Source organism: Diabrotica undecimpunctata, chromosome 10 (assembly GCF_040954645.1).
Source record: "Diabrotica undecimpunctata isolate CICGRU chromosome 10, icDiaUnde3, whole genome shotgun sequence".
Classification (NCBI taxonomy): domain Eukaryota; kingdom Metazoa; phylum Arthropoda; class Insecta; order Coleoptera; family Chrysomelidae; genus Diabrotica; species Diabrotica undecimpunctata.
In genome coordinates, this window is record NC_092812.1 from 38,770,926 (window position 1) to 38,915,104 (window position 144,179).

Below are 144,179 nucleotides of genomic sequence, written 5' to 3' on the forward strand. Positions count from 1 at the left end.
CTCATGACTCACCCTGTATTATTCGGGAAAGGCAGAAAATGAGGAAATTAGAAAGTCTTATAGAAACAACCGATCAACAAATTATTATTAACTATAGTTCGTCAATTTTTTTTATTACAAATGTAAGGTAATGTTAAAACTAATTCACGTACAAGTATAAAGTAACAATAAAGTATCTAAATACAAATATCTATCTACATACATACAAAATATAGAAATAATTTGTAAATGTACTTCAGTTCATCAACCGTCTGATCTGAAATCATATGTATATCTGTGAATAACAGTCAATGTAAAAAACAATTTCAATTGTAATTGGACTTTTTACAGAGAAGGAAATAAATACAGACCGCTTGGGTTAAATTGCAATGTAAATTGTTAATAGAAACTTATTAAAATATACTCTCAATTTTGTAAACCTTTTAAATACATAATTTTAGTGATAACTCTCTCGAAATACTAAATCAAGTGTAAAAAAAGACTACTTAAAGAAACGAATGCATTTTTAAATCTATTTCTTCTTAAAAAAATATCATTTTTCGCTTTTGGCTGATAACTTTTTATCTTATTTTAATCTTTTAATGTTTTAATCAAACATAATTCATGTATATTGCTAAATATTCAACGTTACCAATAAGGATATAAATTGACCTCGAGACAAAGCATAAAAATAACGACAGGACTATGTTTTAGTTATGTAAATTTGCTTATAATTTATAATTAACTCTTGACAATTTTTCGGATTCTTTCGTCACGACTTGTGAATATATATCTATATATACATGGTGGCATTATAAGAACTTATTATTAGTATCTTCATTCTCATAAATAGTTTGAAAAATTGCAAACACAGGTCAAATTTGTTTTATGGGGAGCCTTTAAGTAAATATTTTTAACTCTTCAGCTCCCTAGCAAGGGTAAACCATCCCCTTACAATTTTAAATTGGAAGAAAAGTCAAGTGGCACATTATTTTAAAAAATGTTTAACTTTCTTTCCTGTGGTAGTCAAATTTAACATTTTTGCGCACACGTATATACATACACATACACAGATATTTATAATAATATATATTTATATATATATATATATATATATATATATATATATATATATATATATATATATATATATATATAAATATCGCTCATCGACTTAAATACTGCCATAACCCAGAAAAACGTAATTTTACAGGAGAAGCGAAACAAAGTTTACTATTTTCTTTTAATTGTTAATTTTACGCTTTCACAACTTACCAAGCAAACATTGATATTATGTACCTGTTCTTATTTTGGCCACAAAAATTATCAGAGTACAAAGTAACTTCTAAATTATCATTATCTACCTCTTTTGACAACTTTGTGAGATAATTAAAAATACAAGTTGCTATTTCGTTAGCACCTCGCATGCCCTCGCCTTGGTGCCAAAAGTAACAAGTTGTTTGAATTAATGATATTAGTTACAGTGAAATTGTAACAATTAAGTTTTGACTTATAGTAAAAAAGAGAAACATTACTAATGGGACATGGCATAAACTTTTGTAGTCAAAACAGCAGACATAGTGAAGCGGATTTCCTTCGCTTTTTTTCTTATCTAACTCTTTCTCAATCCTGCTCAACACTTTTTCGTATTAATGGTTTTCATAATCTTCTTGAATCTCTTGGTCATTTGGGTCATTTTTGAGAGCCTCACACAGACCACATTGGTCTTTTTTTGGGATGAAGAAGGAAATGTTAAATTCATTCCAAAATATACGAGAAAAAGTAACCAAGGAGGCAGCTTCTTCCCCTTCTTTTTTTTTTATTCATAGAATAGTCACGGTAAATGTCAGTTAAACTTTTGCCACCATCTATAAATTCTTTGCCCTGGTATAGTGACTCTCGATTCTTGGTATCTTCTTTATAAAATCACGTACAGAATCTTTACCTTTCGGGCTAAGTTTTATGTTTGCCATGTCTACCCATTCATTCTGGCAAAACAAACATATCTTTTGTTTTTTTAACAACTGTTCGTATCGGACGATCATTGATGCCCAGAGTATTCATGTATAAGAGCTTACAAACTCTAATCCTTACTCCTGCTACTTGAAAGTGAAAGGAATTGTTAGCACGCCTTGGTTTTTCCTTGTTCGTGAACCGGACTTTTGGGACAATCTGGTCCATGGAACTGGAAATATAGTTTCTTTGTGCTTAGACCCCATATCGCAGTCATTTTGGAAAATATTCTGTCTATCGTTATGGCTAATGCAAGATAGACAATTAAATTTGAAGTTTTCTAGACATGGAGACTGCATTTTTCTTGCTTGTACAACTTTTTTGCTAGTCAGAGAAAGAATATGCTTTCCCTTCGTTTCTCAACTTCTTCACAATTTCCCTCTTAAGTGCGGTTTTTTGCCTTTTTTTGTACATTTCACAGGAGAGTCAATTATTAGTTTGACTGAAGGGTCGGTGGTTGATCTTCTTTGACCAATCTCACTATCAGGAATATAATTAGGGTCGGCCACTGAGTCGTCACTATCGGAATCAGACTTTTCAATACGATCGGCTTCATTTTAGGAAGTTGTTGGTACATCCTTTGAAATTACTACACTTTGAGAGGGGTAAGGCTCAACATTTTCCAAACTATCATCTGCTATACAGGGTGTATTTAAGGTATCAGTCTCATTATGATTAGCCAGGTACTCATCGTTCTCTTGGACTATGCTTTCCCCAGATTGGGGAAGAAAAAATGTGAAAGGCTTAAGATAACATTGAATAACAGCTGTAGTTTCGTTACAGTCATTGTGTTCAGACTTATGAATATGATTTGCTTCAATTTGGGAAGTTGTTGGCACACACTTTGAAAGAATAACACTTTCTGAAGGGAAAGGCGCTACATTCTTCAAATTGGCATAGGTTACAGCATGCTGTGTTACAGCCACGTCTTCTAGACTTCTTCTAGACGTCTTCTGTTGAGGCAGTTATTATCAAATTGATTACCAAAATTGATCATAAATAATGTCACAAAACAACTGTTAACACCATTCTGGCAACCTTGCTACATAGAATCCAGTCACATCAGTCTACAACAGTGCCATATCATAAAATATGACACTGTTTAAAAAAAACTTTCATTTTTTTAAACATTTATCATTTTTTGCAATAATTCGGACCGCAACAGTGCCGTAACAAACTTAAGGCAATATTAATGTCCTTTTTGTGTATTTTTATTGATACTAACACCATATCAATAATGCATCATTACATAAGGCAATATTTATGAACGAAAACAGCTTACCATTGATGAACAGCAGGATTATGACACTATTTCACTCTCTGTGCATGCTCACTTTTGTCGGTGGTCACGAACAAACTAGCTTGTGGCAGTTTAGCAGACTAGGTTTCAACAGAAAATCCTCGAGGCCATAACAACACAATGCGCTCCAGGTTGCTATTTGTGACACTACAGTTACAACGTTAATGCTGTTCGAAGATACCGATTTTTAAAATCATTTGCGACAAAAACCTCATTTTCAATTTTTTTTGTGTTATGGCACTATTTAAGTCGATGAGCGATATATATATATATATATATATATATATATATATATATAGATCTAGCGGTTAATGTGGGCCCCGTACTAAAACGGTATTATACTAACTCCAGGAGAATATACACCGTGTATATTATTATCTGGGTAGCGCTTTATGTAGACTCCGACCATCACGTAGGATTAAATGAACTCCGTAATAGGGTAAAACACTTTTGGGATCCGTATGTATTCTTCCCCGTACACAACTAAACTCCTCCGATGTTGCCAATAATTTGATTAGTCGTAGATTTTTAAATTTTACAGCAGGTACGTTTTGGAACTTGAAATTTATTTAAATACCAATCAATTTAGCCATGCCGAAATTTCACAAATACTTGGTTAATGTAGTTAAATATTTTATGGTGGTAATTTATATTACTTGCTTTAATTATTTTTAAACTTAAGTTAGTGTCTGTTATAAGCTTGGAAAAGGCAATTTTTATGTATTAGTATTTTTTTAACGCATTGACACTGAAAAATTTATTATATAAATGTACGTTCCGATGTTTCGATTGCTACGTTTTATGATGTACAATATTTGTTTCATAAAGTAGTAAAATTTAAATTATAATAATTTGTAAATCAATCTTAAAATTATAATTTTTTACTGTCTAATTTCAATATTTCAATTTTTAAATGTAGGGAATTTAATATCTTACTATAATACTTTAGTATGTAACTTGTAACAGATACTAAAATAATAAGGAGGCATAACACCTAATTTCGCTTTTAACTATAAATGTATCGTATAACGTAACGTAGCAATCAGTAGTGAGTCATTACTCAGATAAAATATTTCGGTGACTTTATGGTAATTTGATTATAGCCAACATATCTATTACAATTATTACATATAATATGTTCGGTTGTTTTAAAAAATACTTTGTCGCTTGTAAATTTTGTATCTTTCGTTATCAGGCATACGAGTATTTTATTTTTAATTTAGAAGTAAATGTATATATAATATTCTTTTTTCTGTCACTTATTTTAAATATGGTTCACTTATATTCTTCTTGCTTATTTATTTTTATTCGTAATACTTATAACGTACGTAATAACGTACCCGTTGTTGCAAAAAGCAACAACGGGTACGGAAGATATCAGGTATCAGGGGTGGTATTTGTCAATCTAAATGCCGCCTACGACACATTAAATTAGAGGACATTTCTCCAAAAACTGTATAACAAACTGTAAACATCGTTTTATCCGCGTATATCTACAGAACAGAAGATTTTTCGTATCATTCAATGGCAATATGGAGAACGCAGACAAACGGTCTCGCTTGGGGTAGCGTAATGGCACCTACACTGTATTACATTTACACAAATGATCAACAGATACCAGTAGATACTAGGATTTTCATGTAGACCATACATTGCACAACCAAAAACTTTTGTTGCTGGAGTGAAAAAAAATCTAGTAGATGCCTTAAATATAATAAAAATGAACTACGATTTAATTTTAAGCCAAACCCCGAAAATCTTAGGAACGCTCCTTCAATTTTCCCAACACAGGCGCTTTCACAAAACTGAACATCCAATAGTGTGATGAAATCCTTGAACTCTGAATTTCCTATAAATACCTTGTAGATAGTTTATATCGCACGTTGTCAATCACAGAATCTTGTTTAAAACTAAAAGGCAAACTAAGGACCAGAAATAGTATGCTCCGCAAGCTTGTCAGCTAAAAATGGGGGGCACATCCTTTCACCCTTAAAACGTAAATGCTTGCACTTTTCTTCTTGCTTAACTGTCTTTTTCCTTTTATTCCGATATACTCTGTACGAGTACTAGAAACCAATTCGTTAAGGATTTTTGCTTAGTTGAGGAGATATGTTGTGGAATGCAATTTTTAGATTCCCCATCTCTCTAATAACAAACAGTTTTATCAACGTCTGTTTTTCCTTGCAATTCTTAGAAGGCACAGATTAAAGCAAAATACTGAATTTGGTTTCAAAAATTAGTTTACGTTTTTTAACCAAGTTTGACATCTTGGCGTCTATGCATGTGTCTGATCTACCTTAAGCGATTTATTTTCCTAAACAATATATTTATAAGAGCTTTCTTTATTTAGTATGTGTTCTTATTCTATACGGATTTGTAACAATATGATAATGAGGTTAAAAAAGTTTTCTTATTATTTTTCTTTCAAATATTCGGAGTTCTTCCTTATTTGTTTTAGTCATTGTCCATGATTCGCATTCATGTATTAAAATAGGTCTTAAGTGAATTATGCTCTGTATTGAATTGCTTTCTTCTGTTGATTCGCTTGTATTTGGTTTTTATTTTGTTGATTTTAAGTAAAACATTTTTCGTGCTCTCTTCACTTTGTTGAAGATGTCGTTTGCGGAGAGAGTTTCTTATAAGATCAATATCATTAGCAGATGCTAGGACTGCTTTGTACCTTGAGCCATTAATGAATTGCATTTTAAATAGACGTTATTTCTATTTTAGTAAGCTGTTCATTAAATTTTTGAATATTTGAATCGAGAATCTGTATTTTATTCAACTGTTTTATAACACAGAGTTTCTTGGCGCCTATCTTCATCTCTGTTTTTTTTGTTTAGCGTATCATTATTTTCTTCCTATGCCGTCCCCATTAACGGAGGTTGGCGACCACATTTCTAAAAGTATCTCTGTCTTTTGCAACGTGGAATAATTCGTCTGCAGTCATGTTTGTCCAGTCACGAATATTTCGCAGCCATGACGTCCTCTTTCTACCTATTCCCTTTTTGCCATCAACTCTACCCTGCATGATGGCCTGCAGAAGACTTTATATTCCTTAGTATGTGTTCCAGGTATATCTAAAATTCAAAGGCTTGAAGCTTCCTAACTATTTGCGCTTTTACTGTCCATATTTCTACTCCGTACAATAGTTAAGACCAGACGTAACATTCAACAAACCTCAGTCTCAGCGCAGTATTAAGATTTTTGTCACAGAACAATTGCTTGAATTTTAAGAACGCTGCCCTTGCCATTTAGTCTTAGTCTGAATCTAATTCTTTGTTGATGTAAGCTCCCAGATATTTATTATTAAATTAGGGTATATATTCAGGTCGCTAACTGATGTAAATATAACCCACATAACACTTTTAAATCCAGAAGTCTAATACAAATCCCTAAAATCAGGATATATAAAACAGTGATTAAACCAGTGCTATTGACTGAAAATTTGACGAGAACGATGACAAAACAATGTAAGTAAAACTTAGGTATTAATTAGATCAGGATTACTAGAAAAGCCATCAGATCTATTTTCCAACTTACAAAGGTCCGAATACTAACCAATACCGAACCGGAACTAATGCCAAGGTCTAACAGATATATAAAGATAGCAACGTCATACAAGAGACTAAATCTCAACGCCAAAGTTACGCTGGCTACATCCAAAGGCTTTCTAATAACTGCATTGCCAAGTTAAACTGGGAGAATGCCCCGAGAGAAAAAATGCCCTTAGGACGTCCACGAATCAACAGGGGAGGTAACATATGGTCAGATTTAGGAATAATGGGACTACCTACCGCCCCATCATATTTATCAACACATGCCTGTACAACCAACTGCTATCCAACCTACAATCAATACTTATCTGTTGGGAACTATCAAATCCATTACATGTAGTCAAACGAAGTAGGCTTAAAAAAAGTTATCTTGGGAAAGGCACTACAGAAATATTGATATATATTTTTAAAACGTTATTTACGTGGCTAAGTTTTCAATAGGAATGAGGAGACAAAAAGCAGAAAATCCAATAGAACCTTGTTGCGTTCTGACTATACTATGACGATAACCTTTACAATATAAACAATACTTGGGGCAACTGTTTGTCTCAATTTTGTCATTCAGAATAATTATGTATGTATTTTTTAATTTGCTAATTTCCATAGATTCTAATTTCCATAGAATCTAAATATATCTTAAGGCCTTCATTTTAAATATACTTTTTTAGTAATGAAAATACGTAGATAGAACCTGGAATATACATTTAACCTTTAATCTCTGGGATAAATCCATCTCCTAAACAATGGCGCCGATATATTTAGTTAAAATTCTGTGCACTTATTTTAACCGTTTATGTCCTTATCATTCATATATGAGTTGTGACCGATATTACAAACTCATTTACTTTTCACAAAGAGACTCCATATTAACTATACTTATTACTATACAAATCTGATTCATTCGAAATATCGTCTAAAAGTAACAGTGTGTAAAATAATTTTTAATGAAAAGTTAATTAGCCATTTCTTATGGGGTTCAAAAGAAAAGCCTTTACGAAAATTTGAGTACAAATAAGACCACCGTAATCAGTTGTACCCTGGGTAATGAATAATTAATTAATCGACTAATCAGAATCACCCGGTCAATATGATTTTTGTCAAATCGGTCCTTTTTAGGATCAATTATTCTAATAATGTCTATAAATATTAAGGGTATATCTAGAGATAAAGACACTTTACTTTACTTAACCTTATCAGACATATGCGCTTAGCACAAATGTGACGTATTTCTAGTGCAGAAAATACATAGAGGGCAAAAAATAGTGTATTTGGTATTAAGCTGATCGCTGAAAATCACATAATAAATGTAAAAGTGCTATCTCTGCCGACAAAGAAGCAAAGAAAAACTTAAAATGAGAGAGGACAAAACCAGTCAGCTGAAGGAACCGTTTAACGATGTTGAGCTTGGATCCACTATCTACGTATATAATGAAGAATAGTACGGCACTGACTGAAGATCTGAGCACAAAGCTTATTATAAAATTTGGACCAAAAATACAACAGTTACTGATATCCAAAGTCTTCAGACAAACAAAGCAAAGACAAAGTTGTTGCCTTGCTTAAATCTGGCAAAAACTCCAACGACCACAAAAGCTATCGGTCAATATATTTATTTTGTCAGCTTTACAAAATACTGCTCAAGAGGTAAAACAGAAGAAAAACTCAAATTAAAAGACAAAAGTTGCTATAGACAGGAAAGATCATGTACGTCACCAATACTAAATCTTGCCCAACACAGCAAAGATGGGTACAAAAGATATTAGGTATGAGGAGTGGTATTTATCAATCTAAGCAGCAATTTGCAGTTTTCATTCAACATCTAAGTTACGTTATGCCCTACTCTACGTCCTCTCTCTTGTATGTTAAAGAAATTTATTTAGTCATCTGGGAAAAATTTCTCAAACGATATTAATATTAAAAGGGACTTTAAAGAGCCAAAGCACGCTAAACCGTAAGGCGACTAAACCACACAAAATGGTTATTTGAGAAAAATTATAGCTCGTTCCAGAAAGAATTGTAAATATAACATTAATGTAGATTAAGAAGAAACGCTGAAGAAAAAAACAGTAGCGGTTAGCCTAAATAAAGAAAGACAAAAAGATGTAATTTAATGTTTTGAAAAAATCTGATCCGAAGACTATATGAAAAACATTTCATAGTATAGACATCGAGCGCGGCGATGCCTTTGCCGTCTGGCGGCCTATATCGGAAACTTTTACTACCATTTGACTATTTGTGTACGATTTTGTATATGGTTAAGTGGCACACCACAAAAAGTGATTTTATTTTCTCTTTTGTTCAACAATTAAAATGTATTACTATACTTCTAGATATTCCAATACAATAAAGGATAATAAACATAAAGCACAGTCTACAAAATTTTATTATTTTCTATGTGCTAGTTATTTTAAACACATAAGCTATACTACAAATAAAAACTATGACCACTAGGAAAAAATACGGTAGACTATAAATTCATTTGTGCTTTAGCACTATAGTAAGAACAAGATAAAAATCTAAATTCCTACATAATTATATTAACGAGAAGTTAAAAAAACTTTTGTTCGTTATCAGTAATAGAAAGCGCATTTCAGAATATATTATGAAAAATGTTGTTGATATTACAATATCAGATGATAGGAATACAAAAATAAAAAACAACTTACCTTTTCAAAACAACAATCAATCACTTCATTTTATCACGAAAAATTTAAAAATTGCAATGTAATTGAACCCATTTTGTGAGCTATAGTTACATTGATACTTATTTGGCAATTAGCTGTAAAGTCATTAGTCGTTTTCGCCGTATCATATTTTCCTGATATTTTTTGTAGGCAAGCGGTTTAGTTTGTGTAATATGATATCCCCAATTCGTCTCATAATATTTAGTTTTCAAAACAGATGTTACGCTAATTCGTTTAAATTTTTTAAAGCACTTTGCAGTACATTTGAAAATAAGTCGACAGTTTTCCTTGAAGTCTTCACTTGGAGATTACTCCTTGTTAAATTAATTAGTTTCTTAGGTAAGCCTAGTTCTGCAATGGTATTTCATAGTTTTATTCTTATGATTATATCATGTGTTTGTTTAAAATCTATAAATAACTAGTTTAATGTTTTTTTTGTATTCCCAACAATTCTCATTAACTGCCTAATAGTAAATAATTGATCAACGATTTATTCGTTTTTCTAATTCTACACTAATAGCCTCCTATTTGATAGTTCACCTATTCACTCAATCGTTCCAGGTGTATTAGAAAAAATACTGTATATCCTAATAATTAACAGATATATAGCTTATATATTTATATATCTTATATCGCAATAGTTTGTGCAGTACATTTTATTATCCCTTTTGTGTTTGGTATGCTTTTCAGGCCAAAAGGTAAATCTACCTAGGCCAAATCCTGAGACTTGACAAAGAGAACCAAAGTGCGGAAATTACTAGAAGAGCAAGACTAGCATGGGCAGGATTTGGAAAACTTAGTTGGATGCTTAAAAACCGCAAAATACCCCAATACTTGAAGAGCAAAGTGCTCAACCAATACATCCTTCCTATCATGACATATGGAATGCAAACCTAGACCCTAACCAAGGCAAACATGAATAAACTAGCCACAACAGAAAGAACAATGGAAAGAGCAATGTTAGGTATACGACTGTCAGATAAAAAGAGGAGCGACTGGGTAAGATCAAAAACAAAAGTCGAGAACATAGCAACAAAAATTGCCAAACTTAAATGGAGCTTCGCGGGCCAGACTGCTAGATAAAAAGAACAACGTTGGAATACTACAATACAGCATTGGAGACCTTACGAAAGTAAACGACCAAGAGGAAGACCACAGATGAGATGGGTTGATGATATTAAAAGAATAGCCGGAACAAATTGGAAATATGTTGCTCAAGATAGAGACCGATGGAAGGAGTCGGGAGAGCAACTAAACTAAATTGACAGAGCAGCTGTTTCACTGCCTGTACTGAACTTTCTTCTTCATTTTGCAAATATATATATGAAAACTAATAAAACTCTGGCTTACCGTTGATTAAAATATTGGATACCCTATACTATTGAATCAACGGAAATACTAAGATCACACGGGGAGAATATTATGGGTTATTTCTGGTTTCGTAATAATTTACACTAAAATTACTAACAAGAGAGTGCTCTCACTTCCACATGTTCAAATTGATATATAGTACCAACATATGCTAGTTATATACCATCAGTACTAATAAAATGGAAACTATCAAATTAATGTCAATTTTATTGAATAATCAAAACAATCGAAAATATATACCAAAACAACACAATAAAAGTAAAAGAAGAAGAAGAACTAACCTACCCTATTGAAGCTGGCAATGAGATAAGACAGGGAGATTTCCTGAGTCCGCTATTGTTCAACCAAATTATGGATGAAATAATAAAAAAGTAAGGAATAAAAGAGGATACCAAATGGGAGAAAAACAAATTAAAATAATCTGCTATGCAGACGACGCAATACTATTCTTTCAAAGTGAAGATGATTTACAACGTATGCTACACCAATTTCATATAACCGCCAGAAAATTTAACATGTTAATTTCTCCAAAGGAGACAACATGCATGGTTATAACAGCAAGTTTACTAAGATCTTAATTGGAGCTGGAAGGTCAGCTAATAGAACAAGTGATGGAGTTTAAATATCTAGGTATCACATTATCTAGCTACGGAAAGCTCGAAACTGATGTGGAAGATCAATAGAGCAAACAGAGAGGCGGGCTGCCTAAATGAAAAATATGAAGAAATAAAAATATCGGGAAAGAAACCAAAGGCAGAATTTACAAAACAGTTATCAGACCAATAATGACATACGCAGCAGAAACAAGACCTGACACAGGTCATAGAACACATAGAAGCAGCAGAGATAAAATACTTAGAAAAATTGATGGTAAGACACCATGGGACAGAGCTAGAAGTACAGATATACGACGTAGATGCAAGGTGGAGAAGATCAAGAACTGGTTAACAAATAGAAGAGTAGAATGAAACGATCATATAAGTCGAATGACAACAAATAGAGTATTAGAGACGGCAAGAGAAGGTTACCCAATAGGAAGACGATCAGTAGGAAGACCACGAAAACCATGGAACGGCAACTTACTGGAGGCACATTGAGTGCCTCCTTACATGTCTATATAAAAAGAAGAAGAAGAAGAAGAAGAAAAAGATACACAGGATAAACATTAAAATAGCTGCAAGAAAGAGAAAATGAATCAGTCATATTATTGTAGAATAGCAGAGGACAGAGTGTTTAGAGAAAATAATGAATCAGTCATATTAATGTAGAATAGCAGAGGAGAGATTATTTGTCATAGCCTTGAACAAGTGCCCAATTGAAAAAAGAACACAGGTCGTTCAAAAAAGACGGAACTCTAGAAAGGAAATAGAATAGATTTAAAAAAATAATAAAAGCATAAACATGTCTTTTCCTACTCTTTTAATATTGAAAATACGCAAATAGAACCTTGAATTAAAATGTAACCTTTGATATCTGTGATAAACCCATCACTTGAACAATGGCGCCGATGTATAGAGTTGAAATTTTTTACACTTATTTTAACTGTTTATTTTTTTATTATCTATATACCTATGAGTTGCGAACCATATCACAAACTTATTTATTTTCCACAAAGAGGCTCTTTAATACCTTAAATTATTACTATACAAATCTAATTCGAAATATCGTCAAAAAGTAATACACGGCATGTAAAATTTAAATTTTGAATAAAAAGTAAAACATTAGGCATTACTTATGGGGTTGAAAGAACGAGCGTTTACGAAAATTTAAGTACTAAGAAGACCACCACAATCGGGCATATCCAGGGTAATGATTAATTAATTAATCGGCTAATTCTTCAGTCACTCCTTTAATATGATTTTTGTCAAATTGGTCCTTTAATTTAAATTGCTAGTTGAAGCTAAATATTGCCAGCTTCAATAGGGTCGGTTAGTTCTTCTTCTACTTTTACTTTTATTGTATTGTTTTGGTATATATTTTCGATTGTTTTGATTATTCAAAGAAATTGACATTAATTTGATAGTTTCCATTTTATTATTACTGATGGTATATAACTAGCATCTGTTGGTACTATATATCAATTTGGACATGTGGAAGTGAGAGCACTCTCTTGTTAGTAATTTCAGTGTAAATTATGACGAAACCAGAAATAACCCATAATATTCTCCCCGTGTGATCTTAGTATTTCCGTTGATTCAATAGTATAGGGTATCCAATATTTTAATCAACGGCATGCCAGAGTTTTATTAGTTTTCATATATATATTTGCAAAATAAAGAAGAAAGTTCAGTACAGGCAGTTAAACAGCTGATCTGTCAATTTAGAAGTAAGAGCAAGTACCAACTTGCTAAAAAGCATCTTCTTCTTCTTCTTAGCCTTGTGTCGTTCACGTTTGGACATAGGCCTCTCTTAACTCCTTCCATCGGTCTCTATCCTGAGCAACATATTTCCAATTTGTTCCAGCTATTCTTTTAATATCATCAACCCATCTCATCTGTGGTCTTCCTCTTGGTCGTTTACTTTCGTAAGATCTCCAATGTTGTATTGTAGTATTCCAACGTTGGTCTTTTTGTCTAGCAGTCTGACTCCGCGAAGCTCCATTTAAGTTTGGCAATTTAAATCCAGAAGTGTAATTCGAATCTCTAAAATCAGGATATTTTATATAAAATAGTGATCAAACCAGTGCTAATGTGTAGATACGTGACGAGAACGTATTAATTAGACCAGGATTGCTGGAAAAGCCAGCAGAGGTATTTTCCGACTTACAAGGTCAAACACATATATAAAGATAGCAACGTCGTACAAGAAACTAAATCTCAATGCTAAAGTTGCGCTGGCTTTATCCAAAGACTCTATAATTACTGCATTGCCAAGTTAAATTGGGAGGATGCCCCAAGAGAAAAAATGCCCTTAGGACTTCCACAAATGAAGGGGGAGGTAACATACGGTTAGATTTAGGAATAACGGGACTATCTATCGACCCATCATATTTATCAACACCTGCTATCCTTCCTACAATCAATACTTATCTGTTGTGGACTATCAAATCAATTGCATGTAATTAAACGAACTAGGCTTAAATAATTATCCTAGGAAAGGCACTTCAGAAATATTGACATAACTTTTATAAACGGAATTTACGTGGCTTTATTTTCAATAGGAATGAGGAGAAAAAAAAACAAGAAAAGGCAATAGAATCTTGTTGCGTTCGGACTATACGATGACGATTATCTTTATATAAGGTATAGGGAGAAAGAGAGAATAATGTTTATGTTCAATTTAGAACTCGCTGATTTTCACCCTTTTGAATTGGGTATGTATTACCATAGAAAATAAAAGCAAGAAAACTATAATTATGAAACGAAAAGAGTACGAAATGAAAAGATTATATAAATCCCTTATATTTACACAGACTGCTTTACAAAAGGTGAACGAATGAGCATAAAAACACAGCTGTTTTAAAAACTTAATATTATTAGACGAATTTAGGATCAATTTCACTCAAAATATGATATGCTAAAATATGATACGACAGGAAAAAAGGCAATGACTTTTACAGCTGATAGCTTATGAATATTGTCTCGTACTGTTATATAGCAGTTTGTTGTCACATTTTAACCTGTTTATTTTCTTATTATCCATATATGTGTTATAAACCGATATTACAAGCTCATTTTACAAAGAGACTATATACTAAGTACAGTTATTACTAAACAAATCTGACTCGAAATATCGTCTAAAAGTATGTAAAATTTAAATTTTTATTGAAAAGTAAAAGATTAGTCATTTTGTGAAGTTCATCGTGGAAGCCTTCACGAAATTTGAAGTAACAATAAGACCACCGCAATCGAGCGTACTCTGGGTAATAAATAATTGTTAAATCGGTTAATTCTTCAATCACCCGTTCAATATGATTTTTATCAATTCGGTCCTTTTTAGGACCAACTATTCTAATTATGTCTATAAATATTAAGGACATATCTACAGATAAAGACACTCTACTTTACTTAAGCTTATGAGACATATGTGCTTAACACAAATGTGACGTATTTCTACTGCAGGAAGCAAATAGAGGGCTAAACCTAGGGTATTTGGTATTAAGCTGATCGCTGAAAATAACGAAATAAACATAATAAATGCCGGCAAAGAAAAACATAAAATGAGAGAGGACAAACAAGTCAGCTGAGGAAACCTTTCAACGATGTTGAATTTGGATCCACTATCCACGTATATTATGAACAATATTACGGCTCCTGACAGAGGATCTAAGCACAAAACTAATTATAAAATTTGGACAAAAAAATACAACAATGGCTAATATACAAAGTGTGTAGACAAGCAAAGCAAAGACAAAGTTGTGGCCTTGCTTAAACCTGACAAAAACCCCAACGACCACAAAAGCTATCGGCCAATATATCTATTTATTTTTTCAGCTATACAAAATACTTCTGCATATGATCCTTAATATAAACCGATATTAGAAGAAAAACTTCAATTGAAAGATAAAAGTGGCTATATATGACAGGATAGATCATGTTCGTTACACATACTAAATCTTGCCCAACACAGCAAAGACGCATATGAAAAATATCAGACATGAGGAGTGGTATTTGTCAATCTAAATTCTGCTTACGACACCTTAAATTAAAGCACATTTCTCCAAAATCTATGTGATATCCCCTTAGGTAATAAACTCACTTGTATTATCCGCATATGCCTACACAACAGAAGATTTTCCGTATCACTCAATGATAAGAATAGAAGATGAAGATGGAGAACGTAGTAGAACGGTCTCCTTTGGGGTACCGTAATGGCACCTACACTGTATAATATTTACACAACCCATACCAGTAAATACTAGGACTTTTATTTTGTAGACGATACATCTATTGTTGCACAACCAAAAAATTTTGTTGCTGAAGTGGAGAAAAATCTAAATATCATATCTTAAACACAATAAAAATTGATTATAAATTAATTTTAAGCCAAACCCTGGAAAAAGTCAGGCGGGCTCCTTCAATGTCCCTAACAGAGACGCTTTCACAAATTTCAACATATACCTGAACTAATAGTGTCATGAAATCCTTAAACACACTTTGTAATTCACAGAACTTTGTTTAAAACTAAATGGAAAACTAGAACCAGAGAAATAATATTCTTCGCGAACTTGTCAGCTAAAAATGGGAAGCACATTCTTCCACTCTTAAAACGTAGACGCTTGAACTCTATGCTTCTGTTGCCGAATATACCTTGCTTGTATGGGTGATATCAATACATACTTAACACGTAGATTTAGCTATAAATTAGTCAGCCAAATTCAGCGGATATTAAGACTCACATCCATACATAAGCTCTGCAATATCGTAGTTATCAATCCACATAATATCCGAAGATAAGTAGCTAGAGAACAAAAGAAACAAAGTCTAGATTCGTAACATCCACTCCACGAATAACAACCCATTTTATGACTAGAATCGAGGAATAACTAGCTAGACCAACACATCTGCAAGACATACAAAAAAAAATAAGCTGCTTCTCGCCATCTGAACTCTCGAAAGGAACTTCCTTATGGTAGTTATCTTCCTTAAATCTGCAATGAGAACTCTTGCCTTCAAACACCGGTTAACCTGTGTGAATCTGGGGTGATACAAGATTCATTACACTTTCTTAGTTGACTTTGCCATTCCAATCGCTCTTTTCTGAAGGGACAAGGTTTATTTATTTGAACTAAACATGTAAAGTACAGTCAGTAAGCTATTACTTATATTGATCATTGCAAATTTGACACTAACTACACTTATATTGACTACATATTACCCCTAAATAGGAGATAAAACATTCAGTATGTAATATGGGTGTAAGTATGTAATATGGGTGAAGTGGTATAATTGTTGTTAGATAAATTAAGCATTCTTCTTTTTTTTGTGCACTACTATCTGTACTACACAGATAAAACAAGAAATAAAATAATAAAAAATCTGTATAAAAGATATCATAAAACAATGGATAAAATAAAAGAAGTTCTTATTATCGAATTCTTAAATAAAACGTATGAAGTCATACTCACGTTAACAAAATACATTAGGAAATTTCCGCATGTGAAAAAAATCCAATTTGGTAACAAAATCCTTTTGTATCTATAAAGCTATTTTTAGAAAAGCACGTACCTACCAAAAACAGGTAGTTAATAGTATTCATATCTGTTACACAATGTAATGCGTTTGAATGATAACAAAAATAAGGAGTCCATATAAACCGTTCAGACTATACGCGAGAAGTACAGCTTAATGGCAGAGTTGCCAAACTATCAGAGCTTACTTAAACCGATATACCTATGGTTCCAATATACAATGAAAAAGATCTGAACGACCCCTATAAGATATACACGTGAACTAAGCAATATACATTCATGATACAGGGGTACTTAAGGGCTCCACAAAATTTTTAAAAATTATGAAACTATACATGTTGACGAATCGACAGAGCCAATATTATGGAATGGTCAAGTGAGCTCCGTATATCGGTGTCGACTTGACCACGGAGCTCTCTTGAACCTGAATTTTAACATGGGCGGAGTCCACTTTATGCCGTAGATATATATATATATATATATATATATATATATATATATATATATATATATATATATATATATATATACAAGAAATACTGGATATTATTGACTGTCGATATAAACAAACAACACAGTTTATTAGGGCTGCAGTCAGTAGGATTGGCCGAGATGTTATAGAAACACTCTTTTGACTTTTGGTCGAGCTTTCGAAATTATTTTATTCCTTCTTCAAGACACTGTAATTAGAAGAAAGTGTAAATATTTACAACATATCTCAAATTGTCATTACAACTTACTAGTCGTTGAGATTATTTTTCTAAATACACATTTATAAAATATAACATTTAAAATAATGGACAATATACATTTTAAAATTTAGTTGGAAAGTTAAAATTTTAAAATTTTGTTAGTGACATCTTTTCGTGGTGTGTTTTGACTGATCCATAGAGAACAGAAAAAAAAAACAAAAATAGTGTGATTAAAAATAATTATGAGTTCTTGCTATTATATTGATGGAAGTAGTATCTTAAACCTGTCTCGATAGTATGCAACATGTTTTGTATGCAGGTGTATTACGTTGTATATATGTAAAAGTAAATCTTTATTTTATTTTTGATGTTTTGTCAGTAAGTAACAATAAATGTTGCTCAATTTATGTCTGTTTTTCCTTGCAATTTTTAGAAGGCACTTCTAAAGCAAATAGAAATACTGAATATAAAACTGGTACTGAAAATAAAGCAAAATACTGAATTTGGTTTTAAAAATTTGTTTATGTTTTTTAACCAAGTTTGACATCTTGGCGTCTATGCATGTGTCCGATCTACCTTAAGCGATTTATTTTCCTAAACAATATATTTATAAGAGCTTTCTTTATTTAGTATGTGTTCTTATTCTATACGGATTTGTAGTAATATGATAATGAGTAGACTTCGGCAAATATGCAAATAAAAATGTAGAAAATATGCGCATAAATATGCACGTGTTTACCCGAAAATATGCAAATATTTTACAAAATATGCATACAAATAAATAAAAAAATCGTAAAATAGTAACAATTTTATTTAAAAAAAAAAGTGTACATAACTAAATATTTCCTACTATTCATTAAGATTTACATTTATTTTAAGTAACTACATCATTTTTAAGTATGAATAAACTTATTTAGAATTATGGTAACAATAAATGACCAAGTGGTGTTCAAAATTTTCTAACAAAAACTTGTGGCTTCTGTCTGAGTACATATATTTATATATGGAAAAACTTCGTTCAACATCAACTGATGTAACGGGAGCATTTTTCAAACTAACCAAAACATTTGGTTCTAAATTAATTGTTTCCGAAATATTTCCAGCTAGAACACTGACTACTTCAGAAAGAATATGGTAACCTTTATTTTTTTCCATAGTAGCTTCAAATTTTTTTAAAATATCTTTTCCAATATTACCTCTAACGTTCCGACAACATGACGCAAATTCTTTTATTAATGCTGTACTTTCGAACAATGACAGTTTTGGTGATTCTAACTGAGTAATTGTTTTTTGAACAAAACTAAAATTTGATTTTATAAATGAAAGTTCTTGTTGAAGCAAGTTACTCTGAAAAGTTTGTTTAGAATCCAAAAGAGATTGGGAACTTTAGCGTTAAAATAGGTTGTGGTGGAAGAGGAATGTTAGGTAGCATTTCTTTATAAAGTTGAATTCTTATAGGAGATTTAAGAAATACTTTTTTGACACTGGATATCATGGTATTTACAAGAGGAAACTTTTTTCGTATTTCCTCTGCAACTCTGTTTAATCCATGCGCTACACAAGTAACATGTATTAAATCTGGGAAAAATATTTTTAAATTTTGTCCTGCTTTCACCATATAAGGAGCAGCATCCGATAAAATAAGCAGTAATTTATTAGAAGGAATAGTTGTCGGAAGAAAAAAAGTTGCTAATGTTTCTTGTATAAAACGCGAAATTGTTAAAGCATTTGTTTTCTCAAGTTGCTGGCATGAAATAAGATGAGATTTTGGTAAGGTATCTTCTTTAAGAACACCAATCAATAAATGAGCAATATACTTTCCTGAGGAATCAGTGGTTTCGTCTACAGATATGTAAAAATAATTATCTGCAATTTCTTCCTTAATATTAATTAACACCGACGAGTATAGCCCGTTCACATTATTTCTTCTTAGAGACCGATCACTTGGAACATTAAGTTTGCAATATTTTTTTAGAAACGAACTAAAATTTACATTTGCTAATTTTGAAAGCGGTATGTTTGCAGACACTAATGCGCGACACAAGTCTTCATTAAAAGTTTCTTTCTCATCTAATTTTTTTGAAGTAGATTGGAAACATTTAGCCATTGAAGTTTGATGTTTTCCTCCTATTTTTCCTTTTTTTGCAATGTGTGAAGCAGTTCTCACATGTTGGTCTATCTGAAATTTCTTCTCACATGCTATCTATAAATAAAAATAAAAACCTTTATTTTAACCCAACCTTTAAAATATAAAAATATACAAGGTGTTTTTGGTTAATCAAATAACTGGTTTGGAAAAAAAACACTCGCTAAGTGTTTTAAATGCAGTATTAATCCACAAATTAGTTTTTGTTACTAACCATTAGTACATCATATAACTTATTTTAAAATTCAACAAAAGTTTTTTTTTGTTAATTCAATTACAATAAAAATAATTGTGTTTTAGAATAGCTGACTTCATAAAAAAAAGTCAAGGTGAAAAATTTTTCTAAATACACACCATTGTATTGTACCATGGACAATTTTTCCTCACTAAAGGAAGCTATTTTTCATTTAAAAACAACCTACGAGTACTAAATTTCAAGTAAATACGTTTATTGGTTTTAAAATTATTGTTGTTATTAACTAAAAGAATTTAATTTTTTTTAATTTTAACACCCTGTATCTCGAAAAGTAAATAAGTTTGACCCCTCATTAACTATGTCGTTTTGGTCAATTTTTCGAGAAGTATCTACAGTCAAACGTTGTAAGTGTCATTTGGAAACACCCTGTATGTATGAAATATTAGATAGTTCATAGAAAATATTAGGTACTTACAATTTTGCCACATACTGAACAGTAGATTTTTCCCATATCCATAGACAGCTCTTTATAAGGTTTAATCCAAGTTGAAGCACTGGTTGTTTTAGGCATTATAAAATCACAATCTTCCTTTTTGTTACTCACAACGAGTGTTTACGCTTTGAATATCAAAACAAAAATGATTTACAAATCTGAGCATCAAATTAGAAATGTTTAGGTACCTAATTCAATAAACTGGGAGATTTTGGAAAATCCCTAAATTAGGAACAAAACTATTAGCCGTTTACCTGCTGTTAAGATACAATAAATTGTAGATAGATTTGGGGATTAGATCATAAAATGCAAATGAGCGAACCCTTAGCGATTATCCAATAACTGAATGCCTCAGTGACCGAGACTTTCTAAGAATGTTGAGGGCTACTTAAATTGATCTTCTTTGAAATTGTAAATGTTTTGTACCTGTAGAGATTACGTACTTAGATCATTTCTTGATTAAAATGACCACAAAATTTTATACAAGAATTGAAATAAATTGGTATGTTTAAAAATTTTCAAATACAGTATAAAAATCTGAACTTTTATGCACTTTATGCAAACTTTTATACAAATATGCCAAAATATGAAATATTTGCATAAAATATGCACAATATGCAAAATATGCAATATGCATATTTGCCGAAGTCTAGTTATAACAATGGAATCAGGAATTTGGATTGTGGGTGGGGAAATGTAAATATCTCGACGGAAACTAAGTACATGTTTGTATTCCGGATTGGTGGTTCCTATTCGCAAAAATGACATTGATGAAGTTAGTTTTAGCTCTAAAGATAAAAGTTCTTTCTCTATTATCTTATGCGGGATAGTGGGAGATACATTGAATATTAAGTGTCTTTCACTTGGAGTTAGGTATTAGTCTACGCACTTGAATTTTTACATTGTTTAGTGATGAAACCTCCATTGTTTGAAAAAAATTCATCATCTACAATTTATTCGCTTGAGAAATAAATACAGACACGATTGTTGGTAAGTCATGATTAAAAAAAATATGTTTTGGACTAACTAGAGTGCCTACCGCTAACAAGTATTTTCTAATTTGACATTATTAAGAGAATTGAAAACTATTGCTTGTAGTTTGGATGTATAGATTAGTTCTTGTTGTTTACTGGCAGCAGCTGAGTAAGATAAAGGTGGTGGTGAAATACATTGAGATAATTCATCGTTATTCTCAGTAACATCAATTTAATAATAAACGAATCATACGAAACTCAGCAATTGTAAAATGTAAAACTAAAAATATTGCTTAAAATAAAAAGTAGACAAAAAATTTGCTACTCTAAACGTTTGTATTGAGAATCATATATAAAATCATCCGCCTAACTAGCCTGATCTGACACTCTGTCAGCTGTATATTTTTCCCAAAGTAAAATCTGCAGTAGTAGGAATAACATTTCATACTGTTAACGCTGTTGTAAAAGAAATAGTTACATGCGTAATTAAACAGATTTAAAAACATACTAAATGCATGGCGAATTGTATAAATAGAAAATTTGTGCTTATTAAAGAAGATAATACAGTAAAAGTAAATAAGTATAATCAATTAAATGAAATCTATTACAGATTAATCTCTCTATTTTATACCTACACATCGTATAATGATAACAGCTTATAAGCATTAACAACGCTTGCAATATTTTTATAGTGCTAATCTAAAAGTATATAAAAAGAGTAAAAAAATTGTTTATTCCAGTTATTAAAAATGTAATCAAAATAAAGTAACATGCAAAAAACAGATTTTACGTATTTTATACATTTTATTTATTTGTATATTTCTTTAAATACTAAAAGGATAATAGTTTGACTACAGCAATAAATACAAATCTTAAGCTTTGTATCATACTTCGGATCTAAAATTCCTTGTTCTTGTTGTATAAAAATCATCTTACCTAACAAATTAAAAACAAAATCTAAAACTTTAAGAGTAAAAATAAGGTAGAAATTAAAATAAAGTTAGAAACTATGGCAAGGGCACTGCTTGTGCATCCGACGCTGTCCAACGAGATGCTGTATTTAATGTTATTGGGAAATCGGCACGTTGCATCTGAAAAAAAAAACATACTTATACGTGATTATCAAACACTCTGTATATTAAAGCATTTTTAAATATATTTTTTTAATTATAAGAGTTTGTATAAGGTTTTATATGTGTAAACACAATTGTCAAATAGACGTCAAATCAAAAGGCGCATATTTGAATCTCTTACAAAAAAATATCAATTTTAAAGGTTTTTTCTTCACTTTTACGGTATCACTTGTAGTGGTAAAGACACATTAAACTAGTGGTCTGTAAGAAAGTGTATATTTCGTGTGTAGGAAGAGAAATCAGTAAAAAATCGACATGGAAGAAATTCCGCTGAAGCCTCCAGATAGAGGGAAATTTTATATAGAATTAGGAGAAGATAGGATGATGGAATGTGAAGAATTAAAAAAGAATACAAGTATTAGGGTAAATGATAAGGTAACAAACGAAAAAAGCCAAACAACTAGCACTAACGAGGTAGGTAACCAATTTGATTTTAATAACGATGCAACTTTGACCCAATTTAATAAAATAGATAGATCAGGTAATCCAAATTTAAATAAAGTTATAAATTTAAGATTAAATAATAGATATAAATTAGGAGATAATGCACCATATATAGTGCATATAGAAAATAAAAACGGTAATATCGGCAAATTACACAGGATAGGCACGGCCCGATTAATTTTACGTTCAGTACCTGAAATTGAAAATAATATCACACAAATTACGGTAGTTGGTAGGAATAAAATTAAGGTAGAACTCAATAATTTTGCTAGTGCTAATAAATTAATTGAATCTGAAAATTTAAAAAGCAAACAGTACGAGGCATATATTCCAACGTTTTTTACACAAAGGAAAGGAGTTATAAAATCTGTAGATAAAGAGATAGAAGAGGATGATTTGTTATCATTAATTCAACCTAGGTTTGGAATGAGGTTTGAAGTCTTACATGTAAAAAGAATAATGCGGAAAGTGGTACAAGAAAATGGATCTACCATTTATGTAAAAACAGGAACTGTAATAGTAACGTTTAAAGGTCAGTCTATACCTACAACCGTAGTAATAGAAAAAATGATATACGAGGTTGAAAATTACACACCCAGAATGTTACAATGTTTAAAGTGCTTGAGATTTGGGCATATACGTGCTCAATGTAGGGGAAAAGATAGGTGTGAAAGATGCGGTGAAGAACATAATAAATCAAATTGTACCAATCCGAACAATTTATTTTGTGTATTGTGCAAAGGAAAACATAGCCCTACTGACAAGGGAGCAAATTGTACGGAAAGAGAAAAACAGGAGTATATTAAAAAGATTATGAATACTGAAAATATAACATATTACGAAGCTAATAATAAATATAGAAAATATTATTCAACAGTAAGTAAAGAACAAGAAAGTACTTCCAATAAATATACAATCTATAAAAGAAAACGATCAAGTAGTATTGATTCAGTAATGTAGACAAAGAAATAATGGAAGCGCACAGAAAAATCTTGCAATCACCAAAAGTACAAAGTCAGCCTTGTTATAATTTTAACAACCCTATTTATTATAATAAAACACAGATACAAAACGATAATCAAAGTAATATAGGAAAAATTATAGTAAACTTTATTTCAACAACTTTAAATCAGATTAATCACAATTTAGATGAAAAAACGTTGCTATTACTGAAAAACAATATTTCACAATTATTATTAAATCGTGATGGCTAACATATCATTTCTTCAATGGAATACGCGGTCAATTAAAACAAATAAGGGTTATTTAGAAAAATTTTTGTATGACAATAAAATAGATATAGGACTTATATCAGAAACATGGTTAAAAAAAGTAACTTTATTAACTTTACGGGTTATAATATCTTTAGGAACGATAGGGATGATGGATATGGTGGTGTGGCCATACTATTGAAAAAAAAATTTTTATAATAGTCCTACTTTTCATCCAATCAATGACGTAATGTGTAATAGCATATCGATTAAAATTAAAACCGGTAAAATGATTAACATTTATTCTATTTATGTAAAACCAAATCTCAAAATTACAGTAAATGAATGGAAAAAGTTTTTTAATAGTATGGAGAAGCCTTTTATAATTGGTGGTGATTTTAATAGCCACAATTATGTTTGGGGTTGTAGTACTGTAGACACTATAGGAAAAAATCTGTTAGAAGCTATTGAGGACTGTAATCTCGTACTTTTAAATAATGGCAAAGAAACTTTGCTGCGTAGACCTAGCAGTATTAATAAATCGGCAATAGACCTTACAATCTGCTCAGCAAATATTAGTCATTGTTTCGATTGGGATGTTGTGGACAATACTTTGGGATCCAATCATTTTGCTATTGTTATAAAGTCAAATATTGATGTTAATAAAGCTGAATGTGTAAATACAAAATTCCAATGGAATATAAATAAAGCTGACTGGTCTCTTTTCTCTTCTATCACTGATAATTTCATGGAACTCGATAATAATTTAAGTTACCAACAATTTTTAAATAAATTAAACGAATATTGTAAAATATGTATACAGGAGAAAAGAATAGGGACTAGTCCACGATTTAGGAAAACTTGGTGGAATGACAATTGTAAAAAGGTTATTCAAGAACAACAACTTGCTTTGCGCAAGTTTAAGTTACAGTCCGATATACAAAATTATATAAATTATAATAAATGTGTAGCAGAAACCAAGAAAGTTATATTAAGGAGTAAGCGTAATGCATGGAAAAATTTTTGTGAAACTTTAAACAAAAATACACCAATAAAAAATATGTGGAATCAAGTCAAACGTTTAAAAAACATCTTTAAACCACAAATAAATCCAGTGACCGAAGGAGAATGGGTTGAGGAGTTTTTGAGAAAATTATGTCCAGATAATATATTTTCAAAAATTAATGTAATGGAAAGGAAAAACTCTAATCATCCACTTTCAGTGCCATTTAGTTTATACGAATTAGAAATAAGTCTTAAGAACAAGAAAAACACTTCTCCGGGAATAGATAATATACATTATATTATGTTGGCAAATTTACATCAAAAAGGAAAAGAAACATTATTAAAAATTTTTAATCAAATATGGCAATCAGAAGATATTCCAGATAGTTGGAGAGAGTACCGGGTGATTCCCATTCTTAAACCAAATCGAAATTCTGATTCGGCAGAATCTTATAGAGGTATTTCATTAAGCTCCTGCATAATAAAAATACTGGAAAGAATGATAAAACTTAGACTCAGAAGATGGTTAGAAAAAAATAATAAAATATCACAAACACAATTTGGATTTCGAAAAAATCATTCTACTGTGGAAGCAGTGAGCCACTTGGTAACAGACATAAATTTAGCGTTTACGTCAAATTCTTCAGTAACAGCTCTTTTATTAGATGTTGAATCAGCATACGACAACGTTAAGTTAAGTGTACTATATAACAAAATGACACAATTAGGTCTTCCCGAATGTTTCTGTCAAAAAATAATAAAACTATATGACTGTAGAAAAATTTATATATCGGTAAATGGTAACACAATTGGTCCAAGGTTAGCGATGGATGGTTTACCTCAAGGAGGAATATTAAGCCCGTTGTTATATTTAATTTATACTGCTGATCTAGTAAAAAATTTAAACTCCACAAGAATTTTACAATTTGCCGATGATATAGTCATTTATAAAGAATATATTAAAATAGAAAATGCAGTCAAATCCATTGAAGAAGGAGTCAAACATATTAAAACATGGAGTAAATTACATGGACTAAATATATCTGATTCCAAAACTAAATTATGTATTTTTACAAGAAAACGAAAAGAGATACCCAACTACATCTTAATAAACAATATCTCTTATCCAGTGCAAAGTTATGTTAAATATTTGGGTATAACTCTTGATAGACAGTTTCTCTGGAAAGAACATATAGACAACATAGTTAAAAAAACAGAAAAGGGAATAAATCTTCTTCGATTCGTGTCGCACTTACGGTGGGGAGCAGATCCAAATATTTCTTTGTTATTATTTAAAAATAATATAAGAGCTATTATCGACTATGGATCAATATTATACAGTGACGCATCACAGTGTCATTTAAACAAAATAGACAAAATCGTTAATAAATGCCTTAGATTGTGTATAGGAGCCCTAAGAAGTACACCCATTAGTAACCTACAAGTCGAATGCTGTGAAATGCCAATGGATATAAGACGAAAAAAACTTGGCATCAGACTTTTAGTTAGATTGTACGAGAAAAAGTCAAGTTTAATATCCAAAATACACCAGCTGTTCTTAGCAGACTTAACAGAAAAATATTGGATAAAAAAGAAAACTCTAAATATAGTAGATTTCTATTCAAAAATGACAATATATGATAAACAACTATATAAATATGACTTAAACCCAAATTACAATATTGACTTTAACACTCTGGAACAAGTTCAGGTATACTTCTTAAGGGATTACAGCAATTTACCTTTATCTTTAAGAAAATTAATGTTTATATCTGACAGTTCACAATTGTTCAAAGGTTATTGTAATATGCTATATACAGATGCAAAAGTATTGAAGGTGTGGGATGTGCATACTGGGATAACAATAATAAAAACAGTAAAATGTTTAAACTCAATTCCATCATGAGTATTTACACAGCTGAATTAATAGCTATAATGGAAGCACTAAAATATTTATCTAATATAAATCATTCAAAGTTTATAATTTATAGTAACAGCAAAAGTTCTTTAAGTAAAATTGGTGCCATAAATCCTAAATCAAAAGTAAATTACATTGAATTATATATAATAAATAAAATTAAAGAACTTCAGCAACAAGGCAAAACTGTTAAGTTGGCATGGATTAAAAGCCACTGTGGAATAACTGGAAATGAAATAGTAGATGAATTGGCAAAAAACGCGATTACACAAGGAGTATTAACTCATTATCTTTGTACGTCTAGAGATATAGAATCAGACATATACAAAGGGCTTAAGAAAGAATGGAAAGAAAGGTATATTAATGAGAATATAAATACAGGAAACCATTACAAAGCAATCAGAAACTATATTACGGATAAATCTTGGTTTTCTAAAATGGAGTCGACAAAGGATATGACAAGAACTATATGCAGAATGAGATTTAACCACTGTCTTACACCATCATATATGTTTAAAATGAACCTAGCTGACAGTCCACAATGTACTTGTGGTCAGATAGGTAACCTACAACATAAAATTTTGGACTGTTCTCTTATATCTAATAAGATTAATAATTTTTTAAATTCGCTGTATTCTTTTACCGATGTCCACCATCCCATTAATTTAAATTATTTATTAACATTAGAAAACAATGAGTTTTTATATAGATTATTGTATAAACATGTTTTAGATATTAAACTCAAATTGTAATTGTAAATATAGAGTAAGTATTTCTTTGTAAATTGTTAGAAACAAAAATAAAAAAAAAATAATAAAAAAAAAGAAAATTAAAAAAAAAAATAAAAAAGTAAAATAAAAAAAATATAAGAAATAAATAATAATTAAAAAAAATATAAAAAAAAATAAATAAAAATAAAAAAAAAATAAAAAAAAATAAAAAAAGAGAAAAAATGAGGAACTTGGACAGTCCACAGTAAAGTAGCTATTGAATTAAGTAGATAGCTGCAGAAGAGTTTGCTGTGGAACTCTGAGGACCTCATCACCTATTTTATATATAAATAACTAAAAAGCACCTGATAGAAAAAAAAAACTAGAAACAAATTACAAAAAAAAACGACTATGTATTAGAGATCAATACTACTTAGTAATAGATTTAGGATAAGATTGTATAAGAAACAATGACTAATGAAAAATGAGTAAAAATTGTAAGATTGGCGAATGGATTTAGTGTCCGCAGTCATATAAACCCAAGCAAACAACAAATTATATGTGTAAAGTTAATAATTTTCGAAATATTTACACTTTAATTGAGAAAAATGGTATGACTTAAAGGGCGGTGGATTAGGTTTCCAAGGTAATAAAAATGTATACAATGTTAAAGTTTTTATAGTGTAGTATCAATTTTAAATAATCCAATATTTTTAAGATACAGCCATAGAATATACAGTCTGATCACTTTTTTCTAATACAAAACTTTCTTATTTTTTTAATAAAACACCCAGTATATTAGTATTGTTTTTTGTAAAAAATATTACAACTCTACTTCTGATTTCGGATTGTACATACTTAGCATGTTTAGTTTTATAGATATTCAAAAAAGAACTATAAATTTTATATTTTCGCGGATTTTTATGAATTTTTTTTGCAAAAATAAGAATAATCAAATATTAAAATAAAAACGTATGGTGGTAAAAATTTGCTGAATTTCATAACTTATGATGTTACAAGACAATATTTACCATACTAATTATTACAATCAATATCCATAAATTAATTATTAAATTAAATAAACAAATAGATTTAAAATCTACCCTAGCAATTTTTATCAGCTTTACTATACTAAATTTTTTATCGGTAGTTAAATTGTCTTTACGTTTTTTGTAAAAAATTTTTATATTTCAAATATGAATTTTTCAACTGAAAAATTTGTGGACATGACATGTGCATTAAGCGAAAGACGGACACTGTTTACTATTTTCAAAACTGTATAATGAGAGATATCCGCACAGTCGACATCCTGCAAAAGAAGTCTTCGAAACACTTTGAGACCGCGTCGTTACTTCGGACAATGTGTAATATTTTAAACCAATAATACCAACAAGGGTTTTAGTCAATGACAATGAATTTATTAGTTATGGGGTACATCCATCGAGCAAAAAGACAGAAGAGGGAATGTAAAGGTACTGGGGACAAAAATATTGTTAGACGGGAAGTGCTATTTTGAGAGGCCACATTAAACAAGGAAAGAGAGTCACTTTTCTTGTTTAAGAAATCAAATTTAGTTGGGTTATGTTATTGTTTGTCCCAACTGCTACATGAAAGCTTATTTATATTGAAGTTTTTTAACAATTGAGTCACATTTAAGATTATCGTTATTATTTAATTAAAACTTTCTCGTCTAAGACTCATTCTGAAAAAATATTTTATAGCTACTGTAAATTTGGCGCCTTTGCATTCCCTGATATGTCCTCCATATTAAGAGGACACTTTTATGAATTTTGGTCTCCTTTTCACAACGATTAGATTCCTTCTTTTGTCTTTTTGCTCGATGGGTACATCTAATAAAGAATCCACAAATAAGTACGCGCCAATTGAGTAATAATACAGAGTTAAGTTCAACGACAGTTCGAAGAATTATAAAGAAAAACAAAAAAAGTAAAATATTTTATTTTCTGACGAATGGACATTTCATAGTAATGGGTTTGTTAATAAACATAATTGCCATTACTACTCCTATAAAAATCTTCACCTGTTTCGAGTTACGTCCCAGAATAGGTGGTCGTTTGAATGTTTTGTGAGGCATTGTTGGATTATACGATATTCACTTCGACGACCAACCGCAATGAGTATCATAGGTTTTAACAGACGAGTTACCTAGTTTGTTAGAGGATGTTTCCTTAAGAATTTATTCCCCAATTTATCTACATTAAAAAAGTTAGATGTCCGGTCGAGGTATTTGTCAGTCCGGTGTCACGCAATATTACCAGTGTTTGCGTTATGGTCGTGCGGCTACTCAATTTACAGAATGTACTGAATATCTTACACGGAAGAAAACTAAAGAAACGATGGCTAACTTAAACATTTCGTTTAAGGAAGCTCAGAAAATAACTTATAATCAAGGTTATTCCGACCTAGTTCAAAAGAATATATTTGCACCGTTAATCAACTCTGACATGGAATTTTCCACACTAAAATTTGATTTTACTCGTCTGTTCAATTCTGGTAAAGTACATAAAAATAACAATATTCTCAAACGTCATACAGCTCCGGTATTTAGCCCTCCCAAAAAATTTAAAAAAATAGCGATGCTACTATTAATTTCCCTCCTATTCGTAGAGAGTTCCAGACTAGTTTCTGTGCTGGTTCTGTATTCCAGTTTGGATAACCTAAACCCGTAAATTAATTTAGTAAATTTATCACTCAACTTAGTGTTACCCTTATAAATTTTATTAAACAAAGCTTTCAAGATTTTGTTAATGCTCTCCAAATATGGTGGCTTCTAATCTTAAAGTCAACGACATTGAATTTGAGAACCAAGGTATTAATAATAATATATTTACTTAAAATTCATCGCTATCAAAGGTATTAAAATTATTCAGTAGAAGATTCGATCGCTAACGCTAACAAATATTCTTTACATCAGTTACTTCTTGAAAGATATTTTGATAAAGTAGTTTTATCGGAAACTTGGTCCAAAACCTCAGATGATGTTTGTTTTAGTAATTTTAATGGAGTAAGTAAAAGTAAAGCTAACGGGTATGGCGGAGTAGTTATAGAGTAAGATCCCAGAGCGATCAGACATAACTTATTTTCACACAGATGAAACCTTAGAGTCTCAGTAGCGGCTCGCGTCCTTTGAATACCTGCGTATTTATGAAACTTGCTGAGTGACACCTGGGCAGTTACCAGGTAAAAAAGGTAACTAAAAATAAGAGCTATTTAACTTAAATTTACATAACTGATTTTTATACATATTCTGTAGAATATTATTTTGAAAATACTGTAATAAGTGTCAGACACTTGTCATGGACCAGAACTTTTGTCAGACGCTTTAAAGCTCCACTAAAATTAAATGAACTTTACTTACTTTTACATGTCTGATGTTTAAATATGTTATTAAAGGAACTATAATAAAGTTATATTTAATCAGTCAGACAAATTAAAATGACCAAACATCCCTCAAACACAAAAATTAGTTAACCAGAAGTATGAGCGCGAGAGTGCTGTGCTTGCATTTCAGAGTGAGTGAGAGGTCTATAACTCGGTTCTCCTTCTTTAACTCACAATCTGTTTCACTCTATGTTATTTTTGATCAATATTTCTCTCCTTCGATCAAAGGCTACAAAAGAGGCCTTCGTCATGAGTCTACTCAATTAGATTTCAACATTTCTGGTTCCGATCAAGTTAGACCGTCAGATTTTTCGCAAGAACTCAAAAATATCAATTTCAAACAGGCCCTCGTTGATTTTTTTATTCAACACTGGGCATCTGATGGAATGGTGCCATTTATTGAGAATAAACGGATATTAATTAATTCTAAACAATGTCATTCTTACATCGTTGATAATAATACAGTTTTGTCGAATGTTGATGACAATTTATCGCGTCCTGAACATGAAGAAGCTGACACTAAAATTGTTTTTCATATTTGTAATGTAGACGTTGAAGCAAATTTTGTTATTAGATGTTCTGATACTGACATTGCGATAATTATGTTGGACATATGCATAATTTAAAAAATGATGTTTCGAATGTATGGTTAAAACGGCACCAGAAATAACCAGGGATACATTAATTTGACAAAGGTTTACGAGTACTTGGGACCATCTTTATGTAGAAGTTTGCCAGGGTTTCACGCTCTAACTGGATGTGACTTTAATATTGCCTTTTTTAAAAAGGATAAACAAAGACCATTCAATATATTAATGAAGAAACATGAATATCAGCGAGCTTTCATGCAGTTTGGAGAATCAGAGTTGTTTACCGATGAGCGCACCCAAAAAGATATTTTGAAAATAATCCAAAAATTTATCTGCGACATTTATAATTTTACTAATACGTGCAACATTAATGCTGCCCGGCTTCAATTTTTTTTAAATAATTACAGCGTATCTAATATTAACGAAGAATTCGATGGCAAAAATTTTAAAAATTTTAACGTTAGTGAATTCCTTCAAACTTCAGATATTATACTTTGATTTCAGGTTTAGAATTTATTATGTTTGTGATTTTATGCTTTTTAATTCTTTGAACTATTTTTTGCAGAAGAACCAGTCAGCAACAACATAACTGATAATGATGAAGATGATGACTCGGATGAGCAGCATCATGATTGGTTGAATGATGAAAATTGTAATAATTGCGACAATGAATATGATGATTAAAATATGAAAAATGTTTGTTTCAATTAATCCCAGTTGAAGATTTTTTACAAAAATTATTTTTTTTAATTATCCTAACTAGTATCCTTTTACAATAAAGTAAATATAATTACTATTTAAATGGGAATAAGCCACAATTAAAGGTTAAAGTACGTTTATTGATGTTATTAAAATGCCACAAGAAAATAGCTTCAAAACAATAAAAAGTAAATATAATTTCTTATGAAACCAAATTGCTCCGATTTAATTAATTATCCCAAATATATTCAATACATTAATTTATTTTAATATTTATCATAATGCTAGAGTTCAATAGAGATGCAAAAATATTTAATCGGATCGAAAACAGTAAGTATTCTTAATGTATTTGAATTTTTTACTCTGAGGCTCATGCGCACAGCACTCTCGCGCTCATACTTCTGGTTAACTAATTTTTGTGTTTGAGGGATGTTTGGTCATTTTAATTTGTCTGACTGATTAAATATAACTTTATTATAGTTCCATTAATAACATATTTAAAAATCAGACATGTAAAAGTAAGTAAAGTTCATTTAATTTTAGTGGAGCTTTAAAGCGTCTGACAAAAGTTCTGGTCCATGACAAGTGTCTGACACTTATTACAGTATTTTCAAAATAATATTCTACAGAATATGTATAAAAATCAGTTATGTAAATTTAAGTTAAATAGCTCTTATTTTTAGTTACCTTTCTCACCTGGTAACTGCCCAGGTGTCACTCAGCAAGTTTCATAAATACGCAGGTATTCAAAGGACGCGAGCCGCTACTGAGACTCTAAGGTTTCATCTGTGTGAAAATAAGTTATGTCTGATCGCTCTGGGATCTTGGACTATTATACTTATATCAAATAACATCAATTACGAACCTATTTCATTTGTTAATAATTTCAGTCAAAGTTGGAAGTTTGTGGCGTAAACGCTAGTATTGACAAGAAAAAGTATACGATTTTGAGTTTATACCCACCAGTGAAAGTATCAATTCGAGATTATGTCAACCTTTTTTCAAAAAATTAACAATGACTGTATTATTTCTGGGGATTTTAATACACATCACGGATTATAAGGATCAAATGCATGTTCTTCAGAGGTCAATATATTAGGCTAAGCCTTGGATTTTTTCTTCGTTTAATTATCGTAAACGATGGATCGGCTAGTAGGACTACTCCTCCAGGTTATGCCAAATCTGTTGTAAATCTCACAATTTTACCTATAAGGTTCATATGGATCCGTTCACTTTCCTATTCGAATATCTATCAGTATTATTAAAATAGAAAATACAAAGTTTATATCTACAATTAAGTGGTCAATGTCTAATGATAACTGGGAGTAATTCAGGCTTACCATTTTATTTTATTAGATTATATTGCAAATGCTGCGAACAAATCTTGCACACCAATTAAACAGACAACTAAACCTGTAAAAGTTCCTCCTTGGTGGGATGAGGCGTGCCTAGCTGCTTTAATTTTAAATAAAAATTCTTTTAAAAAGTTCTTATCTAAGTCATTTAATTCTTTTGAATTTTAACCCTTCAGTAGTCGCTAGGAATTTTTGAAAATTAGTAGTCGCGCGCGGTCGAAACGACCGTTTGGTCTTTTACTTCTTAGTTTGTGTTAATAAATTTGGAACGAGTTTAAGTAAAACACGATTTTATTAAGGTTTAATAAGTAAAGTAACATATTACAAAATAATATAAAAAGTAAACTAATGTTAAAAACACTGGACAAAACATAAGAAAAACTATTTTCTACTCCGATAAAAAAAAGGAAACTTTTAGTTAATCCGAATAAGTTCAGTTTGGCACTCTTCGCATACTGCACGTGTATGTTCTCTGCATAAAAACTTTTTACATTTATAGCAGGAAACAGTCGTTCTCCGGTTCTTTTTACGGTCGCAAAAGTAGTACCATGTACTCCTTCATTTGTTGGAGTGCCGTATGTGTTAGGAATATTACATATGGCCTTAATACGTAACTTCAGATCTCTATTTAAATTGTGTACTGTTGCTCGGACCCGTAGATGTTCATCCATAAGAGAAAATGTTAAATGCTTCAAAAATTTTCTTCGAACCATTTTATTATCAGCAGTGGATATTTCCATGGACTCTTCACTAATGAATTAAAGCAACCGTGAACTTTGTATATATTACTTATATTCTAAGTAATTTTCGAATATTGGCAACATTGTAGTCTGGAGAGAATTTGAACGTTCGACGTTGCCCTGTTGGTGAATTTAGCGGTAATACTTTTATAGATATAATGATCGACTTTTAAGAAATCAGACAACTTTTAAGAATCCAAGTTCTCAAAAACGGTTTCAAGAATTGTATTATTTTTTTCCAAATTTCATTGATTTTATACCTTACCTGGAAACATGAAAAATTGCAGATATATTAATAATGGTATTAAGGTTATATTCACTAATTTTAAACTCATGCATTATGGCAACAGCGAAAGCGCAAAGCCGTAAATTCTAATGAACACCTGTTTGTCTGGCTATGTGACACCCTAAAATATTTCCTTTTGCAGAGGCGGAGGCTTATTATAAGGTATAAGTAATATAAGTTATAAGTAATATTATATTTTTCTAGGATGGCATTTTTTAAGATGCACCAACTTCTGTGTTATCAATAAATAATGACAATTATGGTAATGACAGCTCCGAATTAAAAAATAAAGATTTGCACGTACAATCCCAAAGAATAGTTTTAAATATGTATGAGTGTTTGAAAAAAGAAAATATTGGGATGGCTGATAATGCAATTGTTTCGAGAATTCATGTATTAAAAAAATCGGGTATAAGACGATATAAACAATTATTAAATTAGGCCCAGTTACAGATCATTCCTTAAAACGAAAGCGACCAAATAAAAAATTGGGTAGGATTGACACTGCTGCAAAAGACGTTATTCAGCGAACAGTTTACAATTGATAATGCAACTGTTTCGAGAATTCATGTATTAAAAAAATCGGGTATAAGACGATATATACAATTATTAAATTATTCACAGTTACAGATCATTCCTTAAAACGAAAGCGACCAAATAAAAAATTGGGTAGGATTGACACTGCTGCAAAAGACGTTATTCAGCGAACAGTTTACAATTTTTACAAAGAAAGTAGAGTGCCTACTTTAGAACTGATTCGTGAAAAATTAAGAGATTTCCCTGAATATAATTATATATTCCGCCGAATTCAGTGATTGTTATGGATAATGCGTCGGATCATTCCCGCATATTAAATAAAATACCTAATAATAACACGAGAAAGGACGAAATTTTAAAATTTATGCAACTTAAAAATATCACTGTTCCTAAAAAGATTCCAGTAAAGAAAGAATTAATTAGAATGATCAAAAGTCGGAATTTTAAAAACGAATACGTTATTGACACCATTTGCAGCAGGCATGGCCATACTCTTTTGCGATTACCCTCATACTATTGCATTTTTAATCCAATTGAAATGGTTTGGGGTACCGTAAAAAAACGATTGCGAAAATATAATCAGTCACCAACATTAAGCGCAATGGCCATTGAGATTTATTCGAGATATAATTAGTGCCATTAATAGCGATGTGTGGAAAAATTGCGAAGCTCATGTTGTAAAAATAGAAAACGAATATCCTGTTTTACCGGCAATAGCACCAATAGTTATCCAACCTGGGAACGATTCGACTTCAGAAGACTCTGACGATTCTTTTCAGTCCTTCTAATTAATTTCTTTACAGCTATCGCGATGCATCTTGAACACTAGTATTCATTATTATACAGTGTGTCGCATTTAAGATGAAGACACCTCTATATATCAGCTACTAAAATACATACAGATTTGACATTTTGCACAGTCATACATGTTGATAGTGCACATTTTTTTAAGATAGTCATCTGAAATTTAAATTTTAAACGCGGCTTACTGCGAATCCACAAACAGGGTAAATTTTCGATATTTTGCTTCGCGTTAGAGAAATCGGAAAAACTTATTTGGAAAAGTTGTTCCACTTATTGTAACCGCACATACCAAATTTCATGACAAAATTCGCAATTTTAGTTTTTCAGTATTATTTGTAATCTCGATCCTAAATCTACAATTGGCTGTCTAAAGATGCATCTCGGGACAGCCAACTGTCCGTTTCAGAATCCTGACTACAATTGAAGAGCTTATTTCCAAAGTGTCTTAAATCCATATAATGAAATCCATGAAATTACAGATTTTCATACAAATTTAACATACAAATTATACAATTTTACAATTTTCATATGCACTTTTAAATGTTAAATAAGAAGTTGTTTTGGTACATATAACTTTATTCTAGACTGGAAGAAATCTATAGAAAGTTTAAAAAAAGAAAATTAAAAAAATCGAAATTTTGGATTTAAGACACTTTGGAAATAAGCTCTTCAATTAATGAAAAAAGTAAAAGTGCGAATTTTGACATAACACTTTGTTATGTGGGGTTATAATAATATTTGGAACATCTTTTCCAAATAACTTTTTCAGATATCTCTAACTCGAAGCAAAATATTGAAGATTCACCCTGTTTGTGCATTAACAGTAGGCCGTGTTTAAAAATTAAGTTTAAAAATAAGTCCAATATTCTTATAAATCACTAAAATTAACAAGCTTTAATTTGAAGGAATTAATTTGTTATTTATTCGATGTTGTGAGCCCGCTCCCATTTGAAAAAAAAACTGATTCTGTCCTTTGAAGAGTCCTATTCAAAAATGCCCCGTTTAAACAAATCGAAGGTTGAAGGGTGCCGGACATTTTTGCCGGAAACAATTCAAATTCAAAAGATCACCTTTTTCTGCTACGGAAAATATTGCTCCGATTTCTCACCAAAATCAATGTTGATACTTTAGTTTAGATACTCTTGAATCTCAAAAATACTCATTTACATATTTTTCAAGCCTCGAAAATGCATATTAGGTATCGCATTTTTCGGATTTTAAATCGCCTATATCTCCAAAACTATTACCTTTTGAGAAACATGACATAGATCTTATTTAGAGTCACCCAAAAACCTAAAAAATATTTTTTGGAGCACAAAAGGTGATATTTTGAATTTGTTTAAAAAATTGTTTAAACAATTTCTGCCCAACAATTGAGAAATTTTCCTGAATATAATTATGTAAAAATTAATAAAAATTATATGATTTTTCTTGAAATATGCGTTTGATAACTGATCCCTTTTCTTAATTTCCACGCCAATGGTCGGCATTGGCATCAAAGAATCTCAAAAGCCGACGCTTGGCAAATTGACGATGGAAAAAGTATACCTTTTATTATTACTACTACGAGAGCGTAAAATAATTAACTTCGATGAGAATATAAAAAAATAGCTTTTTTATTTTAAATAGGTATTAAGACAAAATCTATAAATCACAATTGTGAATTAAGTAATTTATATTAAAAATAATTTATTATTGTACATTTGAATAGTTGAACAGGGTAGGCGGCGCCTACATTGCCTACCCCGACGGGCCGCCCTTGCACAAGACGCCAAACGCGTGCTTTATTAATCGTATCCGACTGCGTCTTGGACATAATAGGCAACATTTTGAACATTTATTAGCATAGGTATTAATAAATTTATAAATATAGCTTATCTATCAGTTAGATATTATTTTGTAACTAATTTTTACTAGCATACGTTTTATTTAATCTTTGATATTTTAATTTATGTTGGGTCAGGTTTATAAAGCTAATTTATAATTTTTATGATATTTGTTTGTTATATATTAGTTGGTACATTAGTTTGTTATATACAAATTTTTTATTAAAAAATCTGTAAAAACGTAGAATTTACAGTTCCTCTCTAAATATCTACAAAACGGAACCCGCTTTACTAGTTCTCACTCGGATATCCGAAAGTAGATTATGTTTGCTGTCGGCATTTTTTACGCAAGGCAATTTATATACGCCACCATTTCATTCTAATTTTTATTATTTTGGTGAAGGTCTTTTCAATGGAATGCCCTGAAAAGATTTTCAGACATTTGACATCATGAATACACTACCAATGCAACTGAAGTAAAGTAACACCTAACAACCAGTATATATGGGATGTACATGTTTGTCCATCACTTTATAATAATTTTTAATTAGTGGAATAACAAATGATTACTCACCATTACAGCGATACTGTGTAGAATTTCCATATATAGACAAATAAATAGGAGAACAGTCTCTCACATTTTTACCACAATAGTTTGAGAGATCGTATGACTTGCCACTGGACTGTAGAGTTTGACAATCTGCATTTAAACTTGTTGGTCTGTCGATGTCCCGCGATATACAGACAGTGATGCTACCAGTACTTGGTTCAATTATTCTTAAACTCCTTCCATTGCTTCCACTGGCAAAGTAATAGGGAGAGATTTTATAGTAATTCGTTCCATACAAGTCTACTGAATCGCTGTAAGTTAGTGTACTTTCACTACCTACGAAGCCTGAACCACAGGACGGATTTATTATTGATCGAGGAACTAAAAAGTAATATATAATATATAGTAATATATAAATGTAGTATATATATATATATATATATATATATATATATATATATATATACATATATTGTTATGGTTTAAATTTATTAGATTTATAAGACTCAAATATTGGAATAAGTAATAGCTTTTTTCTAATTTAGTAGAAAGTAGGCAGATAGAAGAAGATATATTTGTACGTTAATATATGAAAACAATAGAGGAATTCCCATAAATGATTAATTTTAAGGCTTATCCTCGAAAATCCTAACGGTAAAATTCAGTGCGATATCTATTTCAAAAATATCTTTCTTTACAAAAGCAAAATCCATTCACGAAGAATAGTCTAAACGTCATCTTGTACTAAAGTTGGGCATTTTACCTACTTACAACCGGACACCCACCCCCTGTAGTGAAAAGTATTGACCCTTTATTTCTCCATTAATGATGGTATGTTCTTGTTGCTGACTTATTCTTTTAGTAGTGGTAACCAGAGCCGGATACATTTTGTTGATGGGTTTGCTCCACTTTGATTTTTCTCTTTTTGATGTGTGTTTTGTTCATGACTATTGATGCATCTTTCCATTGTACTCTGTGCTCATTGTTCCGGGCGTTTGCATGTATGGGATCTGTCGAAGTCTTTGTTTTTGATTTATGTTTCAAGCTCGTTTATTTTAAAACCTATTGATTTTACGGTTTCTCCCATATAAAAAGTGTTGCCTTCACAAGATATTTTGGTTGGTTTTGGGTAGAATAAATATTATATTATATTATATATTATATATTATATATTATATATTATATATTATATATTATATATTATATATTATATATTATATATTATATATTATATATTATATATTATATATTATATATTATATATTATATATTATATATTATATATTATATATTATATATTATATATTATATATTATATATTATATATCTTGTTTTATGATCTTAATAACATATTATCATTATATTATATTTGTTTTTTGCTGATAACCTACATAATTTCTCCTTGTCTCCGTGACCAAATTGTAAAGACAGATTGTAAAAAATTATTCTTTTGTCACATTTGTAAAATGTTACTAGATTTTATTAAAAACAAAGAAATTTTTTTAATTGTACAACTTATTGAATAAAACTTACTTTTTTTAATTGCATCCACAACATTTTGTCCAATGTTCATAAGTTCATTATCGTTAGTGGTACTTGTTAAGGATATAAAATCTTTTGAAGGATTAATGAGCATGGATGAGTAGTCGTCAGCTGATCCATATCCAAGAACAAGGAGAGAGACATCTGCAATAATACAAATTAGTTAATATAGGTTATTTACAGAAACTTCATGTAGTGTTATGAAGTCCTAGATTTATTTCTTTGTCGTTATGATCTGATATTTCATTCAATTTTATCAAAATACTATAACCCCGGAAACCTTTTTTGGATGGTGCTCGAAAGGTCAACAATGGAGACACTACGAACGGCAGCTAGAGAGCGAGTCGGGGGTTCGAAACTAGCTTTTGGTACCGGGAATGGATCCAACAGAAGAAATAATAAAGATAAGACAAGATAAGGTAGATTAGAAAATACAGAGAAATAGATAACAAGGGAGAGAGGTAAAATTACTAAAGAAAAGAGAAGATAAGAAAAAGGGTGGATAATAAATAATATATGTTCGGTGGAATTCGTCCACCTACTTACCTACCTCAATTCAATAACTGAATCACCAGATGGGTGAATTTCAATAACAAGAAATATAAATAAAATCCACAAAACAACTAAGTCCCTGTAGCTGGATGTATCACAAAAAATTTATTTAAATATCCTTTATAAAAGATATCGAATTAAGACACCCAATCGGGCTATATCACAAAACGTTTTCGGAATCTATATTCCATCACCAGTGTGTCTAAGTGTACATGTTTTGAGCCACTAAATATTTGGGTAAAAACCCGTTAAATGTTTAAATGTTATTAAGTTAAATTTAATATATATATATATATATATATATATATATATATATATATATATATATATATATATATATATATATATATATATATATATAAACGAGGTTCCTATAGCCTCTGCGGCTTCTCGCATTTCGACCGCTATCGTTTTCTGTCCATCCATTCGTCTTCTTTGATGGCTCTATCTCTTATTATGTGCCGTATATTTTCTCCACAGGTAACTGAAGGTCTTCCCCTTCTTCTTCTTCTTTGTTGTGGTATGTAATTTAAAGCTTTCTTTGGCCATCTATTTTTATTCATTCGCTTCAAGTGACCATAGCACATTAGTTGTCTCGTTTCAATTCTATCTGCACTGGAATATACAGTATTTGTCCTCCTTCTAATATCTTCATTCCTGTATGATCTTTTCTGGATACACCACACGCTCTCCTTAGAAAATCCATTTCTACTACTTCTATTCTTTTTCTATCTTTTTTGTGATCTGCCAAACTTCTGCCCCATAAGTCATAATAGGCTCTACCAAGGTTCGATAGATTGTCAATTTCGTTTCTTGTCTAATATCTTTAGACCATAGTAGAGCGTTTAGAATGTTTACCGCTTCCCTGCTGCGTTCTGTTTTCGATGTCTCTTTTGGTAGTGCCTCCATTAGATATTATAGATCCGAGATATTTATATTCATTACATGTTTTTGTGTTTCTAATTTCTAACTCGGGATCTTCTTCATTATCTCCTACTAATTTGAATTTAAGTTACATTATTGGATCTTATATGCTGTGATGTTAAAGGTCGATGAAGCGATGCATGCTAAATATAACAAAGAGAGATCGAAAGAGAATAGACTAGGTCAGACAGTAAACCAAGGTCACTGATGTAATGAACCGAATTAAATCTTTAAAATGGCAGTGGGTGGGACATTTAGAAAGAAGAACTGACAATACGTGGTCCACTAGAATTAGCCTGTGGTATCCAAGAGGCGGCAAGAAACTAAGAAGACGACCAAATTTAAGATGGGACTATGACATAAGGAAATAAGCATGTACAGCATGGCACAGAAAAGCGAATATTAGACAATCATGGGCAGAAATGAAGAATGACTATATAAGGGAGGCTGCACCATAATCGGTAGAATAGGCTGAGAATGTCTATTTGTAATATATATTGAAAATCTGACCGCCAAAAATATTTGAAAAGTGAGAAACTAGGTGAGCATTGTAATGTGATTATGATGTATAATAATTTTAATATATATATATATATATATATATATATATATATATATATATATATATATATATATATATATATATATATATATATATATATATATATATATATATATATAATATTAAAAAAGTTGTATTTTATTAATTTTATTTTTATTAATAATAAATGTTGTAATTTTTAAAATATGTGGTTCGTTGTTTAATTTAATATATACCTCAGCTAGCTCAATTATGTGTTCTAAGCAATCTGTCACTGTGTGACGTCGACTCTGTAGTCTCCTGGTAGAGTTCAAAAAGAAATTAAACCAAAATTTACTTTAAACTTTTGATAAATTAACCCAAATGAAGCACGTTATTTATTAATATTGAACAAATTTAATATAAACAATAAAATTCGTCTGCAACTTGGGTTGCCTTTAAAAATTTACAAAAATAGGAATCGTATAAATCTTAATGTGGTTTAGTGTCGTGACAATAAAAATTTATTACAAAATGTGGAGACTCTCTACAAGTACCTAAAAACTAAATAAATATTGCAACTTTATAAAGTGTTTAAATGAACTATAAAGAAAAAGAAAATGAACACTTTATTCCGCTGACTTTTAACTTGCATTCAAATATAATCAAAATTTCAAATGATCCCCAAAATTATTATCCAACCTCACTTTAAAACAGTTCTGATTTATTTAAAGAAAACTAACTACTCGCAAAATAATCGGTGAAACTGGAATATCAATCCTCTCTTCGGAAGTTAAGGTACGTACTATTCTATTTTTAATTTAATGATCATTAATATTTTCAATTTTTTTAAGGCCTATCGCAATTATGTTAATTCATGAATTTTAATTTTCTCAATTTAAATGACATTTCTGTACTCCAATAATAATTTATAAGTCAAATTGTTTCTCTTACTCTCTGGAACAAATTCTGGATATCTCTGCTGTGGAAACTGTGGAAAAACTAAAATTCTAATTAGACGAGTTAAAAAAAAAACTCCCGACCTATTCCACAGTTTCAGGGCTCCCCTTCGTTGAAAAATCCTCGTCGGCCTCCCCAAAAAACCTCTTATCCGTTGCTAACAGCAACCAACGTTCTTTTTCTTTTCGTCTTCTATTTTTTTAAACCATAAAACTGTCCTGTTCTGACACATTTGTCAATCCACATTAATTTCTCATAATCACTTTAATCACATCTAATTTGGGAATTTATAAAAAAAAAATGTTCAGATATAAAACTTATTCTATTACAATGCTAATACAATTTATTCTTTTCATCTCCACATCATTGTAATTTCTTATTTAACAAAACCCCTATTAATTTAGCTCCCACAGACTTGCTTGACAGTTTATTTTCTGACGTTTTTTAAAATTTCTATGTTTAAATATTTTTTTAAGAATTCTTCTTTTTTTGTTCTTTTTAAGGTTTAGACGATTCACCTATACACTAGGCAACTATACTATTCAGAAATTATTAACACTATACCAGGTAAGTCAAAATTAATTTATTTAACAATTTACTAATCTTTTTCTCTCTTTTATTTCAGAGTCGAACCCACATTGTGATGGCTTCATGAAATTCATGAACAACAAACTCATATAAAAAATCCATTTAAGTTGTATCCTTTTTAACATATTGAAATCATTTCAATATATATATATATATATATATATATATATATATATATATATATATATATATATATATATATATATATATGTATTTTATTAATGATTCATTTTGCTAGTGTAACAGTGCCAGAAGTTCAATCGTCACTGAATTAAATACGATTTACCTAAAACTCTTTAAGATATTTTAAATTAAAAAAAAACTATCGATAACCTATTTTTGTTTACTTACTTTACTTAGTTTACTAAGCAAAGAGTAATTAGCTGTTAGCGCTCCCCTAATATCCTCATTAGATTTTTGTAAATAACAATTAATGATTAAGTTTAAATACATATTTGTAAAATAAAATACGATTATAATGGGGCTCTGAAATTTATTTTTAATTCGTGGATGCAGTTATTAAAAGATCTAGTTTTTAATTCAGAATCTAGTTAGAAGGTATTGTTTTACTGTCAGCACACATCCGAGTTTATTATTATTAACTGTTCGGTTTATTATTATCATCAGGTCATAATTATCTCTGTAAGGTAAAAATTAATATTAATACTAATATTTTTAAAAGTACCTGGTAGAAACTGTTTTATAATGTCTTTCCTCTGGTTCACAAATGTTGCTTGATTTCCAGTTGGTGCATTTTTTATTATCAGCAGTATGATGGTTGACTCTCCACCGGTGTAAGAATTGTTGTTTAGTTTGGATTTTGCAACCGATTCAAGTTTTTCATATACTTTTGAATAGTCAAAAGAATTTCTCACTAAAAAGTATATTATTTTAGACTAATAGAACTACATTTAATATATTTTGCATTGTGTAATAAGGTGATTATGAAAACATGGTTTACAAAATTATGCGTGTTTTAATCTTGGTCGTAAGTAGTAACTCACTCACGGCTATAACAACAATCAGTTATTTATAATTAAACGGAGCTATGACTCATATTTTAAGTGACATTTGGCTTCTCTCTTATATTAACTTAAAATAAAAATATTCCTATTGATTTGACCTCCAAAAGAGTATAACGGCTTGTCAATTGTCAATTGAGGATCAGAATTTATATGATATTTATGAAATTGGTCAAGATTATTGATCAAAAGTGTTAGTTAAATAGTGACATTTTTGCATTGTACCAGCACGTCTGTGATAATTTAAAATAGTTTATTTGAGCAGTAGTGGCTATATTATGTCATTATAGATATTGTACTTCCGTTTAGGTTCTTACATGTATCAATATAGGCGACCAATTTAATATTCCGCTTTTACACATTGATCTTTCTAGTCAAATATACAATTCAGATATCATGTATTAACTGTGAAGCTGTCTATATCGGGCAAACCAGTCAACTGCTTCAATCCAGAATTCGTTCTTACAAATATGACAAAAACAACGTCACTGCGCTCATAAAACATGAAAATGAGAAGAAGCATAAATTTGACTTCGAAAACATAAAAATTTTAAAAACCGAACAAAACAAAAAGAAGAGGGAGATATACGAATCAATGTCTTGCCGACGCCAGAACGTGTTATATTTATAACACATATCTATATTGTGGTAAGGGTAGTGATAGTATTGGACTCTCAGAAGCAAAAAAATAATATGGTATACCTACTACCCAAGCTGTTATTAGATTGTGCAAACCAATATTTGGCAGTAATCGTAACGTTACTACAGATAATTGGTATACATCAATGGAATTAGCACAAACTCTTAGAACTAATGGTCTCACTCTTGTGGGAACAATAAAAAAAATAAAAGGGAAGTTCCTAATGAATTTTTACCCTCACGTAATAGAAACGTGAGTTCTTCACTTTATGGATTTACTAAAGATTATACAATTCTTTCACACTTGCCGAAGAAAAACTAGGCAGTTTTATTTCTTTCTTCCGCTCATCATGCGATAGAAACAGATCCGTTTACTGAGAAAGATGAAATAAATGTATTTTATAACAACACTAAAGGTGGCGTTGATTCAATGGATCAAAAATGTAGTGTTTATTCTTCAAGTCGCCGAATTTTTGACATGAGTACAACAAATTCATTTATCATACATCAATCACACCGTGATAGAGACATTATTACTAGGATGGAATTAATGAAGAGTGTTGCTAAACAGTTGATTGAACCATATATGAGAGAACGGTTTCATAATATGAAAAAGAAGAGGAAAACTGCATATCTGTGTTTTTCTTGCAAAAGACCGATTTGTTTAGAGTGTTCTAAAAAATTTTGCCTAGATTGTGCGGAAAGCGAAGTGCAAAATGACCCGTAAATTACGTGTGCACGTTTTTTAGTTTATTTAGTTTTTTTTTCATAAGTAGCATTTTTATGTTTATTTGTCATTCAACATTTTGTATATGTATGAATTTCATATTTTCAGAAAATATGTTTTAACAGAAATTTTCAAAACAATTTATTTTTTGTATACAATGGTTAATTATATTTAATATAATATACTAAAAATGAAAAACTAGCTTTTCTTCTTCAATAATGCATGTTTTTAATTGTTACATACGCGGTCCCCGGGATGTCAGAACGCCGTTTACGCACAAAATATTCACCACGCTAGTTGAGGGTTAAATAGAAGTGATTATAAATGGCCATCTTTAAAAAATTTAAGTGTTTTATTTTTTTAAACAGTAAATTTCTTTAAAAACTAAATGCGGTCTTTGAATGTTCCTATTTTTTACAACCTGCTCATAAAATAGCATCTATAATAAAATATTTAAAAACAATTAATGCATGCGTAGTCAGTCATATTAAATGGCTAGAGGAACTATTGTAGGGAACCAAAAACCCTACAAATTAAAAAACAGTCGTTTCTATGCTGATTAGAACTGAAGATATCTTAAAAAAAATACGTTTTGATTTTTTTTTGAGGTGAAATTTGGGTCTAGAAGTCTAAAAATTTTTCTGTGCGAGTAATTTTTGATGTTGAGCATCATGGAATTTTTATTTTTAAAATATCATCGGGGCATTTTTTTACTATCTTAACCGGCAAGACATTAGACATTAGACAGGCTGGGCTTGGACATTAACTTTTCCAAAACTAAAATTCTGGTATTCCACAAAAACCCCCATAAACAAGTTAAACCTAACATACAAATAAATGGTATCACCCTTCAGAGTTCCCAAAGCTTCATATACCCGGACAGAGAACTAAATAGTCAACTAGACCACTCAAAAGAAATTGGAAGACGCATTGAAATAGCAAGATCTGGTTTCATGAATATGCGTAAAATGCTCTGTAACCCCAAGATATCAGTCTTAATAAGATTGAGAAGACTAAAGTGTTATGTAGGGTCTCTATTACTATATGGCTGTGATAACTGGACATTAAAACAGTACGACGTCAACAAATTAAATTAATTTGAAATGTGGATGTACCGCCGAATGCTAAGAATAAGCTGGACCAGCAGAACTACGAATGAAGAAATACTGAGAGCAATGAACACACGCCCTCATCTCGTCAATAATATCAAAATTAGAAAGACGTCATATCTAGGACACATAATGCGCCATAGGGAATTTGAGCAGCTCCAGGTAATATTAGAAGGCAAGATTGAAGGTAAAAGGGACATAGGACGAAAGAAAAATCTTGGCTACGAAACATCAGAGATTGGACCCACACTAAAGGAAATGAATTAATTCATTAAGCCCACAACAGAGAGAAGCAGGAGGAACCGGCTAGACCTTTCAGCAGTCAGAAAAGCTATCTCAAAACGTCCACTTGAACTATATTGGACATTCTATTGCTTGCATTTCTCCCAAATCTTTCATGTCTCGCGATTCTGGTTTGTCATCATCCAGTTTCCAGCAATTATTTTTACGTCGTTGCTCCAACGGGTCGGTGAACGGGTCGGTGGTCGACCACTGCTACGTTTGTCTGCTCGTGGTCGCAATTCTAATATTCTTCTAGTCCATCTATCGTTCGATATTCTCGGCACATTACCTTTCCATGTCCATTATATTTTACTTACATGTTTCACTATTTGTCTTTGTCTGAGAGCTTATTGTACATATTTCTTTAAATATTTTATAAGTCTTTGGGAGTTCGATAGATCTCTTAAATATAAGCTCTCCGATAACACCCGATGGGATGTGAACTTGTCTACCCAGTACGTCATATGAGGAGTACTAAAGAGCTTAGAATCACAGTCACAGGCCGGCTCAGAATAATATTGGAACCAAACGGTAAGTTTACCCTAACCAAAAAACGGTAAGTTTACATACAGATCATTAGGATCATCAAAGAATCAAGCTGGTAAAATCTTCACAAAAAACAGAATTGAATAGGTCATCAATAATTTTATAGTCCACAAATCTTTAAGAGAGGATGGTATATTTCCAGCCTTGCTACATAAGGGCCTAGATATAGTAATGCCTCATAATGGATAAAATACTCAAGATGAGTTTTAGCTTAATCTATAGTCCAAAAGAATAACGACACTTTAGGGTATTCTTTATTCTTAGACCGACAAAGTCATAGAACCTATTAATATATTCGTCTTTCTTCTAAATGTATGGAAAAAATACTAAACACGTAAATAAGAAATATTTGAAAAAGATATTGAAATGGCCGTATCCTCAAAATAAGTGACATTATATGCGCTCATAAATATAGAAAGGGCATGTAATAGATAGCACGTCATTGGAGTATATTATTGCTGCCGTAACGAGATTTATAACTCATATTAAATATTATCATAAAAGAGTTAACATGAAACGAAATTGCACAAATCACAAGAGTTGCCGTCACGTATTATACTGATTAGGAGGATAACGAATAGAGATTACTAACACCATATTGTCATAGCTTTCGGCAATACCCCTACAATATTTCCAGTTGAACTCGCCAGAAAATTGCCTGAATTCAGCCAAAATATGTATTGATTAAGACAACCAAGCTACATCTAAAGTTTTAGTTATTAATAAATATGTAACAAAACAAAATAATTTGATTCATTTTTATTTTGGTAACGATTTCCGAGAAGAAAGTCGAAATGTCAAATATACCGTATTTTCAAATAAAATTGTAGTTTATTCTCATTAAATATTGTATACAACATAGAAATGACACAAAAAATAGTTTCAGAAATATAATAATAAAAGAAAAATCTCAAATACTTACGATTTTCATGAACACTCAAATTATAACTGTTATGGAACTCCAATAAATATGATGTACTAGTATTAGTGATATTAGAAGCATCTACTCCACTAAATAATGTATATCTTGAACCAAATTTGTTAACATCGATGCTATCCAAAATATACCTTAAAAAAACAATTCGGTAAATTCAATTCGGTAAGTTCAAATCTGTGACCATAATTTGCAAAAAAAATTAGCAAAATCTACAGTACTGAAATTTTCAATATCAAAAAATTGCGCACACAAGTTGAACTTATCATATTTGACTATACAGATTGAACGAATTTAAAACGGAACATACGAAATCAATGTATTTCGGCTCAACTCCGCTCTAGGTGGTTGGCCAACAAAAGGTTCTCAAATAATTATATTATAAAAATCCAATACTTCAGCGGGCTGCTGGATTCTGAACTCATTCAAGAACAAGTCAAAACTCCACCCAAATAGGTTGTCTAGAATCACTGTGAAAACTAGACTACACAAGCAGTTATTATGCTGTCAAACCACCTATCGCTTAGTTATAGTCCAAGAGATAGAGCCGAAATTTTGAACTGATCAGTAATATGACATTTCTCTATTGGAATATATTCATTGTAACTGGGTTAAGACTTTGCCTTACAGGCGGACGCCCCTCGTGGTACAGGGGGTGGCTATACAGGGATGAAGTTGTAATTTTTTTCGGAAAAATTAACGATCGATAATATGGCTGAAAATTTGCCCAGAGTAAGATCTTGGTATAACTAGACGAAATCCCAAAGGGCGGACGCGAGAGTGGATACATAAGGGGTGGCGGACAGGGGTGAAGTTGCAATTTGTTGGGGAAAATTAACGATAAGTAATATGTCCGCCATTTTCATGGCTCATTATTTAGCCCCTAAAAACTCTAAATCCAAAAGGGCGGACAGCTGGGTTGGTACAGAGAGCCATAAAACGGGGTCAAATGTACCACTTGCCTGGGCATTTTAGGTCTCGGTAATAATTTTCAAACTGATTTTATTATGATATTTTTATACCGATTGATTGGAAAATTTGTATGCTCACTTCTGTTACTATTCTGAGAAGCCTCAAGTAGAGTTTTCCTCAAAATTTTCCAAAAAAATTAATTTTTTGAAGTAAAATCTAATTTGCAGAATCCTTTCGATTCTCTGTAAGTTATACCATGATTTTTTTCCAAAAATTTTCAAACGATTTTTCCGATAAGAAAAAAAAACTCTACGTCATCGTCTGAATTTTTTATAGAATATTTTGTAGTTTTAAAATGATATTACGATAATGTTTTTTTTTAACTAAAGTCATATTTACTTTACAAATCACATTTTTTTCTTAAATATAAATATTTTACGAATTAATTTTTAATTGAATAAATGTTTGATATTTTATTAAATTAAAGTAATTTTATAATGTTAACTATTAAATATTTTTGGTATAACAAATAGTAATTTTACTTATTTTTTATTACAATAAAAAGGTATATAAATTTATATTCCATAAATAATGGTTGTTCAGATATAAGAAAAATTTGATTTATTATTACATTAATAATCAAATACAAAATATATTATTTCTATTTATCAATAGGTAAAATTCAATTTGTAGAATTCCTTTAACATTTTACAAATAATTATTAATAAAAATCAATTTAATAGTGGAATTATCAATTTTTTAAGTTTTGAAATTTACTTTGTAGATATTTTCAATATTTTTTTTTAACTTTCAAATTGATTTAATTTTTTTTTCATTGGTTAATTATAATTTTATCAATTCTATTTGGACATTAATTTTGCATCATTATTATTTTAAAATATTAAAATAATAATGATGCGCGTTCCATTTAGATCAGTAATTCTAGACGCATGCGCTAAATGTAATAAGTATCAAGATGCTTTTATCGAACTTGGTGAAACTGACTTCGATTGTAATGAAGTTTTTGAAACCTTAGAAACTTTCATATGTCACTTATATGAAACAGGACTGACGAGAACAATTCCAAAAAGAAAAGTAAACGATGTCAGATTTTCACTATTTAACCGGCAGTATAAGTTGCATGATGTGAACGAGCCTTTTTAAAAAAAAACTAAAAAATTTCGATGCTTCAAGCTTACAACCATGTCAAGATGAATTACACCAACATCTACTGCGAGCTCATTATATTTCAAATATTTGGACAAATGCTCATAAAAAAGTACCAACAGAATTGATTGTTGAAGAACATGGTTGGGAGTTTGAAGATGAAACATATAAATTCAAATGGTTTATTGGACCTTAGATGCCAGAATCAGTTCGAGAAGTAGTGATTGAAAATGAAGCAGATAATGAATGTGATATTTTTATGAAAAATGACGAAATTTTTAAAGTTTTTCTAAATTTTTTTTTCTTATCGGAAAAATCGTTTGAATATTTTTGGAAAAAAATCATGGTACAACTGACAGAAAATCGAAAAGATTCTACAAATTAGATTTTACCTCAAAAAATTACGCAAATTTTCATTTACGGAAATTTTTTTGGAAAATTTTGAGGAAAACTCTACTTGACGCTTTTCAGAATAGTAACAGAAGTGAGCATACAAATTTTCAAATCAATCGGTATAAAAATATCATAATAAAATCAGTTTGAAAATTGTTACCGAGACCTAAAATGCGCAGGCAAGTGGTACATTTGGCCCCGTTTTATGGCTCTCTGTACCAACCCAGCTGTCCACTCTTTTGGATTTAGAGTTTTTAGGGGCTAAATAATGATCCGTGAAAATGGCGGACATATTACTTATCGTTAATTTTTCCCCAAAAAATTGCAACTTCACCCTTGTCCGCCACCCCTTATGTATCCACTCTCGCGTCCGCCCTTTGGGATTTCGTCTAGTTATACCAAGATCTTACTCTGGGCAAATTTTCAGCCATATTATCGATCGTTAATTTTTCAGAAAAAAATTACAACTTCATCCCTGTATAGCCACCCCCTGTACCACGAGGGGCGTCCGCCTGTAAGGCAAAGTCTTAACCCAGTTACAATGAATATATTCCAATAGAGAAATGTCATATTACTGATCATTCCAAAATTTCGGCTCTATCTCTCCGACTATTAGGTAAGCTCCTCTTTCCTTTAAAGGAGACAGATAGTTGAACGATATTTTATACAATGTCTATCACTGGGTATGGATTTATTTTTGTCCAAGTTTTATACTGGTCCACTATTTCAAATGCAGTTCAAACAGACATATATTAAATTGTATGTTCCGTTTTAAATTCGTTCAATCTGTATAATATAAATAATAAAGTCATTAGTATATGAGGTCACCTTAACCACTTGCATCTCGGCACAGCGAGCGCGGATTCACAAGTACAAGAGTTTATAACAATAATCGCACATATTTGCGTAATTATATGAAATTTTGGGTAAAAAATAAAAGTGTAAATTTAAAATTGAGACTGAATCCAACCATTGCGTTAGCTGCCATCTTGAATTTAAAGGAGAATCGTTTTTGCTCAATATCTGTTACCTGTTAGACAAAAGAAGGCCTGAAATTGTTGCAAATGCTATTTCCTACAAATTTCTTTTTTACAATTTTTTTCGTGCTCTCAACAATGGTACATAAACAAAAATCGAAAGAATTATATTTTATACAATTTTAATCTTTCATTTTTATTTGCTAAAATCAATATTTGAGGTCATACGAATGCGGTAAAGGCATGAGCGGAAGACCTTGCGGGGATTGGTTATACAGGAATTGGTTTAGTTCCATATCTCGGCCATTTGAAACTTTTCGACAAAATGATACGGACTTAAATTGTTGTAATTCCAATTTCCTACTTTCTTCTATACAAATTTTTTCGTGCGGTCGATATTTGCCGAGTTATGGGGGGAAATAGTGAAAAGGAGAGGGAAGTATAATTATTGAATTATCTCCTTTAATAATATATTATATATATATATATATATATATATATATATATATTATAATTTATATAATTTTGATGTCTTTAATTTTTTTGCTGAAATCAAATTTTAAGTTCGTATTTCGTATTTCGTTCGTTTTTCGGGCGCTCCATATTTTCCATATATTAGTTACGTGGGAAAATAGTGACAAAGTATAATTACTGAATTATCTCATTTATTATTAACTTTACGAAATAAATGTACATTAACAAAAATTAAGAGAATTTTTTTTATTTACAAACTCGCATCAGCCTGTAAGGCTATTAGCGAAAAAAGAAAAAGAATTAACAATAATTGAATAGCGTAACAATTAAATTTTGTATAAATAGTTTATTGCTTTTAGATATTGGATAATCACTTTGGCACCGCACTTTAAGAATAGTTCTCTCACATTCTCCGGGATTCCGAATTTACATCTTTCCGCACTGTGTAACGGGCACTCCACTAGAAGGTGTTTTATTGTTAGCGGGGTCTCGCAAGCATAACACTCCGGTTGGGGATCCCTTGTCATCAGATGCCCTTGCGTAAGGCGACTATAACCAAGCCGCAGTCGTGTGAAGATAACCTGAGAAAAACGATTGGTGGAACTATCAGACCATGGTTTTACTTGCCATGGTCAATATTGGTTTTATCTCAAGTAATTTTGCCTGTTTTTGTGCCATCAGCTACTCCATATGTTAACCATTGTGCTGTGGAAATATGATTTGAGATCTGTCGCTGGAGTTTTTAGATAGAACTCGTTAGTTGTGTCCTCTAAGGCTTCTCGTGCATATTTATGCGCCAGATCGTTTCCCGTGATTCCAATATGAGATGGCACCCACAGGAAAGCAATGTTTCAGTGATTAAGGTTGTGCAATTCTTGTCTAATGAGTTTGGCCACAGGATGGGAAGACTAGATTTTTGAGATGATTTCTAGAGTAACGGTTCTAGTGAGTCAGTAATTATTAAGAAGTTAGTTTTACGACATTTTGTAACGTGACATATGGCTTTATATATTGCAAAGAGTTTTCCTATTAAAATAGTATTAGTCTCCGCTAGTTTATATTTCTTTATTTCATCCTTTGTTACAAAGCCAGATGCTACACAACGTTCTGTTCTAGATCCATCTGTGAAAAACTTATTGAAGGAAAAAAATTGAGAGATTAAGGTTTGATATTTAAAATTAATTAGATGACGATTGCTTTCTTTCTTATTTTCTGATAATAGATCCAAATTTATGTGAGGAGAAGATATTAACCAAGAAGGGGAAGTTGGCATCTGGCTAGGATAGATTTCGGGGAATTTAAGGTTTAATTCATTTATGATTCTTCTGCATCTTTCGTAAAAGAAAATGTGGGTTTTTGCGTGCTGGATATTCGAGCAACGAATGGTTTGGTTATATTGCAAAGAGTACTGCTTCGATAACTCTGCCTGGATTGGTGTGGGGTGAACTGAGTAGCTCTATAACCGATGCAGCCGGTCCCAAGCCCGGATTAAAGAGGAGGGATAGAGGAGTAACACTTCTAAAAAAAACCAGGGTTCAGCTGACCCGGCTGATAGCACCCTGTGAGGGTCCCTGCCTGGGGTACAGGTGAAAACCGGTCAACGGTCTCGAGAGCAGAGGATGGCTGGAAAAGTCACAATGGTCAAGAGGGCGGAAGAACCAACAGCGTCTGATCCAGAATGGGCGGCTGAAAAAAAGGTCCTCCAAACGGGGGTTGTGGCGTTAGGAATTAGCAACCTAACACACAGAAAAACATAAGGGAAAGAAGAACGAAAATCGCAAGATGAAAAAGCCAAATACGAAAACACATCCCCGGGTGGAAATCCATACCTCTGATAGAGGAAGCCCCATCGGATACGGGGGGAGGGGGCAATGTTGCGAAGAGTTTGGAAGACCCAGTCTTATCAAAACTCAACCAAAAATCGAAACGGAGAAAAGATAGAACATTCATATGTGCAACATGGAATATACAAGGATGGAACAAAGAGGCGACGGAAGTGATCAAAGAGTTTAAAGAAAGCAACATCGACATACTAGTAACAACAGAAACCAAAAAGAAAGGAAATGGAACGGAAACAATAGAAGACCATATCCACTGCTGGAGTGGAGTTAATAAAGAATGTAGAGCAAAGGCAGGAGTGGGAATACTAATCAAAAATAAGTGGAAGAAAAGGGTTAGAACATGGGAACCAATCAACGAGAGAATAATTAAAATGCATATAGACATATACGATAAAGAGACAGTGATACTTGGAGTATATGCACCAACAAACGATTCTCCGAGAGTAGAAAAAGAACATTTCACGGAACAACTCCAAAATCAAATAGAGCTAATTAAAAAGAACGTGGAGATAATTATAACAGGAGACCTTAACGGCAGAACCGGAAGGAAAGAAAACGATAAAGTAGTGGGGAGATTTGGAGAGGATGAACAAAACGATAACGGAGAACGTCTGATTGAACTATGCGAACTAAACAACCTAAAAATCACCAATGGATTCTTCAGACATAAAAATATTCATAAATATACATGGACGCAAGAAACACGAAAGCTGAAATCGATAATAGACTACATAATAATCAAACAAGATACCACAATAAAGATTAAAGATGTGCGAGTCAAAATAGGAGCAGAATGTGGAACGGATCATAGACTACTGACAGCAAAAATGGGCATTAATTGGAAACATAACAAGACCCCCTCCACAGAAGAACCGTTGAACACTATAAGAGAAAAACAATACAATATAGAACTACTCCAAGAACAATCAATAAGAGAACTATACCAACAACGTCTAGACCAAAAATTAATAGAATTAAGATACGGCAACATCGAAGAAATATACGAGCATATAAAGGCGAGTATAAAGCAAGCAGCATTCGAAGCCCTTGGGGAAAAAGAACACATAACAAATAAACAGCACTATTATGAAATAAATGAACCAACAAAAAGAATAATTGAAGAAAAAAAGCAACTATACAGAAAATGGCTGACTACAAACAACGACGAAGTTTATAAAGAATATAGAGAAAAAGATAGAGAAGTGAAAAAACAAATAACACAGCAAAAGAATGAAGAATGGGAAAGAATCTGCTTAAATATTGAAACATATATAGGAGGTACAAGAACTTCGGAGTCATGGAAAGTACTGAGAGAATTGAAACAAAACTCAAAAGAAAAAATTAAATTGGGAAATATACAGGACAAAGAATGGAAGGACTACTACAAGGAACTATTAACAGAACAAAGACCACAATTCATTGGAAAAGAAAACAGGCAAAGACAAAGCAGATTCCCACAACACGAAATAGAAATAACAGATAGGGAAATGAGAACGGCCATAAAAGCAATCAAAAATAAGAAAGCACCGCGACCTGGAGGCATCTCACCTGAGCTTATAAAATACGGATCAAAAAAATTACACCGGATGATACAATGGATATTTCAGAAAGCCATAAATGGAGAACAGCTCCCAAAGGAATGGACGGAGGCATATATGACATCTATATTTAAGAAAGGAGATAGAAAACGATGCGAAAACTACAGAGGAAAAAGCGTAATATCATCAATAGGAAGATTATATGGGAAGATACTGCGAGAAAAGATAGAGCAAGCGATAAAAGGCAAAATCGGGGAGGATCAGGCAGGCTTCACGGCAGGAAGATCATGCATAGACCACATATTCACACTGGAACAACTGCTGGAAAAGAAAAAAGCAAAAAATAGAGATATACACTTGGCATTTGTGGATCTGAGAAAGGCGTATGACTCTGTACCAAGGTCAGAACTATGGGAGGCAATGTACAAATTAGAAATACAGACGGAGCTCATAGAAGCTACAAAAGCTCTGTATAAAGAAAATAAAGTGTCCATTAAAATGGGAACAAGAATCATAGGAGACTTCACCACAACAAAAGGGCTCCTGCATGGTTGTTCCACATCTCCAATCCTATTCAAAATATACTTAGAAAAAGCCTTGACTACATGGAAAAGAAAATGCGAAGGCATGTGAGTACCGGTACGGAACGAATACCTATATACGTTAAGCTTTGCAGACGATCAGGTAGTGATTGCACAAGACCAAGACGACCTCAGCTACATGATGAAGAAACTACAAGAAGAATATACCAAGGCTGGCCTAGATATTAACCTCGCGAAAACAGAGTACCTATCTACAAGTGAAGAAGACATAGATCTACAGATTGATGACAACGTAACAATCAAAGGAAAGGATAAATTCAAATACCTGGGGTATATAATCACGAAAAACGCAACAACAGAGGAAGAAATTACACAAAGATTAGGACAAAGAAGAACAGCAATCCGACAACTTAACTCAGTATGGTGGGATAGACACCTAAATATGAAGACAAAAACGCAGATTTATAAAACATTAGTGCGAAGTATTATGACATATGGGGCTGAAAATTGGATCATAAACAAGAAAAACAGCAGTAAGATAGTAGCAACAGAGATGGAATGCCTGCGAAGATGCTGCAGAGTAACAAGAATGGATAGGAGAAGTAATGACGAAATAAAGCAAAGAACATCAATAGAAACAGACATACTAACATATATAGAACAAAAAAGATTAAAGTGGTATGGACATGTAAGAAGAACTAGCGACAGCAGATGGATAAAGAGAATAACCGAATGGAGCCCCATAGGAAGGAGGAAAAGAGGACGACCCCGAAAATCCTGAAGGAACGAAGTATACGACGCCATGAGTAAGAGGGGCCTAAACGATGGAGAATGGAACAACAGAGAGAGATGGAAACGGTTGAGCGAGGGAAGGTAGTGAATACTGTAGAATCCCTAATATATATATATATATATATATATATATATATATATATATATATATATATATATATATATATATATATATATACTGCTTCGATGCATAAGAGCATTAATTCCTGTCGTCTTAAATCTAATGGTAGTTCACCGAGTTAGGCCTGAAGACTTAAGATAGGGGTTGTTCTAAATGCACCGCTTATTATTCTAAGAGCGTTATTTTCAATGGTGTCTAAAACTTTTAGAGTTGTTGTTGAAGCAGACGAGTAAGCGTGGCATCCATAATTGATCTTGGAGCGGATCAGATTTTTATATAATATGAGTACAGTTCTACCGTCCGCTCCCCAGTTCGTATCAGAAAGACATTTCAAGAGGTTTGGTCTTTTTTGACATATAGCTGATATATATTTGATGTGGTCCTTTCAGGTTAGAGTTTTGATCAAAAATTGAACCTAGATATTTAACTGTATTTACATATTCAAGTGTCTGACCCCCAAGTTTTAAAGTAGGTATTTATTTTATCTGTTTTGGTCTCTTTGAGAATATGATGCAACGAGTTTTGGATGAAGCAAATTAAAAACCACTCCTTTTAGACCATGCTATAAATTTATCAAGTTGATCTTGTAGTAATTTGGCCATACTCTGTATATTGTTTCCATTTAAGAATATTATAAGATCATCCCCGTACAATCTCGCTTGAATGGGTTTGTTCATTGATTTGATTATATCATTAATAGCTATAAGGAAAAGCTCTGGGCTGATTACCGAGCCTTGGGGTGTACCATTTTTTTGATATCTCACATTAGATAGACGACCGTTTACTTTTACCTTGAAATTTCTATTTAGGAGAAAATTTTTAATAAAACCAAATATATTTCCTTGATAGCCCCATGATTCCAGTGTTGAAATTATCTTGTGATGCCAAGCCATATCAAATGCTTTGTGCAAATCAAAATAAATTGCAATACATTTTTGGTTGTTGTAGAATGCGTTATTAATATGTGATTCTATATCTACTAAATTGTCGGCAGTGAAGAGAATTATATTTCATACAATTTTGATTTCTTTCATTTTATGTGCTACAATCAACATTTAAGGTCCTAAGCCTAATAAACCCTAGACGGTGACGTCATTAGGACCAACCCATAAACAAAAACGAACCTACGACCCTAGAACAACAACATGAAAGTAGGGTTACGATAGATACTAACAACGTGGCGTCGTATATGACTCCAAAAGAACTGGCCGTAAAGCATAGCAAAAGTACATTATTTTTTACATAAACTGTTAATATTTTTGGTTATAAACATATATATTCATAAATTTTATACATAAATGTTTTTGCATAAATAACAAATGAGAAACTTAAAATAAAACTGTGGTACTGGATAAAAGTATAAAAAAAATATTGACGATAGTTTTTTGACAAAATGCAACAACTGAACAAATTTTTTTATATGTAATGACACATAACAAACCAAAGGATACACTTTTATAAACAAAAAGTAATTTACTTGCAGTCACTGCAAATGCACAGGCGGTGTTCGGCGAAAACCATTTTCGTGCAGTGCTCACATTTATCGCGGGCTTTTCGATTTTTGCTTCTTGGGCAAAAGTCACAGCGACCCATTTAACCTTGGGGCTTTTGTTCTATTATTTCTTCATCTTTATAATTTAAAACGTCTTTGATACTGCTGCAGATTTGTCTTGGCAAGCGATTATTATACATTCGTTCTTTTAAACAATCTTTAATCAAAATAAACGACAGCTCCTTTAGAAAGTTTGATCGAGAAAGTGGTTTATTAACATTTAGTTTATGTATGACGTACCTGTTAACTCCTGGAATATCCAATATGCCATAGAAAATTCGCAATCACCATCTGCAAGTTTTTCTGGAAATACAAGCGATGTATGTACAGAAGCGCGTGAGTACATAGCGATTACATTTTTCACCGGTCATCGGCGACTCCACGTTGTTGTTCTAGAGTTAATAAAGTTTTTCTTTAAAATCAAGATAACGGTTAAACGTAACGGGAGATTCATCAAGAGGAGCTTAAGATAGGGAAGGCAATGCAAGTGACGAAAGTGGTAAGTGAAAGTGCACAATTTACAGACTTTAAAGAATCTTTTAAAGAGTCTGAATATTTACCGTCAGATGACAGTTTTTGTGAACCTGGACCTGTTAAAAAAAGATGTTTTACAAAGAAGAAAAGTTTTGACAATGTATTGAAGAAAAAATTAAAATACAATAAAAGAGAATATGAACAACAAGTGACAAGAGTGTTTCTGAGGAACAAGAGGATATTCCGCAATTTAGAAATCAAATTGCAGAAGTGAAAAATGTCGTTGGCAAATATGTTTTATCAGAAAGAGAGAGATGCATATCCAAAACAGGACTTAAATGCAAAGATGGCCATGGCTGGGCAATTCACACAATGACTGGTTCTAAAGATCAGGCAAAAGCAGCTATTTCTACTCTTGGTGCATTTAGTATGTTTATAACAGACTCAATGATTGACGTTACCATTGCACATACAAACACTCAAATAAATAAATATCAAATCTTTGAAGTAAAAAAAAATCTAGAGCCACTATTTCTCAGACAAATTCGACAAAGATAAAAGCATTGATTCGTCTCTTATATTTGAAAGCAGCGATGAATGATAATCATTTGCCATTCTCTGATTAATTGACAAAAAACCTTTTTGGGTTAAATAATAAAGCTGCAATGAGTGAGGCCAGATTTAAATTATTGATAAATTGCCTAAGATTCGATGATAAAAATACACGTCATAGCCGCAAAGAACTAGATGAGTTCGCAGCCATTCGTGAAATATGAGGCCAGTTAGATCAGTACTGTCATCATCATTACAAACCAGGCAGTTATTTGATAATTCACGAACCAATCCTTGGTTTTCGCGGGCGTTGTCCTTCCGAAAACACCTACCAAACAAACCTTTAAAGTACGGGCTAAATTTTTTTATGATATGTGACGTTCAAAGCTAATATATGATACATGCTCCCTCATATCCTGGGAAGAGCACCAAAACTAATGGCCTTCCACTGAAGAAGACTTTGTAAATATTTCAACCAAAACTGTCCACAACTCTAACCGAAATATTATAATGGATAACAGGTTTACGTCAGTAAAGCTAGCACATGTTTGATTAAAGAATCCATATAAACTCACTATCGTTGGCATCATTAGATCCAAAAAGTAAGAAAACCCACCAAAAATGTTGAATTTAGGTAACCATTCTATTGGTCACTCGAATTTTGTTTCATAAAGAAAAATGGTAGCGTCTTATAAATATAAATCAAGTAAAAATGTTCGAAACGTGTAATAAAGTAAAATGAAATGAAAAAAAAATATTAAACGGAGAAAGAAACACAATTTGTCACACTTTCCGTTTATTAATAATTCGTATCGAGTAAACCAGTTATGCACACAGGTATATTGTGACGTGTATATCTGTTTTGTGTTTACCACGTCACAATATACCTGTGTGCATAACTGGTTGCATACCTTTAAGACAGGTTTAATAATTAAAAATTAAAACTACCCAATATGGGCTCTTGGTTCTTGAAAAGAAATAAAATATTAAGAACGCCTAATTACATTTTAATCATATTGTTTTTTCTTTCTGTTCTTGATGTATCAGAGTTAAAACACACCATTAAAAGATGTCATGAAATAAACTAAGTTTTACTATCCTTACCTGAATTTTTAGAATGTATTTTGTCCATTATTATATTTTATATTTCTGTTATTAATGTTGAGTGTCAAAGTTTATTGTAAATAATCTCAACGACTAGTAAGTTGCACTGACGAATTTTGATATTTTGTAAATATTTACCCATTTTTTATCTATATTGCAGTGTCTTGAAAAAGGATAAAAACAATTCCGAAAGCTAGACAAAAAGTCAAAAGAGTGTTTCTCTAAACTTTTTTGACATTATTTATCAAATCATTAACATATGGAAAATTTTGGGGCTAGAATATCTGTTCTGTGCTACCTTTACCATATAGTTACCATTGTCGCTTAACAGGTTATGGCATTGTATACTTTCCGGTAGAAAAAATTGCTTAGACGCAATAAGGCAAGATTGATTTTTTACATCTTCGTGAAAACTCCCTATCATTACATGTGCCATATAGCGCCCTCGTGAATCAGTACTTTAATTAAATATACAATAAATCGAGTTATCGGCAACAATTTTTCGAATTTTTCTTATGGTCTGATCGTAGCAAATTTCGATTTATTTTTTAATTAAAGTACTTACGGCCGGAATGTTAAATTTACACTATTTATACAAAAATGAGGTAAAAGTGATATTGTTTACTTTTAAAATTCGTATTCCTGGAAGTATTATTATTCTTATTGACAAGGCGTCGAGAAGGTCCTGTTAAAAAGTTGCTGCTTGGTTTTTTGAGTCTCTAACCACTGCGCCATTGTTAATTTTCCTTTTAATTAGAAGAATCCTGAAGCAAGAAGCCAAAGCTTATTTAAACGCTTTTTTACCGAAACATGTGTTAACAATGGCTTGCACTTGTCTTTTAACGAAAATAGTTACCTACTTACTAACTTGTTGAAAGATTTTATTTTATTAAATATTTTATTTAACCCTGTATCTGGCAACACCAAAAATAGATGTCGCAAAATTATTTTATTGTGTATATAATCTTATATAACTCTCAAAAACACACTGTGGTACAAAAAAACCGGAAGGAGATAGGGGAAAGTGGTTTTTGAATCCGTTGCCTACAAGCAACATTGCCAGTCAAGAAACACTATTTGATACTGATAACTTCACTAATGAAGATCTCAAAATTTTGTTAATCATAAATAAAAAACTGTTTAACGAAAGGACATTTTATTGATTTAATAAAAAAATTAAAAGTACCTAAGACTAAAAAATTATAAATATAGGCCTAATTCTAACGGTGGAATGATAAAAAGCAATTTTTGTTCGGTGTTAAACAAAGCCGCATGTTACACTTTTCACACTGCACAGTTGTATAGCCAGTTTTACAAAATCTACATCTTCCTTTAGCGGTATAAAGTGGCCAGTGACCAAACGCATCTGTTCTGGTAGCATCATCAGGTCTTACAACAAGAGGGTGGCGAATAATGTTATCTGTATTTTCTATACTTGATGGACGGCCTCGCTTTACTTTGTTCTTTCCAGTGTTGGACAAAGACCTAGCTAGTTCCATTCTAAACTTCTTGAGAGGCATAAAATTTATATTATTGGCTTTACTGTCATTTTGATATAATATCCAAGCATTTATAATACAGACATCTAAGAGCCAGGTAACTATTGGAAAGTACCATCTTTTACTACGAGTTGGACTTCTGTAAAGACCCAATAAAGAGTTAGCTTTATCCACTCCACCCATGTGTTTATTGTATTGAGTGATTAGATTTGGGCATGGCACGTTTATTTTTCTTTTATGTTCTTTAGAATACCTTTGTACATGATTGACTGGTTCAATCCCACAACCAGTGCTAGCAAGAAGTACACATTTGTTATCTGCCCATTTGACAACTATAATATTCTTTTGTTCATCGAATTTATAAATATAGGAACCCCTGCCACGTTTTAGCAAAACCTTATCAGTATCCAAGGTGCAACCTGCTATTCTATTTGAACGAATAGTACCCAAGCTAAGGATATTATACTTTTCCTTCAAGTAATCAAATAGTCTCAAACTGGAAAACCAATTGTCACAAAAAATTATTGAATTCTGGGGGTCATCCAATGTTTTACATAGCGCAATCACTGAAGATGCACCGACACCCAAGGATTGTTCTTCTTCAGAAATCTGATTGATAGTTTCCTGTAGTTGTGAAAATGTCGAAGCTCCTTGGTAAGGAATGAAATCGGCAATATATCCTGAAACACCTGCCCTTACAAAGAACTTGTAACCTTATTTATGAGGCTTATTTTGTATGTATTGTCGTAAATTGCCACTGTATGTACCTTTGTATGCAACCATAGCCTCATCTATGGAATATTGGTTTTCGAACTGATACTTATAACAATTTGTAGAAATATGATCTAAGAGGGGACGAATTTTGAAATAGCGGTCTTTCGTTTCTGAAGTTGCTTCTAAGTTATCATTGAAATGAACCAGTGTTCTCAGTTTTTGAAATCTTTTTAGGGACATAACATCAGCAACAAGAGGAATTCTTGAAGAAGTAGCCCAATAATCTTCTATGGCTGGCAGCTGTATTACCCCCATAAAAATCAAAATGGAGAAAAAGTTATTTCGGAAGTATTTGTGTTGACACTTAATCCAGTTTTTTGAGTACTGTATAAATTCGTCTGGTATACAATATTCTCTATTAGATTTAGTGAAAAAAACCTCGTAAAATACTCAAGAGGCAAGGCTACCTCTACTGCATTATTTTCTATGTTTCTATGTCACTTTCAGACCAGTTATAATTTACTGACTCCACTACTTTTTTACGTTTTCTTGGTGGTTCTTCATGGTCGCCTTCTTCATTTGTTTGATTAGTCTCCTCTTCAGTTAGCAGTTGATGATTATAAGGTGCATCATTTTCATCTGATTCTGCGGCAATTTCATTTATATTGATGTTTTCAATTTCTTCATCATACTTCTCCATATCAGACAAATCAGAGAGATCAGGGTTAACAGGAACAATACACGACATTTTGGTCTTTTTTCCATAAAAGGAGGTAGTTGATATTTCATTTAAATTTTCCATATTGAAATCTTATACTGAAAAAAAAAGTCAATTACTAAACTGACAATCTTGCTTCAGAGCCACATGATGTTTGTTCAACAAAATAATATCATTACTTACCGTATACAGCAAAAAATAGCAGATAATTACACTAAAACAACCTTTGTTTATATACCAAATAAAAATTCAACCTCATAGTACTCCTAACAAACGGTTGATAATAAAAATTATGACACACCCACTTACACGTAGGTCTCTACTGGTATCCTCTCTAGTAAAATTATTTTTTTCAAATATCTCTATTGAATGTTAGATGTCGCCACCAGTTTTATATAACTAACACGACTTGTTGCTTACAATTATCATTGTCACATAACAGCTATATAAAGTAGAAATTGATTTAAGAGCTTATAACGACGATGTTGCCTGATAGCATCAAAACCAGATACCGGGTTAAGCTATTTGACTCAAAAATAGGACCACTTAGAAAACCGACTCTTAAGTAAATATGTTTAATAATCGGTATAAATCTTGCATATGTCACTTTAGTCCTCATTTTGATCATATGCATTAAACGAATAAATAAATAAAAAAATATAAATCTTATTTGTAGTACTGTTGACTTTTGTAAATAGATTTGTGTTCAGCCACTTACGATAATATAGGTTGAATTGTTTTGTATTCCCAATTTGGATCTATAAAAATTAAGAGATCAGTACGAACTCTTTCTATCCCAGAATCCAACTGAGGACATCGGGCATCATTCAGTCGTGCTAAAAATAACAAATGATAATTTAAATAAGCATTAGATAAACGAAACATAGAATAAGTACAACACAACACATAAGAAGATGGCACCGACTGACGAAGACGACAATTTTAAGCGCATGTTTAAATGTTGTAAAACAAAAACAACTAACAACATTCAGTGCATAAAGTACGGTGAAATATTTCACAACAGTTGTGCTAAAGTAAAAAAACTAGAATTTGTAATCGAAAGGTTTCGTAAGTGCTGTGACACTGAAAATGATAAAAACTGTGCCAGTTCTAACAACGAAAATGGTACGTTAACTACTACGGAGAGTGAACGAGAAATTCCAACTTCTTAATCGAATAATCCGAGAAATGGAAGAAAAATATAAAATGTTGCAAGAAAACAATAAATTATTACAGGAAAACTACATTTTATTGAAATATTCCAATACCATATCGCAGAAAACGTCACATATTCTAACAATTATTGATAATAAAAATGTCCAACAAAAACCTGTTGTAGAAGATGTCATTAACGACAATGAACACAAAAACATTGTTTGTAAATCGACCACTCAAGAAGTCAACTATGCCAACAAAACAGCTGGTCAAGGGCATGGTCAGATGCCAGCAAATATAAACAAACAACAGTTGACAAATAAAAATAAAAACAATGAAGAACCTAAGAGTACCTCTACACGAAATAGAATTAATTCCCAAGAAATAAAATCTGCAATACACAATGCAGTTGCACACAATAAAATGGTTGAAATGCAACAACTTAGTGAACGGCCGAATAATACAGAGAAGAATTCAGGTTTCGTTGTTGGAGGTAACAACGAAAATGATTGTACTATACAGATTGTCCCTAGATTAATTCATTTGCATGTGACTAGATTCGAACCTGCCACTACACCAGAAAAACTCAGGAATATTTTAATCTTTAAATTCCCTGAAGTAGTCTGTGAACCCCATGAGTCAAAGCGGCCTGATCTCTACTGAGATGAAAGTTACACTAAACAGAGAAAATTTGAAACAAGCTTGGAAGCGTGAAGTGCGGCTCTCAGGAGCTATTGTGTTGATTTTTCAGAAAAAGAGGATGCTGCAGCAGATTTCCAAAGTAGTGGATCCTCGGTGGTACCGGCTGTTGCCATAGACACGAATAGTATAGAATTGAACTTGCATTTTATGCATTTGAATGTTCAGGGTCGTTTGGCTAGAAAATGTTTTGATTTGGATATGATATTACAACAAAAAAATGTGTTACTGAAAAGAAGTATCTTTTGTGTCATTGAGCACTGGCTTGAATCTATTAACATTTGTATTACTTCAATTCCAAATTTTGAACTAATTTCACAATTTTCTCGAACTAACAAAGAAAGAGGCGTTATTCGTGAGAAACGATGTTGTACAGAATTTTGTCATAGAATCAATAAATATAAATACACGGTGTATAGAAGGTGTGTTTGAAATCTGTTGTTAAAGAATAAAAAACCAGTTTATTATATATGGAGATCTAACGTGAACTTCCTAATTAAAAACAATCACAGAAATGTGATTATTTGTGACAACTCCAAATTATCTCATGAAAATTGATTAATTTTTCAAGACTTTCTTTCTTTCTCCAATTACACCTGCCAAAGGATGGTGTGAAAACAAGTGATAAATATATCAAAGCAATCTTAGACATGCCCACACCAGAGTGCAAACAAGATGTTGCAAGATTTTTAGGAATGGTAAAATATGTAGCCAAATTCGTACCAAGCCTATCAAAAATATCTGCCCCGTTAAGAAACTTGAGAAGATTGGATGTAGATTGGCAGTGGTCAAGTGAGCATCAAGATTCACTGGATCAACTAAAGCATCTGTTGACTAACTCGCCAATCTTGGCAGTATTTGACCCAAAGAAACCAACAGAAATTGAAATAGATGCATCAAAAGATGGATTGGGGGCATGTTTGTTGCAAGAAGGCAGACATGTGGCCTTTGCATCAAGGAGCCTTACAAAAACTGAGCAGCAGTGTGCTCAAATAGAAAAAGAAACTCTAGCTATTTTATTTGCTGTAAAGAGGTTTCACTACTTTGTCTATGGAGCTTGTGTAAAAGTCCACAGTGATCACAAACCAATGGAATCAATTTTTAAAAAAGATTTACAGTCGATTTCACCCAGAATCCTGAGAATGAGATTAAAATTATTAGATTGTGATTTAGTTGTGTCGTACAAAACAGGAAAAAGCATGTACATATCTGACACACTATCAAGGGCATTTCTAAAAAACAACAAAAAATCTGTTGATACGGAGATAGAGTTTGCCGTTAATTCAACTGTCAATGATTTACCGCTATCTGAAGAACGAAAAAATCAGTTTCGACAAGAGACAATAGCAGACCCCCAACTACAAGTTGTTTTTTATTTTATCATCAGTGGCTGGCCAGAGCAAAAATATAAAATTCCAGAAAATGTCAGACACTTTGCCAAATTAAAGGAGAATCTATTTATAACTAATGACCTTCTTTTTCTGGACAATAAATTAGTTGTTCCTTTTTCATTAAGAAAAGAAGTTCTAGGATTACTTCATGAGGGACATTTAGGCATAGAAAAAACAAAAGCACTAGCACGCCAAATTTATTATTGGCCTGGTATGGCGATGGATATTGAATCATATATAAGGGCATGTAAGAGTTATGAAAAATTTGCTAGAAAAAACCCAAAACAAACTCTTTTATCATATCCACTACCTAAAAGGCCATAGGAGACGGTTGGGTCCGACATTTTCACATATGCTGGAAAAAGTAGTTTTATTTGACTCATAATCTAACTGGTTAGAGGTATTACCCATTCAAGACAAAAGTGCTGATTCAGTAATTGCTGAAATTAAGACAGTTTTTGCACGATTTGGATCACCTGATTTTCTTGTAACTGACAACGTACCATATAATAGTGAAAAATTTAGAAAGTTTAGCAGAAATTGGAACTTTACTTTAACCTTTCGTAGTCCTAATTATCCACGTTCAAAATGGATTAGCAGAAAAAGCAGTGTCAATTGCAAAAAACAAGGAAAACCATAGATGAAAGAAAGCATGCAGACCTTCAGTCAGCATTAATAAATTATAGAAAATATCCATTAAAAGGTATGGGATACTCCCCATCAGAACTTCTTAATAGCAGAAGATGTAAAACAAAAGTTCCAACTTTAGTTGATTTGTTGCATCCATGTTTGTGTGAAAATGTTGAAATGAAAATGAAAGCTGAAAAAGAATTAAATGAGACAATGTGTAATAAAAATGCAACAATATTGAAGCCATTGAACGGGGACATGGATGTAACAGTCCTTGATCACTGTAATAACACCTGGAAGTCTGCAAAAATCTTGAATCAACATGAATCGCCTAGATCATACATCCTGCAAGATGACACTGGAAACATTATCAGAAGAAACAGATCTCACATAAGATCATCAGTAAATAAACATGTTGTAGACTGTGGTGATGATCATCATGTGGGTGGCGATGGTAGTGTATTTCATAAATTGCCAGACAGTGAGGGTATTGAAACACATCAGGAACATCAAGCAACAAACGTTTTAATCCCTGATAATAATCATATACAGCTGTGAGGTATGGCCACTGAAAGAAAGAACACTGTCAACGCTGAAAGCGACGGAAATGGATTTTTGGAGAAGAGCCGCAGGAAGATCTAGAAGAGAAAGGATTACCAACGAACGCATTAGAGAAATAATGGGAATCAAACGAACAATCACAGATGACCTAACAACAAAACAACTTATCTGGTTCGGACACTTACAAAGAATGGACGAACAATGAATGCCAAAAGAAATACTAAAGTGGCAACCAGAAGGAAGGAGAAAACGAGGTAGACCGAGAAAAAGTTGGAGCGAAGGAATAAATAAAGAACTGAGAGAGAGGGCCATAGAAGAAGATCTATGGAACAACCGGTCTAAGTGGCGATTGGAAGTCGGAAAACGGCGGAGAACGTTATAAACCGACAAGTAGTAGTAGTAGTAATAATCATATACTTGAAACATCAAATCATAATAATACTTACTGTACAAGGTCAGGGAGACAAATTAAAAAACCTTGTAGGCTGAACTTATAAGGAAAAAGAAAAGAGGATGTATGATACCCAGTTAAGTGACAATCATATTACTCATGTTGGGAACATGATGGCATGACAGGAGGTGACAGGACAGATTATTAGGTTAGACACAGTGGTTAGGTTAGGTTACTGGCATGTGAAGTTAATGTACTTGTTGCTTATACAACTACTCAAATTCAGGTTCTGAGATGAACAGAATATGTCACGAAAGGGCTCAATGAAAACAAATATACAGCAGCAGCCTTTCTAAATGTAAGTAAAACTTTTAATAGAGTATAAGACGAATGCCTGCTGTATAAAATAAGCCAGTATGATTATAGCGAGGCGATGATCTGTCCCCTCTTATCAAACCTAGCCGACAGAAGGTTCAGAGTTCGGATAGGGCCAACCCTGTTCGAAGTCGGGACTATGGAAGCTGGTGTTTCACAGAGGACGATGCTGTCGCCATACCTATACACCATATATACGGCAGACACACCATCTGAACCCAGTTAGATGCTAAGCCTGTACGCAGACGATACAACGATAGCTGCTAGCAGTATTAACCCAGATCTAGCTACGAGATACCTGCAAAGAGCACTCAACGAACTTGAGGCATGGTATATGTAGTAAAATAGTTGTCAACCCTGACAAGACACAGGCTGTCATGTACCAAAAAAGACAAGGCAGACCAATTGTGGGGTGGAGTAAAATCTGACCTTCACAGAGTACGTAAAACAAACGGCCAACAAAGCTAAAGCACTCAGGAGTCAACTCTCATCACTGTTAGGTCGAAAGAGTAAACTGAGATTTAAAACAAAGATTAGAATGGCAAACTGCATAATTTTGCCAACACTAACATACGCCTTAGCAGCATGGAGACATACGTATAAAACCAACAGAAAAATGATACAAACCGTCCAGAATTTCATGATCAGAGAGGAACTCAATATTCCTAAGTACATCCCATTAAGGTACGTATGTAGCGATTCACAATAAAAGAGGATCAGGATCCTCTTTTGGATCTGAGGATCCGAGAACAATGGACGAAAGAGTACACGAGATATTCAACAACCTCAGGAACCACCCGATCAGATTATTAAGAGAGTTGACAGACTATGACGAAAACGTAAGGACGATACATAGACGGCCCAGGCAACAGCTAGCAGGATATAGAGATAACCCAGATTAATAAAGAATGAGATAGCCATGTAATAGTCAGTAACAGAAAAACAATCCTCAAATTATCTTGTTTCTTTTATTTAGTTATGTTTTATTTTACTCACCATTTATACTGTAAAAGATACAAACCAAAAAATATATGCACGGCGTGTGTGATGGCCGTATACTCCTGGGAGTGCACACCTCTCCCACTGCTACTTTCTTTTTATTACTATTTCATCTTAACCTTTACTAACAACCATCTGTTACAGCAGCCATGCCAACGATGCAACCACATCGAGTGAATTCTGAGGCACAAACACAAAGACGCCCCTCAGGCTATTGCCCCTCAGGTAAAACAGCCCCTCAGGCAGGTCAAGGGACCTACAGTCGCGAAACCTGAGCATCGTGCGACAAGAGTGAGCTCGGTGGACAGAGCTTTCAGGCACTTAGCCGACGAGGAGAACAAAATTAATTTTACCGATTCGGTGGCTGAGTGACCGAGCTAACAAAAATCCGGACATCTGTCTGGAACAGAATTTTTGGGACATGAGTCCAAAATTAAGTCAAATAATAAATTCAAGTAGTCATAGGGAAATAATTTTTCTAGCTACCCCTAAAATTAGGTGGCCTAACCACCAAAGCAAAACAAAGGATGTCCCATTACGCAGGGCATCCAAAGTAATGCTTAGTACAAAAGCCTATTTGTTATGTCCTGCGATGGGGAGGAGTTGTTGGTTATATCAGATAGGTACCGCTCCATTAAAGAGTGTGACCCGTTTGATCTTCGGACATGTGGGTCCAACTTATTCTTTGGAACACACATGTCACTCGGCGCTGTTGTTTTAACAAATTGTGTGTGTGTGTGTGTGTGTGTGTGTGTGTGTGTGTGTGTGTGTGTGTGTGGTTATATTAAGATATAAAATATGGTTAGATATCTTTTCACTGCGTTGTGAACTTAGATATCTATTAAAATTACAATAAATAAAATATTGTTAACGTGGCAATACATAACTCGGCGCATAACTTTTTTTATAATTGCTTAGCAACTTGTTATATTAATTTAAAAATTAAATTAAAAATTAAAAAATTAAAAATTAGAAAAAAATGCTCCGCTATATCGATAGCTGAAAGAAACAGTGAGATATCATGTCAAATTGAAATTACAAGATGATGATAATTAAAGTGTGCAGTAGCAGTTAGAAATCAGAAGTAGGTGACCAAAAACTAATTTTTATTGGATAGTAGTTTATCGTATACAAACTGGATTCAATTAGACCAATAATGACATATGCCTTAGAAACAAGACCCGACACAGCCACAACGCAAAGGCTACTGGAAACTGCAGAGGTGAGAGTACTGAGAAGAATTACAGGAAATACACTGAGAGATCGAAAGAGGAGACATTAGAAGAAAATGTAACGTACAGTGTATAAATGAATGGACACAAAATAAAAAAAAGAATAGAGTAACCGCATAAGCAGAAATAAGGAGACCCATGTCGTTAAAATAGCAAGAGATAAGTCACCAATTGTCAGAAGAAGAGTCGGACGAACGCGCAAAAGATGGAGTAACAACATTCCAAAGAGGTATTAATCCGCCAATGAACAAGCAGAATTGCTTATAAAGAGAAACAAGAAGAAGAAGAAGAAGAAATTGGATTCGCTGAGACCGGTGACAAAAAACCACAGTGCGTAATTTGCAGCAAAGTGTTGCCAAACAGTTCAATGTTTCCAGCTAAAATACGTCGTCATTTTAAAAAGGTGCATCCAGAATGTAATGGAAAACCCACTGATTTCTTCGGAAGGAAGCACGGCGAACTAACACATGCAAAAAAACTATAACCTTCCATTCAAAAATAGTTAACGAAAATGTTTTGATGGCGTCCTACTTAGTCAGTTACCGCGTTGCTCAAGCAGGTGAAGCTCACACCATCGCGGAAAATCTCATTAAGCCGTGCGTCAAGGAAATATTTAAATGTATGTTGGACGATAAAGCTAAGAAACTAGTAAGCACGGTACTTTTATCAAGTTTTCATTACAGATAGATGAGTCAACAGATGTAGCTGGGTTGCCAATTTTAATAGCATTTGTGCGGTACCAGCACAAAGTCTTTTCAAGAGGATCTACTTTTTTGCAAACCATTGACAACTAACACAACTGGTGCCGAAATTTTTAATTTAATAGAAAGCTTTTTCACAGAGAATGGCATTCCCTGGGATAATTGCGTCGATGTGTGCACAGACGGCGTAAAGGCCATGACTGGAACAACGTCGGACGTCATTTCAAAAATAAAGGAAAAATCCAGGGAACGCAGCAGTAGCCACTGTATCCTCCATAGCCTCGCTATGAAAAAAATTCCGCCTTCCTTAAAAGTAGTCTTGGGCACTACCGTGAAGATAATAATTAATTTTATCAAATCACGACCTCTGAGTACAAGGCTGTTTAGAGGCATGTGCGACGACATGGGCAGTATACATTCTTCTTTACTTCTTTATACGGAAGTAAGGTGGCTTTCTCGCAGCAAATGTTTAACTAGGCTCTTTGAAATGAGAGCGGAAGTTAGAACCTTCCTAATTTACAGCAATTTTGCCTTGGATGATCGATTGTGTAACGAGCATTGGCTAATTAAATTGGCATATTTAACAGGTATTTTTAACAAGGTCAATGAAGTTAGTCTCTCACTTTAGGGAAAGACAGAAAAACACTAACGCCAGTGATAAAATACAAGCGTATAGCAAAAAATTATTTTTTTGGGTAGAATCGGTGAAAAATAAAAATCTGGATAGCTTTCCACGAATCAAAGAATTAAGAGAAGAACTGGAATTGGATATAAGTGAAGTTAAAGACAGCTTCAGGCTGCATATGCTTAATTTACTTGATAACTTCAATAATTATTTTCCTGAGAAATTCCACGACAAAATTAAAGAAAACTTCTGAAATGCAGATCCATACCTTGCAATGTTAAAAAAACAGCTTCATTAACATCTCAGCAGTATGAATGCCTGATGAATTTGACATCGGAGTCTGCGATAAAAAACACATTTTGAAAGTATATCGCTAGTAAATTTTTGGTGTCAACTCAAAGACGAATTTAAAATTTTGTCAGGTGAAGCGAAAATTATTCTTTTCCCTTTTGCAACAACATACATATGTCAAGCAGCATTCTCTGCCTATGTGGTCACTTAAACAAAATATAGATCCCGACGAAACCTGACAATCGATTGCATTTATCCCAAATTCAACCGGATATTACTAACCTATGCAAATCAAGGCAGCCTCATTCTTCACATTAACATGAAGACATTACGTTATTTAAGATTTTAGAAATATGATATTTGTGTTCATTTTATTTTTGTTACTTTCGTGATATGTAATTAATTTCTTATGTTTGTGATTAAAAAAAATTGAATAAAATGAATAGAAAATGTAATGGTTATATCACCCCCCTCCCCAACTACGTTCTCTGTGGCACCTATGTAGGTTTCATTTGTACTATGGTAAGTCCTCCCTAGAAGAATTTCTGTCCTGAATAGTGTGCCTTGACCAAAAAACTTGGGGAAACGCTGTGATACATCATTCAATAACATTGAAAAATTATGGAAATTCCAGCACCAAATTTTCTGTTTATAGAAGTTTTTCTGACTAAATATCCATATATTTAATAAACAATTATACGTAGAAAAGGTCAAATAAACAAAAATGGGAAAGAAATTACGTAGATATTATCGTGGCTGAATGGATCAAGTTATCCAAAGCCATTAATTAAATAAAAAAAACTTACGTAGATATGATGTAAAATTGTTAAATGCTGCGTCGGCCAGTAATCCATATTTTGCAGTATCAATCGTATAAGGATATTGGCCCTTTTGGTCCATTATTGGCATAAGATTGTTAATATTTAATTGCAAAGTTTGAGAATTGACCAATTCAGAAAAAATAATATTTCTGTTACATGCTCTAAAAGATGTGTCAAAAACTCCTTTTTGTTGAGGAGAGTAGTACATATCTAGGACTTGCGAAATTTTAACGTCAGATTTTCCTTTGATATCATTTATTTTTAGTGCCATGTAGAGTCCATCTAATGATCCTCTAATATCTTGATCAGTCAAATCCAAATTATCGCTCTGCTGAAGAAAATAATATTTTGGATTTGTTGTGCTATTCCAGCCACCTGAAACGCCAAGCTGAAGCGGTGGATCGATTTGAATCAACGCTGCCTGGCATAAATCACCTAAAAAATAAAAAGTAAAGTACTTAATTGTTTATTCTAAAACGTGGTTTAAAATTTTCGGAGGAACGGTTCGATAATTTTCGATATCAGTAATCACCGAAATTTGGAAAGTATCGCCTATCACGTATTAACAAAAGTTATGCGGGGAATCCGCTGAATGTTATTATTTTTGATTATTTTAATTTTATATTTAAATATCACACTATCGGTTTTATATTCTAAGGATTGCCATAGTTTATTATAACTATTTTTGAATATCTTTACAGAATTAATAATCTATAAACAATTTGATTTGTTGAGGAAACTTGTTAAATTCAAAATATAGTAATAAAATTATAGTGTAAAATTATAATCAAATCTAAATATATAAATATTTTTACATTTTTAAAATGCACAGTACTAATACTATATAGAAATACTCGTAATCTTTTTTTTTTTCTTCTTTATAGAGGGGGATCTGGAATCTTCAAAGGCTGCGTCCTGGACATAGACTAGGGAACCAGAATGCAGAAAGCTATCAAAAATATAAGCAACAGAGGGCAAAAGTAAAAGACATGGTGATTAAAGCAAAAAAGAAAAGCTGGGAGGATTTTGGGAATAAGCTGGAGAAGGACTACCACACTAACCAAAAACTATTTTACAAAACTCTGAGAAGCCTAAGAACAGAGAACAGACAACAAACACCAAAACAAATTAAAAACAAAGATGGCCACATCCTCTGCGAGAACGAAAATATTATGAACAGGTGGAGAGAATATTTCGAAGACCTTCTGACTCAAAAAGACTATAATAATGAAATAGACAACACTGAAGAAAACCCATATGAGAACCCAAACCAAAACAAAATAACAATAGAAGAAATAAGAGAAATAATACTCAGGCTCAAAAGAGGAAAGGCAGCTGGCTATGATAAGATAACTGCGGAAATGCTAAAAAATATGAGAGAAAATGGAAATGAAATGCTTAGAAAAGTTTGCAATAAAGCATGGAATGAGAACAAGATCCCAAAAGACTGGGAAGTGGGCGTTATTCTACCCATTTTCAAAAAAGGTGACAGACGAGAATGCAGCAACTATAGAGGTATATCTCTCCTGAGTATCCCTTCCAAAGTTTACGAACGAATACTGGAGAAAAGACTACTACAAGAAGTAGACCATAAGCTGGAGCAGTCACAGAGCGGTTTCAGGAAGGGAAGAAGCATCCATGACCATGTTTTTACACTCAAGCATCTAATACAAAAGGCACGAAATACAAGCACGGAACTATACCAAGCCTTCATAGACCTCGAAAAAGCATTTGATAGAACCCCGCGAACCGAAATAGACAAAAGCCTAAGAAACAGAGAAGTAGACAGCAAACTCAGAAAAGCTATTATGAGCCTATACAAGAACACAAGAAACAGAGTAAGAACAGATAATATGGAATCAGAAGAGTTTAGAGTCAATGATGGCTAACGACAAGGAGGTGTACTAGGCCCCATCGTGTTCAATATTGTACTAGATGATGTAATGAAAGAAACTAGAGAAGAAACATCGAGAATATTTGTTGGACATAGAAACCTGGAAATGATACAGATAGCGGAGTGCGCATTTGCAGATGACCTCGTCATATTTGGAAGAAACGAGGACGCACTTAAGAGAAACCTCCAGATATGGAGAGATAAACTCGAAAAACGTAACCTGAGAATTAATGAAAGTAAAACCAAGGTCATGGTATGTGGGAAAACAGACCAACATACAAACGTTAAAATAAATAACTATACTTTAGAACAAGTCGAAACCTTTAAATACCTGGGAGTGCAACTAGAGAGTAGGGGTACACAAGAAGCAGAGATAAACAATCGAATAGCAAACGCTTCCCGGATATACCACGCAATTAAGAGCACATTCCTATCGAAAAAAGAAGTATCCCAAAAAGCAAAGATAGCTATCTACACCACCAGACTAAAAAATAAACTGCAAAGTATTTCAATGAAGTATCTAAGAAGAGTACTAGGGGTGACCAGAATGGACAGGATACGGAACGATGAAATAAGAGAACGCCTTAAAGTCCAATCAATAGAGAAGAAAATCGAAGAAGCCCAACTGAGATGGTACGGCCACATGGTAAGGATGGATAAAAAAAGCCAAGTGAAACAAGTGTGGGAAGCGAGAAGAACCTTGAAAAGACCGAGGGGCATGAAGGCCGAGGGACCCATGAAGACCTGGGACGATGAAATTGCCGCCATCCTAAACAGGAGAGGAGTCACCAAGGAGCAAGCGAAGAAATTGGCAAGCAACAAGAAGAATTGGAGGAAGTTTGTATATGAAACCTAAAAAGAGACTTTACGCCCAACACCTTAGGGTAGAAGGGTTATTGATTATATATATATATATATATATATATATATATAATATATATATATATAAATATATATACATATATATATATATATATATATATATATATATATATATATATATATATATATGTCGTTAAGGTTCATTGGTACATAAAGATTCAAAAGAACTACTTGAATTGTCAGCACATGCATTCTGGTTAAAACAGAACCTCACATTTAAACTTTCTGACAATCAAAAATTTAGTTATTGCCAACAATTCAAAGAATTACCTCCTTTTAAATGTAGTTACATTGGGTTTTTCGATTAACCTTCGGTAAACCTTTGCGTTTTAAGTTCAAAGCTACCATACATTTCCAACGTTAAAAAAAACTTTTTTTGAACCTAGTAACAAAAAACACCACTATGTTGTTACTAGCAAAGTTTTTTCACATTCTAACTCTACAATTATAAAGTACGGTAAGATCAATAATGTTTTTAATGGATAATATATGGTAGCTAATTATAATTTATTCTCTTTCAGCTCTGAAGAAGCCAAATTAATTTTCTTTGGCGAAAACGTTCGGCGAAACAATTGATACTCAATAGAGTCCTTCTTGCAGATTTCCCCAATATTTAAGAGTTTACTATTTAACTTATCTGTAAAGATTAAATTTCTTTTCTTATATATATATATACATATATATATATATATATATATATATATATATATATATATATATATATATATATACATATAATACTCGTAATCTAAACAATATGTTTCGACTAAACGGTTTTCCAAAATTTCAAGAAGTACCTACCTAAAAATAATCTTTTAGCAAGCTACAATAGGAAAGCTGTCTGAACACTAAAATTTATTTTAATTTGTATATCTATGACGTACATAGTAAGTAGTCTATAATAAAACTAAAATGTTTTTTCCAAATTTTCAGGCAATAGAACCATAATAAATGAATTTCTTTTGTATTTCAAATTTAATAGCTTTTAAATTGAATACGGAGAAAAAACAATATAATAGCTTTATAATCATCTTTTTCCTTGAGTTTATTTCTTACCCCTCCCTAAACGAGGTGGTCCAGTTGCCTGGTTTCAACTATGTAACCAGGATGATCTCCTGAGGGGGGTTACTTTTTTTTCGAAACGGACCCTCGGGAATATAATTGGTGACCCCTGGGCCCTACAAGATCGTGGCCAAGTAAATCAACCATTAATTTTGAGGAAACATACTAACCACTAACACCTTGTTGGTTATACATTTTCGCAGAATTTTTTTAAATATTATTTTTCTTGAAGACGATTTTCGAAGTGAAAATCGAAGCGTCAAGCATTAGCCAAAAATGTAATTTTTATTACAATTAGTTGGATGGTGTTACACAAAAAGGAGTTAAACCATAAAACAATAAAAATTGAGTTATCCTAACCAGTGATTTAAGTCACATCAGCATTTAAAAAGTGATCAAGTGAAATTTTAACCCACAATCTGTGAATATTCAACATGCACTTACGCAAAAAATTTAACCATCAATTTAAGCTAACACCGCACAGTCAGTTATTTTACGTTTATTTTGCAATAAACACTAAAACCCTGTATCAACCCAACTTGGAGTTCATAACAGCTAAACAACAGACTGTAGAATCGTCATTATCTTTTATTATTTTAAGAGACTTACGAGGTCAAAAAGTCAGAGATTGAAGAAGGAGAACTAAAAACCACTCAAAGCACAGTTAGCTATTTCAAGTTTATTTTGCAATAAATATTTACATCATGTTTGAACCCACATTGGTGTTTAAAACAGCTAAACAGAAGATTGTAGAATCGTCGTTATTTTCTACTATTGAAACCATGAAAACCATATATCTTCTACCATGAAAAAGTGTGGGGTAAATAAACTTTCCGACGAAAGAATAGCGAAAGTCATCCATCGTATCTAGATTTCCTAGGAATATGTCGCATTACTGTAGGCTTGATACAGAATCTCATTATCTTAACGCTAATCGGAAGTTACACAAAATGTACAATTTGTATGATAACAATATAAAAGACGATGATGATTTAGTTTAGCTTTTCATTTACAAAAAATGTTTTTATTCTAAATTTAATCTGCGTTTCCAGAAACCTAAAAAGAACACCTGTATGAAGTGCGACACATTCCAATCACAAAAAATTAAGGCCTGATAGGTGAAGCGGCAGTATAATCTAAATACAATTATTAGTATTTAGATATTTTAATTTTGGGCCCTCTTTACATCAGCAAGTTTTAAAAAAAGCCTAAAAAATGCACTCAATTTGTCAAAATCTGTAGGACCATCATGTTTCACGTTTCTCGTAATTCTAATTATTTAAAAATTCTTATCAGTGCAATCTGTAATATAATGAATGATTTCATTGGAGAAAATACGTTTTCAACAATCCAATACTGTTTTGGCTTCCTTGGCAACACCTTTTCTACCTGGCAATTGTGTAACAAAATTTTGAGGTATGGTTTTTCCAATTTTTGTTTCGATTTTTGTGCACCATTTATCTTTACTTCTTTCAGATCTTCTTAAATTTTGAATAATATTTCCCACATTTGGTTGTATGGAGGCACGGCCTTGTACATTCTGTTCTTCTACTTCGTCAGCTGAAGCGGCTTCTGTAAATTCTATGTCCAAGTCCGAAGGATCGATTTCATCTTGTTGCAGGCCATCTTCTACACTCTCTCAAAGGTCTAGTAAACGTTGCTGTTCCCTCTCATACGCCATTACAAACAACAACAAAGTCTTAATTTAGTCTAGTTCACAAACAGTATTTTTAATAGAATACACTATTTGTAACTCTAATTTCACTATTTGGGAGAGTGAGTCATCGTTTGAAGGCGTAGAAGTGGGGAAAGACGTATGAAAATCCAGTGGCGTACACTCACTTTTATTTCAACGTTAATTATATTATATTGTTTAAATATTATTGTTCAAAATAGGCCACAATATATTTATCTGCAGGTTTTTACTGAAGTTTCCATCTCTATATCCAAAGACCGTTTTCAAAGATATAAATTATAGTTATATTTATTTTATTTGTTTATTATTATATATTTATATATTCTTATATTATTTTCTTTTTTTTTTCTTAACTTTAAAAACGGTCTCTGTACTAGAGATCGAAACGTCAGTAAAATAAACATGTAAATAGATGTATTGTGGCTTATTTCCAACATTCTCCCTAAAAATACGGAATGCCACAAGCAAAAAGCCACAGAAAAATAAATATTGCTATCATTTGTATATTTGAAAACGATCTCTTTATATAGACATCGAAACGTCAGTAAATTAAACATTTCAATTAAATATATTGTTACTTATTCCCACCATTATTTCTAAATATACAGAACGGCAAGCAAAAAGCCATAGAAAAATAAATATTACTATCACTTGTATATTTGAAAACGATCTCTTTATATAGAGATCGAAAAATCAGTAAATTAAACCTATAAATAAATATTATGTGGCTTATTCCATACAGTCTCCTAAAAGTACAGAATGACACAAACAAAAAGCTATAAAAAACAAGTAATTTTGCAGAAAGCTTACTGATGCCACCAGGCTGTCGCGGAAGTTACGCTAAAATGTCTTTTGACGTGACCCGCCCTTAAAGAGTTACACAATGAATTTTTTTTAAAACAAATTTTAAGACAGTTTCCCCACCACCCGAGAGGTATGTCTTGTGGCGCGTCACTTTTTAAATGGGTGTTCGCCAAGAGCCATACTGTCCCATTAAATAAAATAAACAAAACACTTAAACAGTATAAAACAAAACAAAATAAAATCCTATAAAATAAAATAAAATTCTATAAAAACAAAATAAAAATAATTTTGGATGTAACAAAACATTGTACTATTCTATTTAAACACAAACACTATACACACTTACTATGTTCTTCTCGTTTTTTTTTTTGTTTTTGGTTTTTTTATGCTGATGCTTACTAAACTATTAGAAAATATTATTCGCTGTCTAAATCTGAAGATGCAGTGCTGCTATCGCTGTCATTATCTTCACCTGGTGTAATTATAATTGGCTCTAGTAAAACTTTGACATGAGTGTCAAGTTCCCACATACGATATTCTTCTTTAATTATGTGGCCTATACATTTAGGCCATTTCTCTGGAGACGGATACTTTTGTTAAACTGCTACAAATGTCGATCGCTTGGCTAACATTTAATTCCATTTTTCTGCCGACAATTCCTTCATAAACGTTTCGTATCATTACCTTCCCTCGGACGTTAACATTTTCCGTCTCTTTTGCGGCTTTTCATTTTTGGAATCAACATCAGAATTTTGCTGTCTTCTCTTGGAACAACTCGGTTTTTCGTCCATTGTATTTCAATAATCTGTGTATATACTATATATATACAATAATTTCAACAATTCTGTATAAGAATATAACTAAAAATTTACTATAAAACGACAAAATATAACACTCTTATTATCAATAACACGTTTTATCAATACTACAATACATCATTGTTAAAACAGTATTGACAACAATAAGTTTACCAACTTATCACATAAAATATACTCACAAAATACATTATCCATAGAAACGCCCATGTAAAAGAACCATTCCTCCGGCGAAAAAATAATAAAAACTAGTTTTTATGGCATGTCTGCGTCCGAATTGTAAACAGAATTTCCTCGCTAATTCCAACATTGCCAAACGATTGAAAAATAATGTTTTAAAATATCGATTTTTATTTTATAAATTTAAATATGTAACGAAACGGAACATATAAATAAAATTTATTTCATTACAATTTTGTGCTTAATTTTTACTATTGAAAAAATCATGTTTTTTTGTATTTTTATGACGGTAATAATCGCTGCGTGGAAGAATACAGGTTTTGTATGACCATAATTAGTACTTGTGAACAAGATTTGGCTACACTGTACGACAACTCCTGGTCAGTTTTTCTATAGAGAAGCACAAATAAATATACTACTTTATATATTCTGTAATTTCTTATGAGGAAACGCAAATTGCAATCGAGAAAACAGGCAGTTTTCGAGGGCCGCTGTGTACATTTAAATTTGAGGATATTCCGCGTTTAAACTATGATATCACTCTTCTGAATTGAGGGTTTCTACGTGATCTGAACCTTCGTTGATTTTTTCGATTTTTTACTAACATCTAGTTCGTTAACTGAAGACGTACTTATGATAAGATTTTAAGTCTGAAGCTTTTAATAATGTGGGTTTAGAAAGACAATTTTAAAAGTAAAAAATAAATTTAAAGAATAGAATGAAAGATTTGACGATGTTTGTCCATTTTTGGCTATAAAAAATTCTTAGATAAGTCTTGTTTGTATATAAAAATTTTAGGTAATAAATTGACTTTTTTAACTATTAGGTTGATGACTTTGTAATTTTTTAAATGATAGTACAACTGAGTTGAACAAGAGCTTAGTGAAGTTGAACAAGAGCTTAGTTTAAAGTTTTAAGAAAAAAGATTTAGGGCACAAGTTAAACACTGTGAAAGGAAGGTAACTATGAATAAATTAAACAATACAATATGTTTACATTAGAAACATTATTTTGATTAGTCGATACAAAATTTTTATGTTAGAATGTAAGGGATAGCAACGCTAATGGAAGTTAATTTAAATCTGAATATATTGTTATTGTATTTAGCAATATTAATTAATTATATCAATATCGATATCAATATTTGATATCGCACCTTGAAAACCATATGGCAATATCTTCTGCAATTTTTTCGTAAAATGACCTTTTAATGCAGTCTAATAGAAAAAAAATCTATTTTTTAATGCTATTTAGCAGCATCTGCAACGAATTTTAAATTCGGCACCAGAAAGATACGTCCTTATGGCTTTTGTAAAAAATCTATTCATCTTTTTATACCATCAGGCATTATCTGCAGTTGTTGCTCTATGGTTCTAAAATAGGATTCAAAAACTCAGATCTATCTGGTCATATCAGCAGTTAATGCCAAATGGTTTTTCAAGCCTGGCAAAAATGTAACATTGCCTGTAACTACTTTTATCTGTTGTGTTGTGAGTTGATTTCCATTGATCTTCCTATAAAATTCCACAAAACAGTGGAAATTTATAGAAAGATCAATGGAAAAAACTAATGTGAAATATAAAAGAGTGAATCCAGACAGTAATCGTGGAGCAAACTATGTCTATTTCTTCGAAGTGGAAGACAAGAAATATAGAGTGTGTAAGCACAATTTTATTGCAACACTGGAAATAAGCGACAAGACTATAACAAATATACAACGTCGTACTGTAGATGGGTTTATCCCAAAAGACAAGCGAGGAACTCACAAGAATGGAAAAAAAATCGACGAAGTCGTGAAACAAAACATAATGAGTTACATCGAATCCATTCCTAGAGTGGAATCCCACTACTTAAGAAAACAAACTACCAGAAAATTCGTCAGTGGTGACAAAACTCTGGTTTAGGAAATTACGCTACGTTTAGGACTATATTTAACACGGAATTTAATATAAGTTTCTTTAAGCCCAAAAAAGACCTCTGCTCGCTATGTGAAAGTTACAAAAATTCATTAGATAAATCTACATTAGAAGTAGCCTCACCGCCGGTGCGTCAATACTCACCGTCAAGAAGTGGAACTTAGTAGAAAAGAAAAAGAAAATGACTCAAAATCTGCAAAATCTAATACTTGCATTACTGCTTGTTTTGACTTACAAGCCGTATTACCGACACCTTCAGGCGATGTCTCCTTATTTTATTACAAAAGGAGATTATCAACATTTAATTTCACAATTTTTGACCTGACCACAAATGCAGGACACTGCTACCTTTGGTTCGACGGAATTGCCAATCCTGGTCCAAACGAAATAGCCTCATGCCTGTTACAATTTCTGAGGAACCATGCCAGAGAACAGGAAATAATGTTATATTCAGATAACTGTAGTGGGCAAAATAAGAATAAGTATATTGTCTGTCTTTATCTCTATGCAGTACAGAAATTGAACATACCTAAAATTACTCACAAATTTTTGATAACAGGTCACTCCCAAAATGAGGGAGATAACATGCATTCTTTGATTGAGAAACAAAAAAAAGGGCATTAAAAGGAGAACCAATTTATGTGCCTGCGCAATGGGTCACAGTAGTTCAAACAGCGAAAAAAACAGGTGAACCTTACAAAATTAATGAAATGTCAATATCGGATATATTGGACTTTAAAAAATTATGTAAGGAAATGGGGAACAATTATAATATTAACGAAGAAGGAAATCGGGTCGTCTGGAATGAGATTAAGATTATCAAGGTGGAGAAGACACTTGAAAATAAGTTTCAGGTTAAGACAAGCTACAATGATACAGAGTTCGGAACCATGAATATAAGGCGAAGACAACGAGGGTTGGTGACTAATATGGAACTAATATCTAATCTAAAAAAAACAAGATCTCGTCTCACTATGTAAGGCTAATGTTATTCAAGAGCACTACCATAGGCTTTATGAAGATTTACATGTGAACAATGGAACAGTAGAAACCGAACAAACAGAATACAATATGCATGATTTTTATTAAGTGTTAAAACCAAAAAATTGTAATAAATAAGTACAATCTTTTATTTGATATGAATTTTTACAGCATCATTTTCCAAAATTGATATATATTTTAAAACCATATGGCAGTATGTGCTAAAATACCTATTTCCTGAAATAAATTTCACATACTCCTTACTGCATATAAAAATATGCAAAATTAAAGACAATTATGCTAAATACCAGGTTTGTAGCTTAATTTTTGGAATAACAGTAAATAATATTAACTTAAAAAAAAAAATTGAAACGCTCATAACTCAACATTATGATTTTTGCAGTTACTGTCCTATGGCTTTCAAGGTGCGATATTGATTTTCAAGTAAGCTACTTAAGTCAATTCAATATTTATTTAAGCAAATCCAGTCCACTGGAATTGCTTGAAGAGATTACTTTGATATCTAAAACTAACTCAGAATTATGGATTGATCTTTTTTAAAGGAAATGAAGTATTAGAATGTTTTATTAATGCTGATTGGGGCAATAATGGTGTAAATCAAAAATATTATTCAGGATATTGTTTTGAATTAACTAAGACTGTAGTTTCTTAGAAAAGTAGGAAGTAAAATACTCTTGCGTTAAGCAGTACATAGATAGAGTGCACTGCATTTGCGGTATAATGACAGCCAAATTGCCTAAAAACTTGCTTTAAACTGCATTATGCGAAAAAAATAACATAATATATTGATATGTGATACCATTTTATAATACACGCTAGTCAAAATAAATTGGTAGAAATAAAATATGTAGGTGAAATTTACTATTTTTGTTGGGATAAGCCATAATTTAACTATAAAATAACTTTATTTTTGACGTTTCGATTTCCACCTCTGAATTCGTTCTCAAAATACGTATTTCGTAATCTGAGTAGTGCCTGGAGGCTCAGAAGATTGAGACCCCGAAAGCCCTGAAAAAGACGTCAAAGAGGATATCGAAAAGGTCGGCGCTTGATTATCGATGCAGTTCAACCCGAAAGCCTGGTAAGTTTGATATTATTTTTTATAATAATATTAATCTTAGTTTTAGGTTTAATATATATATATATATATATATATATATATTATATATTTACATATATATATATATATATATATATATATATATATATATATATATATATATAAAGAAGAAGTTTTATAGGAGGAAGTGGAAGTTGTTATCAAAATAACTATTTAAAGTCTCACCTGCTAACGTAGCTGCATATCTATTGTCCACGTTGTTAAGACTTTCTTGGTTCAATCCAGCAGCCAATCCCTGAATCACTTGTCCAGCCTTAAATGATCCATACTGGCTGTAGACTACACCTTTTTCAATTGGGCATTGACTGGGTTCTCCAGTAGGACCAAACGCTTGGCGGGATTGCTTCTCAATTGTCTCTATATCTTTTCTACGAGTCGCTCTGGCTATTCTCATTTGATACCGAGCAGATCTAAGACAAGTCTGGTTTTCATCACCTCTAATTGTTCTATTAACTGAATTTGAGATCATGTAGTGAAATGCGCACTAAAAAAAGATAGTTATTATATTAAAAAAATAAATGTAACAATGTTATTAGTAGTGCTTCGTTACCGTATTATAAGTTGAAATTGGTAACGAGAGTAATATTGGCGGATAATTTTAAACTAAAGTAAAATGAAATATTTACTATTTCTGCTCTGCAGTTATACCTTCTGTACTGTTTATAACTTCTATTCCGAAGAATGCGTTTATTTTATTGCTTTTTTTCTATTTCCAAGAGGTAAGTTATTTATATTCTCAGTATTATACCAATATCTGCCATTATTTAAACTGTGTTTAACGTAAGACAAATTGCGTTAATCTCTTCATTTTAATCTTTTTTATTTATTAGAACTACCGTCTATTTTTTTTTGTAACATTGGTTTGATTTTTTCTGCTCCTGTTTTAAACTACTGCTCCTGCTACCTTTAAAAAGTACTGGTATCAATATATTTCGCGATATAGTACGCGATTATATCCTCAATATAACTAGTTGTCTACTACGCGTATATTTTTCAGTTCTTCGTCCAAAGAACCTAGTAACATTCTGAAATAACAATTTGAAAATCTTTAGTTCATCAACTTTGCTATCGTTACCTTAGATAAGTACAGGTCTTGAATATATGTTGTATATTCAGTTGGTATAAACTTGATCACAAATTACGAATAATTGCAGATTTATTTACCACATTTTATTCTGCTTATTGGATGATAGTTGCTAGAAGTGTACACTATAGATATTTAAGTTAAATTCCTTTTTCAAAGATTTTATCATGATATTAATTTTTAATCGAATAGAATATAACAACTAGGTAAAGTTTGTTTAGCAGTAAATGATTTACTTCAATCAGTATCGACTATAAACATCCTGGGTTAACCGAAAATAATATAAAGGGCCCGGTTTCAGGTAAAATTTAAATATGTTTCCTGGTAAAATTTGTCAATCTTCATTTCTTAATGTTGATTTAATTTCGTACAATCCAAACCTATTATAATTTCATACATACAGATAAGTAAGGCTTATATTGACAAAACTGTACTGATAAGAGTGTTTTTCGAATTCGATGGTAGTGCGCGACGGGTTTGCTAATCACCTTTTAAGTCACCTTTCCAGCTATTTATATAAGTTTATGGAGCTAAACAGCAACCAGTATTTAAATACGAGTTCTTGATAAAATTTGTTTGTCTTTATGTATCACGGAAAGTTTTAAGTAGTATTACTCATTTTATTCATTACGTTTTCTATCATTATGTGGCATCAAAGGATAATAATAATGGCGCTTCTTCTAGTGTTCCGGTAAAGAAGAAACATTTATCTGTAGATCATTGACACCCAACCTGTGGGGCGCGGTATTATTAATGGGGGGGGGGCGTGACCCTATTCGAAAAAAACATCAACAACATTGACTAATTTACTAAAATCAAAGCAAAACAAAATTCTTACAAAATTAAAAATAAAATAGAAGTGCGAAAAGATACCAACAAAAATTGCCGAAATGAAAATCCTAAGAACAATAGTGGACAAAACAAGAAGAGACAGGGTGAGAAATACAAACGTCAGAGAGCAGTGCAAAATTCAAGATATTGTAAGATGGGGAAGGCAGCGTAAGAGGATGTGGTACAATCACGTAGGACGAATGGATGAGAATAGACTCCCAAAAATTGTCCTAGAAAACAACCCGCCCCGTTCAAGACCTCCCGGAAGACCACCTGAAAGATTAAAGGATAGTTGGCAATCTACCTCCCAGGAAATTAACCAGAGGCAGCTTCAGAATTAAACAGATCATAAAGATCTCCAAGAAGTAGAAGTAGTAGAAGAAGAAAGGAACTACAACGTTAAAGAAGTTTTATTATTTCATATGGTCAATGGACCCTCAGATATGAAAAAAGCGCGAAGTGCTACCATTTAAAGGTGTTCGTTTTTGAGAAAGGGATGAATTTATCCGTATGCAATAGAGTGTATTTGGGTGAATTCTATGTAGTTTTCGTATATATTCATCTACAGAAAAGTTGTTTTGTAAAATTAAATTTCCTATCGACATTTAATTTTATTATTAAAGTCAACAATATTTTTTTTGACAAAAATATATTTAAAAAAGGCAGCAAAAAAAAACAGGAATACACGCGATTTTTCTTTTTTGTCCTGAACTTTTTTATAGGTATAGATATTGCTGTATAGAAAATAAAATTTTATTTTTTTGTCTTAGTTTCTAGTTTTAGTCTTCTTACAAGTCTCTCTGATGACGGGTAGACCCAGAAACACGTGTAAGAGAATGGATAGAGACTCAAATTAAATATAAACGCAACCGTCTACATATATTTATATTGTTTTCGTTCTTACTCGACGAAACGAGTAAAAAAAGATGGTGATTTATATGGGTAAATTGTAGATGCATAGTGGAATATAAATATTCCCACCGTCGCTCTGAATGGCTTGTCTAAGCTTGGGTATACAGTTTACTTATCGCTATCGACATTCACTTCATATATATATATATATATATATATATATATATATATATATATATATATATATATATATAGTAAACTCTATAAATTTCTTTTCTCTCTCTCTCTCTCTCTCTTTATATATATATATATATATATATATATATATATATATATATATATAATATATATATAACTGTTTTGGATGGGTTGGAGTCAATAATAGGGCTATTGGTTAACTATTTTTTTATTCTCGAGCTTTCAATTGTGTTTACAATTATTATCAAGAGCTAAAAAAGACAAAATACTTACAAGGTTGAACTAAAAAGAAAAAACAATTTTTGTTAACTTACCAAATAAAAATTAGTTTGGTAAGTAAAAATCACTGCTTACATGTTCAAAATATTTAATACAAAAATGTTTTTATCTAATAAATGTTTCTCTGAAAAATTTTTTATAATTTTGAAAACATTTTTTTTTTTAATATAAGAATAATTGAATTTATAAATAAGTTCAAATAGCAACCAATTACAAATAGCCTCAATGTCATAAATGCCAACATAAAATTTTTATTTTTGACAATTATATTGCCAAAAGTAAAACTTCGTTTAAACATTCTTTCTTTGTTTAGTAACAAAAAGAAGAAGATTTATTCACCCTTGACAGATGTATAAAAAGGGTGAATAAATCTTCTTCTTTTTGTTACTAAACAAAAAAAGAATGTTTAAACGAAGTTTTACTTTTGGCAATATAATTGTCAAAAATAAAAATTTTATGTTGGCATTTATGACATTGAGGCTATTTGTAATTGGTTGCTATTTGAACTTATTTATAAATTCAATTATTCTTATATTAAAAAAAAATGTTTTCAAAATTATAAAAAATTTTTCAGAGAAACATTTATTAGATAAAAACATTTTTGTATTAAATATTTTGAACATGTGAGCAGTGATTTTTACTTACCAAACTAATTTTTATTTGGTAAGTTAACAAAAATTGTTTTTTCTTTTTAGTTCAACCTTGTAAGTATTTTGTCTTTTTTAGCTCTTGATAATAATTGTAAACACAATTGAAAGCTCGAGAATAAAAAAATAGTTAACCAATAGCCCTATTATTGACTCCAACCCATCCAAAACAGTTATATATTTGTTCCAAACGAGTCACAAGTACTTCTTTTTTCTTATTCTTATATATATATATATATATATATATATATATATATATATATATATATATATATATATATATATATATATATATATATATATATATGTAAAAGATGAAATCTTTTAGCGAAAGCCGCTATCGCTTTATTAAATTTAATGGCCAAATATATGGCCTAGGAGGACAAATTCGTTAAACTTCCCGTGCTCGTCGGTATCAATAAAGTGTTATGATCATTTCGGCCTATCCCAGCCTCATCAGACACTTGGGCTGATACAAATTCAAACTCGGAAAGTCCAACGAATGTCTCCCAAAACTTCACTATAACAGTAGTTAGCTTACAAAGGCGCTACCTGCTTTGGCGGCCGTGAACGAAAACGATATGATAATATCGTTTTCTGTATCCTTTGCGCTATGCGAAATGTGTAAAAGATAAAATCTTTTAGCAAAAGCCGCTATCGCTTTATTAAATTAAATGGCCAAATATATGGCCTAGGAGGACAAATTCGTTAAACTTCCCGTGCTCGAATCGGTATCAATAAAGTGTTATGATCATTTCGGCCTATCCCAGCCTCATCAGACACTTGGGCTGATACAAATTCAAACTCGGAAAGTCCAACGAATGTCTCCCAAAACTTCACTATAACAGTAGTTAGCTTACAAAGGCGCCACCTGCTTTGGCGGCCGTGAACGATTCGAGCACGGGAAGTTTAACGAATTTGTCCTCCTAGGCCATATATTTGGCCATTTAATGTATATATATATATATATATATATATATATATATATATATATTTTATATATATATATATATATATATATATACATATATATACATATATATATATATATATATATATATATATATATATATATATATTATATATATATATATATATATATATATATATATATATATATATATATATAAGGTAACTCCGGGGCAAGTGGAAATGTGGGGTAAGTGGAAACCACTTGATTAAAAAATTCATAATTCAGTCCTGTGGATGCTATCTCCCCAAAAACGATCCACACCAGGTTAACGTTACTGCTGACTCTGAGGAACAGTCATAGTTCCTTTGTTAAGCGAAATGATTTAAGAGTTTATCTACTACGCTATATCGTTTTAATCATCGAATTGTAATTATTATTTGATTCCTAGTGTTGTTATTAGATGGGGTTTTAACGTCTATAAATAATTATTTTTATAATTATTGTCCTATGACGGGAGAGATTTGGTTTCGATTCAGAGCAACTGCATATGTTGCTCTGACGAGACCAAATGAGGTACGTATAAGCGGCTAGCGGATGCCCTGCATCGACATTAAATCTAATGCCGTCTTCCCATTTTTATTATCTTTAAAGAACACTCAGATCATACAGAAAAACTCATGGAAGCAATTCTAAAAGAGTTATTTAGACTAAAACTTCTAAAATGTAATTTTGCGAGAGAAGAGGTAAAATATTTGGCACATGGGAACCAATTCAGTTCGTCCACTTCATGACAATTTAATATCAATTAGAGATTTTCCAGCACCAGACACGAGAAAAAAATATGAGTTTTTCAAAAAATAAATTTCTACCAAAAATACATAAAAGAGTCAGTTAGATTATTAGAGCTATTACATAATTTACTTACAAAAGATATTAAATTTCACTGGTCTTTAAGCTACCAAACAGTTGCCAAACCACTTTTAGTATGTTTTATAATATTACTGTGTATTTTTTATTTATTTTAGTATCTACATAACCCTCAATTTTTGCCATGACAATGGCATTATTTTTAAAAAATGTGGAAAATCCTTCTAATATTTTTAAAAACATGTGTCTGTTAGAAGAACCGATATATCTGCTATCTCTATTATTTATTATATATTATATTTATTTTGTTGGCAAAATGTAATATTGGTATGTGTTTCCGTAGATTATATTAAAATAATAAGTTAATCTATTATACAACTTACCACATCAGCCATAGAAAGATCTCCATAAGATAATCTAAGTTCTGAAGTTGGTATAAATTCTTCAGCAATGATTGTTCCTTTAAGAGCGTCTTGTCCAGTAGGTGCGTAGGGTAAAGCGATATTTAGGCTAACTGCTTTCTGCGTTTCTTCAATCCCATTATGTCGAAGCCTGTCAAAATATTAATAGATAAATATTAGATTAATATTATTAAGTAATATATTTTTGGGAATAAATCACAATCACAACTAAAAATATTTTTTACTTGAATTTTCGAGGTCAAACTGTAAAATGCTTCATTTTTAATTAATTTTGAAATTAATCATTATTTTGAAAACTATTTCCACTAAAAAAATCAAAAAGCTAAATATAAAATATTTTTCGTAGTTTAACTGATACCATCAAAGAATAAGCATTGTGACGTTCATTGCACTTAATCAAGCAGCACAGAATAATATTTATTTATAAAACAGGTTTGTGTTTTTCCACTGAAAAATCTCGTTTTATCGTGTTTTCTAAGAAAAATGTCACAAACACCCCCAGCCTAAGACTATGTGATGATAACCTAAAACGTGTAACGTCAATAAAGTTCTTGGGCATGACATTCGAAGAAACTCTGATCTGGAATAACTTAATGGTATAGAACATTACTTTCATCAAACAAACAATTACATTACACCTATCTCTACTTCATTGGATAAAATCTGTCTCCTCAAGAACTTCCCCGTTTACTGCCAAACAATTACAATAGCAGACTTGAGTTCTCCAATCAACAATACAAGATAGTTTGAACCATGTTCTTTCAAGCATCAATTAATAGAGTACCGGCATGTAAGTAATGTTTTATTTATTTGTTCATTTATTAATGCATTACAGTTTAAAAGACTATTTTACCAATTTGTGGGTCTTACCTTGTCTGCTTAAACATTTTATTCATTTTGAAAAACCACAGACATGTAATATTGGCATAATTACTGTAATTTATATAATTTATATCATCTATCTTTGTTTATCTTTATTAGACAACACCCTAATATGGGTTTATTATTTCAGCATTTATTTAACTTTGTATCGAGACCTGAAGATGCTTTGCATATTGTAGAAAGCGAAACCGGTCGTCTGGATAGTTAAATTAAATTGATTGTGAGTAAGTCTAATTTATTATTCCTTTTACCTTTTGAAATGGACTCACACAAGCAACACATTCATGATTTTTAAGTTTAGTTTCTGTGACTCGCTAAGTGAGGTAAATATCATTTTAAAAAGAAAAATATTACCCATAAGCCAACTTTCTCAAAGCACTATCAAGTCATGATTACGACCTCATAATTATATGATTATTTGTGAAAATGTGAAAAAACGCAAAATGCAATTAAGTGTCATTATAATCATTGGCTCCACAACCCATGGTGGGTCTTGGCCTGCTCAAGGATAAGTCTCCATTCTCTCCTATTCTTCGCCCTGGCTTTCTAGTTTCGTACTTTCAACATTCTCAAGTCTTCCTCCACCTGACCCTTTACTCGTGCTCTGGGACTGCCTCTCCTTCTTACTCCATCTATTCTTTGGTTATAGATATGTTTTGGCGGCTCCATATAATTCATTCTCTCTATGTGACCTAACCACCGCAGCCGGTTTATTTTGATGGACCTAATAATATCAGGTCTGTCATAAAGCCGGTAAAGTTCGAAATAATAGCGTCTACGCCATAATTTGCCCTTCTGTACTCCTCCATAGATATGCCGGAATCAAAGCATCTTAAACGTTCTTCATCGCTCTTTGTTATCGTCCATGTTTCCGACGCGTAGGTGAGGATGGGCTTGATAAGAGTTCTGTGTATCACTAGTTTCGTTCTTTTTGTAACTAGGCTTGTTGTTCAAAAAATTTTTAATCCATAATAGGTTCTATTTGCCAGATATATCCATCTGTTAATTTCTGCACTTACTGCATTATTCTGATTAATTTGTGAGCCTAGGTATATAAACTCTCTTACTCCTTCGAAAGTATATGTTCCGATCGTTAGATCTTCGGGTTGTGCTGCTTGTATATAATTTGATACTTTTATATACTTCGTCTTACTAGTGTTAACCTCTAGTCCCATTATTTTTGTTGCTGCATCAAGCTCATTGAATGATTCGACCACGTCCGCCTTTCTTCTTGCAATAATGTCGATGTCATCGGCGTACGCTAGTAATTGTACGCTGCGATTAATAATAGTTCCTCTGGTTGTTATTCCAGATTCTCTTATCGCTTTTTCTAGTACAATATTGAATAGAAGGCATGATAGGCTGTCTCCTTGTCTAAGTCCTATCTGAGACTGGAACGTTCTGGAAACTCCGTTCTGCACTCTAACTTTACACTCGACTGTTGAGAGGGTCGCTTTCACCAATTTTACTAAGTGTACTGGTATGCTGAATTCTATCATGGCCTTGTACAGTGCATTTTTTTCAACACTATCATAGGCACATCTAAAATTAACAAACAGGTCAGTTCTACCAGTCTATATATGCAGTATGTCAGGTTTTTTTGCCATGTTTTAAAAGTTCTGAAGGAATGCCATCTGCCCCAAGGGCTTTATTTTCTTTCAATTTTTGTATAGCTTGGATGACTCCTACCTCTGTTGGAATGTTATCTTTCTCTCTTTCGTCGTCAATCTCCTCGAGTTGGATTTCTGATTCGTGGAGCCCTGTCATACCTCTTATATTTAGCCTTTCCTTGAAGTTTTCTGCCAATCTTTCTAGTATCTGGTCCTGATCACCAATGATCTACCGTGTTCTATTTCTAACGATTGATAATCTAGGTTTGAATTCTTTCCTGTTCTGGTTAATCCTCTTGTAGAACTTTGAAGACCTTTACGTCATTCTTACGCAATTAAGTGTATTCCAAATAAAATATGGCATAAAATTTCAAATAAATATTAAAATGTTTCAAACATATTGGAAGTAAATTAAAGATAGTGCTCTAGTTTTAAAGACATTTAGGTATCTTAGAAAGCACTTTGAACAGAAAATCACATGAACGAAAAATCCTCAATACTTTGCATATTTCATTTATTAATAGAATAGTAGAGTCAACAATGTGTGTAGTAAAACTCTATACAGTGACAAACTTTAAAGTAAAATTTTTTCAAGGGCCAAAATATTTTAATCAATTTACATATTAAAGACCCTGCATATATATAAATATTTAAAATAGTTACGTTCGATATAATATTATATTTTCTGGAGTTCTTAAATAAAATTAATAGATTTTATGAAATTTTGAATATTCTAAATATTCAATATTGTCCAAAATAACTAAAACCGAAATAATCCTAAATTTAAAATAATTCAAGAAATTTGACCATTTTGGAACTCACATATTTAAACTATACTAGAATTATCATTAAAGATCATAAATTGTCATTAAACAAATTCAGCTAAGGTTCGAAAAACCCTAGTTATAGATATATTTTCACAAATTCAGGTTCATTTTTATTATTCGTTCTTTTTATGGTTTACTGTAAAAGTAAAATGTCGAAGCGAGTGTGTCTAAGTTTATCTGAAACAATAAAAGTTTTGGAGGAAGTTGATAAGGACTGTAAAATTGACACCGCGCATCGCTTTAAAATTCGGTATTTCTCCAAGTTGCCTTTCCTTTATAAAAAATGGCGAAAATATTATTCAAAAATTAGTAAAAGCAGCATTTATTTTTCACTTACGAATTTATTTGCTTTAATTTTCAAGCTAGTGAAGGATCGTTGTGTTTCTGAAAAACCAGTAATGGAGTTGTTTTCAAATAACTGTCTGGTGAAAATGTATGTTGTAGTCGTCAGAACTGTATTCTGACACAGTCTAGACTAAAACTATTTTGAAAAGTGTATTGAAAAAATACGAGCCCAAAAAAGTTTTCAATTGTAAGAAAACAGAACTATTCTTCAAATGTTTGTCAAAAAAACATTCGCCTTTAAAATCCATAATTGATGTTCAAACTACTAAAGAAAGAGTGAAATTTTTGGTTGGAGCAAACATGGATGGCTCAGAAAAATTGAAATTATTGCTCACAGAGATATAGCAAAATTCCACGTTATTAAAAGCAGTTAAATCTCTAGAAGTAGATTACGTTAATAATAAACAAGCATGGAACACTTCGGAGATTTTCCAAAAACAGATTAAGAAATTATATATGATAATGGAAAACAAAAAAAGGAAAATTATGATGTTTATAGACAACTGATTTTCCACAAAATTGATAATGCAATGAATAAAAATTTTTTAGTTCAAAAATAATTGATCACCCTCAAAAAATGTATAGCGGCAGTCTCTCAAGTGTAGAGTAAAAACATTTCTCAAAAGACTATCGAGAATTGCTTCAGTAAAGCGCGTTTCAACGAAAAATTTTAAGAAGGGAAAGAAGAGAACGAAATGAATCTAGCAACATTAAAAACAATGGACAATTTTTAAAACATGTTAAAATTAACGCAGATCTTTTACTTAATGACTTTTTAGAGATTAACTATGATATTAGCACAATTGACCTCCCAACTGATCATTGTATAATTGAAAATATTAGGAAAATCCTGCTAAATTAATTGAAAATGAAATAAGGAGCATCTTGAATCTTCTCAGAACTACTCTTAGAGGCTAAAAAGTGTACCTGATCAAATCTTATGTGTTTAAGTAAATGTGAAAAAATTACCTTTAATTTTTCTTTGCAATTCAGCAATTTATATAATAATATATGTATATATACAAGAACATGATTTTTAAATATTTTTTTTTTTTTTACTAACGCTAGAGGCAAGATTGTGGAATTTTGTATGACCTCACAAAATCTTAATTTGTTAAACGATGGTAGACCCACCAGATTTAGCATTCAAACGGGTAGTCAGTCGGCCATCGACATATCTTTATGTGATCCAATGTTATCCCCAACACTAGAATGGGACGTTATCCCGTACCTATACGGAAGTGACCACTATCCCATTAAAATTACGTTTCCACAACAAAAAAATAACAATATTACCACAACCCCATCGAAATGGAATACAAAAAATGCAGACTGGGAGAACTTTACAAAATACATACAAAATGAAATAAACAACATAAAAGATATTACTCTTAATGACATAGATAAAGACCTAGATACCTTCATATCAATAATTAAAAAAGCAGCAGAAAATCATATTGGAAAAACGAAAACACTAAAATATCATAAACCTTTACCATGGTGGACCACAGAATGCAAAGAAGCCGTAAAAACGTATAAAAGAGCCTTCAATAGGTATAATCATCACAAAACTAATGAAAATATGGTAGAATACAAAAAACGTCGAGCAGAAGCTAGATATATTCTCAAAAAATGCAGGAAAACATCATGGCAAAAATTCGTTGCAAGTATAAATAGTTCTACCCCAGCAAGTAAAGTGTGGCAAAATATAAGGAAAATATCTGGAAAAAAATGTTCAAATAAAATACTTTCCTGGCAAAAGATAACAAAATTATAAGCGACCGAAAAGAAATTGCGGAGCTATTCGCCGGTGAATTTGAGTCAAATTCAAGTAACGATAACTATTCACCGGAATTTAAGCTCAAGAAACAAAGCATAGAAAAAACGAAGTTGGAATACTACTCTCAAGATGATAATATACTAAATGTGCCAATTACAATGCAAGAACTAAGGGATGCCCTAATGTCAACTAAAAACTCCGCTCCAGGTCCAGACGGCATACCATTAATTTTTTTGTTAAACCTACCAGAAAGTGGAATGTCTTGGCTGCTAAAATTATACAATTTTATATGGACAAATCAGGTCTTTCCATCTGTATGGTCGGACAGCATTATAATTCCTCTGCTCAAGCCCAACAAAGACAGAACAAAGGTAGACTCGTACCGTCCTATATCACTCACTAATGTATCCTGCAAAGTTCTAGAAAAAATTATAAACAAAAGACTATTGTAGTACTTAGAACAAGAAAAACATTTAATTCCACAGCAAAGTGGCTTCCGTCAAAATAGATCATGCGTAGATAATCTATTAGATTTAGAATCAGAGATACACGAGGGTTTTGCAACTAATCAAGAAACCATCGCAGTGTTTTTCGATATTACCAAGGCGTACGATACAGTTTGGAGGTTTAACATTATATCAAAATTACACAAATGGGGAATCAGGGGTAATATGCTAAGATTCATAGAAAACTTTCTTCAGTCAAGAGCTTTCTCTGTGCGCGCCGATAATTCCACTTCAACAAAAAGAATTCAGGAAAACGGAACACCTCAGGGATCAGTCATGAGCCCAACTCTCTTTCTTGTCGCTATCAACGATATACTGGATCATTGCTCCCCGCTAGTTAAGGGAAGACTATATGCCGATGATCTGGTTCTATTTGCAAAGGGCAAGAATATAAAAATGTTTCAAAAACACTTACAAGAATCCATTTACAAACTAGAGATATGGTCTACATCAGTAGGTGTACAATTCTCCACACTAAAAACAAGATGCATGATTTTCTCAAGAAGGCACCGGATGCAAAGAACTACACTAAAGCTGTGTAGCAAGCCGCTGGCATTCTCAGACAAAATTAATTTTCTCGGAATGGTATTCGACCAAAAACTAACATGGAAACATCATATTTCAGAAATAAAAAAGTCTTGCCAAAGTGGATTAAACGTAATGAAAACATTATCAAATAAAAAATGGGGAACCGACGAAACCACATTATTAAATATTTATAAGTCACTTGTTAGATCAAAAATAGATTATGGGGCTATTGTATATGACTCGGCTAAAACACGTTACCAATCAACTTGAAATCATTCAAAACACAGCACTTCGGATCGCCACAGGTGCATTTAGAACCACACCCGTTAAGAATCTCCAATGTCTTACAGGAGAACCACCTCTTACCCTACGAAGGAAGTATCTAAGCCTTTCGTATGCATCTTCAGTTGCCAGTAACAAATTCCACCCAGTGTTTCGAAATACATTTACGGACCGGTATCTAGAAGCTTATAAAAAAAGTAAGTTCGATCCACCTTTCTATGAAAGAGTCCGAAGAAATTTAAAAGATCTGCAACTGCAAATTCCTAACCTCTATCCTTCAAATCTAAAAACTCCCCCTCCCTGGTTAATCATGATTCTCGAGATCAATACGACACTACTCCAATATCACAAATCAGAGACATCACCAAATGTAATCAGACAGTCATTTTTAAAAGAACTCGAGACTTGCGGGGAAAGTTTTTGCATTTATACAGATGCCTCCAAATCTGCAAACGACGTAGGAGCAGCATTTGTCACTCCACATGCATCCTTCCAATTTAAATTAAGGTCGGCCACCTCTATATACTCAGCAGAGTTATATGCAATATTACAAGCCCTCATTCATATCAAAAGTACAAAACAGTCTTCCTCCGTCATTATCTCAGATTCTCTAAACTCGTTAACAACAATTGATCAACTATTCACTAAGAACCCTATAGCCTTACTTATCAAGAAAGAACTTGCAGCCTTACAAGAAACTGGTTCCGAAGTCAAATTTATATGGGTTCCATCTCACATGGGAATACAAGGTAATGAAAAAGCAGACCTCCAAGCAAGGGAAGCTTACAAAAACGATCATGCTACAATAGTGTCAAAGACTATTTCCAGTGATATAAAACAGTTCGTCAAAGAAAAAGTGATCAGTGCGTGGCAAAATGAGTGGAATTTATCGGAATCTAAACTAAAAGAAATTAAATCGACAGTGAGTCCGTGGCGCCTAGTGAACTTAAAAAGAGCTGATCAAGTCAAAATCTCTCGACTTCGATTAGGTCATACCAACATTACACATAAGTACCTAATGAATAAGGAAGACATTCCAGTGTGTGAATACTGTCAAATCAACATTACTGTTAAACACCTCCTAACAGAATGTGGAAAATATACAGTCAACAGACAAAATAACAATATTTCCAACAATTTAAAAACAGTATTAGGTGAACATTTAAACATCAAAGACTTAATTAATTTTCTTAAAGATACATCTTTATATAATTTAATCTAATGTAAAAACTAATGTCGCTAATGACCCAAGTGGTTGAAGCGACTATTTTCTTTGTAAATAAAAAAAAAAAAAAAAAATATTTTTTTATTTAATTCATTATATTTCTATAATAAATATATTTTTTTTATTTTTTTATTTATATTTCTACATTTATTTTGAATATTGGGTTTAACATTTTACTTGTTTTGAAATATGTTACCATATCAAATAAAAAAATAATCAATCATTATCAATAGGTACTAAACGAATTTTTTCAAAAATTTTATATATTGAAGAAATGTAAAAATATAGTAAAAAATGGTAAAAAATAGTAAAATTACAGCTAACAGAAAGACATTTTAGAAAATATCGGTCGTCAATAAAAATAAAAATTTTAATTCTTACTTTTTTATCAATAAAGCCGCTAAGTCTCTGATTGTCATCGCCGGATTAGCATCTTCTATTCTTCGTAAGATTTCAAGAAAAACATTTACAGTTACTGGTGGCCTATTATTAGCGATGGTAATTCCAGGAATTGCTGATTCATTGTAACAACTTGCTAATCCAGACTTGACTGCATTTAACTGGCACTGAATTACCACAGGAAGGGCAAGCAGTAATATTATTTGAAGATTTAATTTGAGACGCATTTTGCAATAATATGGAATGTACCAACACTGTACCTGAAATATCAATCGGAAATTTATCTAGGCACCTGACATGTTTAACCAATGTTTTATGTTTTCACAGAATTGATAATAATTAATAGATTAAGATAAGGTACCGATAAAACTGATACCTTGTAAAATGTATATTATGAATTAAAGGATATATGTACGTACTTGTTTGAATCGAGAGCAATAAATATTTTTAGTAATTTTTTAAGACAACTTTCGAAAAAAGAGATGAAATAATATATATATATATATATATATATATATATATATATATATATATATATATATATATATATATATATATATATATATATATATATATATATACAGGGTGGTCCTTAAGTAATTGTACAAATGAAAACCGTAAATTCTACGCTTTAAAATATTACGATTTAAGCCAACTTGCTTTAATAAAATGTTGATATTAAGAAAGATACAGGGTGTTAAAGTGGAAATTTAAAATTCTATTTTTCGCTATAACTTTTACGTTTGTAAATATTTTTAGATAAAAATTTATAATTGGATGCTTTAAAGCAGAATACAATATAATTTTATACAAACTTTAATGTAACTGATAGAGGGCGCCACATATGCCACATGTGTGGCATAGATTTGCGTTTTACTTTTTTGCTCTTTAAGTTAGCTCTATTTGTGTTAAAAAATATTAAAGATACATTATTTTTACAAGGAAAAGGTATACTTGTTAGTAACCTCAAAATTTAACCGTTTTCGAGATATTCGCATTTTATAAGTCAGCTGCATAATAATTCTTAGTTGTAATATTTGTGCGGTAAAGCACTGAATACCTGTAGATAAGCATAATTCACAGTTTATTCTTATTACAACAACTCAAAGATGATAATGTAATATTACAAAATTTTTGTTATGGCTGCTAAATGTCTTATTGAAGAAAATATTCTTCATCTTCTTCTTTATGTGCCGTGTCCGTATTCAGACGTTGGCCGTCATCATGTTTACAATTTCCCTTTTCTATCGCTTCTTAAGTTTCTGTACCTACTGGCGTTGTATTACTTTTTCCCTATTGTAAAATGCTGAAAACCCAAAATATGTGGTTTATATAAGATGGTACACCACCACATTCTATAGAGAAGGCAGTGAGAACATACTTAAATATAACTGTTCTGAACGTTGGATTGATCGTGGCAGTCATATTCCTTGGCAATGTAGTGAGATATTGATATAATTATTTAATTTATAAAAAATTCCAAAAGAATACTTATTATTTGACAATTAGAAACTAAAGCACAAGTATTGAATAACACATATGTGTCTTGTTTCATAATACTTTTGCTATCAACCTAACCTTAAAGACTCAGCATTTTTACAAAAACATCATCGTTGGCCTAATAACCGATATTGTTATAAATATAGTAAACACATAGGTAATTTAGTTCAGCATAATATTAGTACGTTAGTTAATCATAATAGACCATTTGTTCGAGATGTAATTATAGTTACTCGTAAGCTGTAACGTAATCATATAAATAAGTAATGTCATCGATAGGTTATTCCGTGTTTATATACGTAACCAATGAATCAGATACATCACAGTTTAATACATTATTTAACCTGTGCGACAAATAAGATGTAGTTCCATAATATACCACAAGGTTTGGATATGTATCCAAAAGAATATATTCATCCATTATACATTATAGCCACCACGTAGCCCAGAATTTAATCCGCTTGATTTTGGTGTATGGGGCGTATTAAAACAACGTGTCTATAAGAATCCCATAAACATTCGCAACCAACTATGGGAAGAAATAAATACTGCAGCAGTTTCTTTAGAACCAATGATGCTATTTAATATGAGACGATCTTTTATGTAATATATTGAAAAATGAATTAAAGAAAATGGTGGACATATCGAACACTTACTTTGACAAAAAGTTATGTTATTTAGTTTAACTATTTCTTAATTTGGTTTGTAAACAAAATGTTTTGATTATGACTTTAATTTAACATAAAACGTAAAATGTTTGATGTAAAATCCTATTATTCTGTTTTTGTCATATTAATTTTCCTGCTGATATATTTATTTTATTTAATATTTCGTTAACTATTAACTTTAGTTAAAGGTATTTTATACCAAAATTTAGATTTATTAATGTTTTTGTCTATTTTTCCTTCGTTGACTGGAGTAATTACCTTAAATCAGAATTATGCAGCTGATTTTTAAAATGCGATTATCCCGAAAACTGTTAAGTTTTAAAGTTATTAACAAGTATACCTTTTTTTTGTTAAAATAATGTATCTTTAATATTTTTTATCATAGATACAGGTAACTCAAAGAGCAAAAAAGTTAAGTGCAAATGTATGCCACATATGTGGCATATGTGGCGCATTCTATCAGCTACATCAAAGTGTGCATCAAATTATAATTTCTCATATTTAAAAGTACCCAGTTGTAAATTTTTATGCATAAATCTTTACAAACATGAAAGTTATAGCGAAAAATAGAATTTTAAATTTTAACACCCTGTATCTTTCTTAATATCAACATTTTATTAAAGAAAGTTGACTTAAACCGTAATATTTTAAAGTGTAGAATTTACGGTTTTCGTTTGTACAATTACTTAAGGACCACCCTGTATATATATATATATATATATATATATATATATATATATATATATATATATATATATATATATATATATATATATATATATATATACACTCGCGATCATAAAATCCGGGTCACCTTGAAAATTTCTTGAATATTTTTGCCTCTGGTGCAATAATAACCTTTTTTTGGGCTGATTTGTCATCAATGTTTATTTTGAAAGAAAAAAAAAACGATTTTTATTGTTTTTATTAAAAAAGCTGAAAAAAAAACCAAATTTTTGATAAAACATACATACGAAAAAAATGGAAAATACAGAACGTGGTAAAATATCAGTGAAATTTCAATGACTAATATCGTGTATTGCCTTTACTTGCTCTAATAACCTGTTGCAGACGACTGGGATTCTCTCAATTTTTCTCCGGATTACATGTTGTGGTATGTTATTGCACTCTCTCACTAACAGATCCTTAAGCTCCTGTGCGTTCTTAGGAGGAGATGTTAGGGGTTGAATACATTTTTTCAAATCGTCCTAGAGATGTTCGATGGGATTCAGGTCCGGAGACCTAGCTGGACAGGGTAGCCTTGTAATTCCAACCTAGTCCAAGTATTGCATACTGATTGTGGCAACGTGCGTTCGCGCGTTGTTCTGCTTAAAAAAGACGTCTTCTCCAAGCCCTGCCCTGGTATGCATAAGATGTTCTTCCAGAATCTCCGTAATATCCCTTCGTGCAGTTAAGGACCCATTTTCGATGAAGGGTAATTCTGTGCGGAGGTCGGAAGATACACGTCCCCAAGCCATGACCGAGCCTCCACCAAATGGCATTCTTGGAGAAACGCAAGCTTGTGAAAATCTTTAACCGGTTCTCCTCCAAACTCTTACACGTCCATCGGATCCAGTTAGGCAGAAACGGGATTCATCTGAGAATAACTCTTTGCTCCAATCGTTAATTCTCCAATGTGCGTATTGCCGAGCAAAAGCTAGTCATGCAACTCGATGTGCCAGGCGAAGTGGCGGTTCTGTAGCCATTACCCGAGAAGATAGTCCAAAAGAACAAAGTCTTCTTCTGACTGTTGCAACGTTAACATTGTGATTTCGTACTTCCTGTAGACGATTTCGATGCATAATCACAGTTGAGGTCCGGTTTTGTAAAGCCTGAAACACAAGAAAACATCTGGTGCCGTGGTCGTTCTTCTTCGTCCAGAGCTAGGTCGTCTGGATAGCAAACCTGTCTCCTGAAAGCGTTGAAGCACTCGTTGAACCGTAGAAAGGCTTACGCCAACAGTTCTTGCGACTTTCCGTTGAGTGTGACCGTCTTTCACAAGCACAACAATTTGCGCCGTTTCAACAACAGTCAAGGGTATTTTTGGCAAAAAATAAACAATAATAAACACTAATAATGGCACTAATAAACACTAATGGTGTCAATAAAAAACGTTTGTTCGTTGCGTTTGAACAGAAAGTCGAAGCACAATTGAGACATTTAAAACAAGCGGCAGTTACAGGTACCGTTCATTTTGGGGAGTGTGCACTTTTCCGCGAAATCGGCACTATTGGAATTCTTTGTTGCAAAGGAAACCACTAAGCCGACAACAATTCTCAGAAACATGCATTAGTTTGTATTTGTGTTATTATTTTTTACGATAAAGCCCGTTAAAAATTAAATATCGGTGATTTTCAAGGTGACCCGGATTTTATGATCGCGAGTGTATGTTCGGAAAATTAAACCTACAGCTAAGATTAATACTATTATAAAATTTAATATTAAACTCATCAGTCTTCCGGGTTGAACAGCGTCGATATCCATTGGGCCGAGCTTTTGACATCCTCTCTGATGTCTTCTTCAGGGTTTCCGAGGTCTCAGTCTCCCGAGCCCCTAGACACTACTATACTCACTAGTTTCGACTGGGACCAGGGGACGGTTGACGTGGCCTAGGTGGGAGTTAGGGTGAGGATTGGTGCGAGAGTTGACGCGAACATTTCCGACAGTGGGATTTCATAAAGAAAATATCGCTCCCTCCATCCTCGAATGAAAATCCCACATAAAGAAAATATCGCCCCCTCCATCCTCGAATCAAAATCACACTGTCGCAAATCCCCACCCTAACCCCCACCTAGGCCATGTCCTAGGTGAACCGCAAATTCAAAGCCTCTTACTAGAGACTTTTAACGACGCTAGAAGTCCTCTTTACTTTAACATGCATCTACGATTCACCTTTGAAAATTACTATCTTTTTCGCTCTTTACGTAGAGAAAGACGTTTAAATGAAAGTAAAAGATTGCATTTCATTTCAATCGGAACTCCACCATTGCTCTACACGTGTTTCGAGTTATTCAACTCATCATCAGGAGCACTTGTGGAAGTTCAACTGAAATGAAATGCAGTCTAGTATTTGGTTATTATAACCAAGATAACAGCCAGGTACGCTAGCACCGACATCTATACGAAGTAACAAGAAGTCCAGAGACCTCTCTCTGATAGTAAATTAGGTGAACCGCAAATTCAAAGCCTCTTACTAGAGACGTTTAACGACGCTAGAAGTCCTAGATGTCGGTGCTAGCGTACCTGGCTGTTATCTTGGTCATAATAACCAAATACTAGACTGCATTTCATTTAAGTGCTCCTGATGATGAGTTGAATAACTCGAAACACGTCTAGAGCAATGGTGGAGTTCCGATTGAAATGAAATACAATCTTGTACTTTATATATATATATATATATATATATATATATATATATATATATATATATATATATATATATATGTATATATATAAATATATATATATATGTTTCCAAACTTGTCTTAAAAAGTTACTAAAAATATTTATTGCCATATATAAGTGACAGAGAAAAAAGAACACCCAGCAATACTGAATTGCATACTTTTGCAAACATGCAAAAGACTCTTTGCAAACTAAGAGACATGTATGCAAACTTTTGCATACATGTCTCTTAGGGTGAGATAAGGTAAATGATTGGAAAATTTCGGAAAAATCCATCCGTTAGAAAAAAATCAAATAATTATTAACATATTGGGCCTCCATGATCGGGTTTCTCGTCCCAGGCTCGGGTAGCTTATCTCAGAGATAAGGCTTAGGCGGCGGTCATTGAGGGCCAAGTTTTGGCACACCTGTACCTCCATTTTTTTGTGTACGGCTTCCCTAACTCCATGCCTGGCAAAAAACACCATAGTGTTGATAGTTCTTTGTAACCTCAAGTATATTTAAAAGTAAAAGGGGAAAATCCCAGTGATTGGCTGTATACAATAGTACTCCAGTCGTCAGAGACGAAAATGCCACTGAACCTCTAAAAATCTTACGAACAAGCTGAATTTTGCCAAGAATATTAATTTGGGACCCCAAAAAAGGCAAAAAATTTTAACACTTTTACTTCCGGGCTTCCCTCTAAAACTACCCTCGTAGGGGAGTAAAAACGTAAAAAATCGATTTACTAATAATTTGTATGCCGTAGAAAAAAATGTTTTATATAAAAAGTGTAGCTAAGATAATTTTAAACAAAAATGTTTATTATTATGATTCTCATGAGATTAATACAATCTATTCCTTTCATTGACTGGCCATTATGAAACTTCGATTACTAGAGCCTAACTCTCTTAAAACTTATAGCATGAAATTTTAGTTTTGAGTTTTGGCAACAAATGTGAGGCATTTAAAATATGCTTAACAATAAATTACTACCCGGGGTACAGGTGTACCCCAGGCTGTCGTAAAAGTCCTATAATTTTTTACTTTTGGCAACACGGTAACGCGCGCTCGTCTAATTTCTTGTTTTAGCAGGTCAGTTGTTATCTTGCAGTCGCTGAGTCATTAAGTCGTGTTGTTTAACAGGTGCGTTGATTTTGGGGTTTAGCTATACCCCGGGTAATATTACCATTATATTTTTACATCGATCCGAAAATAGTATTTCGGTTAGTAATTTGTTTTATTGATGAAGTTAGGGTTTTAAATGCTCTTTTTCTTACAGTATAAACATGGATTAATAAGGCTCGCAGGCCATTAACCCAAAAAGAACTAGAGGAAATAATCGAGAATCTCTCAGATTTTGAGCCCGACGATCAAAATAATAGTTCTGAGGATGATTTAATAATAGACAATTATAGATCGGAACCTGGCGGAGGTTCTGATGATGATTACAGTCCGGAGCCTGACGAAGATTTCGACGATGATTATATATCCGAAAATAACGAAGATTCTGACGATGGTTATGTTCCGGAGAATGACGAAGATTCCAACGATGATGATTATGTTCCGGACAATGACGAGGATTATAACGACTATGATATGCAGCAGCAAAGAAGTTTTAACAAGCCATGAAATTCCGTGCGAATCTCTCTCAGCTACAAATAACGAAAACGACATTGAATATGTACAAATTGAGAAAGTACCTACCAAACTACGTGAAAAAAAAAAATGGTTTCAAATGGAACGGAAAAGTCAACATAAAGTATCGTCCGACAAATCAAAGAAATCTAGTGATTCATTTACCTGGAAATAAAGGAGCTGTTTAAAAAGTAACTTGAGGAATTTCAGCATGGTTCCTGTTTTTCACTGATGATATTCTGAAAAATATTGTCGCTTTTACAAACAAGGAAATTAGATTACAACGATGCAACGTTATGCAAGAGATCGACATGTTGACGAGGAGGTAGTGGCTATAACAACAATCAGGCCATCCTATGTGAGAGATACGAATCTAATACAAATCAAAGCATTATGCGGACTTTATAACTACGCGGGGGTTCTAAATATAAATTCGGTAACATCGAAAAAACTTTTCAACAAAGAAACAGGAATTACATTTTTTCGCGCTGTAATGAGTGAAGCTCGCTTTGCATTTCTTACAAATTGCCTCAGGTTTGACTACAGGGACACTAGAAAGAAGCGTCGTAAAACAGATCGTTTTGCGCCAATGCGAGATATTTTTGAGGCAGTTATTTCCAAATGTAGCAAACTTTATTCGCCTTTACAGTACTGAACGTCAGAAGAACAGCTTATTGTTTTCGAGGCAGATGTCCGTTTAACACATTAACCGCCATGTGAGTTGTATTTAACTCACGCTCCGTTTTGACCAGACGTTCTATGAGTTAAATATAATTCCAACGACAGGTTTGGTTCTATGCTCTGTGAGACAAATATCATTCACAGTTTACACGTTATTCATATACAAAGCATTTGTACATGGCCCGGTGGTCAGATTTCTGAAGTTAGCCCAATGGTTTGCGTGAAAAATACTATTGTAATAGCCGTAGAAAATAAGATGCACATTTTACTGTAAATTATGTATTACCAAAAAACAATCAAATTAAGTAGATATTTGTGAAAGTGACAAACTATTTAGTTCTTTATAAATCAAATTTTTACAGTTTTATGTTTCACAAAAAACACTCCACACAGAAGAATGTCTCATAAATGTCACATTTGTATGGAGTCTGCTTACATTTTTTCATAGCATAGTCTCTTCCATGTTCTGTTTTCAGATTCTAATAACAAACTGTACACCTTCTTTTTGCTGATTTCATTTTTTTCAGTCGACAAATTTGTAAAATTTCTTGTGGTACGACTTGTTCTTCCTGCACTTGTTCCTCTAATAGTTTTTTTGTTATTTTCCTCTCTGAAGGCAGTAATTTGTATTTTATTTTTAGATATACTTTTATACATAATGTAGGCATTTGTAATAACTGATCCAAGGAGAAGTTCGACTGCTAGTTTACGGTACCATTTTACTCCTCTTCGTAGTGAATTCGAATATAACTTCATTTGATCTGAAAGGTCAATAAACGCTTTACAGTTATTATAATCGATCACTGCTTGTAGTTTTTCTGCCATTTTGTTGTTTTTACTCATAACCTCTACTTTGCTGTCTGTGTGTACTTTACTAAGCATTAATACATTTCTTTTATCTTTCCATTTTATTGCAACAACTCCTGTGTTACTTTCTTGTGCAATAATTTCAAGTTTTTGTTCGGAATTCTGGCAGTTTCAAACTTGGCCAGTAAACGATCAATTAAGGGTTGAATTTTTAAAAGTAGATCACCTCTTGGACATTCTGTATTATTAGAAAAATGCCACATACGTAATATTAGTTCGAAACGATTTCGTGACATACGCTTTTTGATATCATTGACGTACAAGATATTCTTGCACCAATAATCGGATAGTCGAGGTTTTTTTATTTAAACCCATCCACATAATTATACCCAGGAAGATTTCACATTCTGAATTTGTTAGAGGTTTCCATCTTCTGACTCTTGAATACTGCGAAATATTTTCATTTTGTTTGATCTGCTCAGCATATCTGTTTGTTTCAGTTACAATATAGTCAATAATATCATCTGTTAAAAAAAATTAAAGAAATCATAGGGTTCTTTTTGCGCTAATAGCGATGTAACTTCAGGTGAAATGCCAGGATGTACTGCATTGAAATCAAATACCTTTAGATTTTTTCCCCGTTACAGCAGTCCATGTAATTTGAAATTCGGTAGGAATAACAGGAAGTTCAATGGTTCACTAGATTGATGATCTGTTATCTCCGTGATACGGCCTAAAGATTGTTCCACAGTTTTACGACTATCACGAAATGATTCACGACTAGCCCGCAACACTGCACTACTTATCACTTAATCTACAGTACTTGTAGATGGTTTTGCACTTTTTCGTTTCCATTTTTTGATAGCCGGTTCTTCTTGTTCATTATCTGAGCTGGACATAGATGGTATATAATCGTCTTCAGAATTGTCACCTTCAAAAGAAGGATCATCTACATCCTCATCACTCATATCAAAGTATTCATCCTTATGCAATCTCTGCAAATATTGTTGTTGTTTCTCGTAAGTATCAAATTTTTTCGCCATAATATACAGAATAGGTAGTTCTAATACGAAACAAATTCGAATAGCACTGTTACTCTAACGAAATCTTTACTCAAACTAAATTGCAAGCTGAGACTTGTAGCGGTAGGTAAAGTATATTGCGTGAGTCACCTACAATGCATGTGGCCTGGAAGTGGTATTTTGATCTTAGAGCTCCGTGCGTTAAATATAATTCACGGTCATAAATCAAAAAAAAATATTTTTTTTGTAACTGAACCTAAAATTTAATAACCTAATGCATTTTTAATATGAATTAATAAAAAAAAGTTTGGAGCCTGAAATGAAAATCTTTTCTTTCTATTTGGGCAGCCAATGTGTTAAAATGTATACATTTACCCTCAAAACCCGATAAATACGGAATTAAAATGTTAGCATTATATGATGCAAAAACTTTTTATCTTTTGAAAGACGAAGTGTATATCGGTAAAATTTCAATACCGGTATGTGTCCCTGTAGCTGAATATTACACGTTAAGTCTAACAAAACCAATTTATGGGACATAACGTAACCTTACAACAGATAATTGGTTTACCTCAATCCGAACGGCAAAAAAGCCGTGTGATGATCATTCCGTCACATTAGTTGAAACCATGAAGAAAAATAAAGCTGAACTCCCAGTAACGTTTATCAAAAAAAGTAACAGAAACCAAAATTCAGCTATGTTTACTTATAGTAAAAACTTAACACTGCCTTCGTATTGCCCTCCATAAGCTAAGAAAAAAATTGTTGTCATGTTATCCACCATGCATACTGAAGGAGACAGAACAAATTCTACAGTGCTTCCCGAAATAATTGATTTTTATAATCGAACCAAAATCAGAGTTGACACATTCGACCAGCTCGCGCATTGACATACCACTGCTCGAAAATCAAGACGCTAGCCTCTTAGAATTTTTTACAATTTATTAGACCTCGTTGGAATTAATTTCATAGTTCTATATAAAGAGAGTGATGCCAAAGAAAAGGAATTAATACCGAACAGAAGATCATTACTAAAAAACTTAGTACCGACCTAGTTAGTCCCTTGATGTCAAAAACATGAAACTTTGTCAAAAAAACTTCGATTTGTTACAGAAAAAAATTTGCATATCAAGCCTAAAGTACCTGATGTAGACCAAAGGCAAACTTCTTCCGGGAGATGCGCTTTTTGTACACGCAATCATGACAGAAAATCGAGGATAACGTGCAAGAAGTGCAAAAATTACATATGTCTGAACCATCAGTCAAAAGTGTGCCCAGATTGCATTAACTAAAACTAATAATTAATAGTTATGTTTAATAATGTGAAACCATTATATACAATAACTTAGTACTTTTCTAAATATATTTGATTTTTTGCAATCACGTGTTTTAAATTTGGGGTACACCTGTACCCCGGGTAGTAAAATATGTCAATTTTTGATGGGGAGTAATGCAGGGTTAAACATTTATGCTGGATTTAAACTTTTACATAACAAACGATCTAAACGATTAATTTTTTTTAATAACCAAATTTTTGCTATAAACTTCATCCAAAGCTGTCTTCTTGGAGGTATTATTCCGTGATGTGCGGTCCTTTGTAATGTAAAACATTAAATTCTGCGTTTTTTATTTATATTTCAAATGCCTCATATTTGTTGCCGCAACTCAAAATTGAAATATGATGTCATAGTTTTAAACACTGATCTCTAAAACTGGAAATTTTACTACAACTGTTTAATAAAAGTGATCAATTTTATTGATCTCACGAGAATCGTAAAAAATGGCAAAAGTCGAGCCACGTTTAATTATCTAACGCCTTTATTAAAACTAAGTTTATTCTCGGCAAAATATGGAAACTGCACTCGAAAGCTGCACTCCTTACCTTTAAAACTCATCTTGATTTTTGTCGATAGGAGACTTGGATCAAAAGATATCGAATTTTTACCGACGAGCTGATATAAAATTTTATTGAACATTGATTTCGCGCGTGTAACTGTCATTCAAATTTTTGTTTAAAATTATCTCGGCTATATTTTTTATTTGAAATATTTTTTTCTTGGTAAATCGTTTTTTTTGCGTTTTTACCCCCCTACGAGGGGTTTTAAGGGTATGGCCGATGGTAAAAAGCAGTAAGTTATGCACCAATTTTGGGGTCTCAAAACTAATATTCTGGGGAAAATTTATCTTGTTCGTATGATTTTTAGGGATCAATTCTTTGACGACCGGACTATAGGTTACAAAAATTTACAGAGAAATAAAAACATTAAAGTGTATATATGTTTTTTTATGTGTATATTTAAAATAATTAAAACGTATCGAAAAGGATTACAATTTTTCAAAACGTTTTCGGTCCAGTCGAACCATCATCAGTGAACTACTTTGCCCACCGGTTACTTAGTCACTGACTTTGCTGGCATTAACCGGTGGTAAAGTAGTCCCCCTTTCGAGCAGGGAAAAATTTTCGAGCATTTCTCTGCAAGCATTACACTAGCCCTACTCCAAAATATGAGGAGAAATCTGTATGACAGATTTGGTTACTGTTTAGCACAAGGAGGTGAAATATTTTGGCCCTTAATTCATTAATCTGCTTTCCTAATTTTTATTTTTTGTTCGGTATATTTTACAAAGTTTGTAGGTTCTTAATTAGGTAGTATTTTTTATGTTTAAGTTTGGAAAAATTTTATTGTTTTTTTTATTTAAAAGTACAGGCGATTCTTATTCTAATTTTTTTTCTTCTTTCTTGTCTTATTGTTATAAGTTTTGTCCATAAAATTTGTACAATTTTCAGTGACAATAAAGCATATTACTTATTTACTTACTTATTTATTTGTATTGCTATTAAGGCTAAACAATAACCAAAAAATTAGTTTTAGTGCATTATAATAAATATACTCTTATAAATTTGCAATAAATCTTAATTCCTATGGTCAACAAAACAATGTCGTTATCTGTATATATATTTTTTTAGAAATCTAAAATGCCCTGTAGGTTTAAAGATTTTCGATATTCTAATACAGATAATAATGCCAGAGGTCACCAATTTTAATGTTTTCTGCCTTGTTGTTGGAAAGAACCACGAACTGTCAAGGATAATTAGTAGAATTTGTGAATATATAAATAATTATTTCGAAAAGTGACTTTATCAGTTATTATATGAATAATGTATTATTATTTATTAAAACTATTCACGCTTTGTCCTTAATAATATTAATACCTAATCTAATATAACAAAGGCAAAATATGAGATGCTATATAAGATTTGAGATATACGATAAAACCGTAATATAACAACAATAAACAGCACTAAATCTAAAATATTATATCCGCTGTCGATATGTAGGCGTAAAACTTGAGGTTTTAATTAAATACCTGTCAAGAATGCATTTAGTTTATATATTAATTTAAGAAAGAAATCTACAGAACGTAACCCTATCTTAACCATTAAAAATTTTACTGTAAATAATAGAACAAAAATAGTTAACACAAAAATTGCTTAAAAAAACCAAAACCAAAAGCAATATAATTAATAAATTTAATGTATCGTTACTACTTTGAATTTTCCTGCATCTCTAATTTCCGGATTCATATTCTTTTGCTTAATTGCAATTAAATTTTACTGGTATTATTTAGGAAATATCATTATTTAAGTACTTCATCACCTGTTAGCTGAGAGTGTACTAAATTGGACCGTTATTTAAAGGTAATGCCATAAATGAAAAAGGATTTGAAATCAAAACTGTTAAATGAAGGTTCAATAAACGCAACATTACCATGATGTAAATATTGATTAGCTTATCAAGTCACATGGAGAAGGGCGTCTTGCAATATTATTTTTTTTTTATAAGTGTGATATTTTCCATGTCATCAAGCACGTTGTAAATTAGAAAATTCTCAGATGTATAAGAACCAACTGTTCGAACTTTAAAGCCTGTGCCACACCCCACAATAACATTGTTAAAACTTATAAATCATTTTCCTATCGTTCACCAGATAGCACCTAGTTCACAACGATATTTCTGTAATAAAAAACAACTGATAATTTCTGGAAAATGGCAGTTTCCAAACTGTGTACTTCCTGGTAAACAATTCATTTACAATCTGAAACCTTTTGAATTCAGTTTCAATTAAGTGTCTTCTGCGTTTTTTAATTGACAATAATCTATTATTTTCAATAGCGGCTTGTTTAACTGTTTAAAAACTGGTCATATTATCGATACATCGTTTTCTTTCTTGACGTACAATTTCCCCTTAAATAAAACTTATACTTATAAAATGCTTCGAGTATTCCTCGTTCCTTTCTAATTACTGTTTTTTACAGCAAAACATTCCTTGAATAATTAATTATTAATTTGTGAAAAAATCGTAGATCCAATTTAAAATGTGTACATATTAAGTGCAATAGATCACACAACGTAGCTAAAAAAAATGGATTCAATCAGCAGTTTTTTAACGGGTTTTGGATCAATTATTAAATGTGGCTAGTTAATTTTTATAATAATAAAATATAACACCAGCACAGAACTAGTGAAATGATAAAATCAATAGACTTGTACCATAAATGTTAAGTAGGAGGAACCTGGAAATCCACTATCTAAAGTTACAATGTAGACGCATTGGTAAGTGAGATCTGGGTGGATTTTTAATGTATACAAATCTTATTTAAAACAAGTGTTATATGCGAAAATAAGACAATATTATTTAACTGTTGATTTGATATAAAAACGTTATTCTGGAAGTATGAGGATGGGAAGGTTTAACACGTTTCTTTATATTATTAGAATTATCCTAATACCAAAAATTTTTCTTATCTATATATGGTTATATCCGGCAATTTTATCTAGACATTCATAACCTACTGCAATAGTTAAACAAACTTACGATAAGGTGGGCCGTTCTATTTCAAACTAGAAAACTACTTACCTTATTACAAATTTTATAGTACAAACATATCACTGTATAACGACTTTAACTAAAGTTATATGTAACTGATAATTTCTAATAGACTTATTAATTGTACAACTATATACCTATAACTGTATATCTCTATATTCATGGGTCTAGTTTAGTTATCTGTTCATGCTGATAAAAGCGAGTTATCTAATCCGATCAAAAAATAAACAAGCAGGTAGATTATTTTTAAATTAGTCATCAATGCTAGATGTCAAAATTTTCAAGAATTGTTGTGCACATATACGATTGTGCAATAATGATATAGAGATAAAGTTTAAACACTGTGTGTCCGAAAACCCTTAATATCAGCTAATATTATACACTATTAGTGCAAAAAGAGAAAAACAACACTTCGGACATATTGACTTTTTGTTTGAAATTGTATATATTTTAAAATATGTAACAACTTCTTGAGAAACATCCATCATTGAAAGTGATTGATCATAAGTTTTTTGAAACGGGACACACTGAAATGGAATGTGATTCCATTCATTCAAAAATAGAGAAGAAAGCAAAATATGTACCCGTTTATACCTCCGAGGGTTGGGCGCAACTTATAAGAGATGCACGTATCACACCATCTCCCTTTGTTGTAAAGTCTTTGACGTTTGATGCCTTTTTAGATTTTAAAGTGTTTTTAAATAATAATTCCTTCAAATTAAGTGAAATTCCTTGGAGAAAGTCTTCAATATATTAAAGAAAATAATGTCATAAAAGTTCTTTACAAAGTAAACTTTACCGATGATTTTATTGAAGTAGACTACAAAAAAACACGAGGCCGCCCAAAACAAGAAGAATTACAAAAGACCTATCAAAATGACTTACCCATCAGCGAGGCAAAATGGAAGGACTTAGATAAAATGTGCAAGGATTTGACAATACCAAGAGGTTACCATGATTTTTACGGTTCCTTAAAAAAAATCAAACGGTGAGGGACAATCTACCGGAACCCGATATTGGTGAAGAATCAGGTCCCTTAAGCTAGCGGGGACACATGAGCGGAATCCAATTTAACCTACGTAATATTTTTTCACCAATTTTTCACTAATTTATTACCACCCTAATAATTTTTCACCACCAAACCAACCTTAAGGGGAGCGATTCTGCTGGCTTAAGGTTCAAGCTAGCAGAATTCAAAAAAAAAACTTTTTGTTGATGGCATATTTTTTCACCAATTTTTCACTAATTTATTACCACCCTAATAATTTTTCACCACCAAACCACCCTTAATGGGAGCGATTCTGCTGGCTTAATGTTTAAGCTAGCAGAATTCAAAAAAAAAACTTTTTGTTGATGGCATATTTTTTCACCCATTTTTCACTAATTTATTACCACCCTAATATTTTTTCACCACCAAACCACTCTTAATGGGAACGATTCTGCTGGCTTAAGGTTCAAGCTAGCAGAATTCAGAAAAAAAACTTTTTGCTGATGGCATATTTTTTTACTAATTTTTCACTAATTTATTACCACCCTAATAATTTTTCACCACCAAACCACCCTTAATGGGAGCGATTCTGCTGGCTTAAGGTTTAAGCTAGCAGAATTCAAAAAAAAACTTTTTGTTGATGGCATATTTATTCACCCATTTTTCACTAATTTATTACCACCCTAATATTTTTTCACCATCAAACCACCCTTAAGGGGAGCGATTCTGCTGGCTTACGGTTCAAGCTAGCAGAATTAAAAAAAAATATTTATGATATACCACAGTGTTCTGCTAGATTTTTACGAATTTATTACAACTTTAGTAATTTTTCACCCCTTACTACCCCTTTAACAAAAATTAAATAAGTTTGTTTTTTCAAAAATACTTCAATACATTTACACGGTGTGTGTGTGCTAGTGTGTGTGTGTGAAAAACACTTGTGTTGTAATAATTGGTATATTTAATTAAAAATTACTACTTACCTATTACTTATTAATTACTTACTAAAAGTACTACAAATTTCACTGAAGATGGACTGATAAGTCCGAAAACGTTTTGAACTTAATCCTTTAGGATTTTTAAAATTTAATTAAATATACCAATCACAACAGTGTTTTACTTAATTACTTAGTTACTTAATTACAAGTTAATATTTTTTTGTAATAACCTTAAATTTTTACCTATATTCAACTGAAAATGAATGAAAAATCGACAAAGAATTAAAATACAAATATCTTTAAATTTTTAAAATGCTGCTAATATAAATTTATTTTACTACGCAAATAATCTATATCAGCTGTTCTGACCAACCGGTAATTTCGGTCTCATTTAAATATACCTACTTAAAATATTTATATCCTAAAATGTTTTCCAATATAAATTCTTTATGTTATACACCTAATCTTAAAATTATGTTTTGACCTATCGTTAATACTCTTCTTATTTAAATAATATTAAAATATTAAATACCTAAATTATTTTTCAAATTTTCATCTACCTAATGAATACAAATCTTTTAACAATAGGTGCGCACGGTCCCGACGACCCTCCTTTACAATCAGATAAATAATGTAATAGACATAATAAAATTATTTCAATTTGAATATTTCTTACCTGGTAATTTATTCTGTGAAATATAAAAATTCCATTGTATTTACTAAAACTCAACTTGATTTCAGTTATTTTATATTCATAAAAGGGACTAACGATTCGATTTCGCTTAGCCATGTAATACGATTCGAATCAGTCAATTTTTTAAAATTTATAGTTTTTGGAATAAAGTGATTTCATATTTTTAATATTTAAACATTGAAAAAATAAATATTAGTTAGTATGGAATAACATTTTAAAATGTTTTTCAATTAGGGTAGTTGAGAAAAACATGACTAGGCTGGTAAAAATATAGTAAAATTCTAGCAGAGCACTCTTGTGTTTTCAAAAAGATTTTTTATTCACCTAGCGTCAATGTGTATCTTGTTGAATGTTTCCCATTAACTGAGGCTTAGTAGGTCAAAATTATAAGGGTGGATCAAATTTAGTAAAAACCAGGCAAGCAATTTATATTTTCAGTTACAAGTAGAATACAGTAAAATTTTAAAATAGATTTTTTATCACCTTAAATTTTAACGTAGTAGAATTATTGACTCCTCATAGAGGGTAGTTGAAGGGTGAAAAATTACTAGGATGGTAATGTATTAGTACAAATCTAGCATAATAATCTAAGTAGTATCTCATATTTCCGAAAAGATTTGCTTTGCATTCAACCAGCGTAAATGTGTAGATGGTGGAATTGGTGAAGTTGGTTAACATTCAGTAAAAACTAACCAGAGAGTTTCTTATTTTATTTATAAACAGTATTTAGTAAAATTATAAAACAAAACTTTTTTACCTTTAATTTAAACGTAGCAGAACTATTGACTTCCACTAAGGGTTAGTCGAGGGATAAAAAATTACTAAGTTGGTAATAAATTCGTAAAAACTTAGCAAAACACTGTGGTATATCATAAATAATTTTTTTTAATTACGCTGGCTCGAATATTAAGCTAGCAGGAACGTTTCCAAATAAGATTGATTTAGAGATGGAAACTTATCAGGGTAAAAATACTTTTTTATGTGAGTTATAAGTAGAGGATAGTGAAATTGTAAAAAAAAAAAATTTTTCACGTTAAATTTTAACCTAACAGAATTATTGACTTATCACAAGGGGTAGTTTAGGTGTGAAAAATTACTAGGGTGGTAATAAATTAGCAAAAACTTAGCAGAATACTGAGGTATTTCAAAAATACGTTTTTTTCTTATTTTGCTGGTTGAAATATTCAGCTAGTAGGAAAGATTTCGAATAGGTTTATGGGAGCAAAATTATCAGGATGGTCAAAGTTTAGTATAAACTTAACAAAACACTTTTTTATTTCAGTTATAAGTAGTGGACAGTAAATTTGAAAAAAAAAATTTCTCCTTAAATTTTAATGTAACACAATTATTGACTTTTCAAAAGGGGTAGTTAAGGGGTGAAAATTACTAGGATGGTAATAAATTCGTAAAAACCGAACAAAACACTGTGGTATATTATAAATATGTTTTTTAATTCTGCTAGCTTGAACCGCAAGCCAGCAGAATGGCTCCCCTTAAGGGTGGTTTAATGGTGAAACAATATTAGGGTGGTAATAAATTAGTGAAAAATGGGTGAAAAAATATGCCATCAACAAAAAGTTTTTTTTTTTTTTAATTCTGCCATTTTGAACCTTAAGCCAGAAGAATCGCTCCCATTAAGGGTGGTTTGGTGGTGAAAAATTATTAGGGTGGTAATAAATTAGTGAAAAATATGTGAAAAAATATGTCATCAACAAAAAGTTTTTTTTTTTAATTCTGCTAGCTTGAACCTTAAGCCAGCAGAATCGCTCCCATTAAGAGGGGTTTCGTGGTGAAAAATTATTAGGGTGGTAATAAATTAGTGAAAAATATGTGAAAAAATATGTCATCAACAAAAAGTTTTTTTTTTGAATTCTGCTAGCTTGAACCTTAAGCCAGCAGAATCGCTCCCATTAAGAGGGGTTTGGTGGTGAAAAATTATTAGGGTGGTAATAAATTAGTGAAAAATTGGTGAAAAAATATGCCATCAACAAAAAGTTTTTTTTTTGAATTCTGCTAGCTTGAACCTTAAGCCAGCAGAATCGCTCCCCTTAGGGTTGGTTTGGTGGTGAAAAATTATTAGGGTGGTAATAAATTAGTGAAAAATTGGTGAAAAAATATGCCATCAACAAAAAGATTTTTTATTTTATTATTCTGCTAGCTTGAACCTTAAGCCAGCAGAATCGCTCCCATTAAGGTTGGTTTGGTGGTGAAAAATTATTAGGGTGGTAATAAATTAGTGAAAAATTGGTGAAAAAATATGCCATCAACAAAAAGTTTCTTTTTTGAATTCTGCTAGCTTGAATCTTAAGCCAGCAGAATCGCTCCCCTTAAGGTTGGTTTGGTGGTGAAAAATTATTAGGGTGGTAATAAATTAGTGAAAAATGGGTGAAAAAATATTACGTCGGTTAAATTGGATTCCGCTCATGTGTCCCCGCTAGCTTAAGGGTCCTTGAAGAATCCGATACTGACGAAGATTAAACGTTATTGTTTTATTAAGTTTTTAAAAAGAGTATACGACTATGATTTATTTTAATTTTCTTCTATAGAGAAAGAATTTTTGTTTTTCTTAGAAAACTTTGATGTTTGTTTTTTATTTTGTTCAGTCCGATGATAACGAAAACTAAATTTTTATAATATTGACTTAAATTCTCAATAAAACTAGTTCATTATATCAATATTATGGTTTTATTTGTTTTAACGAAACACAATATGTCTTAAATTTTGAAAGGCCAAAACAACGAATATACATTATTTTTTGGAAAAACATTAAAAATTTAGAAAATTTTCAGCCGTCATTATTTAATGCTGTATAAAAGTAATTTTTCAATAGTCGTTAGTTTCATAAATTGAAATTTCTATTTTTAACAATGTCCCCAATGTTTAAAACGGCTTTTTCTCAAAACATCAAATATGCACATTCGTGACTTTGGCATTGGACCGACGATATAATATACTTTGAAAATGGTTTAAATATCTAATAAACCGAAACAAATAATGTAATTCCCTTACAGTACGTCTATAGCCAACTGAATAATCCCTACCCCACTGTTCTAACAATAGCAGGCAACTAAATTTTACGATAGTCCATGTGACGTGACAAAATTTCTATCTAAATAGTCAAACCCAACGTAAAATAAGCTAAAATATTGACGTTGTAAGAAAAGCACAAGTACTACAATATGTTTAACAATTTAGTTTTTTTTCTGAGAATTTACTCCAGCTTATTTTTCTAATATACTATACCATGAGTTACGTAATTTTAGTAGAGTGGGTAACTGCAAAAAGCGGCAGTTAGAGACTACACAACTATAATCTATAACTATAATCCTTCCCCTGGTAATTCATATTGCCTGCCAATACTGTTTTATTACATCAACAAAATTGAAAAAACGGCATTCAGTCGTGAGCAGGCGATAAATTACCAAAGTGTGCGAAGAATTCCCGGATTGACAAAAAAAAATTAAGCCATAGAATTTCTATAATATTTTAATTAAGACGTAATGAAAATGAAACGGCTGAATGTTGATATTTTGGAAATCAGTAAGATGAGATGGTCCGGAAACGGAATATCACAACAAGAAGACATAACTTTCAACTATTCGGGATATATAAACAACGATATACAGTACAGACATGGTGTTGAATAGAAGAAAAATGCCAAGAAGCAAAGAAGTTACATAAAAAACATGAATCATTAAATTTCCATAAGAATTTTTAGCAGATTACAGAATATTACAAACATGACCTCATTTAAATAAAACAAAAAAATATTAACAGATGATAATGGAATTCGAAAGGCCTAAGCACATAATATATTAAAACTATACATGTTGATTATCTAGCTATACTAAATCTAAGTATTTCAACAATTCTTCAGGAACATCTATACTGGTAACAGAAGTGGAGAATGCAATCAAATATTTAAAAAACGGAAAGGCGTCAGGTGAAAATATCATTCATGCTGAGCTTATGCATTTACCAAAAAAGGCTAACGCATACCCATGTGACACTGAAATTGAAGAGTTCTACGGAGACCTACAAGGACTAATGCAGCTTACAAAAAAGCATGAAATATTGATAATAATGGGAGACCTCAATGCAAAAGTGGGAAAAGGTAGATCTGAGAATATCATTGGAGAACATGGATTAGGTCAGGGAAATGAAAGAGGCGATAGGCTGTTTCAATTTTGCCAAGAACAGAATATTACTATTCGTGGAACAGAATACATGGTTCAAATTACCTGCGCGCAGACTATATACATAGAAATCGCCACAAGACAATGATAAAAATTGCATCAAAAACCAAATGGATTATATCATGATCAACCAGAGATACCGAAATAGCATACAAATCGCAAAAACTTACCCCGGTGCAGATGTCCCTTCCGACCACACCTTGCTCGTCGCCAAATTCAAAAACACGTTGAAAAGCATAAAAAGAAAGAAGAGAGAACAGAAATCAGACATGAGCTTACTCAAGGATATAGAAACGAGACAGAAGATATCACAAGAACTTAACCACGAATGTCGAGAACTTAAAAACAGACAAAAGGAAAATGAGGTACCAGAAGAATCCGAATACTTAAACCAAATATGGAAAGAACTTAAGACTGTATTTCTAAAAGCTGAAGACCACCTTAAATACACGAATCAAAGAGGCAAGAAACCATGGATAACTAATGAAATATTAGAATTAATGATGAATGTGAGACGACAACACAAGAACAAAGACTGGAATAAATATAAATAAATACAAAGACTAATAAGAAAAAAGATAGTGGAAGCAAAAGCACAGTGGCTTGTAGAAACTTGCGAAGAGATAGAAGACCTACAGAATAAACATGATGATAGACTTCTCCATAAAAAAAGTAAAGAAATGTGTGGGATCAGAAACGCTATGCAATGTGGCACAATAACAAGCACGGATGATAGAGTCCTGACCACAATAGAAGAAATAAGCGTTGAATGGCAAACATACATACAAAACCTATTCTCAGATGATAGAACAATAAATATTGATCGACAAAAAAACATCGAAAATAACTCCATGTTTATCAGAAGTAAAATACGCCTTAAAAAATATAAAAACCGGAAAAGCCTCTGGACCTGACTACTTTTATAGTGAAATTATACAACTTTTGGAAGAAGACAATTTAGAACTATTATCAAGACTCTTCAACAGTATATTCCAGACTGGTACAATTCCATAAAATTGGTTAAAGTCTACGTTTGTGCCTAAACCTAAGTCTCATGCCCCATATTCTGAAGCTATTTATAAAAATTATCCATAACAGAATTTACAAAAAATGCGAAGAAGGTATGGGTCCGGAACAATTTGGCTTTCGAAACGGTATGGGAACTCGAGAAGCTTTGTTCAGTTTCATTGTTCTCATGCAAAAGTGTAGCGATCAACAAAAAGATGTCTACTTGTGCTTTATAGATTATGAAAAGGCTTTTGACAAAGTCAAACACGATCAGCTAATAGAATGCTTGCAAAAAAGGAACCTGGATCCAAACGACATTAATACAATACGTGAACTCTACTGGAACCAAAACGCCTCTGTCAGAACTGAAATGGGTGATACTGAAACCATAAACATCCACAGAGGAGTTAGACAAGGTTGTATACTATCACCATTATTATTCAACTTGTACTCAGAGGACATCTTTGCACATGCTCTAGTAAAAGCACAAGACGGAATAAAAGTCAATGGAAAAATCGTGAACAATATCAGGTATGCCGATGATACAGTACTGATTGCTGGCAGTGAAGAAGAACTACAAATTCTGTTAACCAAAGTAGTGCGAGAAGGAGAACTATACGGCCTTAAGGTGAAAAAAAAAACCAAAACAATGGTAATAAGTACCATCAAAAGAGTTAAAAAGAAAAAAAAGTGGACGAACTTCAAAAGACTCGTGAGTACTGGAATAAATATAGTTCCAGTGATAGACAACCCACGAGAAATAGAAGACAGAGTCCTAGAATTGGAAAACATCATCCAACAAGCACTTAGTAACAGCACTACAGAAGAGGAAGTAGAACTGTACACGGGAAGATTTAAGAATATACCGCAAGAAATAAAAGATTTGATAAGAGAAAAGAACAGAGCAAAGCAGACAGCAAGAAGGACAAGGAACCAGGCGGACAAAAATAAAGCAAATAGGTTAAACAAAGAAGTCAAAACAGCACTACAACAATACCGTAATGAAAGCTGGGAAAACCACATAAGAGATATGGAGGAACAAGGACCAAATATGCAAAATATTTGGAGGCTTCAGAGAATACTGAGAAATGACAGAAAGCCAATCCCTCCATTTAATGGAGAAAACCGAATAGTCTACACTACAGTGGAAAAAGCAGAGGTAATGAGAAGTACTCTCGAGAGAGAGTGTACATTAAATTACCACCCAGACGAGGATATCGAGTTCATAGAAGAAGTCGAAAGAGAAAGAGAAAGACCCGAAAATCCAAACGAAATCATCCCTCCTACATCACCGGAGGAGTTAAACGAGCTAATTAAAAACAGCTCGCCGAAAAAGGCACCTGTTTCAGATCAAACAACGAACAGGGCTCTAAAATACTTACCAGCGAGAGCCATAGTATATTTAACAAATATAATCAATGCGATGCTAAGATTCAAAAAATTCCCAAACAGATGGAAAGAGGCCCATGTCATAATGTTACTAAAGCCCGGAAAAAACAGCACATTCCCGCAAAACTACAGGTCAATAAGCTTGCTACCTGCAATCAGCAAGATTGTAGAGAGAGTAATACTCAGCAGACTCCAAGCTGAAACAGACAGACTAGATATAATACCCGAAGCCCAATTCGGTTTTAGATCAGAACACTCCAGTGAGCTACAAGTACTCAGATTAACAGAGTACATAGCAGCTGGATTTAATGATAAACAATACACAGGAGCTGCCTTCCTAGATGTAAGCAAAGCTTTCGACAGAGTCTGGCATAAAGGACTAATCTACAAAATGAGAAGATACGGCTACAGCCGAGCAATGACAAGACTAATCTCTTCGTACTTGAGCAATCGTAGTTTCAGAGTTCGAATAGAACAAGTCTTATCTGAACTCTGGAACCCGGAGGCTGGAGTGCCACAGGGAGCGGTACTGTCACCTCTACTGTACACGATATACACAGCAGATATACCTAGAACACCAGGAACATTACTAAGCCTCTATGCCGACGACACAGCAATAGCGGCCAAACACAGAAATGTAGACATAGCGATAAACAACAAACAGCGCTAGATGACATAGAAGAATGGAGTTTAAAATGGAAAATCGCTATAAACTCCGAAAAGACACAGGCTGTACGTTTCAAAAAGAGGCACCAACAACCAGAAGAACAGGTGACTGTGCCTCGAAGTAATCATGGACAAAGGTTTAATGTTTAGTAAACACGTAGACGCTACAATACAAAATACCAACATGACAAGAGCATCAATAAGAGGCCCAGCAGGCAGAAAAAGCAAACTCAGAATAAAAACCAAAATAAGATTAATAAATAGTATAATTCTTCCTATACTAACATATGCATCTCTCTCATGGGGACACATATGTAACACAACAAAAAAGAAAATACAAGCGGCACATAACAGCAGCCTAAGAGAAGCAGTCAACGTACCGAGATACATTGCAGAAAGATTCCTCTTCAGAGAATTACAACAAATTAGAGTGACTGATATATTGAAGGAAAAAGCAAGAACAAAGTTCGCGCAGTTCGAGAGATCATGAGGTACGACGCTTTCCACAGATGGAAGCACAAGAGACCCAAACAACAAATAGTAGAATAAAACCAAACTTACTAGAGAGAAAATCAGTAAATACACCAGAGAGAAACAAAACACCAGAGAGAAAACACTACAAAAAACAACAAAAACAACGCACCAAGAAGATAGTTCGTAGCTCAAAAAACTCGTGGACAATCGCAACGTACAGCGTGGAGCCAGTTAATTTTAAGTAGATAATTATTATACTAATATGCACAAATTCTGATTTTATGTTTCAGGCAACCTACAAAAAAAAATCAAAAAAACACACAAAAAACGGCTTCGGCCACCAAAAAAATCAAAAAACTACTAACAAAAACCGGCACAGGCCACAAAAAAATAATAACAAAAACCATTAAAAACCCAGGCACGTAGGGCCCAACCCCTTGAACACCAAGTCGCCGAACTGAGCCTAGCTCAGAGCGGAGACTTGAGGCCCAAGTAAGCAATTTTAGTTCGCGGATAAGCCACAGTAAGATAACAGGATTATAGCGACAATGCGCTGTCCTGAGTTTTGAATTCGGTTAAAAAACCATGTTGGAGTTCTATTACCCAGGACTCCCACATGAAGAGAATTTGGCTGATAGTTGTGCCCCTATCGCGCATCAGAGTGCTATAGGGGGGAAAGGGATGGTCTGGAGCATTGGAGCGCGGTGGAGTGACTCCTGTTTTTACTCGAGTTAATACACCTCGTTCCAATGAATTGTTATACCCGAACGTAATTCTTAGGGATGAACATGTCTCACAGACTGGGTTTAATTAAGTTGCTTGCTTGCTACGTGGAAACCAATTTATTATACCTGCAATTAAAATTAAGTTTACCAATTTAACGAACCAACATCAGAATAAATAATATTAACACATTTCATATTTCGTGGCGAAATATATATTGAAATTTGTGTCTTAAAATAAATATAATCTATCTATACCAGGAAGTATAATTAAAGTTTGTCCCTTTTAATGTTCCTTATATTTATATGTACCTACATAAAGTAATAATGAAGTAAATAGTGAAATCTTTAAGCTGATAACCAATTTTAGAAATTCTCAACTGTCTAAGTAAACATTGTGTAAAGAAAAGTGTGTAATTACCTATTATTATAATAAGCGTTGGTTATTGGTTATAGCTGATAAGAGGTTTATCTTTAAACATGATAACGTAAATCAGTCTTCGAACAAAAATTAAGAAACATTAGTAATGTTCTAACTATAGTAGAAGCCACAGTTAGAATGCAGTGCACGTAAGATAGGCGATGTATTTCTTACGGGAGAACTGCCGAACACGTTGCCGGTTTACCTCGAGCGGCGCATCAGGACCAGATTTAAAAATCATAGAACTGGAATATACGCGAAAACAATTACCAACGGTTGTATAAATGACTAATTATCGTTTCACATAAAGCATGATTCAATCATCGAGGTATAAATAAGAGAGTTACATTGTCCAAAAAGAGCTATGGAATACAATCCAAGTAATAGAAGGAAACGAGGAAGACCAGCTAAGTCTTGGATACAAGGTGTTATGGAAACCATGAAAGATAGAGCCATTGATGAAGACACCTGGAGAGATAGAAAAAGATGGCGATCGAAATGCGGGAAGCGGCAGAAGCTGTAGGATCCCCGCTTATATATATATATACATTGTCCAGCTAAACAATACCATAAAGAAATATACTGTAAAAAAGTAAAATATATCAAAAATTCATTGTTGATACCCATTGGCTGATACCCATTCTACACAATTTTGTTTTTAAGATACTCAAATTAACCACATCATATGCACCTTTTAGGTCAAAAAATAGGCATAACATGTATTTGTTTCGTGATCACAAAAATGTACTGCATGGACCAAGAACAGTATATAACGGTTTGCCGCAGGGATCAATATTGAGTCCACTTTTATTTAATGTATCCACAGCAGAGCTGCACAGTTTGATGGGTGACACTATAAAAGTTATTCAGTGCGTGGATGATATTTGTTTCTATAATATCCATAGTTCATATAAACGATATATTACAGATTTAGAGTATATTTTTTGCTGCATATGATTGGTTACATACTATGTTAGTTTTTCACAGCAAAAGACAGCGGTTATGTGTCTTACTAGGCACAGACTTAAAACCCCTGATTTGTATACCATACATGATTTTACTATACCCATAGTAAAAGAATATAAATATCTTGGCATTTATATTGATAATATACTCCTATGGACCAGTCACATAAAACACGTAAAGCAAAAATGTGAGAAAGGGCTCAACATTCTGCATGTAATTTCCAAATATAAATGTGGTGCAGATGTTAATATATCCCTTACATTTTATAAGTCATACATCTGATCAATAATGGATTATGGATATATTATTTATGCCTCATCTAGCAAATCAAACTTATTATAAATCTTAGACAGAATTCAGTATAAGGCAATTAAAATAAGTCTAGAAACTATGATGTCGTTACCTAATTGTGCAGTTCTCGCTGAAGCACAAGAACCGCCTTTGTGCCTTCGAAGAGAATATTTAGCTAATAAACAGCTAATAAAGTACAAGACGTTTAGTACTTTTATGGTCAACAAAATATCAAATATAGCGGTCCAGAATCTTACAAACAAATATTGAAGAATTAAAACGTCTCCCCCGCTTGCTGATGCTTTTATTGGCACTGAGAGACATAAAGAACTAATACATAGTCAAAAAAAATATCCTGTTTACGAAATTATTTTTGAAGCCTTAATATGTACACAACCATTATAATTCCAAACTATCCAGATAATATATTTCTATCAACATTAATTTTCAAATCTATACTCTGTAATTTAGGAGAGAATAAAATCATCTATACGGATGGATAAAAAAAAAAGATTTAAAACAGGCTGTGCATTTTTAGTTTCTAATAATAACCATGTTGAGCAATATCAAGTCCCATATTATTTATAGATTTTTAGTGCAGAAGCTATAGCTATTAGAAAAGCTTTAGATTGGTGCGAGTTGAATTTACTTTTATCTGTGGTAATTGTAACAGACTCTCAGTTTTGCACGCCATTAAAAGCCCTCCTTTTAATCATAATAATAACAATATTCTACTATCTATAAAAAATAGTATATATAAACTGCAGGAGTATGGTGTACGAGTCTCATTAGTCTGGGTTAGAGGTCATTCAGGGATAACTGGGAATAAGGCAGTTGATCTCGAAGGTAAAAAAGCACTTGACTCAGAATTGAGAGTAAACATGTGTAAGTCATCAGACATTATTAATTTATATAAGGCTGATGTTAGGGTTAGATTGAAAGCTCAGTACAGTAAATTTTCAACTAGATCAGAGAGTCTGTATTTTAAACTTCATCCGGTTTTACCAACGAACATTCCTCACATCAATTCATGGGATTATAATAGATATAAGTCATCAATTATATTACGTTTACAACTTAATCATGGTCGCTTTTCAGCACATTTGTTTCGGATTGGTATCTTAGATTATCCGTGTTGTCCTCACTGACTTAGAGTGTCAAAATATACTGCACATACAGATATACTATGCTATAAAAAGGGTCAGGCTAGAGAATGTTATCTAGGACTAGAGGACCACAATAGATCTGAAAAGGTCGCAGTGGAATAGGCCGAAAGGCCACCTCTCTTAATCTAATCTACAGATATGCTACACCAAGAACTGAAAATTTTTGAAAAGTCTACCAACTAACATCTTTACTTTATTAGCACAACAAGAAAAAGAATAATACAACATTTTAATCAAGTTTGTTTTAGAAGCAAAAATAGATATTATCTATGGTTAAATATATGTGTATTTACAAGCATTATGTAATTAGAATCCAAACCTCTGTTTTACCCCATTTGTTAATACCTCCTGCCCTTGACCTAGTCTAGTTTGTCTTAATAAAAATGTCTTGATGGGTCCCTAGACAAGAAACTAGTAGCCATGTTTTTATCCTTATACTATCCTAAATAATAATAAAAAATACAAATATTTTGTGGTAAATAGACATGTTCTAATGCCATTCACTATCTACATATATACACACACACATACGCACACACACACACACACACACACACACACACACACACACACACACACATAACTCATTGTTAATAGCTTATCTATATTTATCAATTTTCAATATCTTCCTTTGTAAACAGATTCTTTGGGAAATAAAGATCATTATAAAGTCATTAGGAGAAGCGAATCAGTTTTAATTCCCATTGTCATTGTCAAATTAAACATGTCTCTTTGTCGATTTGTCTACTGGCTATTAGACCAAAAACTTGTTGGCAAAAACTATAAAAGCTCAGTTCTATTTCATTTTTGCAAGCGCATGAAATTATCTACATCATGGAGCCGTTGCCAGTATCTGTCGTGAATTTCAAACAGGGTATGACTCTTAGTGTGCAAGTAAAACATGTGGTGTTAAATGTATTGAACTATTATCTTCTTGTCTTCTTCTTCTTCTTCTTTTTATATAGACATGACTGTCTGCTTTTCAATGTACCTCCAGTAAGTTGTAGTTCCATCGTTTTCGTGGTCTTCCTACTGATCGTCTTTCTATTGGGGAACCGTCTCTTGCCGTCTTTACTACTCTATTTGTTGTCAGTCGGATTATATAATCGTTCCATTCTACTCTTCTATTTCTTACCCAGTTCTTGATGTTCTCCACCTTGCATCTACGTCATATATCTGTACTTCTAGCTCTGTCCCATAGTATCTTACTATCAATTTTTCTGTATTTTCATCTCTGCTGTTTCTAACATCCTTTTTGTTCTCTCTGTGTCAGGTCTTGTTTCTGCCGCGGATGTCATTATTGGTCTGATGACTGTTTTGTAAATTCTGCCTTTCGTTTCTTTCCCGATATTTTTATTTTTCCATATTGTTTCATTTAGGCAGCCTGCAGCTCTGTTTGCTCTATTCACTTGATCTTTCACTTCGGTTTCGAGCTTTCCGTAGATAGATAATGTGATGCGTAGATATTTAAACTCCATCACTTGTTCTATTATGTGACCTTCCAGCTCCAATTTACATCTTAGTAAATTTGCTGTTGTAACTATGCATTTTGTCTTTTTTGGGGAAATGAACATGTTAAATTTTCTGGCGGTTACATTAAATTGGTGCAGCATATGTTATAAATCATCTTCACTTTGAAAGAGTAGTATTGCGTCGTCTACATAGCAGATTATTTTAAGTTGTTTTTCTCCCATTTGGTATCCTTTTTTAGTTCTTACTTTTTTTATTATTTCGTTCACAATCAGGTTGAACAATAGAGGACTCAGGGAATCTCCCTGTCTTATCCCATTGCCAGCTTCAATAAGGTCGGTTAGTTCTTCTTCTACTTTTAATTTTATTGTGTTGTTTTGGTAGATATTTTCGATCGTTTTGATTATTCCTAGAGGTATCTCTCTTGCTAAACACTGCCTGGGATAATTGCGGGGTGGATTGAGTATCTCTGCGGTTACCACAGCCGGTCCCAAGCCCGGATAAAATGTGGAGGATGATTGGTAAGCTTAGCAACCTACCAATCGTAAAAACAAATACTGCTCAAAGAAACAATGTACAGCCTCGGAACCTAACTATCATCTTAACTTACAAATTGGTGACAGCTTGACTATTACTGTGGAAAAAGTTTCGAAAATGTGCGGTGTGAGTGTTCGCAAAATTTATGACATCTGAGAAGAGGCCCACTAAAACAACAACAAGGCGAACTAAAACCGGTACAAAAAGGAAGAAAAACATATTCCAGTCTTAACAGTTCTGTTCGTCCCTCACAAAACTTCTTCAGGGGATGGAGTAGTTACAGTACAATGACCGCTACCATTCAGTGAATTCTACCACGTGGATTTAACACGAGGCTACCGCTTGAAAATTCTGGACTGAATTGCGACGTATTGGACAGCAAGATCAGCAATTATAAAATTATAAAACACCATGTAAAAATCAATATTTTTCAGTCTGATTTTTATTTATTGTGTTGTTACTAAAATCTTTGTAAGTCGAAAATAAAAGTTTTAATTGTGAGTTTCAGTTTTTTCATTTCAGTTTCATTTCGTTGAGGAGCGGGAGCCAGGGACAAAAGCCCACCCCTTCTGTCGTTTCCCGAACAGAATTGACATTCAATTGGCTAGACACAATGTGTGGCTTCTTTTCCACTTCTGGCTTTAAAAAAAATATATCTCCTTTAACTTTTGGTTTTGATCTTGGGTTGTTGTGGTTTTCACTGGTTGTGCTTTTAGATTTTCATTTTGACATTTAGTTTTTGTACTTCAATTTTTTTTTGGACATTACCTCATATCTATATCTTAAATCAACTTGTTTTGCTATATACTGTGTAGACTGAATAAATTGCTTTGGTTTTGATTGGTTAAATAACTATTTTAGATTAATAATAAATAAATTAAAAATTTAAATAACTTAAAGTTAACTAGTTCACATATTTTACAAGTCCGGAGTAGTCAATAAGTTAAGTCACTACATCGAAATAACAGTTTTAAAATTTTAGGTTCCTTGGGGAGTTGTAGCAGTATATTTCATTGGATTTGACGACTGGACCAAAACAAGTAAACACTACTGGTATAGGTATCCCTTCAGAATACTAACTTGGAGTCAGAGAGTAAGTTAGACTTTACCTACTTTTACTTATTCTCTTGTATATCTCTCAGTTGTGTAATATGTCAGCTTTTAAGGTAGAGCATCTATTAGCTCCTGAATTAGAGTATGAGTTTAGAGTCCGTCATTTAACCAGTCCATTGTTAAAAACAGTTGATGAAAAAAGGGGTGTTCTGAGAGATGCTTTGAAGCAAGCTTCAGCAAATAGGAGTCATGTTGTTCTGTCAGCTTCCCATCCTAACTTTAGTGATGAGATTCCTGAAATAGAGGCTACTCTTGCAGATTTGAAAGTGAAAATTGGTTCTTTTGTTGGTTCCCCTAGTGACACTGCCTATGGTCGTTATACTTCTCGGTTAGGTCATGTTGCAGGTAGAGTCCATCTGTTAGAATCTACAACAGAGGAAGAGGATGAACTAAAGAAGTCTCTTAATCTTAGAATTCTTACTCTGGAAGGTGAACTTGATTTTAGAGTGACTCCACAGGCTCATTCCACTCCTCATAATGCTAGTGTTTCTGTAAATTCCTTTCCTTTTGTTAAGTCTGCTTCTATTCATAAATGGGGTGTACATTTTTCAGGACAATCAATTGAAAATGTTGTTAGTTTCTTGGAGAAGGTAGAATGTCTGCGTATAGCACGTGGTAACAGCGAGAAAGAGTGTTACTCGTCTGCTGCTGATTTATTTAAAGATTCAGATTTTACTTGGTACCTCAATAACCGAGGTAGTTTTGCTTCTTGGCAAGAGTTAGTTGCCAAACTTAGATATCAGATTTTCTCCCTTACAACTACGAGGATAATCTCCTTGATGAAATCAAGTCTCGTAAACAAGCTCCACAGGAGAAAGTTACAATTTTTATTAACGAGATTGTTAGTCTGTGTAAACGTCTGGAGACCTTCCTGAACCTCATACTGTTAGGATTATCAAGAAAAATTTGTTGCCATCGTACCATTCTAGTCTGGCACTTACAGATATTCCCTCGATTGTTGATCTTACTGAAAAATGTAAGAAGCTGGAAGAAGTTTTGTCATGGACGTCTGACAGTGTGTCTAGAGCTCCTATTCGGCAGAATTTTAGAAATCCTGATTCGTCCTATTCGGGTAGACCAAATTATTCCCGGTTTGATAATGTCTCTGCTTTTAACTCAAAGATTACCTGTTGTAATTGTCGTCAATCAGGACATGGGTATTATGAATGTTCTGAACCTAGAATTCGGTTTTGTTATGGATGTGGACGTCAAGGTGTCCGCAAATTTGAATGTCAATTCTGTTCGGGAAACGACAGAAGGGGTGGGCTTTTGTCCCTAGCTCCCGCTCCTCAACGAAATACAGGGAATACAGTTGAAAATCCTCAAAAAACCAGAAAGCAGTTTCTCGAGTCTGGATGCTCAAGCATCCACCAGTCAAACTTCTCACCCTCCACCGAAAGACAAAAGACCACAGAACTGCAAATACCAACCGAAAAGAGGACAACGTTAGTTGATCATGAGACATGTGATTCCTCGGTAGGCTCTCCGAATAATCCCCTATCTTCTTTTATTGATTTTGATATTAATTCATTGTTAGTGCATAAAAACAAGGATAATCGTCCGTACCTTGAAATCTCTATCTTAGGACATTCTTGATTAGCTTTACTGGACACAGGGTCCAATATCTCTATTTTATGTTCTTTAGGTCTGGAATTCCTCCAAAATTCTAATGTTAAGATAGAAATAGATCAGAGTTTGCAGGTGACTACAGCTGATGGTCAAGTTCAACCGATTTTAGGTCAATTCACTACTGAAATTTCTGTTAGTTTTTGTAAAAGAATGATTACATTCTTTGTTATCCCTTCAGTTAAAAATTCAGTTATTCTAGGAATGGATTTTCTGAAAACTTTTAATAGTGAATTAAATTTTCCTGAATTTTCCTCATCTGTCTCTTCGTTTAATATATCTTGTGTCAATGCAGTTAAAGATGTGAGTAGACTTAATGCTCGTGAAGTAGAGCAGTTAAATAATGTTATCAAATCATTCTCTTCTATCTCTTCGAAAAATAAGTTGGGTAGAACTCATCTCATCGAACATCACATTGATGTGGGTTCGTCCAAGCCCTTCAGGCAATATCAATATCCCTTGCCTCAAGCCTGGCATGAAAGCCTAGTAAAGGAGGTAAATGAAATGCTAAAGTTAGGTATTATTGAGCTCAGTACTTCTTCTTTTTGTAGCCCTTTGTGGTTGACAAAAAAGAAAGACGGGACTTTTCGTGTCTGTTTTGACGGACGTAAACTTAACAGTATAACCATGAACAGAGATGCGTATCCTATACCTCGTATAGATATCATCCTGAGTAAGTTACAAAACGCTAAATTCATTTCATCTATTGACTTGAAGAAAGCATTTTTACAGATTCCACTGAGCGAAGAGAGTAAGAAGCTCACTGCTTTTGCAGTCAATGGAAAAGGATTGTATCAGTTCACTACAATGCCTTTTGGTCTTGTGTCTGCTCCGCAGACTATGTGTCGGTTAATGGATTTGGTAAGTGGTCCTGCTTTAGATCCTTTTTGTCAGTATTACCTTGATGATATTCTTGTTATCACTTCTGATTTTGAAACTCATATCTCTGTATTGCAGCAGTTGTTTCAGCGTTTAAAAGATGCAAATTTGACTATTAACTTAGTAGCTTTTGTCGTGAGTCTATTAAGTTTTTGGGATATGTTGTAGATTCACATGGTCTCCTGATCCTGATAAGGTATCAGCTATTCGTGATTTTCCAGTGCCTAAAAATACCACTCAAGTCCGTCGATCAATATATTTATCATTGGTATTTTGCGTTTTATTTCAGTTTCTACTAACCAGTATATAATATAGGAAGATAAAATTAGTCTTTAGTATTTTGTATTTCAGGTGATTATCTCCAGTATCATTATTTCCAGTCATTCGTTACTTCAAAATCTCAACTATTGTTGAATTGGCGCCCTTCTCTTTTTCTACTTGTCGTCCTCTTTATATAGATTTATTCCCAGTGACCTTCTTTAGTTGTATCACGTTTGATATTAATAGGTCTCATTTCGTTTCTTGTCCCATCAGTTCATCTTTAAAGCCACGATTCAGTGCATTGAAGCTAGTCCGAATCCTCACTTGAGATTTAGTGTCGTGAGTCTATTAAGTTTTTGGGATATGTTGTAGATTCACATGGTCTCCATACTGATCCTGATAAGGTATCAGCTGTTCGTGATTTTCCAGTGCCTAAAAATACCACTCAAGTCCGTCGATTGTTAGGAATGGAGGGTTATTATAAAAAATTTGTAAAGTCGTATTCTACCTTGCTGTCCCCTATCACTGATCTACTTCAAAATAGGAAAAAGGGACAAAATATTGTGTGGACTTCTGAAGCTAATGAAGCTTTCATTAAAATCAAGGAGAATCTCACAAATTCCCCAGTAATGGTAGCACCGGATTTCTCGAAGCCTGTCTATTTAATAACTGATTGTTCAAACACAGCATCTGGTGGGGTACTCTATCAAATTGTTGATGAAGAAGAACACCCTATAGCCTACACCAGCAGAAAGTTAAATAAAGCCCAGAAAAATTATACTACAACTGAAAAGGAGTTGTTAGCTATAATTACAGGTATTGAACATTTTAGATATTTTCTTGACGGTCGTTCGTTTACGGTCATAACTGACCAAAGTAGTTTGGTGTGGTTACAAAGTATGAAGAGCCCATCTCCTCGTTTGGCTAGGTGGATTTTAAAATTGGCACAATACGATTATAAAATTGTTCATCGTAAAGCTTCAGGTGTAGTAGTCGCTGATGCACTCTCTAGAACTTTTGATATTATAAGTTATAAGAGATTATATAAGTTTCGTTTCAGTTTTTAAAAAATTGTTTTTCCCAAGAACATTCATAATTCGTGTGTGCCGGGCTGACAGCGACGATGGAGCATGTGCCGCAGAGTGACATATCTTTCGGTTCCGGTTTTGTAAAGTCATTTTTATTTCTTATAATTAAATGCTATACAGTTTTAGTTTAAAGGTTGTTTTCTATCCTACATTAAACACTGCCACCGCTCGCTACACCCGCACTCTTCCCCAACCAACGGTGCTGGAGATGGAATACCGGCAAAGGTATAAAACAACGGCCGCTGCAACAGAGAATCGAGTTCTATCAGATTATTGAACTGGGGAAACTTCCACTGGCTCTAGAGTATTGAGTGAACGCCAACCGCTTCTGCTAGAGTATTGATCTAGTAGCAACTCCCGAACCCAGTCTTAGAGTGTTGATCTGAGACCAAACCGTACCGTGACTAAGTATTGACTGGTCACTCCCCGCTTCTTGCCGGATCGAGTATTGATCGATTTGTCCACCTCTAACCCAGATTATTCCTTCTCCTCACTGCGCGTGTGTGTGTGTGTGTGCGTATGTGTGTACGAGAGCAATTTAAAATATAGGAAGATTTCGCATGTCCTTTTTGATTATGGTTACCCTGTAGTGATAAAACTTACTCATTTGACAAGAAAGGTAACACTTAAGTATGTATTATTTTGTAATTGAGGACCTTGCTGCAAGAAGGGGGCAGCTCCATTTTTGGTCAAATTTCAGTTTATAGATGCATATTATGTAAAAAATTAGTTGAATTGATTGGTGCAAGAAAGAAGCAGATCCATTTATAAATGGTAAACCTATAACTGTTTATATACCTGCCTCCGAAATTATCAAGAAGCTGCAAGAAGGATGCAGCTCCAGAGCTGCCCCTGTACGCTTCGGCTGTAACCTTTAGCTTGGCATCGAACGGAATTAACGGAAGTTTAAGTTTAGTATTTAGTCTATGATTCAGTCGATTGAAGTCCATTGCTCTAACGGTCTAACGTATTCTCGCTGTGCATTTTACACAAGTTGACCACATGTGTTTCTATACAACTGTTTATTTATTTTTTTAAGTGTTTTTTATTATTTATTTGTATCATGAGTGGTAGAGAAACTGATTTTGATAATGTTAGTCTGTTTAGTAGAGGTTCGTCTGATCTGTATAATCCATCCGAATCGGAAAAAAGCTCTGATCCTGATGAAGCAGGGCCTTCAGTGAAAAGAAGGCGTGTAAAAAAACACGAGCTTCCAGTCAATACAGTTCAAAACGACGTTCAGAGTGTTTCGTTTGCGAAGAATAGAAAAAGTGTTGATCCAGCTAAGTGGAAACGAAACATTAAGAAAAAGTGTATTACAGAAGAAAAAAGTAATGTTAACTGGAAATGTAGTAGTGTCCAAGGGCCACTAGCCAAAGTGGAGCAATACACGGGATATCCAAAAAACGAGTGGATAATATTGCTAAAACTTTGCGTAGTAACAACATTACACCCCCGAACAGCAAACAAGGTAAACATAAAAATAGAAAAAATCGCATTTTAAAAGATTTACTGCAAAAGGCAGATAATCACACAAAAAATTTTCCACGACGTGAGTCACACTACAGCCGAGTGAAAACGTCCCGATTTTATTTGTCTCCTTATCTTAATGTTAAAAAGATACATGAACTTTATTTGCAAGTGAATGAACCGGAAAGTGTTGTTGATAAAAACTATAAAACTAAAGTAACCTACGATTTTTATAGAGATGTGACATATTACACAATAGCCTTCAATATCCAGCTCTTGATGATACTGAAAAGGAAAATTTACGACTTGAAAAGAAAGTACATGAGGTTAAAGCAAGACGTTTTTTTACAGACTTAAAAGAAAAGACAAAACTGAGCCAACAAAATAACGACAGAAATTTTAACGTTTGATTTTCAGCAGAATCTTCCTCTGCCGAAAATTTCGACCGGTGAAGCCTTCTACAAAACATCAACTATGGTTCTACAATTTTTTCATACATTCGGGCAAAACCGGCAAAGTTCATTTTTACATTTACGATGAAACAACCGCTAGAAAATGACCGAATGAAGTTGTTTCTTTTCTTTATCACTACATAAAAAATATCCTTCCAAAAAATGTCAGACAACTGTACTTTTTTTCCGATAATGCTGTAGCTCAAAATAAAAATTCAACGATACTACAGTTTCTACATCTTCTTGTAAGAACCACGTCTTTGGAAAATATTCAACATCGTTTTCCTGAACCAGGGCACAGTTTCCTACCGTGTGACCGTTGTTTTGGTGTTATAGAAAAGTTTTTACGAAAAAAAGATTATATTTTCTCTTCTACACAATACAGTTTATTCAACAGACATCCAAATATTTCATACCCATTATGGTTCATAAAGATGTGATCTTCATTTTAAGCAGTCATTTTGAGAACCATTTTAAAAAAGTTATAATGAATTCTCAAAAACAGGTTTAAGATTTCTTAACACCGGATTCAACTGGTATTCCTATTTTTAAATCGTACTATATTTTGAGGGACAATAAAGATAATCTTTCAGTTGAAACTAACTTGATGGTGTACGAGTCATCAATACCCGTAAAAAAGTTCAAGTACAAAGACGTAATGCAGTTAGCTACCAACTACGTTCCAGCCAACGAAATGGAGTTTAACCAATCCCTTAAATGTGATGACGTTGGTAATGATAACCAGGATTCTCAGATTTCAGGCACGGATGACGACGACCAAGCAGACGAATAGACTAATTTTCTGTTTAAATATAAAAGAAAAAATGTTTTTTTGTTAATTTTTAATAATAATAAACAGATTTTGCAGTAACTTTTTTTTTATTTTCCAATAATAATTACAATAGATACTAGGTATTTTTTTATTTTGCTGCAAGAGAGGGGCAGCTCCAAATTTGTTTGCATTTCTTCTCCAAAAAGAAGCTTATATATTTAAAGGAATAAGTTGGCAGGTGTACCAATATATCTTTATATCTTTTAACTAAACTGCTTTATTGTAATTAATACATGAGTAAATTTTTATAAAACATTTTTTCTATTTTCCCAAAAGTTATTATAAATGGAGCTACCCCTTCTTGCAGCAAGGTACCCAATTCCAAACGAATGATTAATGAACTATTATAAATAAAAATTAAATTAAATCCAATTCAAATAATTTATTGTATACTTAAAGACTCACTAGATGTAACAATTGACGTATATACAATTCAAAAATAAATACCTTAAGTCTATTTATCACAGTGTTAAGCTCGCGGTATCTTTTGGATGTAACTGGATGGTTTCTCATTTTTTGATTCCTTAAGTTTGTTAATTAGTGTTTCTTCTTCTTCAACATCAAGGTTTGTATTTGAAAAAGTTTTATCAACTCCAGTCATTTTAATACTATCTGTATATCCAGTTTTAATGGTCTCTTTATCAGATTTTTCCCCAATAAATCTGCCATAAGTTATTCTATTGTGTTTCTCGGCATTGACGTAGAACGCTTCAGCCAAATTAGGATTAATTTCTTCGAGTGGGGTGTCTCCCCTCCTTATGTAGACGGGAATGTATCCAGGAACTCCATAAAGAGAATGTCTAGGAGTCTTGACCAGTATCGGTGTGCTCTCTGAAAAAGTAAACATTTTATTTTGGTGAGACTAGAAATTTTCACGAGGAAGCTGAAAGTGTAGCGAGGCAATAAAATAAAGATTCATATACTCCAGCGACACTTTTTTATTATAACTTAATTTGACTTTAGTAATATTGAATAATAATATTTAGTAATATTGTTAACTAATTAAATTTTATATTTATTTTATTCAAGAGTACAAAAACTTTATTTAAAAATTTAATATAAAGGAAGAGTCACCGAAGAACTTTTATTATTAAATGGTATACTAACATTTTTTCCTAAATGAGAAGTATGTAAGTCGTTGAGCTAAGTATGGCTAAAATATTTTTATGGATAATAAATATTTTTCATACTACTTTTCTCTACGTAAAGAGCGAAAAAGGTAGTGTTTTTAAAGGTAAACCCTTAGATGCATGTCGGAGTAAAAGGTTACTTATAGCGTCGTTTAACAGCCTCTAGTAAGAGGCTTTGAATTTCCGGTTCACCTAATTTGCTATCAAAGAGAGGTCTCTCTACTTCTTGTTACTTCGTATAGATGGCGCTGCTAGCGTACCAGGTTGTTATTTAAATTATAATAGCCAAATACTAGACTGCATTTCATTTCAGTTTAAAACAAATCAATTTGAAAATGTAGGTATTAAAATAGGTACAACTAACATTTTTTCTATTTACAGGAAAGGAGAAAACGATCTAGCTTTGGAAGAATTAGATGTCATGCTGAATTCTGCAGATGCTGTAGTCCTAGCCGGAGATTTCAACGCAGAACATACAATTTGGGGATACAAAAACACCACAAGAGAAGGAACAATTCTTCTAAGATACTGTGAGGACAGAAATAAAGTGTTATTCGCACCAGACCAACCTACAAGAATCAACCCCATTCGAGGACAAAACAATTCAACGTTGGACCTATTCATCACAAAAGACGTCATAATAGAAGACGTAAGGGCTCACTTCGAATGCAGTTCGGATCACAAACCGGAAATAGGAAAAATGACCTTCAAATGATCAAGAGTGGACCTTCCAACAAATGAATCAAGGGAAAGATAGAGATAGAAAGAAACAAATTGGCCAAACTGCAGAAGACAACTCAACCAAATGGAAATGATGGGAAAATTCAACAAGCTCTGGAGGACAACATAGAAGGGAAAATGCTGAAAGCCAAACGAAGAGGAAAACAAAAGATGCCGCAAATCATAGACGACGAAGGAACACACTTCGAAACACAAAGTGGATGCAATCGCTAGAAGAATGGCAGCAACACACAGGCAAAACCAAAACATGTCGGATGCAAGAACCATAGAGGAAGTCAATACAGAATACGAAAGGATCAAAACTAAATGAGTTTTTAGTACAGGAAGAAGACTACACTAACCCAACTGAAGTCGCCAAAATCATTAGAAGATTAAAAGAAAGCAGAGCTTCAGGATCAGAAGGAATACACGACATTACCCTCAAGGAACTACATAAGAAGATTATAGTACAGCTGTACCATATCTTCAAGTCCTGCTTGGAAAAAGGACACTTTACAAGTAACTAGAAACACGCCAAGATCATCCCTCTACTAAAACCAAGAAAATATGGAAGAAGACCGGAAAGCTACAGGCCAATATCACTACTGGAAACACTAGGAAAAGTTCTGGAAAAAATCATCTACAGAAGACTGAAATAGAAGAAGAATCATCCAGGAGGACCAATTTGGATTCAGAAGAGGAAGAGATTGCGAACTCCAGCTCCATAGCAAGAGTCATCAGCGACACGAAGATAAAATTCAACAGAAGACAGAGAACAAGAATGGCCATCCTAGACACCGAGAAGGCATATGACACAATCTGGAAGAAGGCACTAATATACAAGATGGACAGAGCTAGATTGCCCCATTATGGAAGATCAAAATCAATGCAGAGAAGTCACAACTTATCATGTTCACCCAGGAGACGAGTGCACCAGTGCTTAAAATTACAGTGAGAGGGAACAGGATCCAATCAGGAGAAGCAGTCAAGTATCTAGGAGTTTACTTCGACAGAAGACTAAACTTCAAGTTACACACCCAAAAAACCAAGGTAAAAGCAAACGCTGCTAAAAAACTAATACTTTCTTATATTTTTAGGTCCAGTCCACTATCGAAGGCCAAGAAGATTCAAGATTTCAAGATTAATACGTTAGATCGGTTATACTATACGCTGTCCCAGTTTGAAGTTCCATCGCGGAGTACAACTGGAAGAAGCTCGAAGCAACAAAAACATCATGCTATAGGAACATCGACGGATCAACATGGGAAGAACGAATAACAAACGCAACCATCAAAGAAAGGCTCCAGTACACACCACTGAGGGAGGTGGCTGAGAAAAGGACAAGACACTTCTTCCATCAAGCCACAAGAAGACTCCTTCAGACCAGAGACATCCTGGCGATAAATCGGACCCTGAGGATATTCAGAACAACGCATAGACTTATCGACCATCTGATCAGGGTCTAGCCGGGTGGTTGCCGAAGACAACCAATCAGGGAAGTAGGTACGATACCAGCAACACGTACCTACAAAGGAAGAAGCCAAGGAGTCCATGACAGAAAAATTCAAGATCCGAGAGGAAGAAAACCAACATCAGGCGGTGCAACAGCGGGACATCAAGAAGAAAAAAGGCTAAGATATCTTAAGTTGAAATAAATTAAGTGTGAAACGTAAATATTATTAGGGCAATAAATGTTTTTATTTTTATTTTTATTTATTACTTCAGTTTCAACTTCCACAAGTGTTCCTGATGAGGATTTAAATCACTTGAAACACGTGTAGAACAATGGTGAAATTTGAATTAAAATGAAATGCAATCTTTTACTTTCATTTAAACCAAAATGTAGACAATCATAGAAATCTAAATCAAAAATGTAACTTAAAGAGAGCCGATTGGCCGCTTTTTTCTTATCTAATGGAACATTTTATATCAGATAATAACATCCAGGATATAACTTATAAACAGTTCAATCAAAAATTTATTGATATAAGTAATAAATCCATTCCAAAGAAAAATGTAGTTAATGCAAAATTCTGTAAATCTTGGTGGAATTCCAATTATGACAGAGCTATCTGACAGCAAAAAGAAGCGCTTTTACTTTTTAAACGTAATTCTAATGAGAGAAATATATTAACTTTAATAGAGCAGTGGCATACACAAAAAGGGTTATATTTCAGAGTAAAAGAACTTCTTGGCGTATATTTTGTGAAAATTTATATACCAAGAATGTATATTAGAAAAGTGTAACCTCTCTGAAAAATTAGATACCAAGCATCCTATTTTAAAGAAATTTTCCATAAGAATTAGAAAATAGTATAAAATGCATATAAAAATACTGCACCTGGAAAAGGCGGTATTCATCATATAATGATTCAGAATCTTCCCGATTGTAGTAAAACGGTCTTACTGCAAACAATAAATTATATATGGACACACACCATGTTTCCAGATAGTTAGAAAAAATACATTATTAGTTCCAATTGTAAAACCGTACAAATATTCTATGGAACCAGAATCATACAGAGGTATATCCTTAGGATCATGCCTAATAAAAACATTCGAAACAATAATAAAGTCTAGATTAGAAATTTGAATGGAAACCAATAATATACTACCCATACACCAATTTGGGGACAGAAAACAACATTCAACGACAGAAAATCTAGGTTACCTAATAACAGATATAAATGTTTCTTTTTCAAATAAATGAACAAGAACTGCTCTTTTTCTGGATGTTGAGGGGGTACTTGACTAATATAAATTTGACTCTTTTATCCCGTCAAATTTTTACCTACTAAATGTTGTCAAAATATTTTGAAACTGTATTTAAATAGAGAGTAATATATTTTAAAATTAAAGAATATTTTATTGGTCCAAGAACTACTTCTAAAGCATTACCACAAGGAAGTACATTATCACCACTTTTGTTTTTATTGTATACTGCTGACCTCAAAGAAACAATAAATAACAAATAACAAAAAGTTAAAGTTTTACAATATATTCACGATATTTGCATCTACAAAGATCGATGCGACATAACATCAGGAGTACAACGTCTTAACCAAAGCTACGGAGTTATCACGAACTGATGTTTTGATAAATCCATTTCAGAAGAAAAAAGTCAGGTTTGCATATTTTCCAGAAAACATAATATACCAAATAAAGTCAATTTTTAAAAGTCACAAAATTCACACCAGAATGTTCACGAAAATGTTAACTATCTGGGAGTCATATTAGATAGAAAATTACTATGAAAAGATCATATTGAATATATCCAAAGTAGATCAGAAAAAGGATTAAATATACTTAGAGCAGTAACACACACTACATGGGGTACAGATGCTACTTAATATAGCCTTATATTTATATCGATCTTTTATACGGTCCATACTAGATTACGGTAAGTTTTATATTTTATGATCAAGCTGCAAACACACATTTACAAAAACTAGATTGTCTAGTAAACAAATGTTGAAGACTATAAATTGGTACTATATATTTCTGAATACCCACTATCCTTAAGAAGGTTACAACTAGGTATTCAATTTATTTTAAAATCAAAGTCTAAAAACAGTGACCTTATAAATATATATCACGATCTATTTATTCAGGATTTAACAAACACATTTTGACAGAAGAAAGAATTACCATGTTTAGTACAATCATATGTGGAAATACATGATATACTCCATGAGGTGTACTGTTCCAAAAATCTACCTGTTTTTTCTGCTAATGTTCAAAATATTACAGTAAAAACTCATACGATCTTACTAATAAAACACTCTTAATCTAAGGTTATTCCGTATTTATACCTAAAATAGTTATCCTCAGTATAAGGTAAATATAATACTAAAATAATTTGTTACAAATAAACTCGGTATATGTTAGTTATAAGTATTCCCATTTTATTCCG

The 144,179-nt window shown here is 32.4% G+C and overlaps 1 protein-coding gene across 1 annotated transcript; it reads right to left on the reverse strand.

Annotated features, from left to right (window-relative positions):
* Positions 1 to 22,102: 22,102 nt before the first annotated feature.
* LOC140451934 (uncharacterized) lies at positions 22,103 to 114,953 on the reverse strand. The gene is made up of 11 exons (XM_072545908.1): positions 114,800 to 114,953; positions 100,162 to 100,439; positions 91,757 to 91,925; positions 85,868 to 86,186; positions 74,317 to 74,766; positions 65,179 to 65,296; positions 49,079 to 49,224; positions 44,517 to 44,705; positions 40,279 to 40,431; positions 38,770 to 39,126; positions 22,103 to 22,626 (listed from the first exon to the last, which is right to left on the reverse strand). Exons 2-11 carry the CDS (start codon positions 100,404 to 100,406, stop codon positions 22,493 to 22,495), a joined length of 2,280 nt encoding a protein of 759 aa, XP_072402009.1. The 5' UTR covers positions 100,407 to 100,439; positions 114,800 to 114,953; the 3' UTR covers positions 22,103 to 22,492.
* Positions 114,954 to 144,179: the final 29,226 nt, after the last annotated feature.

Coding starts and splice junctions, on each gene's coding strand:
- LOC140451934 (XM_072545908.1), bottom strand. CDS start 100,406: ATGCGTCTCAAATTAAATCTTCAAATAATATTACTGCTTGCCCTTCCT. Junction 39,127..40,278: donor TGTGGATGCAATTAAAAAAA/GTAAGTTTTATT, acceptor ATTACTTTTTAG/TTCCTCGATCAATAATAAAT. Junction 22,627..38,769: donor TACACAGTATCGCTGTAATG/GTGAGTAATCAT, acceptor TTTTTTTTTCAG/ATGCAACGTGCCGATTTCCC.